The 128,387-nt window shown below is 36.4% G+C and overlaps 7 protein-coding genes across 17 annotated transcripts; 5 read left to right on the top strand and 2 right to left on the bottom strand.

The window, feature by feature from the left end:
• Positions 1 to 39,401: 39,401 nt before the first annotated feature.
• On the top strand, positions 39,402 to 45,212 carry LOC122279813 (LIMR family protein At5g01460). Its single transcript, XM_043090657.1, has 15 exons — positions 39,402 to 39,968; positions 40,080 to 40,165; positions 40,558 to 40,670; positions 40,861 to 40,971; positions 41,310 to 41,408; positions 41,533 to 41,655; positions 41,875 to 41,937; positions 42,012 to 42,076; positions 42,446 to 42,555; positions 42,679 to 42,793; positions 42,889 to 42,954; positions 43,274 to 43,384; positions 44,513 to 44,579; positions 44,683 to 44,731; positions 44,827 to 45,212. Exons 1-14 carry the CDS (start codon positions 39,619 to 39,621, stop codon positions 44,728 to 44,730), a joined length of 1,527 nt encoding a protein of 508 aa, XP_042946591.1. The 5' UTR covers positions 39,402 to 39,618; the 3' UTR covers position 44,731; positions 44,827 to 45,212.
• Positions 45,213 to 47,204: 1,992 nt separating this feature from the next.
• On the top strand, positions 47,205 to 63,559 carry LOC122278950 (protein-lysine methyltransferase METTL21C). 2 transcript variants are annotated; one of them, XM_043089176.1, is made up of 7 exons: positions 47,205 to 47,389; positions 47,491 to 47,552; positions 47,784 to 47,917; positions 61,490 to 61,635; positions 61,821 to 61,892; positions 62,889 to 62,996; positions 63,086 to 63,559. In XM_043089176.1, exons 1-7 carry the CDS (start codon positions 47,329 to 47,331, stop codon positions 63,259 to 63,261), a joined length of 759 nt encoding a protein of 252 aa, XP_042945110.1. In that variant the 5' UTR covers positions 47,205 to 47,328; the 3' UTR covers positions 63,262 to 63,559. The 2 variants fall into 2 exon arrangements, with proteins under 2 accessions (XP_042945110.1, XP_042945109.1); XM_043089175.1 differs by having other exon boundaries at positions 47,210 to 47,389; positions 63,080 to 63,559.
• Positions 63,560 to 67,972: 4,413 nt separating this feature from the next.
• On the top strand, positions 67,973 to 72,618 carry LOC122279923 (vacuolar cation/proton exchanger 3-like). The gene is made up of 12 exons (XM_043090827.1): positions 67,973 to 68,417; positions 69,081 to 69,148; positions 69,289 to 69,317; positions 70,215 to 70,411; positions 70,524 to 70,736; positions 70,959 to 71,087; positions 71,295 to 71,411; positions 71,523 to 71,576; positions 71,672 to 71,788; positions 71,884 to 71,974; positions 72,054 to 72,118; positions 72,227 to 72,618. Exons 1-11 carry the CDS (start codon positions 68,127 to 68,129, stop codon positions 72,113 to 72,115), a joined length of 1,368 nt encoding a protein of 455 aa, XP_042946761.1. The 5' UTR covers positions 67,973 to 68,126; the 3' UTR covers positions 72,116 to 72,118; positions 72,227 to 72,618.
• Positions 72,619 to 88,140: 15,522 nt separating this feature from the next.
• On the top strand, positions 88,141 to 93,706 carry LOC122279932 (probable envelope ADP,ATP carrier protein, chloroplastic). 5 transcript variants are annotated; one of them, XR_006229693.1, is made up of 10 exons: positions 88,141 to 88,660; positions 88,889 to 88,945; positions 91,105 to 91,167; positions 91,275 to 91,385; positions 91,503 to 91,586; positions 91,749 to 91,817; positions 91,896 to 92,008; positions 92,164 to 92,262; positions 92,923 to 93,001; positions 93,245 to 93,706. XR_006229693.1 is itself a non-coding variant. In XM_043090842.1 (10 exons), exons 1-10 carry the CDS (start codon positions 88,307 to 88,309, stop codon positions 93,354 to 93,356), a joined length of 1,212 nt encoding a protein of 403 aa, XP_042946776.1. In that variant the 5' UTR covers positions 88,148 to 88,306; the 3' UTR covers positions 93,357 to 93,706. The 5 variants fall into 5 exon arrangements, 4 of the variants coding, with proteins under 4 accessions (XP_042946778.1, XP_042946776.1, XP_042946779.1 ...); XM_043090842.1 differs by having other exon boundaries at positions 88,148 to 88,660; positions 92,093 to 92,262; XM_043090843.1 differs by having other exon boundaries at positions 88,150 to 88,660; positions 91,275 to 91,331; positions 92,093 to 92,262.
• An 8,664-nt stretch (positions 93,707 to 102,370) lies between these two features.
• Positions 102,371 to 105,896, top strand: LOC122279410 (E3 ubiquitin-protein ligase AIRP2). 3 transcript variants are annotated; one of them, XR_006229603.1, is made up of 5 exons: positions 102,371 to 102,802; positions 103,634 to 103,784; positions 103,938 to 104,004; positions 104,212 to 105,349; positions 105,539 to 105,676. XR_006229603.1 is itself a non-coding variant. In XM_043090059.1 (5 exons), exons 1-5 carry the CDS (start codon positions 102,738 to 102,740, stop codon positions 105,720 to 105,722), a joined length of 702 nt encoding a protein of 233 aa, XP_042945993.1. In that variant the 5' UTR covers positions 102,379 to 102,737; the 3' UTR covers positions 105,723 to 105,896. The 3 variants fall into 3 exon arrangements, 2 of the variants coding, with proteins under 2 accessions (XP_042945992.1, XP_042945993.1); XM_043090059.1 differs by having other exon boundaries at positions 102,379 to 102,802; positions 104,212 to 104,446; positions 105,539 to 105,896; XM_043090058.1 differs by having other exon boundaries at positions 104,212 to 105,683.
• A 3,228-nt stretch (positions 105,897 to 109,124) lies between these two features.
• On the bottom strand, positions 109,125 to 113,009 carry LOC122278957. Its single transcript, XM_043089182.1, has 2 exons — positions 109,963 to 113,009; positions 109,125 to 109,874 (listed from the first exon to the last, which is right to left on the bottom strand). Exons 1-2 carry the CDS (start codon positions 109,978 to 109,980, stop codon positions 109,377 to 109,379), a joined length of 516 nt encoding a protein of 171 aa, XP_042945116.1. The 5' UTR covers positions 109,981 to 113,009; the 3' UTR covers positions 109,125 to 109,376.
• A 718-nt stretch (positions 113,010 to 113,727) lies between these two features.
• On the bottom strand, positions 113,728 to 117,553 carry LOC122280130 (high mobility group B protein 1-like). Of its 4 annotated transcripts, none has more exons than XM_043091114.1 (8): positions 117,330 to 117,553; positions 116,189 to 116,268; positions 115,845 to 116,016; positions 115,681 to 115,738; positions 115,495 to 115,539; positions 114,928 to 115,008; positions 114,760 to 114,819; positions 113,728 to 114,006 (listed from the first exon to the last, which is right to left on the bottom strand). In XM_043091114.1, the coding sequence occupies exons 3-8, from the start codon at positions 115,985 to 115,987 to the stop codon at positions 113,965 to 113,967; spliced, it is 429 nt and encodes a 142-aa protein (XP_042947048.1). In that variant the 5' UTR covers positions 115,988 to 116,016; positions 116,189 to 116,268; positions 117,330 to 117,553; the 3' UTR covers positions 113,728 to 113,964. The 4 variants fall into 4 exon arrangements, with proteins under 4 accessions (XP_042947048.1, XP_042947044.1, XP_042947045.1 ...); XM_043091110.1 differs by having other exon boundaries at positions 115,845 to 115,967; positions 117,330 to 117,546; XM_043091111.1 differs by having other exon boundaries at positions 113,728 to 114,003; positions 115,845 to 115,967; positions 117,330 to 117,545.
• Between the last annotated feature and the right edge of the window lie 10,834 nt (positions 117,554 to 128,387).

Below are 128,387 nucleotides of genomic sequence, written 5' to 3'. Positions count from 1 at the left end.
TCAAACAAATAAAACAAATCAAATAACAACTTTACTTAACATAATTTTTGAAACACAACCTTTAAAAACATTCTGGTACTACCTACGGGACATGTGGTTTTACCCAGAGCCAAACCGCTCTGATACCACCTGTGACGCCCCCAAAATCCCCACGCCCGAACACGGGGAATTCGAGACGTCCGGATGGTGACAACCCGGATCACCATCCTATCGACGGGTGCCAAGTGTGTGCAAAGGCAACAAATGTGCACAAGAAAAACGCAGCGGATAACGAAAGTCATATAACTAAGTACCAGAATTTTTCTTAACATAATACAAGCTATTTAAAACGTACATAGATAAAATATTACAAAACACAAATACAGTTTTAAACAAATAAAAAGATAACATCTGCAACCCGGCGGAGCCGCATCCTCGGGCTCAGCCTCCTCCTCTTCATCCTCTAACTCTGCACCAAAAGCTACGGAACCACGAATGGTACCGCAGGTAAGTAAAATCCAAACACTACCAGATAAAAACACATATAACTCAAACAAGATGCATGAATCATGCCCAATGCACAAAGCCCATAAAACACAGTTTTCCACACACTCCAAAAAAAACCCATTTGGCCCAAAAACACATCCTTTCCGAAAAACACGCCAAAGGTCACATTTGGCCCAATATCTCGCCGGAAGTCCATCCGGCCCAATATCTCGCCAGAAGTCCATCTGGCCCACGCCAAAAGTCCCATTTGGCCTCACAAACCATTATCCAGTTTTTAACCGTATGCACCATGACCTCCCCTAGGGGTCATCCGCACACCCTGGCTCCAGTGTCACGCCGCAGAGTACCACCACGCATGTGACACCTAACAAGCGATGCCCAGTTCCGCGCCCCGCGCGTGCGTAGCCAAGCATCCTCTAGCCCTCGCCAGCAAAGGGCCACGGAGTCGGTGAGTAGGGCGATGCCCGGTTCCGCGCCCGGCGCGTTCGTAGCCAAGCATCCCCTAGCCCCGCTCCCGTCATCTCTCTCGACAACTCAGGGGACATCACTCAGTTTATTCCGCTCCCGAGTGACCAGAGGAGCTCCACCGAGATAATAACCCATCCCGGCTTGGGCTCGTGATACACACGCACCCGTAAAACCACTCACGCCAATACACAGGCTTTTCACACAAATCTCACAAACACATGTGCATGCACCATGAAATGCCATATCAATGCATAATAAAATAATCCAACAACATAAATCAATAAAACAGACAACTCCGTCCTCCATCCATCCGACCCCCGAAACTCCTCGGACTCAGTCCGAAATCAACAACCAACAACAAATATTTATTGAATGAGCAATATATATTTAAATCTGTAAATAGGGTTTGGAAAATACTTACAGCGCTATACGGTATTTTTAGAAAGCTCGCGGCGTTGCAAACGGGGGAGGAAAAGCAACGTAACAGTGTAATTTACACTGTGTCCGTGGGTAATAAATTACCCATTTTTGAACGGGGACAAACCAGGGCTTAGGATTGATAGGGAATGGTTTAGGGATGATTGTGAAGCTATTGGAAGTGGTGGTTGGCCGTGGGTGGCGGCGAAAACGCCGGAAATAGGCCGGAAAACTCAAATCGGAAAGCAAGCTCGTAGGAGCTGTTCCGGTGGTCGTTGGAGGCCGGAAATAGGTGGGTTAGGACGGCAAGGAGTCGGTGATGAAGTGGTGAAGAAATGGTGGCCGGAGGTGGAGAGACGGCGGCGGATCGGAGTAAAATCCGTGGGGAAAGAAATGGCTCTTCCGGCCAAACGGCCGGCCGGATGGGGGAGATATTTGGTGGGAAGGTGCGCCGGAGGGAGGGGGTTCGAACGGGACCGGCGGCGGGCCAAACGGTGGCCGGACGGCGGCGGTCTGGGCAGAAAACAGTTCCGGCGACAGGGGCAAAAACAGGGCAGGTGCAGCGACTTCCGGCGGCTCTCGAAAGCAAACGGCTGGTCCGATGGCTCTGAAAATTGGTGGGGATGATCTATGGTGGAAGGGGAAGAGAACGGTGGTGACGGTGCATCAAACGGTGGCCGGACGGCGGAGAACCGGCCGGTCAAAGGGGCAGCGACGGGATGGATAAAATGGGAGAAAACGCACGGGGAGAGAGAGAGGAACCGGGAAAAGAAGAAGAAAAAGAAAGAAAAGAAGGAAAAAAAAAAGAAAAAGAAAAAGGAAAAAGGGAAAAAGAAAAAGAGAGAAGAAAAGAAATGAGGTCCAATCCTCACTCCGGAAACCAAAACTGATCCGCCGAAAACGATTTTAAAAAACCGTAAAACGATTAAATAAAATAAACACATCAAATAAATTAAAAACCAATTTAAAACACATTAATTCAAAATAAATAAACTAATATATTAATTAAATTAAAAACAACCCTTCAGTGAAAATACACGTAAAAGCGGGTCATCACATCCTCCCCCCCTTAAAACAAATTTCGTCCTCGAAATTTGCGAGATCAAACCTCAGCACCAAGCAGGATACCATAAACAACTCCGATTATACTTGAGAAAATCATACCATCATCAATTTCCACACAAGAATGAAGAACGCGCTTCCCAAAAATACTCCTATAAGCAACTCCATCATATTCGCACTAATCTCCCAGAAATGCATCACGTCTAGAACTCTTAAAGCGGCCACGTAAACCGAAATCACCATGTCCACAAGAACTTCAAAACCGCACCCAAGCAAATTTCAACAATTAGTACTTCTTATTAGAATGAACTGTATTAATCTCAATCAACTCTTATGCTATATTATCGAAACTTTCATTGTATACCATATCTTGGTAATCTAATAGTCACTTCCAAAATAAACCATCAATAATCATCATATGCACAACTAAAATATTACTCTCCAATTACAAGTACCTGCTTGAAATTTCGAGTCGTCACTAATTACCCAAATTCAGCACAAAATTTAAATACCTAATTATCTCCAAAATATCACGCTTCCGTGCACACTCTGATAACTCGCCAAAATGTAAAAAGACTATATCCTCATAAAATAACACCCTTGAGTACAAGCTAACTCTAACACCTGGAAGCAAGAAAATCCTTTACCACACTTTGATAGAAAATAAAATCTCCCAAAATCGTGAATCATCACTCCTATCCCTCAATTATCTCTAGCTACCTTAATCAAATCAAAATCATTTCCTAAATTCTGAATATCGTCTAAATTTAGAGATGACTAAACACACTACGAACCACGATTGAATTCACCATAACCTTAATAAACCCTTCTTATAAACTCACTTACCTACTTCTATTCTCATAACCCTAATATTAGCACGACTATTTCCTTCAATTGCATACAAAATTAAATCTCAAGATAGGCCATGCTATTCAAACCTCCAATCCATCAAAACTATGGCACTACTCTCCTGACTTCTACTGCTTATTACCTTACGTACCTGTTTAGGTTAATCACCGCTGATTCCCAAACTTCCACTTTCAAGATTTTATTATCCACTACACCTGGCGACTCAACAATCTCTCTTCTAGTTAAATAAAATGTATATAATTCTCCCAATTGGACACTCAAAACTCCAAAAGAAAGTATAGTCTCAAAATTTAAATTCCTGTGTGACCTCAAGTCACAATTAATTCTCTAAGATAGTCTCCACAATAAATGCCAACTATCACTCCAATTGGTAACCCACTTCAACTGTACACTCCGATCAACTCACTAAGAACTCGAAGTTAAAATCTATTGAATTTAATACTATCACATCTAATCCATTTTCAGTACTCACCAAAGCCATTTCTCTCAAGCCCAAAAAGAGACTAGGATTTGTACTCTCCGAAATCCATACACCCTCACCACCACTATAAATGGATCTCATGTATCCTTAGCTAAGATCAATAATCATTCTAACGTATAAGTGATCCATCACTTCCATTTCCAACATCCGTACCTTATCCTCAAAATAAACAAAATTTCATTTCCCAAAACTGCATCATCTATTATCCTCAACTCGGTATGAATCAATCCTAAAACTTGTCACTATAACCTCGAGCTATAACAATTATTGCCAACCCACATTCCATTGAGTAACACGCTTCGACTGAACGCCCCAATCGATTTACCACTATCACGTGTCAATCTTATACGTCCTTAGCCGAAACCAATAGTCATTCCAACACACAAATAGTCTACTACCACTATTTCCACCATCTCGACTTATATCCGCAAATCAACATGACTCATTCCTATATCTGCTTAACTTATACCCTTAATATCAGTAAATGGTTATCGCTTAAAGCTTTGTACTGAAAATGACCTTAAACCTGCTAATAATCCGTTCCCAAAAGTTTATAGAACATAAGGTCTCAACTTCAATCGAATTCAATACCAACAATTAAACTATTGCTTCCAAAACCTCAATGGATCTATTTCTTCCGAACCGACAAAAATCATTTCCTAAAATCGATTACTACAACCTCGAGTTAACAATAGTCATTTTCTGAACTAAGTCAATATCTACAATCCTCAAAGAAGTATATGAGCTAAATCATTACCTTCCATTCTCAAAGAAATGTACCCCAGGAAAATTTTATATTATTAACTAAACTCTGATCAACCCCATTTTAATGGTTGCAAACTAATCACTCACTAGAGTAGATCAAGCTACAGCACTAAGTCTGTAAAACTAAGAACTCAATTCTTATTACCAATCAGTCATTCAACTCTACAATTCTAAAACCTTAAATCAAATAAGAATCATCTTCCGGAACTTCTAAGATCAATGAGCTTACACCCCATAATAGAACAATCGGCTCCCAAAACCTTTAAAATCTAATACATTAACGGATAATAAGTCATTTTCTGAAATCCTCGAGATTGATAGCTTTAATCCAAAACATTCACCTTAAAACTTGTAAATTTTTAAAACCCCAATTGCCACCAAATTGTTCATCCGAATAAGCGAAATTTAAAACTTGAAATTTAATTATTTCCCCCAAAGCTTGTCGAACCTAAAACCTTAATTACCAAAATCTTATTTCCTAAAATCTATAAGGCCTCAAACCTTAGATAAAATTTTCTTAAACCAATCCTTAAAGTTCGTTGAACCTACACTCTCCTATTCTATAGCTTCATTACATAATTTCTACAAAACCTAAGACCTCAACCGTCTTAAGCGACTTAAAGCTAACTCCCCTCCTTAGTTGCAACTTACATTCCTACTCCCAAGAAATTGCCTAATCCATGTCGTTCCCTTCTAGCCACAATATTATGAAAGTAACCCACCTTTATAAAAATTCAACCCTACTTCACTAAGTTTTTTTTTTTTTTTTTTTTTTTTTTTTCAACAACATTCTCAATAGTACCGTCCTCCTGTCATAGCACAATCCTCAATCCCACTTTAACACCGGACAAAACAAAACAAAACAACTTAAAACAAAATAAACAAAACAAATAAACAACATACTTGCAATTCAAATAAAATCAAATCAAGTTAAAGAAAAACAAATAAAACCATCGTAAAACCAAAAACCAAAACCAACATCACACAGCAAGAAACAAAAGAAACCAGCATGCAAAAACATAACCAAATAAATAAAAACAAGCAAACAAGTTCAAACAAATAAAACAAATCAAATAACAACTTTACTTAACATAATTTTTGAAACACAACCTTTAAAAACATTCTGGTACTACCTACGGGACATGTGGTTTTACCCAGAGCCAAACCGCTCTGATACCACCTGTGACGCCCCCAAAATCCCCACGCCCGAACACGGGGAATTCGAGACGTCCGGATGGTGACAACCCGGATCACCATCCTATCGACGGGTGCCAAGTGTGTGCAAAGGCAACAAATGTGCACAAGAAAAACGCAGCGGATAACGAAAGTCATATAACTAAGTACCAGAATTTTTCTTAACATAATACAAGCTATTTAAAACGTACATAGATAAAATATTACAAAACACAAATACAGTTTTAAACAAATAAAAAGATAACATCTGCAACCCGGCGGAGCCGCATCCTCGGGCTCAGCCTCCTCCTCTTCATCCTCTAACTCTGCACCAAAAGCTACGGAACCACGAATGGTACCGCAGGTAAGTAAAATCCAAACACTACCAGATAAAAACACATATAACTCAAACAAGATGCATGAATCATGCCCAATGCACAAAGCCCATAAAACACAGTTTTCCACACACTCCAAAAAAAACCCATTTGGCCCAAAAACACATCCTTTCCGAAAAACACGCCAAAGGTCACATTTGGCCCAATATCTCGCCGGAAGTCCATCCGGCCCAATATCTCGCCAGAAGTCCATCTGGCCCACGCCAAAAGTCCCATTTGGCCTCACAAACCATTATCCAGTTTTTAACCGTATGCACCATGACCTCCCCTAGGGGTCATCCGCACACCCTGGCTCCAGTGTCACGCCGCAGAGTACCACCACGCATGTGACACCTAACAAGCGATGCCCAGTTCCGCGCCCCGCGCGTGCGTAGCCAAGCATCCTCTAGCCCTCGCCAGCAAAGGGCCACGGAGTCGGTGAGTAGGGCGATGCCCGGTTCCGCGCCCGGCGCGTTCGTAGCCAAGCATCCCCTAGCCCCGCTCCCGTCATCTCTCTCGACAACTCAGGGGACATCACTCAGTTTATTCCGCTCCCGAGTGACCAGAGGAGCTCCACCGAGATAATAACCCATCCCGGCTTGGGCTCGTGATACACACGCACCCGTAAAACCACTCACGCCAATACACAGGCTTTTCACACAAATCTCACAAACACATGTGCATGCACCATGAAATGCCATATCAATGCATAATAAAATAATCCAACAACATAAATCAATAAAACAGACAACTCCGTCCTCCATCCATCCGACCCCCGAAACTCCTCGGACTCAGTCCGAAATCAACAACCAACAACAAATATTTATTGAATGAGCAATATATATTTAAATCTGTAAATAGGGTTTGGAAAATACTTACAGCGCTATACGGTATTTTTAGAAAGCTCGCGGCGTTGCAAACGGCGGAGGAAAAGCAACGTAACAGTGTAATTTACACTGTGTCCGTGGGTAATAAATTACCCATTTTTGAACGGGGACAAACCAGGGCTTAGGATTGATAGGGAATGGTTTAGGGATGATTGTGAAGCTATTGGAAGTGGTGGTTGGCCGTGGGTGGCGGCGAAAACGCCGGAAATAGGCCGGAAAACTCAAATCGGAAAGCAAGCTCGTAGGAGCTGTTCCGGTGGTCGTTGGAGGCCGGAAATAGGTGGGTTAGGACGGCAAGGAGTCGGTGATGAAGTGGTGAAGAAATGGTGGCCGGAGGTGGAGAGACGGCGGCGGATCGGAGTAAAATCCGTGGGGAAAGAAATGGCTCTTCCGGCCAAACGGCCGGCCGGATGGGGGAGATATTTGGTGGGAAGGTGCGCCGGAGGGAGGGGGTTCGAACGGGACCGGCGGCGGGCCAAACGGTGGCCGGACGGCGGCGGTCTGGGCAGAAAACAGTTCCGGCGACAGGGGCAAAAACAGGGCAGGTGCAGCGACTTCCGGCGGCTCTCGAAAGCAAACGGCTGGTCCGATGGCTCTGAAAATTGGTGGGGATGATCTATGGTGGAAGGGGAAGAGAACGGTGGTGACGGTGCATCAAACGGTGGCCGGACGGCGGAGAACCGGCCGGTCAAAGGGGCAGCGACGGGATGGATAAAATGGGAGAAAACGCACGGGGAGAGAGAGAGGAACCGGGAAAAGAAGAAGAAAAAGAAAGAAAAGAAGGAAAAAAAAAAGAAAAAGAAAAAGGAAAAAGGGAAAAAGAAAAAGAGAGAAGAAAAGAAATGAGGTCCAATCCTCACTCCGGAAACCAAAACTGATCCGCCGAAAACGATTTTAAAAAACCGTAAAACGATTAAATAAAATAAACACATCAAATAAATTAAAAACCAATTTAAAACACATTAATTCAAAATAAATAAACTAATATATTAATTAAATTAAAAACAACCCTTCAGTGAAAATACACGTAAAAGCGGGTCATCACATCCTCCCCCCCTTAAAACAAATTTCGTCCTCGAAATTTGCGAGATCAAACCTCAGCACCAAGCAGGATACCATAAACAACTCCGATTATACTTGAGAAAATCATACCATCATCAATTTCCACACAAGAATGAAGAACGCGCTTCCCAAAAATACTCCTATAAGCAACTCCATCATATTCGCACTAATCTCCCAGAAATGCATCACGTCTAGAACTCTTAAAGCGGCCACGTAAACCGAAATCACCATGTCCACAAGAACTTCAAAACCGCACCCAAGCAAATTTCAACAATTAGTACTTCTTATTAGAATGAACTGTATTAATCTCAATCAACTCTTATGCTATATTATCGAAACTTTCATTGTATACCATATCTTGGTAATCTAATAGTCACTTCCAAAATAAACCATCAATAATCATCATATGCACAACTAAAATATTACTCTCCAATTACAAGTACCTGCTTGAAATTTCGAGTCGTCACTAATTACCCAAATTCAGCACAAAATTTAAATACCTAATTATCTCCAAAATATCACGCTTCCGTGCACACTCTGATAACTCGCCAAAATGTAAAAAGACTATATCCTCATAAAATAACACCCTTGAGTACAAGCTAACTCTAACACCTGGAAGCAAGAAAATCCTTTACCACACTTTGATAGAAAATAAAATCTCCCAAAATCGTGAATCATCACTCCTATCCCTCAATTATCTCTAGCTACCTTAATCAAATCAAAATCATTTCCTAAATTCTGAATATCGTCTAAATTTAGAGATGACTAAACACACTACGAACCACGATTGAATTCACCATAACCTTAATAAACCCTTCTTATAAACTCACTTACCTACTTCTATTCTCATAACCCTAATATTAGCACGACTATTTCCTTCAATTGCATACAAAATTAAATCTCAAGATAGGCCATGCTATTCAAACCTCCAATCCATCAAAACTATGGCACTACTCTCCTGACTTCTACTGCTTATTACCTTACGTACCTGTTTAGGTTAATCACCGCTGATTCCCAAACTTCCACTTTCAAGATTTTATTATCCACTACACCTGGCGACTCAACAATCTCTCTTCTAGTTAAATAAAATGTATATAATTCTCCCAATTGGACACTCAAAACTCCAAAAGAAAGTATAGTCTCAAAATTTAAATTCCTGTGTGACCTCAAGTCACAATTAATTCTCTAAGATAGTCTCCACAATAAATGCCAACTATCACTCCAATTGGTAACCCACTTCAACTGTACACTCCGATCAACTCACTAAGAACTCGAAGTTAAAATCTATTGAATTTAATACTATCACATCTAATCCATTTTCAGTACTCACCAAAGCCATTTCTCTCAAGCCCAAAAAGAGACTAGGATTTGTACTCTCCGAAATCCATACACCCTCACCACCACTATAAATGGATCTCATGTATCCTTAGCTAAGATCAATAATCATTCTAACGTATAAGTGATCCATCACTTCCATTTCCAACATCCGTACCTTATCCTCAAAATAAACAAAATTTCATTTCCCAAAACTGCATCATCTATTATCCTCAACTCGGTATGAATCAATCCTAAAACTTGTCACTATAACCTCGAGCTATAACAATTATTGCCAACCCACATTCCATTGAGTAACACGCTTCGACTGAACGCCCCAATCGATTTACCACTATCACGTGTCAATCTTATACGTCCTTAGCCGAAACCAATAGTCATTCCAACACACAAATAGTCTACTACCACTATTTCCACCATCTCGACTTATATCCGCAAATCAACATGACTCATTCCTATATCTGCTTAACTTATACCCTTAATATCAGTAAATGGTTATCGCTTAAAGCTTTGTACTGAAAATGACCTTAAACCTGCTAATAATCCGTTCCCAAAAGTTTATAGAACATAAGGTCTCAACTTCAATCGAATTCAATACCAACAATTAAACTATTGCTTCCAAAACCTCAATGGATCTATTTCTTCCGAACCGACAAAAATCATTTCCTAAAATCGATTACTACAACCTCGAGTTAACAATAGTCATTTTCTGAACTAAGTCAATATCTACAATCCTCAAAGAAGTATATGAGCTAAATCATTACCTTCCATTCTCAAAGAAATGTACCCCAGGAAAATTTTATATTATTAACTAAACTCTGATCAACCCCATTTTAATGGTTGCAAACTAATCACTCACTAGAGTAGATCAAGCTACAGCACTAAGTCTGTAAAACTAAGAACTCAATTCTTATTACCAATCAGTCATTCAACTCTACAATTCTAAAACCTTAAATCAAATAAGAATCATCTTCCGGAACTTCTAAGATCAATGAGCTTACACCCCATAATAGAACAATCGGCTCCCAAAACCTTTAAAATCTAATACATTAACGGATAATAAGTCATTTTCTGAAATCCTCGAGATTGATAGCTTTAATCCAAAACATTCACCTTAAAACTTGTAAATTTTTAAAACCCCAATTGCCACCAAATTGTTCATCCGAATAAGCGAAATTTAAAACTTGAAATTTAATTATTTCCCCCAAAGCTTGTCGAACCTAAAACCTTAATTACCAAAATCTTATTTCCTAAAATCTATAAGGCCTCAAACCTTAGATAAAATTTTCTTAAACCAATCCTTAAAGTTCGTTGAACCTACACTCTCCTATTCTATAGCTTCATTACATAATTTCTACAAAACCTAAGACCTCAACCGTCTTAAGCGACTTAAAGCTAACTCCCCTCCTTAGTTGCAACTTACATTCCTACTCCCAAGAAATTGCCTAATCCATGTCGTTCCCTTCTAGCCACAATATTATGAAAGTAACCCACCTTTATAAAAATTCAACCCTACTTCACTAAGTTTTTTTTTTTTTTTTTTTTTTTTTTTCAACAACATTCTCAATAGTACCGTCCTCCTGTCATAGCACAATCCTCAATCCCACTTTAACACCGGACAAAACAAAACAAAACAACTTAAAACAAAATAAACAAAACAAATAAACAACATACTTGCAATTCAAATAAAATCAAATCAAGTTAAAGAAAAACAAATAAAACCATCGTAAAACCAAAAACCAAAACCAACATCACACAGCAAGAAACAAAAGAAACCAGCATGCAAAAACATAACCAAATAAATAAAAACAAGCAAACAAGTTCAAACAAATAAAACAAATCAAATAACAACTTTACTTAACATAATTTTTGAAACACAACCTTTAAAAACATTCTGGTACTACCTACGGGACATGTGGTTTTACCCAGAGCCAAACCGCTCTGATACCACCTGTGACGCCCCCAAAATCCCCACGCCCGAACACGGGGAATTCGAGACGTCCGGATGGTGACAACCCGGATCACCATCCTATCGACGGGTGCCAAGTGTGTGCAAAGGCAACAAATGTGCACAAGAAAAACGCAGCGGATAACGAAAGTCATATAACTAAGTACCAGAATTTTTCTTAACATAATACAAGCTATTTAAAACGTACATAGATAAAATATTACAAAACACAAATACAGTTTTAAACAAATAAAAAGATAACATCTGCAACCCGGCGGAGCCGCATCCTCGGGCTCAGCCTCCTCCTCTTCATCCTCTAACTCTGCACCAAAAGCTACGGAACCACGAATGGTACCGCAGGTAAGTAAAATCCAAACACTACCAGATAAAAACACATATAACTCAAACAAGATGCATGAATCATGCCCAATGCACAAAGCCCATAAAACACAGTTTTCCACACACTCCAAAAAAAACCCATTTGGCCCAAAAACACATCCTTTCCGAAAAACACGCCAAAGGTCACATTTGGCCCAATATCTCGCCGGAAGTCCATCCGGCCCAATATCTCGCCAGAAGTCCATCTGGCCCACGCCAAAAGTCCCATTTGGCCTCACAAACCATTATCCAGTTTTTAACCGTATGCACCATGACCTCCCCTAGGGGTCATCCGCACACCCTGGCTCCAGTGTCACGCCGCAGAGTACCACCACGCATGTGACACCTAACAAGCGATGCCCAGTTCCGCGCCCCGCGCGTGCGTAGCCAAGCATCCTCTAGCCCTCGCCAGCAAAGGGCCACGGAGTCGGTGAGTAGGGCGATGCCCGGTTCCGCGCCCGGCGCGTTCGTAGCCAAGCATCCCCTAGCCCCGCTCCCGTCATCTCTCTCGACAACTCAGGGGACATCACTCAGTTTATTCCGCTCCCGAGTGACCAGAGGAGCTCCACCGAGATAATAACCCATCCCGGCTTGGGCTCGTGATACACACGCACCCGTAAAACCACTCACGCCAATACACAGGCTTTTCACACAAATCTCACAAACACATGTGCATGCACCATGAAATGCCATATCAATGCATAATAAAATAATCCAACAACATAAATCAATAAAACAGACAACTCCGTCCTCCATCCATCCGACCCCCGAAACTCCTCGGACTCAGTCCGAAATCAACAACCAACAACAAATATTTATTGAATGAGCAATATATATTTAAATCTGTAAATAGGGTTTGGAAAATACTTACAGCGCTATACGGTATTTTTAGAAAGCTCGCGGCGTTGCAAACGGCGGAGGAAAAGCAACGTAACAGTGTAATTTACACTGTGTCCGTGGGTAATAAATTACCCATTTTTGAACGGGGACAAACCAGGGCTTAGGATTGATAGGGAATGGTTTAGGGATGATTGTGAAGCTATTGGAAGTGGTGGTTGGCCGTGGGTGGCGGCGAAAACGCCGGAAATAGGCCGGAAAACTCAAATCGGAAAGCAAGCTCGTAGGAGCTGTTCCGGTGGTCGTTGGAGGCCGGAAATAGGTGGGTTAGGACGGCAAGGAGTCGGTGATGAAGTGGTGAAGAAATGGTGGCCGGAGGTGGAGAGACGGCGGCGGATCGGAGTAAAATCCGTGGGGAAAGAAATGGCTCTTCCGGCCAAACGGCCGGCCGGATGGGGGAGATATTTGGTGGGAAGGTGCGCCGGAGGGAGGGGGTTCGAACGGGACCGGCGGCGGGCCAAACGGTGGCCGGACGGCGGCGGTCTGGGCAGAAAACAGTTCCGGCGACAGGGGCAAAAACAGGGCAGGTGCAGCGACTTCCGGCGGCTCTCGAAAGCAAACGGCTGGTCCGATGGCTCTGAAAATTGGTGGGGATGATCTATGGTGGAAGGGGAAGAGAACGGTGGTGACGGTGCATCAAACGGTGGCCGGACGGCGGAGAACCGGCCGGTCAAAGGGGCAGCGACGGGATGGATAAAATGGGAGAAAACGCACGGGGAGAGAGAGAGGAACCGGGAAAAGAAGAAGAAAAAGAAAGAAAAGAAGGAAAAAAAAAAGAAAAAGAAAAAGGAAAAAGGGAAAAAGAAAAAGAGAGAAGAAAAGAAATGAGGTCCAATCCTCACTCCGGAAACCAAAACTGATCCGCCGAAAACGATTTTAAAAAACCGTAAAACGATTAAATAAAATAAACACATCAAATAAATTAAAAACCAATTTAAAACACATTAATTCAAAATAAATAAACTAATATATTAATTAAATTAAAAACAACCCTTCAGTGAAAATACACGTAAAAGCGGGTCATCACATCCTCCCCCCCTTAAAACAAATTTCGTCCTCGAAATTTGCGAGATCAAACCTCAGCACCAAGCAGGATACCATAAACAACTCCGATTATACTTGAGAAAATCATACCATCATCAATTTCCACACAAGAATGAAGAACGCGCTTCCCAAAAATACTCCTATAAGCAACTCCATCATATTCGCACTAATCTCCCAGAAATGCATCACGTCTAGAACTCTTAAAGCGGCCACGTAAACCGAAATCACCATGTCCACAAGAACTTCAAAACCGCACCCAAGCAAATTTCAACAATTAGTACTTCTTATTAGAATGAACTGTATTAATCTCAATCAACTCTTATGCTATATTATCGAAACTTTCATTGTATACCATATCTTGGTAATCTAATAGTCACTTCCAAAATAAACCATCAATAATCATCATATGCACAACTAAAATATTACTCTCCAATTACAAGTACCTGCTTGAAATTTCGAGTCGTCACTAATTACCCAAATTCAGCACAAAATTTAAATACCTAATTATCTCCAAAATATCACGCTTCCGTGCACACTCTGATAACTCGCCAAAATGTAAAAAGACTATATCCTCATAAAATAACACCCTTGAGTACAAGCTAACTCTAACACCTGGAAGCAAGAAAATCCTTTACCACACTTTGATAGAAAATAAAATCTCCCAAAATCGTGAATCATCACTCCTATCCCTCAATTATCTCTAGCTACCTTAATCAAATCAAAATCATTTCCTAAATTCTGAATATCGTCTAAATTTAGAGATGACTAAACACACTACGAACCACGATTGAATTCACCATAACCTTAATAAACCCTTCTTATAAACTCACTTACCTACTTCTATTCTCATAACCCTAATATTAGCACGACTATTTCCTTCAATTGCATACAAAATTAAATCTCAAGATAGGCCATGCTATTCAAACCTCCAATCCATCAAAACTATGGCACTACTCTCCTGACTTCTACTGCTTATTACCTTACGTACCTGTTTAGGTTAATCACCGCTAATTCCCAAACTTCCACTTTCAAGATTTTATTATCCACTACACCTGGCGACTCAACAATCTCTCTTCTAGTTAAATAAAATGTATATAATTCTCCCAATTGGACACTCAAAACTCCAAAAGAAAGTATAGTCTCAAAATTTAAATTCCTGTGTGACCTCAAGTCACAATTAATTCTCTAAGATAGTCTCCACAATAAATGCCAACTATCACTCCAATTGGTAACCCACTTCAACTGTACACTCCGATCAACTCACTAAGAACTCGAAGTTAAAATCTATTGAATTTAATACTATCACATCTAATCCATTTTCAGTACTCACCAAAGCCATTTCTCTCAAGCCCAAAAAGAGACTAGGATTTGTACTCTCCGAAATCCATACACCCTCACCACCACTATAAATGGATCTCATGTATCCTTAGCTAAGATCAATAATCATTCTAACGTATAAGTGATCCATCACTTCCATTTCCAACATCCGTACCTTATCCTCAAAATAAACAAAATTTCATTTCCCAAAACTGCATCATCTATTATCCTCAACTCGGTATGAATCAATCCTAAAACTTGTCACTATAACCTCGAGCTATAACAATTATTGCCAACCCACATTCCATTGAGTAACACGCTTCGACTGAACGCCCCAATCGATTTACCACTATCACGTGTCAATCTTATACGTCCTTAGCCGAAACCAATAGTCATTCCAACACACAAATAGTCTACTACCACTATTTCCACCATCTCGACTTATATCCGCAAATCAACATGACTCATTCCTATATCTGCTTAACTTATACCCTTAATATCAGTAAATGGTTATCGCTTAAAGCTTTGTACTGAAAATGACCTTAAACCTGCTAATAATCCGTTCCCAAAAGTTTATAGAACATAAGGTCTCAACTTCAATCGAATTCAATACCAACAATTAAACTATTGCTTCCAAAACCTCAATGGATCTATTTCTTCCGAACCGACAAAAATCATTTCCTAAAATCGATTACTACAACCTCGAGTTAACAATAGTCATTTTCTGAACTAAGTCAATATCTACAATCCTCAAAGAAGTATATGAGCTAAATCATTACCTTCCATTCTCAAAGAAATGTACCCCAGAAAAATTTCATATTATTAACTAAACTCTGATCAACCCCATTTTAATGGTTGCAAACTAATCACTCACTAGAGTAGATCAAGCTACAGCACTAAGTCTGTAAAACTAAGAACTCAATTCTTATTACCAATCAGTCATTCAACTCTACAATTCTAAAACCTTAAATCAAATAAGAATCATCTTCCGGAACTTCTAAGATCAATGAGCTTACACCCCATAATAGAACAATCGGCTCCCAAAACCTTTAAAATCTAATACATTAACGGATAATAAGTCATTTTCTGAAATCCTCGAGATTGATAGCTTTAATCCAAAACATTCACCTTAAAACTTGTAAATTTTTAAAACCCCAATTGCCACCAAATTGTTCATCCGAATAAGCGAAATTTAAAACTTGAAATTTAATTATTTCCCCCAAAGCTTGTCGAACCTAAAACCTTAATTACCAAAATCTTATTTCCTAAAATCTATAAGGCCTCAAACCTTAGATAAAATTTTCTTAAACCAATCCTTAAAGTTCGTTGAACCTACACTCTCCTATTCTATAGCTTCATTACATAATTTCTACAAAACCTAAGACCTCAACCGTCTTAAGCGACTTAAAGCTAACTCCCCTCCTTAGTTGCAACTTACATTCCTACTCCCAAGAAATTGCCTAATCCATGTCGTTCCCTTCTAGCCACAATATTATGAAAGTAACCCACCTTTATAAAAATTCAACCCTACTTCACTAAGTTTTTTTTTTTTTTTTTTTTTTTTTTTTCAACAACATTCTCAATAGTACCGTCCTCCTGTCATAGCACAATCCTCAATCCCACTTTAACACCGGACAAAACAAAACAAAACAACTTAAAACAAAATAAACAAAACAAATAAACAACATACTTGCAATTCAAATAAAATCAAATCAAGTTAAAGAAAAACAAATAAAATCATCGTAAAACCAAAAACCAAAACCAACATCACACAGCAAGAAACAAAAGAAACCAGCATGCAAAAACATAACCAAATAAATAAAAACAAGCAAACAAGTTCAAACAAATAAAACAAATCAAATAACAACTTTACTTAACATAATTTTTGAAACACAACCTTTAAAAACATTCTGGTACTACCTACGGGACATGTGGTTTTACCCAGAGCCAAACCGCTCTGATACCACCTGTGACGCCCCCAAAATCCCCACGCCCGAACACGGGGAATTCAAGACGTCCGGATGGTGACAACCCGGATCACCATCCTATCGACGGGTGCCAAGTGTGTGCAAAGGCAACAAATGTGCACAAGAAAAACGCAGCGGATAACGAAAGTCATATAACTAAGTACCAGAATTTTTCTTAACATAATACAAGCTATTTAAAACGTACATAGATAAAATATTACAAAACACAAATACAGTTTTAAACAAATAAAAAGATAACATCTGCAACCCGGCGGAGCCGCATCCTCGGGCTCAGCCTCCTCCTCTTCATCCTCTAACTCTGCACCAAAAGCTACGGAACCACGAATGGTACCGCAGGTAAGTAAAATCCAAACACTACCAGATAAAAACACATATAACTCAAACAAGATGCATGAATCATGCCCAATGCACAAAGCCCATAAAACACAGTTTTCCACACACTCCAAAAAAAACCCATTTGGCCCAAAAACACATCCTTTCCGAAAAACACGCCAAAGGTCACATTTGGCCCAATATCTCGCCGGAAGTCCATCCGGCCCAATATCTCGCCAGAAGTCCATCTGGCCCACGCCAAAAGTCCCATTTGGCCTCACAAACCATTATCCAGTTTTTAACCGTATGCACCATGACCTCCCCTAGGGGTCATCCGCACACCCTGGCTCCAGTGTCACGCCGCAGAGTACCACCACGCATGTGACACCTAACAAGCGATGCCCAGTTCCGCGCCCCGCGCGTGCGTAGCCAAGCATCCTCTAGCCCTCGCCAGCAAAGGGCCACGGAGTCGGTGAGTAGGGCGATGCCCGGTTCCGCGCCCGGCGCGTTCGTAGCCAAGCATCCCCTAGCCCCGCTCCCGTCATCTCTCTCGACAACTCAGGGGACATCACTCAGTTTATTCCGCTCCCGAGTGACCAGAGGAGCTCCACCGAGATAATAACCCATCCCGGCTTGGGCTCGTGATACACACGCACCCGTAAAACCACTCACGCCAATACACAGGCTTTTCACACAAATCCCACAAACACATGTGCATGCACCATGAAATGCCATATCAATGCATAATAAAATAATCCAACAACATAAATCAATAAAACAGACAACTCCGTCCTCCATCCATCCGACCCCCGAAACTCCTCGGACTCAGTCCGAAATCAACAACCAACAACAAATATTTATTGAATGAGCAATATATATTTAAATCTGTAAATAGGGTTTGGAAAATACTTACAGCGCTATACGGTATTTTTAGAAAGCTCGCGGCGTTGCAAACGGCGGAGGAAAAGCAACGTAACAGTGTAATTTACACTGTGTCCGTGGGTAATAAATTACCCATTTTTGAACGGGGACAAACCAGGGCTTAGGATTGATAGGGAATGGTTTAGGGATGATTGTGAAGCTATTGGAAGTGGTGGTTGGCCGTGGGTGGCGGCGAAAACGCCGGAAATAGGCCGGAAAACTCAAATCGGAAAGCAAGCTCGTAGGAGCTGTTCCGGTGGTCGTTGGAGGCCGGAAATAGGTGGGTTAGGACGGCAAGGAGTCGGTGATGAAGTGGTGAAGAAATGGTGGCCGGAGGTGGAGAGACGGCGGCGGATCGGAGTAAAATCCGTGGGGAAAGAAATGGCTCTTCCGGCCAAACGGCCGGCCGGATGGGGGAGATATTTGGTGGGAAGGTGCGCCGGAGGGAGGGGGTTCGAACGGGACCGGCGGCGGGCCAAACGGTGGCCGGACGGCGGCGGTCTGGGCAGAAAACAGTTCCGGCGACAGGGGCAAAAACAGGGCAGGTGCAGCGACTTCCGGCGGCTCTCGAAAGCAAACGGCTGGTCCGATGGCTCTGAAAATTGGTGGGGATGATCTATGGTGGAAGGGGAAGAGAACGGTGGTGACGGTGCATCAAACGGTGGCCGGACGGCGGAGAACCGGCCGGTCAAAGGGGCAGCGACGGGATGGATAAAATGGGAGAAAACGCACGGGGAGAGAGAGAGGAACCGGGAAAAGAAGAAGAAAAAGAAAGAAAAGAAGGAAAAAAAAAAGAAAAAGAAAAAGGAAAAAGGGAAAAAGAAAAAGAGAGAAGAAAAGAAATGAGGTCCAATCCTCACTCCGGAAACCAAAACTGATCCGCCGAAAACGATTTTAAAAAACCGTAAAACGATTAAATAAAATAAACACATCAAATAAATTAAAAACCAATTTAAAACACATTAATTCAAAATAAATAAACTAATATATTAATTAAATTAAAAACAACCCTTCAGTGAAAATACACGTAAAAGCGGGTCATCACACTTAAATCTAAGGAATTATTTATAGAAAGATTATAAATATACCAATATATACTATTAATCATCCTGATAGAGCATCCACCTCTCATAATCCTCAACAAATTAAAGAACTTTCTCTCCAATATATTCACAAGTAGTTAGAGATGATGCTCAAATATATACCCTTTGCAAAGAAGAATTTAAGATTAACAAAAAATATCTTCAATGAGATTATAATAGAGAGGAAAATAAACAAAAAATATTAGAATTTTTCTCAACTTTCACACAAATATAAAAAGATTGTATTCAAACAAAATATTACGAGTACTTATAAAATATACAGATTAATATATCTTTATTTGCATGGTTTGACATTTATAAATCAAAGCAATTATCAACCTTAAATAGAACAAATAATCAATGGATTAAGGAAAGATAATCAAATTATATATGAAAAATATCCCCCTTTCAAATTAATTAGGTATAATAAAAAAATACTCAAATATTAGCTTCTCCAATAAAAAAAATAATTCAATACAAGAAAGTAAAAAATCCTAATAATATTATCCAATAAAATAATTGTACTAATTTATATTTAAAAAACATAAGCAAGTAATTAGAAAGAATTAAAACCCAAACAAATTCTATTAGACAAACTATTAAAAAAACAAAAGAAACCTCTTTGTTCATTTCCCATGAAATCACTTCTCATCTAACACTTAGTTTTTCTAAAGTCAAATATGATTTATTAGAACAAATCTCTAACAAATTAGAAAAATTAAATATTTCAAATACTACATCTACTTCAAAAAAAATCTTAAATTAATGTATTAAATAAAATAGATTCACCTGGCTTATCTAATTCTGAAATTAGTAATATTGAAAACTAATTTAAAGAGTTACAAATAAATAAAATCAAAGGAGATTATATAAATAATTTCTCTTTTAGGGATTCTAATTGTGATATCTCTATTACTCGTAATTGGTATCCGAGGCTTACCCTTTTGGATATGTAATTTGAAGAAATAGAACATACAGTAAGATCTGCTTTATACCAAATGTACTATATGAATGGAATATTGATGAATTATCTGAATATGAAATATTGAATCATTTCTAAGAAATAATTATGGTTGCTAATATTTATATATCAAATAGGAAAACAGATCACCAAATAGTTCATATTCTTGTTACAGGATTCACTGGTCAATTAAAAGACTGGTGAGATCATTATGATCTTATACAAGAACAAAAATATTTAATATTATCCCAAGTTAAGCATGACGAAATATGCAAGTTATTAAAACAAATATAGTCTATCATTGGAAGATACTGTTAACACTTTAATATTTATATTAATCAAATATTTTGTTAGAGATCTTATTCAATTTAAATAAAGAACTGGTGACTTATTAATTAATCTAAGATGTACTCAATTATCTGATTTTCAATGATATAAAGATGTATTCCTAACTAAAATTATGATTATAAATGATTGTTAACAACCATACTATAAGTAAAAGTACATAGTCGGACTTCCATATTATTTCGCCCAAAAGATACAAGAATTATTAGTAAAATCATATGGTACTATTGATTTTATTAATCTTACATATGATGATATAATAACTACTATTAATAGAACTTGTTTAATTATGTGTAATGATATAAGATTAAAAAATCAATTGTAAAAAAAAAAAAATTGCTAAAAAAGAATTAGACACCTTTTATGAACAGTTTGGTTACACTCAATTATTGGCTCCATCTAGAAGACACAAAGAAATAAAAAAGAATTTTAAAAATTATCCTAAAAATGAAAATATAAAAAACTTTATAAGAAAACGACAAAAGAAAAATAAATATTTAATAAATAGTAAAATCTACAAAAAAAAGTATAATAAAAAGAAAAAACATGTTGTCTGTTATAAATGTGAAAGAGCTGGACATTATACATCAAATTGTAAGATTTAAAAATAAATTAATGAATTAGATGTACATGAAACATTAAAAGAAAAATTATTAAATATTTTTATAATAAATTCAAGTGAAGACGAGGAAAGCTCATACTCAGAAAAAGAAATCTATCAATTAAAAAAATCAAATTTATCAGAACAATCTTCTGATGATGAGTCAGAAGAATATGAAATACAAATTTGTAACTGTTTAGATAAGAATAATTGTATTTGTAATAAAACCATTAATGTATTATCAACTCATGAAAATATTATATTAGAACTAATTGATAAAATTAAAAACCCACAGGAAAGAAAAGAATATTTAGAAAAATTAAAAGATACTTTTATTAATCAAAATACTTCAATAATTACCCCAACACCTTCATCATATAATTTCTCATAAATAATTAACAAATTTAAATCAGAAACACAAAAAATAACATTGCAAGATTACAACAAGAAATGAATGAAATAAAACAAGAGATTAGAAATTTGAAAGCATCTAATACTAAGTTTGAAGTTTCAAATGAACAATTAATGTAAGAAATTATCCTTTTAAAAATTGATAAAGATGTTAATCCTCCTAAAATAGAATAAGGAGAAAGCTCAATAATAATTATTAAAAAGGAGTCAAACAATTTCATTAATATCCTTAATAAGATAAATTTTTAAAATTGGTACACTGAAATAACTATTTCTATTAACAAATAATTTTCTTTTACAAAAATTGCTTTATTAGATACAGTAGTAGATTTAAACTATATACAAGAAAGAATAATACCTTCTAAATATTTTGTGAAAACAAAATAGACACTCTCTTAAGCTAATGGAGTGAAATTAAATATAAATCATAAATTATCCAATGCACATATATGTAATAATGGAATTTGTTTTAAAAAACATTCATTTTAGTAAAAAAATATTATGGAATTCATTTCTTGCCTTACTATACCATTTCGCTGTAACAAATGAATGAATTTTCGTCAAAATATTAGGTAAAGAAATTCAATTTAAATTTATATTTATTCTAGTTTTATAAGAAATTAATGCTTTAAAATAAATTTCATTAACTAAAGAAATTAACTTTTTAACAAAAAATAAAATTAAAAGGAAAGAAAAATAGATAAATTTTTTAAAACATGAATTAAAATATAAAAGAATTGATGAACAATTAAAGGACCTATTACTAATCCAAAAGATTAATAATTTTAAAATAATAATTGAAAATGAAGTATGTTCTAATTTATCTAATACTTTTTGGAGTAGAAAATAACATATAATTGAATTACCTTATGAAAAAAATTTCAGAAAAAAATATCCTTACCAAAACTAGACAAATTCAAATGAATAATGAATTATTAGAATTTTGTATAAAAGAGATTAACGAATTATTATCAAAATGATTAGTTAGAAAAAGTAAATCATCAAAGAGTTGTGCTGCCTTTTATGTCCAAAAATAGGCAGAATTAGAAAGATGAGTACCTCGACTAGTCATTAATTATAAACCATTAAATAAAGTATTATAATGGATTAGATATCTTATTCCTAATAAAAAGGACTTATTATCTCGCATTTATGATATTACAGTATTCTCAAAATTTGACATGAAAAATGAATTTTGGCAAATCCAAATTGCTAAAAGAGATAGATATAAAACAGCAATTACACTCTTATTTGGAAATTATGAATGGAATGTTATGTTATTTGGATTAAAAAATGCTCACAGTGAGTTTTAGAATATCATGAATGAAATATTTACTTCTTTTACTCAATTCTCAATTGTCTATGTAGATGATGTATTAATTTTTTTGTCATCTATTAAACAATATTGGAAATATTTAAATACTTTTGTCCAAATTATTAAACAAAATGGATTAGTTATTCCATCATTTAAATTCAAATTATTCCAAAATAAAATTAGATTTATTGGTTATCATATTTATCAGGAAACTATTACTCTAATTAGTAGAACAATAGAATTTGCAAATAAATTCTCCAATGAGATAAAAGATAAGCATTAATTACAAAAGTTTCTAAGAAGTCAAAACTATATTGTAAATTGTTATCAGTCTCTCATATCATTATATAAACAATTATTCAAAATATTAGAAAAGAATCCACCTCCGTGGACAGAGAAGCATACAAATATTATAAAACAGATAAAAGCTCATGTTAAAATTTAGCATGCTTAGGACTTTCGTCTCCTTATATTTTTAAAATTGTTGAAATAGATGCATCTGATCTTAGTTATGGAGGAGTTATGAAGTAAAAATTATCAAATGGCTCAAAACAAATCATTAGATTTCATTCAAGATGTTGAAATCCTGCTAAAAAGACTTAGAATATTATTAAAAAAATTAGAAATTGTATTATATATTCCCAAATTTCAAAATAATTTGTTAAATCAAAAGTTTTTATTTAGAATATATTGCAAATCAGCCAAGGAAGTTATAATTAAAAATGTTAAAAACTGGCTCTTAAAACAAATATTTGCCAGATGACAAGCTATATTAAGTATTTTTTATTTTGATATAGAACATATTAATGGAGAATCTAATTCTCTTCGTGATTTTCTATTTCGAAAAATTTTACAAGCAAAATAATGTCATTTCCAAAATCCAGAGTGAAAACAAAATCTTCCTACATTAGGCCACCTTATTCTCTTCATCTTTCACTTTGTCTTTCTGTAACTCCAAGATCTAATTAAAGTTATTCGATAAATTTTTTATACCTAAGTTGTCACTTGTAAGTAAATATAAAGCAGTTATTATTAATGTAAATTTTAATTAGCTAATATAAAATATAGCTCATTAATACATTGACATACTCTAAGTTACTAATTATATAAGTTAATAATGCAAATTTTATCTAATTTATTATCATTGCCATATAAAATATTTTTTTAATGAGTTAGTTACATAATCTATATTAATAACTCACTTAATTTTAATTTAGTAATTTAAATAAATTTTTTTATTAATATATTTGAAAAAAAAAGAAAAAAAAATTAGACTGGACAGACTAGATGTCCAATCCAATCTGGTTCGATCCAAGAAAAACGATAGACCAAAAAATTCGATCCATCACCCTCGAACCAGACCAAATTGAAATGATTTCATCCCTAATTGTAACAAATAACTTCAATGTAGTCAGATATACTTACATCACTGACTAACAACACAAAACCAACTCAACTCCATAATCGTCCTAAGTTTAAACTTTATGGCATAATTTTCATGATTTATAATTGCAGCTAGAGACTTCAATTATGCTTGAAACAATCACACAAACATATTTGATATTTTGCTTGATATCAACCTACATCTGGAAGTATAGAGTACTTATAACAGTCATAATTCATGTCACGCATCTTTTAAAAATGAAAAATGATTTAGCTAAAAATAAATCTCATAATAATAAATTCACAAATTGACATAATTTGATGAGATACATTAAGGTTTGGTTTGGCCATTGAGAATTCTTAAACGAGAATTTTGAGTTTTAATATATAATATTATTTTAATATTATTATTATTTTAAAATTTGAAACAGTTAAGAAAAAGTTAAATTATTTATTATATTTTATATGAGGATTTGAGAAAGTTGTAATTAAGAGATGAGAATTTTGAACTTGAGATGAGAATTTCTAATAGCCAAGCCGAACCTAAATTGTAAAATTACTTGTATTATAAAATAGATTTAATGTATTAAGTCATGTCAATTTGTTGTTTACTTTTGTGAGATCTCTTTATAACAGAAGTTGTCTCCCTTTGTTAGTAACTTTATCAGTGGTAGAAATAAAAATAGATCAATTTTAATCTAAATTTCACAAAAAATCATAAAAACATAACTATATATAAAATTAGATCTCGACAATCTACCACATACATGCAGAAATAAATCTAAAAACACAACTTAATATTTGTTTTAGATTTCTAGCGACAAAGTTTCATGCAATATTCATCTATTATTATTTTTGTAATGGAATATTTAGATTTTTTTTTATAGAAAATATCAAGTGATCTTTCAAAAGATCATATTTCATTTTAATATGTAAGCTAATTTATAAAGTTTCATATAAAATCTAGATGTTTTTGTGTCACATTAAGCATATAATGCTATAATTGAAGTCTTAAATAAATATTTTCTTGCTCAATAAAGTCTTGAGGTTAAACCTCTCAAATATTTTCATAGAGATCATGGACCTCAAATGACTTTTCTTGCATTTTCACTTTGGATTTTATATCGAGAAACCTAATATTATATAATAAGAATTCTATGAACCATATTAATAAGTTTATTATTTCTCCTAAACTTAGTTTTAATTTAATTTTGGTCAAGTCACATCCTTGAAAATAGATCAAACATATAAATCATAAAAAATTTTGGGGCTACAAGGGGAAAAAAAAATGAAGATAGACATTTCTATGTATAATGAAATTTTAAAGAATTTTGGAGATCATGTGGGGGTTATAAATTTTTTGAGGGGTCTTTTCTATATTCATAGAATTATGAATAAAATTTAAGGATATTTTAAATTTTCAAAAAAATTTGGAGGGACCATGCTTAACGTAGTTCTGCCACTAAATGTTACAACAATCTTTTAATAAAAATTCAAGGTTCCCAAAAGCTTTGGGTTTTAACCTTGAAACTATGAAAGTGCGAAAAGTTGTGTTCATCTGTATCTTGGCTCTACCATTCAACTCCAACTTCCTTATAGAAATAGTATCTAGCTTCTTACTGCATCTATAAAACTTGGATTTGTGTGGGCTCAATCCATGTTTCGTGGCAAGGCTGCAAATGAATAGAGCAATTCGTGAATAATTCAAGTTCAGTTTATATATGGTACTCAATTCGTCTAATAAATGAGATATTTGTAAACATTAATATTCTTTTGAATATTAAAAGAACAAAATTCGTATAAACTCAGCTTAGCTCAAATTAAGCTCCTAAGTAAAGTTAGTGTAAACGCGACTTGTTTGAACTCATTTTGAAACTCATAATATATGTTATATTTATTACATGCTAATTGTATTTTATATACTTTTTTTAAGGAAACTGATCTTTATTTATAACTGAAGATTTAATGTGTGATGACCCGCTTTTAAGTGTATTTTCGCTGAAATAATTGTTTTTATTTTAATTAATATATCAGTTATTTATTTTAATTTATTTGCGTTTTAAAATTGGTTTTTTGATTTAATTTATTTTATTTGAGGTTGTGTTTTATTTCTTTTAGTTGTTTTGTGGTTTTAATCTTTTTGGCGGTTTGTTTCGTTTTCCCGGAGTGAGGACTGAACCTCATCTCTTTTCACATCTTTTTCCTTTTTTTCTCTTTTTCCTTTTTCTTTTTCCCTTCTTTTCCTTTTTTCCTTCTTTTTCTTTTTTTCTTTTTTCTTTTTCTCTCTTCTCTCTCCCCGATCCGGAACCCCCCCCGTGCTCTCTCTCTCTCCTCCCTCTCCCTCACGCCGGCGTCCCCTTCTCCAGCCCCTACCGCCGCCGTCCGGCCACCGTTCGGCCTCCCACCGGTCCCATTCTCTTCCTCTCCCTCCGGTGCACCACCCCACCCAAGCTCACCCCCAACCGGCCGGCCATTTGGCCGGAAAAAGCCCAGCAAAGCCGCACGGTTTTGGCTCCGATCCGCCGCTGTCGCTCCACCTCCGGCCACCACTTCATCACCGACTCCTTGCCGTCCTAACCCACCCATTTCCGGCCTCCAACGACCACCGGAACAGCTCCTACGAGCTTAGTTTCCGTTTTGGGTAATCCAGCCATTTCCGGCGATTCCGCCGCCACCCACGGCCAACCACCACTTCCAATAGCTTCACAACCATCCCTAGACCATTCCCTATCAATTTCGTGTCCTAGTTTGTCCCCGTTCAAAAGTGGGTTTTTCAAACCCACGGCCACAGTGAATTTTCACTGTGACGTTGCTGTTTTTCCGCCGTTTGCAACGCCGCTTGTTTTCTAAAATTGCCATATAGCGCTGTAAGTATTTTCCAAACCCTATTTTCAGATTTTAATATATATTGCTCATTCAATTATTTACTGTTGTTGGTTGTTGATTCCGGACTGAGTCCGAGGAGTTTCGGGGGTCGGATGGATGGAGGACGGAGTTGTCTGTTTAATTGATTTATGTTGGTTGGTTATTTTATTATGCATTGATATGGCATTTCATGGTGCATGCACGTGTGTTTTTGTTTATGTGTGAAAAGCCTGTGTATTGGCGTGAGTGGTTTTACGGGTGCGTGTGTATCACGAGCCCAAGCCGGGATGGGTTATTATCTCGGTGGAGCTCCTCTGGTCACTCGGGAGCGGAATAAACTGAGTGATGTCCCCTGAGTTGTCGAGAGAGATGACGGGAGCGGGGCTAGGGGATGCTTAGCTACGAACGCGCCGGGCGCGGAACCGGGCATCGCCCTACTCACCGACTCCGTGGCCCTTCGCTGGCGAGGGCTAGAGGATGCTTGGCTACGCACGCGCGGGGCGCGGAACTGGGCATCGCTCGTTAGGTGTCACATGCGTGGTGGTACTCTACGGTGTGACACTGGAGCCAGGGTGTGCGGATGACCCCTAGGGGAGGTCATGGTGCATACGGTTAAAATTGGATAATGGTTTATGAGGCCAAATGGGACTTTTGGCGTGGGCCAGATGGACTTCTGGCGAGATATTGGGCCAAATGGACTTTTGGCGGCCAAATGTGACTTTTGGCGTGTTTTTCGGAAAGGGTATGTTCTGGGCCAAATGGGTTTTTGGCGTGTGTGGAAAACTGGTGTTTACGGGCTTTGGGCATTGGGCATGGTTCATGCATCTTGTTTGAGTTTTATGTGTTTTTATCTGGTAGTGTTTGGGTTTTACTTACCTGCGGTACCATTCGTGGTTCCGTAGCTTTTGGTGCAGAGTTAGAGGACGATGAGGAGGAGGCTGAGCCCGAGGATGCGCCTCCGCCGGGTTGCTGATGCTATCTTTTTATTTGTTAAAACTGTATTTGTGTTTTGTAATATTTTATCTATGTACGTTTTAAACAGCTTGTATTACGTTAAGAAAAATTCTGGTACTTGGTTATGACTTTCGTTATCCGCTGCGTGTTTCTCTGTACACATCTGTTGCCTTGCACACACTCGGCACCCGTCGATGGGATGGTGACCCGGGTTGTCACCATCCGGACGTCTCAATTTCCCCGTGTTCAGGCGTGGGGATTTGGGGGCGTCACATAATGCAACTCATTGATAACAGTAGATTGAATACATTGAGAAAAATCTTCCAAAATATACATGTCTTTATCCGGATTAAGAGCATCTTTAACCAGAAAATGAGCTATCATATTAGCACCTCTATTGGTGTGAATCACTGACCAGGTAGCAAAAGAATTTAGGACTTTTCTTGTATCCTCAATCAATAATCCCTCTAAGGTCCAATCTGTAGTAGCATTATTCAGCGTTTTAACCACTTGCAGCGCATCTCCCTCAAGAATGATCTTTGTGAGACCTAGTTCTTTGCAAAAAAAAAAAAAGCAGCTGCCAACAAACCATAGCTTTTGCAGTGAAAGAATTATCATTCATTTGTCTAGGAGCTCTAAGAATGCCAAGAACCTAACCTTTAAAGTCCCTAGCTATCACATCAATGCCAATCTTGCCATTTGTACTCTTAGTAGCAGCATCCCAATTAAGCTTATAAACTTCCTCTAGAGGTTTCTACCATTTGAGTGGGGAATGAGCTCCTTATGAGGGGCAGGTTAGTGGAGTTTTTAAACAATAGTGACTCATTTCTTACATTCCTAAGAAGCACAATTGGGTGTTTGAATCCTTTCACATGTGTGATCTTATTTCTTCTTGCCCATATCAGTCTCATGGTCATAGCAGCCTCCTCAAGCTCATCCTACTCCAACGTTTTAACCATGTGTTTCCATATATCTAGAAAATAATCACTCTAGTTGTAACGCCTCGATTCCATAGGGGTCGGAGAGTTAATTCTTATAACATGGAAATATCTCCAAAACACAACCATATATAATCCAAAGACTCCAAAATAATAAACTCATTTATTCAAACCAAGTGTACTTATTCTTCTATCAAGATACTCAAGTAAAACCTCAATAAAATAAATTAAAAACTCCTCCAACACTCATAAATATCCATAACTCAAAACACCAAAATAACATAAATAATAAATCTATCAAATAAAACTCCCCAGTAACTACTTGTACCCTTTAGCACTTATTCCTCAACGATCATCGAATATTGTTAACAATTTCTACTCTTGACTCCCAGCTGAAGTATCAAAATTATCTAAAAGATATTATGGAGATAAGGGATAAGTTATCAACAACTTAGTAAATAAAGAACATATACTAGGGTGTAAATATGAGCATTTATAGAGTCCAGAATGTAGAACCAAACAATTACTTTTATAATACTAAAATCAAAATACTTACTTTCAGAATGCAAAACATGTATCAAAATATCAGATCGAAACTTTCAAAAACAATCTTATTAAAAAATAATTCTTTTGGTATAGCATAAATGATGATGATCATCATCATATCAGAGCATCAAATCAGAATATCATATCAGAACAAAGTTCATGTATAACCCCGTGGTGGGGTTGTGCATCTGCGGATAACCAGGCAGAACATAATCACTCTGTCACCAAGGTGTGCACTCAAACAAGGACCACTACTATAACCCGTGGCAGAGCCGTATTCACTATTATAATCCGTGGTTGGACCGTGTCCACTATTATAACCCGTGGTTGGGCCGTATCCACTATTATAACTCATGGTTGGATCGTAACTGAACAAAACAGAAGTAAAATTAAATTCATAATCAGAAAGTCATGCCAAAGGTTTTTTAGCTTACACATCATATTAGAACAAAAACTATATAGTTTCAGATCATCTCATGTATTCAACAAAAAAAAAATCAAGGTATCTTCATCTTAACCATAACAAAATCTTAAGAATCTCATTTTCAATCTTTTTACAAAGTTCACAAATAATATGCAAAAATAAACTCATGTCTATACTAGTCATGACAAAGGTACTTTCTCCTTTATACAGAGTTCATGAATAATGTCAAAACATATAATTGAGGTTGTTTTTCATAATTCTTTTCAAAATAAACATGCATATTTTAAAAGTCAACCTCGTTTCATTTTCTTATTATGTAAAGTCTAGTATAGAAATCCTGTTTACTTGAATTTCTTAATTTCTCTGAATCTCCTCAAAATAGTGTCAAACTAATATCAATAATCACTTATAAAAACTTTATGTAACTTGAATAAATCTCCAAATGAATATATAACCCGTATTTACACCTAAAAAACCTATTTTAATTCCACAAAGCCTAAAATTCTCTTAACTGTATAAATGCTATCACTTTCTAAGTTCTTCAATATTTTCTCAATCGAAAACCTATTAAAGCACATAATCGAATACAAATATCATATCCATTTTTTCAAATGTCGTTAAAAGTATATTCTCTTTATAAAAACATTTATTTAAAATAAGGTCAATAAAAGGAAACAGGCCAAGTAAAACCAGAAAGTTCTACTTGAAAGGCTACATAAAAAATTAAAGGCTTTAAAGGACATTTTAGTATAATTGAAGAAAAACTTTCATACACTTTGGAAAAACTGAAACATAACAATTGAGTAAAACAATGATATCTTATAGAGGATAAATGTCGTGCGATGTTGGGATGAAAACTCAAGATCACCGAGAGTAGAGGTAGTGAGCGGAGGAAAGAGTTTGGCGTCAGTCACGCACTGTGAGGGTGAGAGAGATAGACAAAGTGATGAGAGAGAGAGAGAGAGAGAGAGAGAGAGAGAGAGATCACGATGAGAGAGAGCATGGCATGCGGGGGGGAGAGAGAAAGAGAGAAAGGGACGTGAGAGGGGGAGGAACCGTGCGAGATACTCACTGAGAGGCAACAAGGAGATGTGCGACCGTGTCGGAACTTGAAAGGAGGATGGTAGGCTGATTTTGGAGATATTTTTGTGGGATTTCCAACGGGGTTGGCTCTTAGTAACGGCAGTTTACAGCAAGTCACAAGGGCAGTAGGTGCTCTATTTCTTATTACTTAAAATAGGGGACAAAAACGCTACATGTGGGGGTATGGTGGTGCAACCCATGGTGGTTTTATGGTAGCTGAGCGACGGTGGTATGGTCTGGGTAGGTTTTTCATGCGGTGGACGAACATGACAACATTGAGTGGTCTGGACAGAGGTTTAAGATGTGCTGTGTGATGGAGGCTGGGTGTGTTTATGCACCAAGATTTGGAGGCAACAACTTGCGGTGGTGCAGCTAGGAAGGATTTTGCCAAAGGCTGGCAGCAGTGGGTACTTTCTAAAATGTAAGGGAGGAATGTATGAATATTTATAGGTGAATGGAAAATTAAGTCCTAGAGGAGGAAAGGGAAGAAACGTGCATGCAGTGTAAACGGATGTGAAGTTGTGCATGAAGTGGAGTCTATAGGGGCTATGTGTGAACTTGTACAATGCGTGATAATAAAGTGATGAAATTTGAAATTAAAAAAAAAAAAGACAAATAAATAAATGGGCTAATTCATGAATTTTGGACCTTGTCTCAAACTTAATAGAAAAAAGGAAAAAAAAAATATCCAACTTGTTTAAAAAGATATCTCGGCCTATAAAAGATTTTTAAACTAAATATCAAACCCAAGGTAAAATCGTAACCTATCAAAACAAAAATTTTAGGCCCATAGTCTATATTCTAAAAAGATATTTGAAAACTCAAATTGCATTTTCTGCACATATAAATAAAATAAAAAATTTGAAAACAGTTTGGCATTGGACTCGGGTGTTATACTAGCACACCATTTTTTTAAAAATTTTTCTATAGCTCTGGCTCCAAACATCTCTAGCAACATCACAATCCCATAGCACATGTCCTAAGGTTTCATATATCAATCCACAAATAGGGCATATACAATCCTCTATTATCTTCCTCTTCCAGTTTGAGTCTCAAACTCCTCTCAACTCTTCTCAATTCATTTCATTTAATTATTACAATTTTTTTAAATTTTAACACAAAATATAATAAAAAATTTAACTTTTTCAAATTCTAAAATAATAATAATAATAATAATAATAATAATAATAATAATAATAATAATAATAATAATAAATAATATTTTAACAATATTTTATTCAAATTTTAACTTTCATCCCAATTCAACTCAACTCAATTCACTGTCTTGTGCACTAAATTGGAAATAGTGGGAAGAGCTTCATTACAAGCCCTCCAAATGAACATTTTTGCTACATTAAGAACCTTCATTTTCCAAATAGCTTCATTACAAGTCCTCCAAATGAACATTTTCATTACATTAAGATCCTTCATTTTTCAAATAGCTTTCCAACCTCCCTGGTTCCACCTCCCATTGATGATTCATCTATAGAGCTGGCTTCTATATCTTTGAGAAGATGATAGACACTTTTAACAGAGAATAAAATATTCTTAGAATGAATACACACTAGTTTGTCTTCTCTGCCCCCAGGCTAATTGGTATGGACTTGATCAAATCCACTGCCTGAGAAGAAAATAATTGTTGCAAAGAGTCTTCTTTCTATACTTTCACATCATAATCTATTAAGTTAGCCACTAGATCATAACTTCCAGAATCCACCCTAGGTGATAAAACTCTAAATGAATGAGGTCTTGGAATCCACATATCTCCCAAATTTTCACTCATTTGCCATTATCAATTGTCTAAAATAGGCATTTCTTTAGCAGCTTTAAACCAGCAAAAATACTCCTCCAAGTATAAGAGAGGCTATAGCCCAATTTAGCATCCAACAGGTTCTCATCTTTGAAATATTTCTGCTTAAAAACTTGTACAAGGAGAGATGTAGGATTCTGAAGCATCCTCCAGTTTTGTTTGGAAAGTATGACAATATTAAAACTCCTGAAATCTCTAAAACTTAACCTACCTTGGTCCTTGGAATGGCTCATCTGGTTCCATTTAACCCACTGAATCTTCGAGTGATCTTCATTATAACCCTACAAGAATTTTTTCAGGAGCTTGTTAAGTCTTTGAGTAATAGATAGAGGAAGGAGAAAAATTCCCATAGCATAAGTGGGAATTGCTTGAAAAATAGCCTTCAAAAACACCTCTTTACCGGCAGTTGAAAGGAATTTTGTTTTTTAGTTTGAAATCCTTGCCCAAGTTCTATCAATAAGAAAATGAAATGTAGCAGATTTTGATCTTCCCACCATAGCAAGAAGTTCAAGGTATTTCTCAATAGAAACTGAAGAATTGACCCCAAAAATACTTAGAATATTCTTCTGAGTAGCTTTAGGTGTGTTTCTGCTAAGAATATAGAGATCTTCTCTTTGTTTAGGACTTGTCCAGAAGCCAATTCATAAGTTTCTAGGATCTAAGAAATCTTGTACCATTCTTCAGCATTAGTCTTGTAAAAGAGAATGCTGTCATCTGTAAAAAAAAATAAGTGATTGGTGCTAACAGGGCCCTTTCCAATTGGAACACTAGTAATACTACAACCGGCCTCAGCTTGAGATAATAGAGAATACAAAGCTTCTGCACAAATAATAAACAACTAAGGAGAGAGGAGATCTCCCTATCTAAGGCCCCTAGAAGGATTGAAAGTTGTTTAAGGCTCTCCATTAATCAATATTGAATAGGACACTGATGTAATACAAGACATAATGAGGGAGATCCGTCTTTGATTAAAACCCAATGTGATCATCACTACGTCAAGAAAACTCTACTCAACTCTATCATAAGTTTTACTCATGTCAAGTTTAAGAGCCATAAAACCTGTTTTCCTTTTCATCCGCGAGTTCATTGAATAGAGAGTCTCATAAGCCACTAAAATGTTGTCAGTGATAAGCCTTCCTAGTACAAAAACACTTTGGTTAAAAGAAATGATCTCATGTAGCATTGATTTAAGCTTCTTAGCCAAAGTTTTTGAAAATATTTTATAAATCACATTGCTAGGGGTGAAAGTTTAAACTAGAAAACTGGTCTAAACTGGACCGAACCGGTTGGTCTCGTTTTGGATTGGCTCGGTTCGAGATTGGTTCCATGATTTCACAAACTGGATAGAATTGGTTCGGTTCCAATTCTAGGATTTTCAGGATCAGACCGGTTCATGTTTATATATATAATTAATTTTTAATATTATATAAAATATTATATATAACTTTTATATATGAAATAATTATATATTATAATTTATAACATAAAATTATAATATTAAATATGAACATTTGTTTGATCATGTGTTATTAATATAAAAAATATATATTAATTACATTTTTAGGCCCAACAAATTCTCAACATATTTCTTTGAATCCTTTTGATAAATACATAATACATTAGTAATACTACTATATATTAGTATAGTAATTACATTTCGCTTTAATTAATTGGTATAAATTAGTATACTAATGTATATTAATACTAATACTATATTAAATCACTTTTTTATAATAATATTAATACTAGTACTATATTATACTAGTACTTATTGATTTAATATTAATAATAGTACTATATTATCAATAATAGTACTTTATTAAATAACTTTTATATAGTAATACTAATACAATATTAAATCATTATAACTTATAATAATATAGTTATACTAAAACCAAAAAATTGGACTGTATCAGACTGGAATTGATAAAACTAAAAGTACCGGTTTATGAAGATAATCGATATAAAATCGGTTCTTAAAAATGCAAAATCTTTATAAATGGTTCGGTTCCAAAAATTGTACAAAACAAGACCGAATCAGACTCGTTATACCCCTACACATTGCACAAGCTAATAGACTTATAGTTAGTCAATTTTTTTGGTCCTTCATTTTGGGAATGAGAGTGATGAAGGTATCATTAATATGATTAAGGGGCCCACCCTAGTTGAGTGTATGGAGAGTGAAATTACATATATCCTTCCCAATTAGCTCACATAACTGAGTTGGGAAACCATCAGGACCTGGGATCCCAATGGATTCATTTGAAAAACTGTCTCCCTAACTTCCTCTTCAATGAACTGCATCAGTAATCTAAGATTCATATCATGAGTGACCTTTGGGACCATACCATGCAAACTTCTCTAAGTTTTAATGGGATTAGAGGAGGTAAAAAGGTTAGTTTAGAAACCTGTAAAGATATTATCAATCTGATCATGCTCAGTGACCAATACTCCATTCTGGTCTAGAATACTTTTGATGGCATTTATTTTCCTCCTCTGATTGGCTTGCATATTGAAAAACTTAGTATTTCTATCACCATTTTTCAACCAGTGTTGTTTGGCTTGTTGCTTTCATTTAGTTTCCTCTTCAGCTAGTGACTGTTCCACCTAGAGTTGTAGCTTCTTAACTTTGTCAATATAATCACCAGTTCCATGCTTTTGAAGTTCTCCAATAATAGACAAGTCCTTGTTCATTACTCTTGAATCCTGTCTAATTTTTCCAATATTCCACTTATGGAGAGCTATCGATAGTTTGCTCGCTTGTTCCTTATCATTGAAGCCCCACCATCTCCTACTGTCCCTTTACAACAAGTTGTTTCTACTGTTTTAAAACATTTCTCCCTTGAAGCCCAAGCTACCTCATATCTGAAAATAACATTCAACCTCCTCCTTCCTATAAAGTTCCTAACCATGTTGATATGAAGAGAAGAATGATCAAACTTAATAGCAGACAGCATATTATATATAGCATTTGGAAACAAATTCTTCCACTCGTGATTTGCCATGGTTCTATCAATTCTCTTTAGTGAATTCCCTTCCATGTTTGTTATTAGGCCATGTGAACTTTTGGCCCGAGGTAGATAAGTCATTAAGAGAGCAAAAATCAAGAGCTTATATGAAAGACTCCATTTGTTTATAAGGTCTATAGGCTACTCCCACCTTCTCACTCTGGCAAGTAATCTCATCGAAGTCACCTGTGCATAACCAAGCCATAGATGATAGAGGTTTGAGATATTTCAGACGCTCCCAACTATCATCCCTTTTCGAAGTGTTAGGATTTCCATAAAACCCCATGAACATCCAAATAGGTCCATTCTTACCCTCCTGAATTGTTGCACTGATATGCCATCTAGTGTAGTTGCAAATTCTGACACTCCATTCAGATTTCCACTTTAAAGCAAATCCACCACAATAGCCCACACTTTCAACAATAAGACAACTATCAAATTTCAAAATTCTTCTAACTTCCTCCATATGGATCTTAGAACTTTTAGTCTTTACCAATAACACTATGTTAGGGCACTTTTCCTTATTCAAAAGACTAAATAATCTGACTGACTGAGGGTTTCTAAGCTCTTGGCAGTTCCATCTTAACAGACTCGTTGATATGACTAGCCACTGCCAATATATTGGTAACCTCCTCATCCTCATTCAACAAGCATTTGCTTTTCTTAGAACCAGAGTTATTTCCATTCCCCCTCCCCCCTCTCTTATAGGCCTTTTGCCATCAAGCTTGTGACTCACATAATCAACATGACCTATATGCTTAGAAGTATGAACATCAATATTCTAAACTTGTTTGTCATGTGCCCACCTCTTTCATTTTGTTGCCTTAGTAGAATTGGTCATGTGCAAGTCATTCTCCTTAAAATTATTCAAAAGACACGTGACTAGATGAGAGATATTCTCTAGGTTGCCTTCCTAAATACTTACCATATAGGTGTCCCTAGATTTCGACAATTCCTTAAACAAATGATCATTATCTTCTTATGATGGCTCCTCATTGAAATATCCACCTTCCTTATGAGATACATGATCTTTGGCTACTATTGGCTACTCTCCATGGTAAGTTTCTTGATCATCTCCTGACTTCATAGAATTATCCTTCGATTCTGCAACAACTTTTGCTCTGCCTACTCCTTTTCCATAGTTGGCCTTAATCCCTGCCATGTCATCCTCTTCCCCACGCAAATCTGGTGATTAAGAGCCTGTCTACTCCTTGACTCCATAGCCAAACTGACTATTTTTGGACACATCCCTTGAGCTTGGGGCTTTGAGCCACACCCCATATTGGTGTTTAGAGTTACCGTGCAAAGAAATTGTGTTAGAATCCACTAAACATCAATTCTCCCCATGTTTTATGATGTCACACTTGAAATAGAAAGATGACAGTCTCTCATATAGGAAAGAGATCCATACTTTGTTCCTAGCCATGTTAAGATGCATGCCTTTCATAAGAGGATTGTGAATATTGATAGCAACTTTTACCCTTAGATAAGGCCTCCATCCAATACTCTCTTCATCAACATCAACTTCTACCATCTCACCAACCATTCTGCCAATTTGCACTCCTACATCTCTTGTTATGCCACCAAGAGGAATATTGTGAATTTAAATCCACATGAACTTCTTATTGAACACTATGTCTTTTGGAGCAGATCTACTGTCAAATGTGTTAAGGCATAGTAGATTTCGATCAAAAGACCATGGCCTGCCTTTTTGTGGATCCGCATCATTATGAAACTCAATCAAAAACATGTTGGCACCTACTTCTTTGAACACCACTCCACCCTTTAGTTTCCATACTTTCACCATCTGGCCTTGAAAACTTCCTTATTGATGGATCTGTCAAAGATAACTAGACCAATCAAACTTTGTTTCCCTCGCCTCCTAACCACTTCATTAGCAGTTGATGCAGTTATATCAAGAGAACTATCTTTTTGTTTGGCATTAGGGAAAACGAAAGCTACCCCACTTCTCCAAGATTTTGTTAGCCTTGTTATTTTACCTTTGCTATAGTAGACAACTTAATTGTATTTTATATAATTTATTTATTTATAAGTTGCTTTATTTAATATATTTATTATGTTCTCATAGTCTTAGTGGAATACTTTGTATAATTTCTTTTTTTTTCCTTTTTTTAAAGATATTTTATGTAACTAGTTATCTATATTTAATTGGGTATTTTATTACAAGTTATATAATATATAAAAAAATGATAAACACACAACCTTTCTCATAACCCTTTACATTTATAAAAAAAACATTTTGTAGCATACTTATATCATATGCTTGTAATAATGATATAGATATAATATCAAGTGTTAACATCATGTTTCGTATGCCTTTGGGCATGACTGCTCAGTGGTCCGGGTCTTCTCTTGATCGGTGTTTTGCAACAGGGAAAATAGTGACTCTCGGTGGATCGTGAAGTCTCCGATGCCTAAGTCAGTCATCTCTCCCGAAAAATGTTTCAAAATAAATATAGAAGTCTAATAACAGTTTGCTATCATGAATCGATCCCCTACCTCATAATTTTGGGCGTCCCTTTATACTTAGCCCCTCAATTCAGGAGGCAATACCCTGCGTTCTGGGGAAGAGGGAGGCCTCTCTCGGAGCCTCCACCACCATGTTATCTTTAATGCTACATGGTCTCTTAGTGTCAATCATTTAATGCGGTGTGATTGTTTGGTATCTTCATTTAATGCGGCATGGTCTTCTGGCATTACTGCTCAATTCCGTTCCTTCTTCTTGGCATGTTTCTCTCCCTTTCCTCTGACCGGAATTTCCTATGTTGTTACAGTAATGTCCCATCTCAACACAGATGATTGCGTTTAACCCGCAAAGTTTAGGGGCCCGCCCTGAGTTTCTGGGGGAAGACCCTCGCAGGCTTGGACTGATGACACACTGACTCATGGGGTCGAGGAAAGTTGATGGGCTTAGGCTATCAGCATGGGCTATAGCCCCTAACGAAAATTCTCCCTAACATCTAGTAATGCATTCTATAATATATTAATAATTTATACTTAATAATAATATATTAATAGTTAGCGAGCCCAATTTAAATAAATATATTCAAATTTGATTCTAGTTTTAGTCGAATAAACATATATACTAATGAGCTCGAACAACCTTATTTGAATATGGCTTGACTTTCGATTCGTTAACCAACCGAGCATTTTGGCATTACATTCCATCGTTGTTGTTGGCTAGCAGCTTGGCACATTACTATTGGCAAATTTTCTCTCCTATAAAACCCTCAACGATACAATAATTTATAAAGAAAATTTTTAAAGATAAGTCCATACACTATATATCATATTTTATTTTAATTTTTTTATCAAATGTTTAGTATATAGATAATGATTAAAAAAATTTAATTAGCTTAAAAACAATAAAAAATAATAATAATAAATCGAAAGTAATACCTAGACTTATGTATAAAAGCTCATTTATAATCGAATAAGAAATAATTTATGATTGAATAAGAATAAAACGTCATTCAGATTCTCTTTACAGTTACAGCTCACCGGAGCCATACGGCCATTCCTTCGCCGGAGCCTCTCTCTCGTCACCTTTAGCTTTCCAAAAAATAAAATTAAATAACAAAAAAGCCAGATCTACAGAACCCCCCCCCCCAAAAAAAAAAAAAAAAAAAAAAAAAAAAAGAGGAAAAAGCCCCTAAGTCTCGATCTCCTCGATTCGGGAGCTCCAAACGATGGGCGATTTCAATCTCGCTCTCGTAATCGTTGCCATAGTCGTATGCATCCTCGTTTTCATCTTCAATGTCTACCTTCTCGTTAACTACCAGCATCCCGACGACGCGAACCAGGCATATTTCCCCAAATTCGTCGTCGTTTTGGGGCTCTCCGTCGCCGCGATTTCGATTCTTATGTTACCGGCGGACGTGGCGAATAGGCAGGCTTGTCGGCACTCGATATACAATGGCGCCTGTAATCTCACCCTGCCAATGAAGGATCTGTGGCTAGCTATCTACATTCTAGACGCCGTGCTGGTATTCTTCGTTATTCCCTTCGCCATGTTCTACTACGAAGGGGATCAGGAAAAGTGGGTATCTCTAGGGCTTCAAATGCTCTTATTATATCATATAATTTTTCGAGGAAATCTCGTTAATTATTTTTTTGTCTTTTTCGGTGCGATGTTGGTATATGCGTGCAGGAGTGTTGGTAAGAGGATCAAAAGCGCGCTGCTCTGGGTTGCGACGACGGCGGTCGTTTGCGGTCTCGTGCTTGGCATTTTATTCGGTTAGTCAAAACTGAAGCGGTTGTTAATTTGAGCTACATTGATCGAATTTTGATAGTTGACGATTGTTTTTTTTTTTTTTGATAAGTATAGTTGACGATTATTTCTGATCACAATTAAGTTATTGCAAACCTTTCTAAAGCTATCTGAGTCTGGCACTCTTGAATTTGGTTGGTTTTCAGCTCTTGTACGATGATTGTTAAGATAACATTCATTTCTATTTGGTTCTAGGTCCCTTTTTCATTATTTTTGTGTATGTACGTTGTTTCAATGCATTGTGTTTCACTTGAAAAAGGCCAGGTTGGAAATTGTCGTGAGTCAGTGTGGAGTCGAAAGTTGTAACGGTCTATGTGGATTTCTTTCAACCATCTAACCTTCAATTGATGATAATTAGGACTGATTGGAAAGGTGGACTTCACTGTTATGCACCTTTCGTCAACCACTACTTCCTTCCCTAGTACGTGGGACTTCTCTAGTAGTCAACAGTGTATTGGAGGCACACACCAGGTTCTGCTTCCCTTGTCTAGCTTCTTATTTACTGGATTAGTTATAATTTTTTGAGAAACTATTCTTTTTCTTATTTCTTTTTCAGCTTTTAACGTTATCATATGGCATACTGCTTGAGTGTAGTAGTTAATAAACCTCTTTCTCATTCTGGTGGATTTTTTGTCCTTGCTTTATATCCCGCTCTTTACAGTGCTCTGCATATTCTGCAAGTGCTTCTTCAGAGAAAACATGGACTATGCGCACTACATTTCCAGAATATGTTGTCGCTCTTGCTACCATTGTCGGATCTGTACTTTTTGCTGTAAGCTCATTCCTTAAAATTTTGAATGCATCACTCTTTATTGAAACTGTCTCTAGTAATTAGACATAGATGTAATTTTAAAGTTGAAACTGCCCGCATCATGTTTCTATATCTATTATCTATGATTATTTGAGATATGAGTTGTGTTGTTTATAAACTTGAAGAATGTCATTAAACTCTGATGATTTATCTGCAAGTTTTGTTACCTTTGTAGTGGTCCCTAGAAACAAATGTCACATTTAATCAAATTCAGCCTTTTTTAGAGCAAGATCGTTTCATCTTCTTTCTTTTATGTACTTACCAATAGTTCAAACATTTAGTACTGTTAATATATACAGATATTTGGTGGAGTTGGTATTGCTTGTCTGCCTTTGGGACTTATCTTTGCATTCATCAGGCGTCCAAAGGCTGTTATCACTCGCTCACAGTATATCAAGGTGCTTCTTGGCCGTGCATTATATAGTGTCTATATGTGCCTACTTTTTTTGGTTTGTGAAGTGCTTCCATGATTTATTTCTGGGTTGTGGTTGGTTATGGATTGTGCTATTGATATATCTGTAGGAAGCAACAGAATTAGGTAAAAAAGCGAGAGAACTGAAGAAAGCAGCTGACAGCCTCCGTCAAGAAGAAAAAAGTGGTTCTAAGGGTCGAAAGTGGCGTAAAAATGTGAAGGCGGTAGAAAAGGTAGATCTAAACCTTTGGTATTTATAAAATTTTGTTTTCACACTTGGCAGTTGAGTTTATATTTTACGCAGTAAGTACCACATATCATGTTTGGATCCTTGAGAATCCCCAAGCTTTAGGTACACAAGGCTTCTATGCATGTTATTCTGGTTGTGCTAGGGGAAACAAATATGTACTAAACTCTTTTGAGGGATTTCTTTCCTCTTTTGGGATCTGCAGGAGTTGCTCCAGTTGGAAGAGGATGTGAAGCTTCTTGAAGAGATGTACCCTCAAGGAGAAAAGGTATGGTTTTCAATTTTTTTGACCTGTTGCTTTTGATTTTTTTCTACTGCTGGTAATTTATGTCTTTGATTCAGGCCGAGACTTCGTGGGCATTGACTATTCTTGGGTACTTGGCTAAACTTGTGCTGGGAATTTTGGGGTAAGTATTGGTACTATACTTTATCATCTGGACGAATACCATGGCTTCTTTTCTATTGAAGGAACTGCCGATGGTATTGAGCGAAATCTTTATGTAATGTTTATATTATTTTTTGAGCTTTATATGATGGACAATAGATAATGATCTGGGTTATCATAGGATTTATAACCTCGATTGGGATGAAGTGAATTTTGGATGATTGTTTTGAATTTGATATAGATGCAGCCCGTTTCGAATTTGATATAGATGCAGCCATTCTTTTATTTACTTATATTCTGGTATGCATATTTTGTGATGCTCATTCAGTATTATGATTTGGACAATGATACGTCTTAGTCTTCCTAAGGATTTTTACTGCTTTTGTATCAGGTTGATTGTTTCGGTTGCTTGGGTTGCACATATTGTCATATATCTGTTGATAAACCCTCCTCTTTCTCCTTTTCTGAATGAAGTTTTCATCAAGCTGGATGATATCTGGGGTAACTTTGGATTTTTATTTTAAAATTATTAAATATATCACTTTCCTTTTACATTCTATTTTTAATTATGATACTCTGCTACTTATCCAAAAAAAAAATTATGATACACTGCTATTTCCTCAGGTCTTCTGGGTACTGCAGCATTTGCGTTCTTCTGCTTTTACCTTCTGCTTGCGGTGATTGCTGGGGCAATGATGCTTGGTCTGAGATTAGTTTTTATTACTATCCACCCCATGAAGTAATGACTCTTGCAGAATTAGCATTTTGCTTTAGTTTTATTTTTCTGTAGCCCGACACTTTTGGCTCATCAATTTAATTATAATCTGTTCACAGGTGGGGAGCCACTCTTATGAACTCTTTTCTATTTAACGTTGGTCTTATTCTTCTTTGCTCCATCAGGTTAGTATCTTTGATCCTTTTCATTTTCCACTTGCATATTTGAAGTAGAAACTTTAATAACCAATTCTAATCCCACTTATTGTTGAAGTATTTTACTGTGTACCATGAAAATCTCCACGCATTGTTTTTAACTCCATCAAATGTATAACATTGTTGAACGTGCAATTTCGCTTTAGCTTTTAAGATTAGATATCAGATTTTTTTCCTCTGAATCAAATTGACATGGTAAGAAATGCCTTTAAAGAAATAATTACCCTCTAAAATGCCTGTAAGCAGTTACATGGAAAATCGTCGTAATTTTTTTGTTCTCCAATCTCAGTGTGATACAGTTCTGCTCCACAGCATTTGCGTACTATGCTCAAGCAACTGCAGCACAGGAAATATTTGGCCACACGCTGCAATCACTTCGTGGAATTAGATATTTGTACAAGTGAGTTATAATGGTTATAATGCACTGAGTTTAGGGCTGAAATTTTTCCAGTCCGAACCGGAAAAATTGACCGGACCGAACTGAAAATCATGTTGGTCTGTCTCGGTTCTTGGTGTCTGAGAAATTCGGTTTTTGGTCTAGTCCTGGGGTGTGGTTTTTTTGGTTTGGACTGGCCTAGACCGAAATGTTTACATATAAATATTTTGAATAACCCCAAGGGGTTGGCCCAAGTGGTGAAGGCCTTGGTCTTGGGGTCTCATTTCCTTCAAGGTCCAAGGTTCAACACCTCATGGGCACAAACAACCCTTTGGGGCCACACCCCCTGGTGAAAAGCCAGCGATTTAACCAGTTCCGTGTAGGGAAACTTCCGAGGGTGCGGTGCACGGGACCGGGGTTTATTCTGCAGGGGTGGGTCCAAAGGGCCCTGCCTTGGAGAGGTTCCCCGACATCAAAAAAAAAAAAAAAATATTTTGAATATTTTGAATATTTCATATATATAATATTATTTTATATAGTAGTTGTATAAGTTAACCATGTAACTTTCATATAATCTATCACCATTGACCATATAAAATGTAAAATAATATATGTTATCAATTAACTAATATATTATATGATAAATTATATGATAATATATGTTATTATATGGAGATACATACTGTACTATTTACACCTAATTAAGATATCTAAATTGCAAGTAAGCATGAATAATCTATGGACAATGAAATTATTTAATATTCATTAACTATATAGAGAATATTAGAATTTTAATATAGGTCATTATGAATACTAAAGTAATAAGTTAGTTATAATAATTATAAATAATTATTTTTTAATGAGTTAGTTACATAATCGACATTAAAGAGCTTACTTAATATTAATTTTACTAATTTAATTAATTTTTTGATTAATTTATTTGACAAAAAAAGAAAGAGGAAAAAATATTCCTAGCTCATATGGGCCGAACCAGACCGATAGCTAACGGTCTGGTCCGGAAAAAGGGTGGACCAAAATTATCGGTCTGTGAAACCCCCTGGGACCGGATTGATTACACCCCTAGCACTGATTAACTCTGATTTGGCAGGTATACTACTGTTTTGCTTGGAATATTAATCATTGCATTTGCAGGTACAACGTGTTTCAAATTGCCTTTGTTTGTCTTGCGGGATTGACGTTTGTGTATTACGCTGCTTTTGTAAGCTTCCTGTGCTGAAATTTTTGTTTTTCCTTGTTTTTGAAAGCACGTGTTGTGCCTTGCCTGAACCTGAGGATCTTACATATTTTCTTCAAAATTTCAGGGATGGAGAAGAAGAAAACCCAGTGGCAGGTTTCAACTTTCTACTTAAGGTATGTTTTGCTTATAAGAGCATGCACCCACCTGGTGGCGTCAGATTTTCAGTTAATTCTCTCTTTTGGAGCGATTTCATGTTGGATGTGTATAGCCTATTTCTGTTCCACGTTGAAAGGTCTGATGTGGAAGGTCAGAGAAGTAGGCAGATATCATCCGAGTTGAATTGGGTTGCTGCAGTGAGAGTGGCATGGTGAGTGCTGCGAATGCTGCAACTGTTTATTCTCTCTCTCTCTCTCTCTCTCTCTCTCTCTGTATGTATTATTCCTTTGTTTAAATTGTGTTATATATGTTGGCTTGGGCAGCACACGTGGGAACAGGGTTTTGATAATTTTCCCTTGATGTAATATAGCCATTAAGCACAAAAAAGTTGCATGAGCCATCCGTTTTTACGATTCATAATTTTGTGTTTATATTGTCTTGTACTTAGTTCGAAAAAGTATTAGAAAGACTGAATAGAAGAAAGCCTTTGCGTGCTAAGGAAGATTACGAAAGTTGTTTGAGTTGATTAACGTGTTCTGGATTTCAGCATACTGGGACTTGTTTTAAGCTTAAATGATTCATCTTTTTATTTTGCCCCAAAGTTGCATTTATCATCATCCAGTTAAACATCTTACCCTTTATCGTGTGTTGGATGGCTGGATTTGAGAAGGCGAATTTGGATTTAAGTCCTGGAGATCTAAGTCCCCTGCTTGGTTCATCTATTAAATTTTTTGGTTTGCACTAAAGCCATATAAGAATTTTAATTTTTTTTTTAAAATTCTGAATTTGAAATCATGATTGATTTGAATTTTGAAATTTAAATTCAATTTTTTCTCTACAAACTCAACCTCAAGTATTCATTGTTTCATGAGTCCATTATTATTATGTTTGGAGAAAGAAAATATTATGTTTAGAGAGAGAAAAATGTTATGTTTCAAGTAGTTAATGCATAATACCATATTCACATGATGGGGGTATGAGTGTAGTATATTACAACAATTTTGCTACAGGCAACCGGGGTGGGGAACCTCTGGGGAATTGGCTTGCCACGTTAGTTGAGATATATTAAAAAAAAAAAAATTGATTGAAAACGAAGCTTTTTGAAGACGAAGGGAGGGAGATGGATTGTAGGAGTCACAATGAGGGAGTTCAGCCAAGGTGTAGGCCTGGTGGGGCTCGGACGAGGACCCTTGTTATTAGGAACTTAAGTTCTCTTACTGCTTGACTTCCATTGATAACTCCAAAACTGGCACACTTTTGTTGGGATCTCAAGCAAGTGTAAATGGCACACAATCATTAGAAGCAATCAAAACCACCCCTCTAATTCAGCCGACTGCATCTGCCGACTGCAAAAAGTATTTCTCTAATTAAAAATTCATCTCAACCATCTTTTTTCAGAAGCAGTCAAAATCGCCCCTTTAATTAGAAATCCTTCTTAGCTATCTTTTTATTATCTCTCGCTCGAAACCATCAAAAGCAATCAAGTAATGTCTCTTCCAATATTGAAAAAGCATTCATTTCTCAAACAAAACTTGTCGTGGAAGATTCAGGTCCCACCGAGCTTAACCTTTGATGAAGTTGAAGACCAGGATGATATTAGAGAGGAATGGAGGCTGGAGTGAAAAAGAAGCTTGTTGAAGACAGAGGGAGGAAGGCGAAAAAGGAGGGAAGTATAAGGGGACCAAAATGCCCCGTTTCATTTTTCATGGGGGCAACGGTTCCCCCACGGCTTTTCCTCCCGGTTGCATATAGTGTTTTTCATATAACAAACATCTTTTAAGGAAAGGATTTGTTTGATGGATTTGAATTGCTTGGTCAATGTGGACCGTAACTCCTTGAAGGTCACAAAATAATGTCAAAATCAAACTCTTGTAAGAAAAAATCTAAAATGAGAAGAATCTTGTAATAAAATGGGAGGTAGCCAAGCAACTGGAGAGACTGATTGCCTGCATTGTTCTGCTTGAATTGCCTGCAATAGGGTAGGGAATTGCAAGCAAGCCTTTGCTTTTGACAATGTTTACTTTTTTCAATTACCAAGTTAGTCACTGTGATTTACATAAAGTTCCTAACTTTATTAATTTATTCTTTTAGTATTTCCTTCAAAATTCCAGGGCCACAATCTTATTTTCAATAGAAACCCAATAGACCCATACCATCAATGAGTGTTTTAAAAAAAACTTCCATCCATTCCATGCAACACTGATGCCTAGCACAGATCTGAACCAACCAAAAAGACCAGCCAATGCTTAAAAATGAAAAACTCACAGCCAATCTAGTAATTAGATTTCAAATTGAACTCTTAAACTCAAACCTACTCGGTTTCACAGCGAATGCCGTCATAATTTTAACTCACTCCGATGAATTACGAAGTCAGTGAACATGAAAGTAGAGAACAAAATCACATCATCACGACAAGGGTAGAAGATCCTGTGGTGGCGAAACGACATGTCGTTTTCGTATTTACTTCGTTCCCTGGGTTCCTCGGCGTTGGGGTCAAATACACGGAGTGCGGGGCCAGAAAGGAAACAGAGAAGGAAGCGTTGGCTAGGTCTGGTCTCTCTGCTCTGTAGCGCAGCCTGGATTGAAAGAAAAGGAACGAAAAATAAGTCAGAGAATGGACATAGCTTTATTCTCTCCATCTTCGCTTTTCCCCGACGAAGATGACACTTCTTCTCGTACTCTGTCGCGCTCTTTTTATTTTTATTTTTAATGATTGCATAGCTCTCTCGCTCTGTTCGTTTCATATCAATTACAAATCCTGCCCATTTCCTCGTAGATAATGAGAAGACAGAGGCTCAGCAAAGCTACGAGGAGAGGAGGCATGAATTTCCCGGAATGGTAAAAGCTTATTCCTTTACATGATCAATACTGTTAATTTGGATTCATTTGCTAAATTGGGTTTGGTTTGTTTGTGCGAAAATTCTACCCATTAGGGCATTTTCTTTTTCCTTCTTTGGGAGTTCATAAGTGAAAATGCAAAACACTTCCACATAGCTGGCTAGCCAACTGGGCATTTAAACGGGGTTATATTCCTGTTCTTACACTACCCATGCGTTTGCTTGTATGTAGGAGTTGTTCATCCGGGAATTTTCGTTTCACCAGTTGAATGCCAATTTACTCTGGCCTGGGACATTTGCTTTTGCAGAATTTTTGGTTCAGCACCGTTCATGGATAGAAGGCCGGCGATGCATTGAATTGGGCAGGTGGGTCTATTACTCGTCGTTGTTAGTATTTGATGAAATTGTGACCGTATTGCTTCATTCTTGGCAGTCTTTAGCATGTGGCTGCACTTCTGTTGATAGTGATTTTTTTTTTTTGCTGCTCCTTTATTTTGTTATGTGCAGTAAAATCTTGTTTTGTTGTTTATTTACGACTAATCCATATTCTATCTATTATGTTGTAACACACCTCTGATTACTTAAAAGAAAAATAGACTGAAGTTGTTCACTTCGAGGGGAGCACCTCCATAGAACAAATGAAGAAGAAGATAAGAGAAAGGAAATAGGAATTTTCATTAACTTTCTGGATAGATCAGCCCTTGGCTCGTACATAAAGAAGATGACCCCTACATGGGCCCAGGCTAACACAACCAAAGGCATACAAGAAAATAAAACTAAGGGCCCAAGCCCACTAAGCTACATTGTAGTCCAAATAACTTGCTAACTTAAAATAAAAACGATTGTAATTGGAATTAAACTGGCCCAAGGTCCATGGCCCAAGCACTTCATTCGTGGACTGTGACAAACCATCCCCCATTGAAGCACCTTGTCCACAAGGTATTGTATTATTGCCCACAATTATCCCACCACCAGGCTAAAAATGAAGATTTTCCTTATCACAGCAACCTCACCATATTTTTGCAAAGCATTTTTTTGGCCCACTATGGAAAGACTGGCCTTATTTGGTTCAGATCTAAGCATTACAACCCCAAGGCAGTCCAGCGATTTGACATCCTTTCCTAACTGAACTTCTTGCATTGATCTTGTAAATCCAGGAGTGGCACCAATGTTGGCGACATAGCACCTCTTCAGATTATTAATGAGACTACTCTTACCAACATTGGGTAGGCTAATAATACCCACCATAATTGACTTCTTGATCTCATGGTTTCTTGAGTAATTCTTCAATGATTTAATAAGAGTTTCAGCCCCTGTACAATCCCTCATTTGCAGAAGAATGCTTGGTTTTGCTGCGTTGGATGACGACTTCCACCCTAAGCTTGATCTCTGCTGTTGAGTACTGCACTGTAACGTCCCAATGGAAGGCCCAAACCACATGGCCTATATTCCAAAAGGACTAGTCAATGATACAATTGGAGCCCCATTGGAACCTTATAAAGAGCACAAACTTTTCCTTCCCAAGCAATGTGGGATCCCATACACCACCTATCCATATTCTTATCATATGGGGTATTACAATCTACCCCCCTTAAATTCCCGACGTCCTCGTCGGTCCTATCCGTTGTAGCCTCTTCCACCGCAGTTGTCTACCATTCACGATGTTTTCCACATCTCTATGCTTCGGGAGTATATACTAGATCCGACACACATTTTAGAATACGAACCTCTCCAAGTTCGCGAGGATCTCACCTACGAGGAGTTTCCAGTTGGGATCCTTGCACAAAAGACTCAAGTCCTCCGAAAGAAGACCATTCCGATGGTCAAAGTACTTTGGAGTAACCACACGGAAAAAGAGGCTACATGGGAACTAGAGGAGGACATGAAGAACAAGTACCCATACGTGTTTGATTGAGGTACGTAATCTCGAGGATGAGATTTTTCTTAAGGAGGGGAGATTGTAACATATGAACCTAGAATTTAGATTAATTCAGTTAGAAATTATTTAGTTATGTTATTATTTTATTTATTCTTTTTATTAATTACTTATTTATCTTTTTTTAGATGCTTATAATTATTTATTTGTTAAATAAGATAATAAATCAGATTAAGTAGAGTTCTAAAGAGGTTTCCTTTATCTTGTATTCCTTGTTTTTATCGGATGGATTTCAAATTGTTTTCAAAAAGATTCTGAGATCAGAACAACACTCAAATCAGATCCTATCTAAACTCCTCCTGAAGACCACGTAAATATGAAATCCTTCCTCCATAAAACCCCACATTATACTCAGACTCTTCACATACAAAGATAGGCAGAAAAAAACTCACACCAGCCCAATGTAACAGCTCCTACAAACCTGGAAAACCACTCTCACAGCCAACCAAGGCAACCAACTCGCCGGAAACAGCCACAGAAAGTGCCGACCAGCCCAATCCCGTCGAACCCACTCCCTTCCGGTAAGCCCACGCCGGAATCTTCTTTCTCTCTCCTTATGTTCTTTGTTTTGGTTTAACAGATTTTCTCTCTCTCTCTTTTTCTCCCTTGGTTCGCACCACCATTCCGAGAAGGCCAGTGGTGTTGCCGGTCATTTCCAGCCATCCCAGATCTGTCGTCGCCTCAGCTTCCTCTTGGTAAAGCATCGCACAGCCACTTGATTTTTTCTTTTTCTTTCTTTGGTTCCAATGATATGCGTGAGCCATTCCCGTAAGCCTCCTGGACTCTTTTATTTGCCTTACTTTAGACTTTCCCAATAGCTCCTCAAATAAACTCTTATATTACCTTTATGCCCTTTAAAGCCCCCGTAATCATCTTTTGAAGAACCTTTGGTTAAAATTACAATCCTGCCATTAAGTGCCTATGCCTTAATTATATTCCCATACGTGGGCTGCCCCTCACTTAGGCCTTGGGCCTCCTTTTTTTCTTAAGTGGTTGCTTTCTTATTATTTTAAATTAGGGTTTGATTTTACTACATTTCAGCAATCGTTTTAGTGATTTTATTGGACTGATTATATTTTCAGAAAAAAAAAGAAAACATCACCTTTACAGAAACTTTATCTACTTAAATAAATATATTAGTCTTAGACCCTTTTTATAGAAAATATTTAAGAGCTTTTAAGGATACCTTTAAAGTATTCTATTATATTGTTTCAGCTTATTATCATAGTTCATATTCCAATTAACCTTTAACTAGTTTTTATAAAATTATTAAGTTATGTGTTTGCACAAAATATTAAGTATCATGATATGAGTTTTGGAATAATATTAGCTTATGTAATCTTTATTTGAATATTTACTAAATTATCTCTATGTTAATATTTTAAGTAATTAGATTGCCTCGACACATTTCTAGCAAGTTTAGTAACGTCTAGTGCCTCATATAGGTCACAAGTTACGACGTGAGATTTCGGAAGTAGCGCTAAGAGATAAATAGTATGATCATATGAATGTACGCGTAATGTAAATATTATAATTGGTTATGATAATATGATATGGTTTTGATGATTATCTACGTTGCGCTAATAGCCAAGTCAAGGTTAGATTTCTTTCATGAACTTCTATGAATTACGATGATTTACATGAAAGTAAGCCTATATATATGTTATGCTTTTATGGATTGTTGATTGATGGATTGAATGTTACTAAAATCACATGGAAGTCATGATATGATCATATAATAGTTTAAGATAGGTATTCTATGAATTAAAATAGCCAGGTCATGCATGCTTCATTCATGTAGTACTTAGACCATATATGCCATGTATTTTTCATGCAATAACTTAAGTCAAGCATGCCATGTAATAAATAGCTAGATCATGCATGACATGTTCATTAGTTCTCAGATCATGCATGCCATGAAATGTCATAAAATGATTAAATCATGTTAGGCCATGTCATGCTATACTATACCATGTACAAGAATATATCATGTTATGCCATGCCATGTACAAGAATATGCCATGCTAGAAAAGTCTAAGAAGTCCAAGAAAATTATCATGCATCAAGAAAGATAAACATTTTAAGTGTGTTTACCACAGTTATGCTAAGACGGTATCACGGACTCAAGCATGGTTACCACAAGTTAAGTGAAACACGGACTCAAGCGTGTTTCACTCCATGTCATGCAAGTTAAGTGAACATGGACCCAAGCATGCTTCGCTTCATGTCAAGCAAGATAAGTGAAACACGGACCCAAGCGTGTTTCACTCCATGTCAAGCAAGATAAGTGAAACACGGACTCAAGCGTGTTTCACTCCACGTCAAGCAAGATAAGTGAAACTGTAACACCCCGTTCCTGTAGGATAGAGACGTTACTAACAAACATGATAAAATGTCCGATAAAGAGACTCATTACTCTAAAATACCTCATTTATTGAAAAAAACTTAATTGAAAGGATATAAATAGTTTTGAAACTTGAAACTGAATAAAGCAAAACATGAGCTAGTCTTAAGCGAGACTAGTTATTGAAATGACATAAAAGAAACTTAATCCTTGTGTAAATGACACTTATTCATCTCTAAGTCCTTATACTAAATTTACTCCTGGCCATCCAGCTCTGCATCATCATAATCACCATCTGTGGCAATCAACATAGAAGAAAACAAAAAGACAAATAACAAAAATGAGTCGAATACTCAGTAAATAATACATCATATCGTAAAATACCATCTAGCTTAGCATAAATTTGATTTTTACAGCCTTATCACAACTTTCATATAACATTCATGGATTAACATGAGCGGAAACATTCATAATCATGTCAAATATGAAGCGTGAATGCATGAGTAACTTGTTTATCTTGAATTATACTTATTTTATGGTGAACCACGCTTGAGTCCATGGCACCACACAACTTGTCATGTAGTAAAATACAATTGAGTCCGTGTTTCACTTAACTTGCATAACATGAAGTGAAACACGCTTGAGTCTGTGTTTCTGTAACGCCCTAATGGAAGGCCCAAATCACATGGCCTATATTCCAAAAGGACTAGTCAATGATACAATTGGAGCCCCATTGGAGCCTTATAAAGAGCACAAACTTTTCCTTCCCAAGCAATGTGGGATCCCATACACCACCTACCCATATCCTTATCATATGGGGTATTACATGCACTTAAATGCAAACGCTATTAATTCTTCCCTAAGATACTTGAGCCACTTCTCAACAGCTTCTCTAGGAACAAGATCAATTTTATTCAGAAGTAAAACTAGAGTCATGTGAGGTATGAATCTCATCACCAACATCTCCATATCAATATACTGAGTACCCAGCTCCTTATAGAAAGCTTTGTCCACATCATCCTGATTTTTCCCAGCTCCCATGGAATTGGCGTTATGTTGGCTCTTACAATTAGTTCCCACAAGTTTTCTTTCTCTTCCTCTATCAAAGGGCCAGAAAACACCATTAAGTGGCAATATATCAAGCAACTGGGGAGCAAAAGTCATACCTACCAAAACTTTATCCCTCTTCTGCAGTGTTAGGTGCATTATATCATACTCGATGGTCCAGAAAGAAGAATCCGTCTCCACTGAATCCCAATCTAACTCATGCCCTTCATCTATTTCTTTCATAAGCTTTAGTTTCTTTTCAGGTGAAGGAGAACCAATCATTAGTAGTTCTATTAACTGGTGATTAACACCACAATCTGGCATCTCTGCAGTCTCGCCTTCTAACAGAGTGCAATCAGATAGTTGGCAACCATCAACAGTGCCCTTTCTAACCTTTTCAGCAAGGTCAACATTAAGATGGTTAGTGGCAAAATGATTGAGATACAATAATGGCTTTGTTCCAGCAGTGACGATGTCATTAACACTCATTGCAACCCGATCAATCCCAGTAGTTTCAAGGAGTCCAGTTTTAAATGCAAGCTAAGTTTAGTTGCCACACCATCTGTACCCACAACAATGTATGAGTCACCAAGAAGGAAAAGTTCTCCGAAGCCACCAATAATTTTGAAAAAAGAATTCAGACCCCAGAGAGCACTACTGTTATTACATTCTATAAGAAACTTTACCACCATAAAAACCTTGTGAGAATCTTTGAAGGCCAGGAAATGAGAATGAAGCTTTAATGAGAATGGTTCAAAAAAGATGGATCGATGTCCGAAGATGGGTGGTGTTGTCGAATCAAAATTATGCAGGCAAGTGCGAAAATCTTGAGCACAAGCCTCTTCAGCCATTTTATCGAACAACTCCCAGGCAACATTCTCATTAGAATTGATGCTCTTGCAGAGCTCCTTCCCGTTCAATAAGTCCTGTAAAAGTTGCTGGACCTTGGGAGTTCTGGTCGAGCCACAGACACACACTACATCACGTACAATGCTCTTGTCCCTTTGAGCATCCCCCAAACACTTATCAACAGTTTCCCATACATAAAGGGCGTTCAACCAAGTGCCTACAAAGTCTCAACCCATATATATTAAGAGAATTATTCATTAATTGCAGTAAGGAGACAGACTCATACCCTTAGGTGGTTATTTTCAAAAGATCAGTTCCACATGTTGGATTAATTAATCCAACGGCCATCTGCCAATTTCCTCCTTCAATGGCCCACAACCCTCCACTAGATCCTTCCAATGAAACTACACCAGCAAGTCCACTGAGAGAGACACTCTGTCTATAAATTATTCTTGTGATGACAGTGACAAACTGTTCTATCAAAGAAGACCAAGCAAACTGAGAAAACCGAGACGTTCTTGAACAATTAAGACCAATCAATACATCAAAGGGCTCCCTTCCTCTATCAAAAGGCTCTAAAACACCCCTTAGCCGCAATACCTCAAGCAAAAGAGGAGTGAAAAATTTCTTACCCCTTAGATTTTCAGCATGGCAGTGGAAGTTAGTGGAGTCTTCTTCACTAATAACTGCTTCCTCAGCGAACTGCTCTGCAACAGTAGCTCTAGCTTTGACAACTTCAACTACCAAAGCTTTATTCCTCTTCCCTGCATTGCTTGTGGTCTGGACTAATGCTTCAGAAGGGAACCATGACCTTGAATCACTTACACTGCTAGAACCTAGGTTGGCCCAAATCAGAACACTTTGGGTCGTAGATCTCGTCTGGCTTCCTCTTTGTCAGCATCGACTGCAGCCCAAGTGGCCTCCCAGTGGAGCTTTCCCATCCCGAGTAGGAAATCATGACAGCAGGACTTGCCACTTCTCTAGCTCCCAAGCTGCACAAAGGTGTCCTGTAGCTTGTTGACTATGGGAATTACCAAGTGGAAGGGTATTTCTCAGTAGACACTGCTGTTGCTACCAGTTATAGAAACCATGGCGAGGTCGTTAAGCACGATTTATCGCTGCTTACAAGTCCTCCTAGAATTGATAACCCGTATGGTTAGGGGGGTTGTTTCAGATTGGAGAGAAGGTAGAGAGGAGTGGAGAAAATGAAGATTGAATCCCTCGGGGTCAAATTTCCATCTAGTATGGATAATTATCCCGATGGGTTCTCCTTTTTTGATCATTGTATGGGCTTTGCTTGGAACGACTGACGGAAATGAGGGAAAGGGAAAATAAATTTTTAGAGGAAAGGAAGGAAACGATAGTTGAAGAGGGAGTTCTGAGAATGGAGAAATCGACTTCTGATGTCTAACAGGATTTCTGGGAATATGAGCGTCCAATGGATTCAATGATCCTTTCAGAGGATTTCCTCCCATTTTATAGAACAAATTTACATGGCTATGTACTGTCTATTTTGAGCGGGAATACCACCTAACATGTGATTCTTTCAATTATGTCTGATGCTTGACAGTACTGTGTGTAGCACCACCTAACATGTGAGGCCCTAAATTATGCCTGATATTTAGCAGTGTCGTGTAGCCTACAATCTAAAATACTACAACTATACAATATTACAAATAACGAGAGGATTGTTGTACGTTGACAGCCCCCCTCAAATTGATGCGGGTTGATCAACAAACATCAATTTGCTACTTAGGAAGCAATGTCGATGACGAGTGAGAGCCTTGGTGAAGATATCAGCAATCTGTAGTTCAGTGGAAATATGTGGAAGAGTGATAACACGAGCTTCAAATGCTTCATGAATAGAGTAACAATCTACTTCAATATGCTTCGTGTGCTCATGATGGACAGGATTGACTGTGATCTGAATAGCACTCGTATTGTCGGCATGTAGAGGCATCGGATCGTTTTCAGAAAAATCTAACTCAACAAGCATACCTTGAAACCAAATAATTTCAGAACAAGCTAAAGACATCGCTCGGTATTCAAATTCCATAGATGACTTAGAAACTCTGTTTTGCTTCTTACTCTTCCAAGAGATTAATGCATCACCTAAGAACACACACCAACCAGTGATGGAGCGACGTGTATCCGCACAACCAGCCCAATTAGCATCACTATAAGCAGAAAGATGAGTTGAATTGCCGGCCGGGAAGAATAAACTACGGCAGAAGTGCCCTAAACATGCGTATGATCCTACGGACAGCAGCGAAATGAAGGTGATGAGGAGTCTGAAGAAATTGACTGACTTGCTGTACAGCAAATGAAATGTCCGGTCTAGTAATGGTGAGATAAATAAGGCTACCCACCAACTTTCGATATAAACTTGGATCAGCAAGTAAGTCACCCTCCTCTTTGCGAAGCTTGACATTTAATTCCATGCGAGTATCAATAGAAGTAGCTTCCTGTAGGCCAGCTGTAGCCACCAAGTCACTAGCATACTTATGTTGATTGAGTGAAATACCAGAGGGACTACGATGCACCTCAAGACCAAGAAAATATGTGAGAGATCCAAGATCTTTCATATGAAAGGACTCTGAGAGATGAGTCTTGAGCTGGCCAAGTAAAACAGAATCGGAACCAGTAATTACAATATCATCAACATAAACCAATAGCACAACAATACCCATGTCTGATTTTCGAAGAAACAAGGAAGTGTCATACTTGCTCTACTTGAATGAGAATTCTAATAAATTAGTTCGAAATTTATCAAACTAGGCCCTTGGAGCTTGTTTGAGACCATAAAAGGAGCGACGAAACTTACACACATGTGAGTTTGGAGAGGGTTCCAATCCCGGGGGTGGCTTCATATAAATACATTCTTTAAGATCCCCGTGAAGAAAAGCATTCTTGACACCCATCTGATATAGTGGCCAATCATTGGAAGTAACAAGAGCTGGAATTGTACGAATAGTGGTCATCTTAGCCACATGGGCAAAGGTTTCTTCATAATTGACACCATATTCTTGATTATTTCCAAGTGCAACAAGTCGAGTTTTATAACGATCCAAACTCCCATCAGATTTAACCTTAATGGAGTAAACCCATTTGCAACCCAGATGAACTATGGTGGAAGGACAAGGTGCAATGTCCCAGGTGTGATTGGCCTCTAGAGCAGTAATTTCTTCCTGCATAGCTTGTAGCCAACAATCATGCTTGACAGCATGTGAGTAACATGTGTGAATATTAAAATTGGACAATGTAGTAGTAAGAGCAGAAGCAAACCACCCATACCTATCCGGAGGTACAGATACTCGAGAGGAGCGACTTGCCGGGTGCTCTGAAGCTGCTGTAATGGATTGATTTTGGTGCATGGTAGTATTAGATATTGGTTGAGCCACTGGAAGAGACTGTGGGCGGGAGCTTCTTGTATACACAAGACCTAGTTTAAAGCGAGTGTTGATTTGATGAAGATCTGAAAGCTGTTGCTCAAAAGATAGGAGGATCACAGTAGAAGAAGAGAGCACATATGACACATGAAAGAAATATTGATTTTCAAAGAAAATAACATTCCTAGAAATGTGTGTACGATGTAAATTAGGATCATAGCAAACAAATCCCTTTTGACACATTATATCCCAAGAATGCACATCTAATAGATTGAGCAGATAATTTATGTCGCTCATGAGAAGGTAAATGAACAAAACATAAACATCCAAAAAAATATGAAGATTCTCATAACTAGGTTGTGTAGCAAACAAGCGGAAATATGGAGACTCCATGTGTAAAACTTGGGACGGTAACCGATTAATCAAGTGAGTAGCAATTTTCAAAACCTCAACCCAGAACATGGATGGAACAGAGGATTCTAATAAAAGAGTACGTACCACATCAAGAAGATGACGATTTTTACGCTCGGCTACTCCATTCTGTTGGGGAGTAGCAGGACATGTACGTTGATGAATAATACCTTTAGAAGCCAAGAATGCCTGAAACTCAGTAGACAAATATTCACCATCAGAATCTGTGTGTAATGTCTTAATAGTTACAAAAAATTGATTGTCAACATACGCTAAAAACTTCGTGAAAGTTTGAAAAACTTTAGATTAAGAGCGAAGAAAATAAACCCAAGTGAATCTGCTATAATCATCAATGAAAGTCACATAATATTTAAATTTTTCATGTGAACTAACCGGGGAAGGTCCCCAAACATCACTATGGATGAGATCAAAGCAGTGAGAAACTCTACTAGCATTAAAAGGAAATGGAAGAATTTTAATTTTACCAAGTTTACAAGAATCACACTCAAGAGATAAATAGGAACGTATTTTATTATCAAGAAAACCCGAGTGCAAGACATGAGAGAAGATTTGAGTGCTAGGATGACCTAAACGATGATGCCACACCATACTCAGATCAGGCACATTATTACAAGCAAAAGACTTAATTGACGAAACTGAAGAAAGTGCTGGAACAGGTAAAAATAATGGAAACAAGCGCCCCACTTTAGGTCCCTTTGCGATCGGCTCCCCCGTTACCTGGTCGTGCACAACACAACCATTACCAGAAAAAGTAATAGCACAATTATTATCAACTAATTGACCAACAGAAATAAGATTTGTGAAAAGTTGAGGGGCAAGAAACACATTAGTAAATTTGGAAGAGACATCTTCGATAGTAGCGATGAGCAAAGAACTGCCATTGGCAGTCTGAATGGCAAATTGACCAGCATAGGGCCGCACATGACATAGAGTACTGGTAGTATTCGTCATGTGATTAGAAGCACCTGAGTCTACATACCAGAGTTTAGTATAATTTTTACCTTGAAACCCCATTGCAGATAATGTCAAAATTAGCATCTGTTGCACCATTTCTGGTGTGCAGTAATTTGTTGCGGGAGGTGCAAGATAAGAGGAAGCACCTGAGGAAGAGCCGTGTGCTACAGAAGTCTCGACGGGAGGAACAATAACATAAGTCTAAAATGCTTGGGCTTGACGATTTTGGGGGCGAATACGACATTCTTTGATAATGTGACCCTTCTTCTTGCAATAAGAACAATATTTCTTAGGACAATTAGCAGCAATATGCCCATGTTCCTTGCAGCAGAAACACTGTAAGGTGCTAGAATATGCAAGTGGTCCTCGTCGTTGAGCAGCATAAGCTACAGGAGCGGACCCTATCAGGGAAGCTTGAGTACTAAGCCTTTGTTCTTCATGAAGTAACTCACCAAAACAAACATCAATAGAAGGAACAGGAGAGCGATTCAGAAGAGAAGAGCGAACAGATTCATACTCGGGACAAAGTTTCATAAGGAACTGATCACGATGACGAGTCTCGTGAATACTTTGAATGGTGGAAAGAGAGGCAACAGGAACATTTGTGGTAACCAAATCAGAATATTCTTTCCAAAGAGTCAGGAACGCGGAATAATAGTCTTGGATGGAACAATTGTCATGTTGAAACATGGCAATCGTATGCTCTAACTGAAAACGACGAGCACCGTTATCTTGATGATAGACTTTCTTTAAGTAAGTCCACATTAATTGAGCGGTGCGATGAGGTCGTAAGTGGGTGACAATATGTGGCTCAACCAAGCCAAGAAGCCAAGACATAATCCTAGCATCAAGCATAGCCCAATCCTTAGATTTATCAGGGTTGGATGCACAATCAGTGCCGTCAATATGACCCCAAAGATATTTTCCCTTAAGAACAAATTTAAACTGAAATGCCCACATAGAATAATTGTTGTCCGTAAACTTGGTACACACGTGTGAAGTCCATGCTAATTAAATGGTACACACAAAGGCCAAAAAAATATCACAAAGGGTGAGAAGAAAAAAATAACTGAAATGCCCACGTGGAAGACTAATTAAATGGAATTCAAGACAAGAAAAAAGAATTATAATTATCAAGACTAAATGACCCACAACAGAAAATAAAAAAGAATTATAGTCAATGTGTTTGACTATGCTTAACAGCTTGTACTCAAGCTGTATTCCACGGCAAAAGAAATGAGCAAATGGCCAACATAAATGGAACCAAAAAATACCACAAATGTCCCTCAGCTAAAAATATATATATTTTTTATTGGAGAAATGAAAAGAGACTGAATAAATCCAAACCAAAAACAGTATTGCCGAAAGCAGGAAACAGATTTGCAGGAAAAAAAATAATCAGCTAGCAGAGTTGCTGAAAAACAGAGAAACAGAGTTACTGAAAAACAGAGAAAGAGTTGTCGACAGAAAAAAAATTGCCTAAAACAGAGAACCAAGCTCAAGAGATGCCGAAATTAAGCACAGAACCAAGAAAATAAAGAAACAGTGCAGACCCATCCGAGACACAAGACCAAAGGTACCGAGGACACCAAATCACAAGAGAAATAGATGAAACACAAGAGAGAAACCTAAAAATTCGAGAGAGACAACCTTAGGCTCTGATACCATGTCAAATGGATTCAATGATCATTTCAGAGGATTTCCTCCCATTTTATAGAACAAATTTACATGGCTATGTACTGTCTATTTTGAGTGGGAATACCACCTAACATGTGATTCCTTCAATCACGTTTGATGCTTGACAGCACTGTGTGTAGCACCACCTAACATGTGAGGCCCTAAATTACGCCTGATATTTAGCAGTGTCATGTGTAGCCTACAATCTAAAATACTACAACTATACAATATTACAAATAACGAGAGGACTGCTGTACGTTGACAATGAGAAAGGGGAATCTGCGCGGGACTGACTGCCTCTTTTTCTTCTCCTGTTGCTGTGTATTTTTCCTCTTCTTGCAGAGCGTAAAGTTGGTTTTCCAGATTTGAGAACTCTTCATTGAAGTTATTCTGAAAATTTTCAAGGTTGGTCTTGACATCTTTAAATGTCTGTAAAATAACTTCAAAATGTTGCTGTGATTGTTCGAGTTGCTTCATGATGTTGAGTAAGGATGAGAGAATTTTGTCCATTTCCATAAATTGATAAATCAGCTGCCAAGGAAAGCCTGGCTCTAGATACTACATGTAACACACCTCTGATTACTTAAAAGACAAATAGACTGAAATTGCTCACTTCGAGGGGAGCACCTCCATAGAACAAATGAAGAAGGTAAGAGAAAGGAAATAGGAATTTTCATTAACTTTCTGGATAGATCAGCCCTAGAGCCCTTGGCTCGTACATAAAGAAGATAACCCCTACATGGGCCCAGGCTAACACAACTAAAGGCATACAAGAAAATAAAACTAAGGGCCCAAGCCCACTAGCTACATTGTAGTCCAAATAACTTGCTAAATTAAAATAAAAACAATTGTAATAGGAATTAAACTAGCCCAAGGTCCATGGCCCAAGCACTTCATTCGTGGACTGTGACATATGTGGATGTACCTTTTGTCTCTAGCCTGGTTGGAGCAATATGGGTAATGAATACATGTCAATACCCAAACTTTGTGCTTATGTATGAGGTTTGTGCATCAGTGACTCATTCTTCTGCAGCATGAACCCATTGAGGCAGTGGCTTGGGATGTGAACCTAATATGCCTTATTGAATTTTAATTGTGTTTACTGCATATTTTAGGTTTCATTATCTTCTGATACTTGTTTTTTATTGCTTACATTAAATAGGCTACACTAAATTACCGATAAAAAAAATTAGGGTATGCTTAATTATTCTTGATTAGTGTGCAATAGAGTAAGTTCTCTCTGTTTAAACTTGATGCGTAAAGGTTTTTAGTGTTTGTCTGTAGATTCTAAGTATTCTTTTTAATGGCAGTGGCACTGGTGCTTTGGCCATATATCTCCGAAAGTCTTTTTGTCTTGACATCACGACATCAGACTATGATGACCAGGAAATTGAGGAGAACATAGCTCATAACTGCAGGGCTAATGGGATTACACCTGTCCTTCCTCACATAAAGCGTGGGTTCTCTTTTAATGCCCACTAACTTGTGAGTCATATGTGGTCAATTGCTGAGGAGTACGAGTTTTTTTAATGCAATCACTCTGTAGAATGTGGCATTTCTCATTCACTGTTATTGAATTTTCATAATTTACTTTATTTTGGTGTAGTTGTCATTAATACCAGACCATGCTTCTGTTTACAGATACATGGGGAGAAACCTTTCCTATCACTGACCCAGATTGGGACCTGATTATTGCTAGTGATATCTTATTGTGTAAGCTTCTGATCTTTTTGATTTCACTCAATTAAACTGGCCTCTTTTTTTCTTCTTTCTTTTTTTGTTTTTTTTTTTTTGGCTGGGGGAGATGGGGGATATTTTCATGCAATGAACACTTCAAAGTACACAATATGCACCGACAGAAATGGGCTATATAAAACAAAAGAATAAAAGCCATGCATAAACTTAGACCAGCAAAGTGGGGGAGAAACCCACCATCCGAAGCTACGAGTTCCATGTATTACAGTCCGGAGGTTTGGAATTTCTTGAGATATTTGGTGTTGAAAACCAATATGGCTGTTCCAGTGAAGAACTCTTTCCCAAGTCATCGCTGATTACATACTTACATCAATGGTTTTAGTAGTTTTGTAAAGATTTCTGAGCATTGGTAAGATGCTAAAGTATGTTCACGATATTTTTTGACTCTTTGGCTTTGTGATTCTTGGATTAAATTTTCAACTTGATTATGGACAATGTAAATCGATGAGAATTTTATGGTAGAAAACCTTGAATTAATTTCCACCTCAAAGGGAGAGAGCTAGTGTTTGTCTTGTCTTTATGCCTGGAAAACGTGGCAAGACATGGCTGCTAAAATTTTTCCTACTAAACGGGAAATTACACACTTTTTATTTATTTATTGGCACCTGGTGCCCAGGAATAGTATCCTGACTAATCCTGGAGATGCACAGGCTCTCAATAAGGAGTTTTCCGCAAGTGCATCTCGGATAATTTAAGGAAAAAATCCACCAATCCGATGGCTCCTAGAGATTGTTTGCCCCTAGTGGGATTCAAACCTTGGACCTTGGAGGGAGCATACCATCAAGACCAAGGCCTTTACCACTTGAGCCAACCTAGGTTACTTGAGCGAACCTCTATGGGTTAATTACACACTTCTAGCGCCGTATCCCCTGCCACATTCTGTTTGCCCACCATATCCCTCTCTGAAAAAAGAAAAAACAGGTCTTAATGTGTTTTTTTCTTTTCTGCTTGTAGATGTGAAACAGTACACAAACTTGATAAAGACTCTGTCCTTTCTTCTCAAATCTTACAAGCCCAAGGATAACAAAGCAGTTAAAAGGATGGAGATTGAACAGAATGGCGGTACAGTGATAAAAAATTATGTGTACGTATGTGATGGACTGGATTGCTAATCTTGCTGATATTGTTATGCCTCTTACCTGCAGAAGCAGGGGTCAGGTTGCCCCAGCCAGTATTTTTAATGAGCTGGAGGCGCAGAATTGGGAAGGAGGATGAGTCCCTCTTCTTTACTGGCTGTGAGAATGGTGGTCTTGAAGTAAAGCACATTGGTTCCCGTGTGTATTGCATCAAGCCCAGGCATGCTGCTGTTTCTGGAGACAATATATAGTTAATAGTTGAAGCCGAAATTAGAAATTACAATCAGTTGAGTCAAACAAGGTCAATAATGCTTTGCACTCTCCTTTTTCTTTTTTAGAATTTTCAGTAGATATGCTTACATCGGGAGTGTTTTGGTATTCCTTGAGCACAATAGTTATTATGTCATTCAAGAGTTTGAGATGAATTTTGGTCAGCATTATCATTATTTTAGCTTTCGTGAATGACGTTATTCATGTAAAATCATCCGTGGCCTCTCTGTACACAATTGACTGCCATTTTTTTGGAAGATTACCCATCATTTACGACCATGTCAAATATTGTAATGGCATCTTATTGGAGAGCGAGAATTGTTGATGGGGGACCATAACTCTTGTCCGAAGATGTAGATCTTGGCCGATTGTATGGTCTTGGGGATGTACTATTTTCAATTTTCAGGAGCCAACTGGCTAGGCTGTCAGTACTGATAATCAGTATGTAGCATGTGCAACGTGGTCTATGTTCTCAACTGATGCTTTATACTCGCATTGCGACCATAAGCCTCGCCCAGGCCAGCTCACATGAACTTGTACTTTGCTCTGGTTTATTAGAACCCTAGTTGAATGAACCAATGACATAGAATCTATGAGTTCTGACAAATTTGGAAGGTTTTCTTTTGCACCAAGATTAAATATCATACTCCTCCCCTTACTCCTTGGATGCCCTTGAACGATTTATCATCTTGGAATGTGACTGGGAGACAGGCTTTCTGAGAATGTTTAGTCCGAAAAAGCTACCAGCTAGTCATTATAAAAATAATCCCACAAATAATATGGCTGTCGTTTATCAATAATTGTTTGCAGCTGATCCTCTGTTTATTGCTAGTACTGCTATTATATATTTTACTCGGACCACATGGCTTGTTTAATTGTTTGATCGTTGAACTCTTTAGGCTCAAGTTCAAAAATTGAAGCATGGGCAATGAAATTCCTGTGTAAAAAGATTAGCCTTGACTGATATTACATCAGTGGACAATGATTGTCGACATAAGTTTCATCTCCTTAACATTTGTATTCATGAATAGGTTGTTGCTTTCGTTTTCAGTTTGTATTGCACTAGCTTTCCAAAACTACCGATTTCTTTTGTAGTTTGCATGTATTTTGAGATAGCCTGACCTAAAAAAGTACTGCTTGATTAGGGAGATATCAACGAGTTGGAAATTGGCTTAAGCTCCTATTTCGACTTGGTTACTTAAGCATAGTGCATGTGACATGCATTAGATCTTATTTTATTTCTAACACAAACGTGTAATGCTCCAAGGATCTTATAGTTACATTTGGGCCCATACTAGTCAAATGGTAATTGGAGCCTCGTTAAAACTATTATAATGAACAAGAATTTCTTCCTGTCAAGTATATGGGCGATCTCGTACTCTAACTCGTGATCAATTAGAATGGATTGAGGAGGCATCTTACAAGCATGTATGCTGTATGCCCTAATCAGACATAATCCTTAAGATGGAACTAATATCAAGTTCTAACTTCTGATTAAACCACAGAGAGAACCAATGTCAAGTTCCAAATCACACATGGCAATAATATCCTAACGAAGTAGAGGTTCTATAGCGTACGTAGAAATATATATACATCGACACCCCCAGGAGTACTGCATGCAAACAAAAGACGTGTCACGTGTGGTATATATCCCCCCCCCCCCCCCCCCCCCCCCCCCCCCTCTCTCTCTCTCTCTCTCTCTCTCTCTCTCTATATATATATATATACATACATATACATATACATATATTACCACAAGGTTGACGTTTCAACGCTCTGATCAAGAGTAAATCAGGACTTCGACCTAGCAATTAGTTATACACTTTCAGAATCATGTTTATATATATATTTCAGCTGCTATATCATATGGAAGTGGAAAAAATACACATGATATACCAACTGTCCCTACAGAACCGTCTGGTAAAGCTGAGGTAGAAAGACGAAGCTTCGCGGAAGCAACGTAACACATGCAGGGTGGGGGCAAATCTATTTTGGACTTTGGTGCTCAGGCTCAACGTTAACCTAGATAGGGATGGGACTGCATATCCATCCATACAGTCCATGTGGGTTGGTTCTGGACTAAAGTGATCATAAATATATATATATATATATATATATGAAAGAGGCGAAGAGATCAATTATAGCAAAGGTGGGGATCAGTTCGGGGTTATCTCACGCATTCTAGTGGCATATTGATGGGGACGACAAAAAAAACTGTTTGATCTTTTGCATGCCCTTCACAAATCTGCAGTGGGCCTGTGAATATCCCCGGCCATGTCTTGATGACACAGGGCCGAATGCGTGCAAATCTCCTGTAAGAACAGCACACATCTCTTCCCACCTGGATCGAAAACTTAAAAACTATATATAAGCATTACCCAAAAAGATGAAAACAAACAAAATTGCACCGAATAATGTGTGTCGGCAAGAAAATGGTTGTAAACTCGCCATGCATGATGATCTGAATCCAAAAAACAGATGATAAAGGATATATATAAATATAAATATTTAGGCTATTTACAAAACTTCGGCGCAAAAAAAATGAATATTGCGGCTTTAGGACAAATTTTTGAGAAACAGAATAATTGATCAGACAAACTAAGGAAATCAGACCTAATTATAAATTAACCAGCTGGTTGGGGCCGGCGAAGATATTAACATATATAAACAGATTTGACTACGCGAAACCTGTTCGATCGATGGTTTGAGAAAGCGAGATCCTAGCCTGCATGCTTGATCGTCAACAACCACATATATAGCTATATAACAACGTACGCAAAAGTAGTACTTGAAATAATTTTGGTTGGTTTTGCAAATTGACTAAAAATGTGGATCGAGTGTACGTACGTGAACAAATGAAGAAGCCCTTCAAATTCTATATATCCACCGACCCAAGAGTATCAGACTCCAAATTAATAATTGAGGGCAGGTTTGCAAACATGCATGTGTCAAATAGCAAGATATATACGTGCATGCATGTGGGTGCGGTAAATTAAATACCCGTAAGCACTAACCTTGAGTAGAATGCCCGAAAAAACTCGTGTTGATGCCAAATATTTCATCCATTCATATATATAGCCGCAATCTGGTGTTGCAAATATGATCTTATATATATAGACACCCGGAAGGCTAATTTTGCTTTATCTACTTCTACCATATGTAGAGCTAGCGAAGCTTCTTTCTACTTTCCTTACCTTGGCACTTTGTGCAATTTTCATGCCAGAATTTTCTTGCTGGAAAACCATAATTAATATGCCTTTTTAAACATTAGTGGGTTAATAAATTACTGATCATATAACAAGGAATAAGGTAAATTAAATATTAGGCTCATCATGCAAATTAAGTTAATTAATTTGTTAGCAAAACTTGCCTTTCGAACATCTATAACATATTAGCAGTTTTGTCCTTTCTATGTTTTCTCGAGCGTCAGAAGATCATATATATATATATTATGACATGTTAAGGTCATGCATGACTCATGATAACCGTCTGGTTTTGTACGGACAGACTTGGGAAGTTTCCAGGAAGCTGGGTTCCCATGCATGCCTACGTACTTATGCAGCTCGATCCTGTGGTTTATATAACGCACGCAAAGCTAACTAGCTGGCCGGCCACAAGAAATTAATTACTAATTTACTCTGGCTGTAAATTATGCAAGTGGTCTTGATCTTTCGCATCACGCGTACGGCAATACGAAAGTGACATAAATATACAAAGCAAGCATTAAGAGGTGAATCATTGCAAAGATTGCAGCCCGTTACGGTAACTCCCATTACCATATAATGTTTTTGTGGATGAAAACAGCTCGCATGCAAGTTAACATATGAACCCAAACAAAATAGAAAAAGTTGCATCGTTCCTGGCCCTTCTGTTTTTGTTTTTTGTTTTTTGTTTTTGCATATGTTTAAGTGGCTCCAGTAGCATGGACAGTAAGAAATATTGGAATTCTCTTGGTTCAGATTAATTTTGTGTCACAGAATCCTGCATGCAACTTTTAGAGAACGATGTTGATGATGACTCAATCGGTGCAACTGCATGGCCCCATCTGCAATTAGAGTTTTTGACTTGTGTTCATTAATGCATGGGAAGACATTAGAGTTGTTCCAAAGGCACAAACTTCATGCATGAGATCAATCTCTCATCATTGAAAACTTGGAACAAGAATTGATTAGAATAGGCCAAAGTAATCAAGTTTTCAAGCTTTTAATGAAGTACTCATGTTGACTGTTTTCATCTGTTTGCATTCAGAAGCTGCTTTGACTGCCCATAGAAGTACAGTATATAAACCTACAAATTAGTAGCACGTGCACAGTATATACTAGTCTAATTAAACTTGAAATTTTACAGCTGACTTTGTTATAGTCACATATAATAATTATCACATTTGAATTAATTAAAATATGTACGTTTTTGTATTAAAATTGGTAGATATATATCACATTATGCATGGCTTCAGATGGTTATAACCGACTTAAAATTATTTTTCCTGCTTATATATAAGATGTATATATATTAATAAAAATTACACTTGTCATGACTTCCAGAAACAAAATTCTTGGCAATGCACAGTTGGCTACAAAATTAAAATTAAAAATACGAAACTTCGAGGAAGATGCAGTACATCCTTATCTGGCCTTGCTAACCTAGCTACCATATAATCATTCATCGCCAGCGCTATCTATTTATAACAGTAGTACTGCCACTGTTTTCGTATCTCACTCCTCATAACGCACATACATACAGAAAAAGCTACCTTACTGAGAAATCTGCTTTAAGCCCGCCTGGTACGTACGTACTTTTCTTGGTAGAATAGCTAGTACAGTAATTTGGTTTTGTGGCACCAAGCATGGCTTCAAACGTAGCAATCCCTCCTCATCACCAACAGCCATGGCTGTTGGAAAGTGGCAACCCCAAGAGCCTGAACAAGGAGATCATGAGGCATGGCCGGACAGCACACAACATGTCATCCTCTTCCCTTCGCAAAAAGTCCGACCTCACTCTTGTCTCAAGAGTTCCATATGCTTGCCTTAGACGCTTGTTGGCTAACCTTCAAGAAGTTTTTCTTGGAACTAGGCTTTTTGTTCTCTTTCCTGCCATCCCTCTGGCCATTCTCGCCAATTGTTACGGTTTTGGAAGAGTAAGTAATTCATGTTATAAGTTATTATAACAATTAATAACGGACTTGATTAATTAAATTCACTATTTTGATTTCTATCTATATATATAGGCTAATTATTTGGAATAATGATATATCACTAATTCATATCATGATATCAAATTAACTTTACATTAATCATGAGTACTTTGGACATTATTTTTCATATGAAGTGGTAAATTAATTCACTTCATCTTGCTCTATCTTAGAAATTATGTGTAAGTACTACTGTAAACTAGATAGATGCTTATGATCAGTTGAAAAAAATGGACGATAATTGTATCAGAATTTAACTAACTTGGATTACTTTGAATATAAGTTATATATATATATACTGAATATATATAATATATATGACCTTTCGAGATTCTTATGAATGAGTCCGGCCTGGTCTTCTTCTTCTTCTTATTATTAATATTACAGTGATTGGGGTGAAATAAATAAATTTATTTTCATCGCAAAAAACTCTTTTAAAAACGAAAAATGGCTGAAGCTGTTAATCATGAGAGCTAGGAAAATGATTGAGCTGCAGATCCAAACAGCTCAAACAGGCAGTACTGGAATTATAATTTACTTTCATATCATATTGTTTTGTATTCTGCAACCAATACTAGTGTGCTGATTAGTTCTATCGGTCGAAAACAGCCATGGATTTTCGCGTTGAGTTTACTTGGACTGGTACCATTGGCTGAACGTGTCAGCTTTCTCACAGAGTAAGACCAATTATTCAAATTTTCTATACTTCTCTACATGATATATAGTTTTTAATGTTCATCATTTATAAAAAGCATTTTATCTGTGGGATCGACGCTGATTCTCGTTTTCTCTTCTTTTCTTTCCTCATAAATTGCAGACAAATTGCTTACTACACAGGTCCTACAGGTATATAAAAAGCCTGCAATCTGATCTCTCCATGCATCTTCTCAATTCCAGCTTTTGATACTTCCCCCCAGACTATGCATTAAATCAGTTTAACTGTGATCACCAAAAAATTTTCCATATATAATCCTTTCCGAGTGCTAATTTAGTTCTTTCATAAAAACACATCAAGGAAGTAATTACTCAACTTCTGGTGCACTGCATAATAAGAGCATGTAGAAATCCATTTATATATACATCGAAACGGATGGTTTTTGTTTCTAGAAAGAACCCAACATACAACACCACCCCCCCCCCCCCCCCACCCCCCCCCCCCCCCCCCCCCCCCCCCCCCCCCCCCTCTCTTCCAACTTTTCCAAAACACGGATACGTACATGATAATTACAAATTATAAGGATGTGCATGTCTCATGATCATAGACTCAAAATATAACATTGAAACCACGTATATATGTCCTTTCTAGTTGTCGAATCCGGACAATTCAACCGAGATTGATACCAACATCTTTGTCTTTTTGCATTTAAATGTACATTTTCGAGTACGCATTAGGTCATGTCATTGATCAAAACCTCATATCTGTGAAAGATATAGAATCATGTCATCATTGTAAAATTATAGGAGCTTGATTTCTTTTCGTTGGAATATGTGTGACTATGAGGTTGAATCTGACTATAGGATAATTAGTTCACACGTCAAATAAGAATATTAATTATATAATTTCAGTGCATGGTTGATATAACTTTTTTTAGCCCAAATCCACAAGCTTGAATTTTGAGATGAAAGAGTGTTGTATGTGAGAGTTTATTTACATATGTTACTAGAATACTTTAACATCAACATTGAGAAGTTCATAAATCACATATTGAAGAGGTTAATTACTTTATTTTTGTGATTTTGCAGTGGGAGGGCTCCTAAATGCAACTTGTGGGAATGCAACGGAGCTCATTATAGCAATATTTGCTCTAAAAGACCGTAAAATAAGCGTGGTCAAGTATTCTCTATTGGGATCCATTCTTTCCAACCTTCTTCTGGTTCTTGGGACATCTCTCTTTTGTGGTGGCATTGCCAACCTTAGTAGAGAACAAAAATACGACAGAGTGAGTTATATAAAAACATTTTAGAATATATTCTAGTACATGTCCTATATTATACAGACGTACGGCTGAAGTTGGTGCTCAATTAACATGATTGACTTTATTGATTTAACAGAGACAAGCCGACGTGAACTCACTCCTGCTGCTGTTGGCACTGTTGTGCCACTTGTTGCCGATGTTGTTTCGATATTCTGGGGCCTTGGCTGCTTTGACTGCTGAACCTGCCCTCCAGTTGTCAAGAGCCAGTAGCATTGTAATGCTAATTGGATACGTTGCCTACATTTTCTTCCAATTGTGGACACATCGCCAATTATTTGAATCCCCGGAGGTAATTTTATCTTAATTTGATATATATATGCCATTTGGATCAAGCTTACTTTTAGAAGTCTCATGTCGTATTCTACAAAATCTCAAAGTTCTTTATGTCAACTAGCATGCATGCAATGTCTCCTTTTACCTGAATTAATCACCTCAAATTTGAGGGAAAACTTCTTTTAGCTTACAATTACGCAAATTTGGTGTAATAACAATGGTGCAATTAACCTAGCAGGACTCAGAAGGTGATGATGATGCTGTAGAAGAAACAGCCGTGATAGGATTCTGGAGTGGATTTACTTGGTTGCTCGGGATGACTGTAATCATAGCTTTGTTGTCTGAGTATGTCGTGGTTACAATTGAGGCAAGTAAAAACCATTTAATTTATATATAAATATATACATATATATATATATATGGTGTGGTTGAAAACTATTTGATAGTATGGATAGCATTACTTGAATTGTACACACTCAACATGGCATTTGGAGAAGCTCCAATATTTAGGGATAATAATTACTCAAATTTGTTTACCATGGTACTCATTATTATTCCATTAATTCCCCTTCAGGATGCATCAGATTCTTGGGGTTTGTCTGTAAGCTTTCTCAGCATAATCTTGCTACCGATTGTGGGAAATGCAGCAGAACATGCAGGAGCAATCATATTTGCTTTCAAGAACAAGTTGGTGAGTACCATATATATTGGAATTGGCTTTAATTTTCCTGTGTATCATTTTATTTTGAAATAACAAGAAGATTGTTAATCTAACTAAAATCTCAATTGGGCACAAATGCAGGATATAACTTTAGGTGTTGCTTTGGGGTCTGCAGCTCAAATTGCAATGTTTGTGGTGAGAATTTAAAATAGAAGCTAGCTGCATCAATTAAAGCTTTCTTCATGAACTTTGGAAAAAATACTAAGCAAATATACGGTGTAAATACTCAGGTTCCATTATGCGTGATTTTAGCTTGGATTATGGGAATCAACATGAATCTTGATTTCAATATACTTGAGACTGGCTCTCTTGCTTTATCTATAATTGCTACAGCTTTCACTTTGCAGGTAAGTGTATATTATTCTTGCAGAAGCTTCAATTCCTCTTATTTAATTATTGTACTTCATTCAAATTGAAGTCTTTTTCACTTCCAATTTTGTAGGATGGGACTTCTCACTACCTTAAAGGATTGATTCTCCTCTTATTCTATATTGTCATTGGAGCTTGCTTCTTCATATCCAAAACACCACTTAGTAAGTACTCACTAAACGTTGTTTTAGGTTATTCAGTGTATTTTTCATAAGTATCTAAATCTTAATTTTTAACCCCCAGACCAAGCAGATATCATCATCCCAGGAGTTAAGATGACAACAGAAGCAGTCTTCAGCGCTTAACAAGTAATTTCAATTTGATATTTTTCACAATTACATGCATAATTAGTTCAACTACATGTAACATAATTATTGAGAATTGTAAAGGAACTTACTTAAGAAATTTGAATGCAGGCGCCTTTTCCAGCTAGGGTCTCTCATCCCCAGCAAGTATGCTCCAATGTTGGAACTTTTTCCTAGTAATTGCACTCATCAATATTCGTCAATCAAAAAGCAACAATTTAGGATTTTTGCTCGAGGGTTCATGCGCTTGAAGTTGAGATCGATGGATTTTATATGCATGCTGCATGATTACCAAAACTGATGAACCTTGCTAATTGATGAGAATTGGCAATACATGGTCTTATATATTTCAAGATGAACGTCTTTGTAGTTTTTACAGGAGTTTTGTTCATATAAATGCCAGCAGAGTGGTGGCATATGGTAGAAAAGTTGGATTGTTTCAGTACTCTTTGTCCATCAGTTATATACCAATAAATGAAAATTGTTGTTGTTTGGGTTTTCAATCCACGAGTTTTGTGTCTCATAGTTTTCTGCATATACTAACTAGTTTTACACGTGCAGCCTATGTAACGCCCCGAACCCAGAGGTTCATAGAGTTAGCTTGTATAACCTAATATGCATTTTAACAAATTTCTAACATATCTTTCATGCCCAAAATATATTTGCAAAGACTCCAAAACCAAACATAAAATTTCCTCTAATATAATTAATTACACATATCAATCCATCAACTCCTCAATACCATAATCCACAACAAAATAAATCAACTACCTCACATGTCTCTATTAACATAAAGAATTGGAAAAAGAAAAAAAAAATACAAAAGTCTCCATAATCATCTGGATATGCTAAAATCAAATTACTTAATGAATAAATCTTCCATTAGCACTTGTACCCCAAGGTACTCAACCACTACTGTGACGCCCCCAAATTCCGTTTGAGATCGGACGAACATTTGAAGCGTCGAGACATGCAACACAAGGTTACCTGCCCCCATTCATGACATATATGATGCAATGTTCCTAACATGCATCTAACATTATGCAATATTCACAGCAGATAAATTTTTTCTTTAGCAATACTATGCACCAAATTGAAAATATCTCAAATGCTTAAAACATTCTTCATATATAAAGACCTATTGAACAACTAAGATCATAACACTAGTCCAAAATGCTTATGATTCAAAAAGTGCTGGAGATGCAACTCCATAGTATAAGTAGTAATTTACGTTAACTACTATATTAATATTGACGTTACATCGTCGCTCAGTCAACTGTGTCTAGTTAGTCAGTTCCGATTCTCCTTCAGGTCCTGTAACAAGATCTACCATTCGGGAGGAATGATAGTTGGGACAACTACAATGAGATTTGATTACAAATCTCAGTGAGTTAACAAAAAAACTTTCACACGGGCTAATAATGCATGGATGACAGTAAAAGCATAAATGCATAATCAAATTCATAAGTAATTAAAGTATAACTTGGTGTACAACATAGCATAATTGACATAACTTAAATTGAAACATGAACTGAACTTGACTTGACATGAACTTGATCTGAAACTTGACTTAGCATGAACTTGCTCTGAAACTTGAATTAACGTGTACATGATATGAAACTTGACTTAACATGAACGTGATATGAAACTTGACTTATCATGAACTTGTTCTGAAACTTGACTTAACATGAACGTGATATGAAACTTGACTTATCATGAATTTGTTTTGAAACTTGACTTAACATGAAAAACAATACATACTCCACAGTTTTTGTGGCCCCATGTATTCTACATGTAAATACATACTTCACAGTTGTTGTGGCCCTATGTATTCTACACAAACTTGACTTAACATGAAAAATACATACTCCACAGTTGTTGTGGCCCCATATATTTTATGTGTAAATACATACTCCACAGTTGTTGTGGCCCCATGTATTCTACACATCACAATTGTTGTGTCTTATGTAGTGTATGCGTCACAATTGTTGTGACCCCATACTTCGTGTGCCACAGTTGTTATGGACCCCACGAAACTGAATGTACTCAAGATGAAACGTGACTGGAATACGAAAGGACTGAAGCCCTGACGTAACATAACGTGACTTGAACATAACTTGAAATACATGACCAACTTGAGATAGAAACATTTCGTAACATGGCATAACATATATGATAACACACATACATACACTATAGTTCCTTTACTTAGCACACATACACAGTAGACTGCTAGTAAGTTAAAAGCTAACTTACCTTGATCTCTGCGTTTCTTATAAAACCTCAAGCGCGATCACGAGGAATTGTAATTAGTGATTCTAAAAGTTAGTACTAAATCACTAATAACTTGAAATATGAAAAATACTAACTTAAAGAGTAAAATTTTCATTTTACTCTCTACATGTAGGAAAATGACCGTTTTACCCATAACTTAAGGATTTTGCATACTAAATCCAAAAGTCACCAAAATTTACATGCCTAATATAAATTTTATCCTCAACTCAAATATCAATTTAGAAAAATTTAAAACTAATCACAACTATTAAAACTCCATAGGGCCGAAATTCCCATATGCTATTTCCATTGATTTTTGTTTCCAACTTGTTTTGATCAACCTTTTGATCTATGACTTATAAATATGTGATCTTCAAACCAAACCATCACATGATTTAAAAAGATGTTCTAAAACATATATAAGCTTCTAATTCAAGATCACATGGTTTACAATTAACCAAAACATAAATTTAGCCAAGAACATCCACATTTTGGCTTATTTGAATATCTCTTTGCATAAAATTTCATATTTTTGAAACTAACATCAAATATCTTCAAAATAATAATATAACATGTATATAAGATGTTTAGGATCCTCCAATAAAATTATCAAAGTCATTGGAATAGGTTTAGACCACCAAAGAGTTAAACTTTCTTAAAATAGAAACTGTTTTTCCTCTTCCAGTTTCTAAGTTTCTAAATCTAAGAAAATCTTTCATCAAAACCTTTAATCATGCAAACATCCTCAACCAATAATCATATACACATGTTAGCAATACTCCATAAAAATTTCGGACCAATATCTATCCATTAGCTTGGTAAAAAACTTCAAACTATAACATATTCTCCAGTTTATCTCCTAGAATATCCTTTCTATAGTTTACACAATATTTTACTGACCAAATGATTTTCAAATGGGATAAATAAGATATCCACATAAACTAGACTAAAAAAGGAACAACTTATATGAAGGAGACTTTATGATAAAATATTGACAAAAGTTTTGAAATGGGTGTGCAAAAGAACTCCTAAAAGCTGTCCGAAAGAGAGTGTTTAGTATTCTTTTAATGGAAAATGTAAATGAGATAATTTCGTGAGGGGGTGGCTGGAGATACTTATGGAAGATATATAGAAGAGGATGAGGCTGGAGTGAGAGTTGAGTATAGGTTTCTTCTACCCAAAAATATCTATAAAAATCAGCTCAAGATATTTCTATCCAATAATATCTACAAGAATCAGCTTAAGATATTTTTATCTAATAATATCTATAAAAATCAGCTCAAGATACTTTTACCCAATAATATCCACGAAATTAGTTTAAAATATTTTTCTCCAATAATATCCACAAAATTAGCTTAAGATATTTTTATCCAATAATATCCACAAAAATTAGGTCAAGATATTTTTATCCAATAATATCTACAGTTTTGAACATACGTTCCGTCCGAAATTATGAAAAAGTGTTATTACGCTATAAGACCTTAAATAACCCTCTGAGTCTAATGGCACAAACCATAATACATTTTGACACTTCTAACTATCTCCAATAATCAAAAACACACTTCTGATACCATAGTAAATAATAATACTAATTATGTAGTTAGACAAAAACCTATACGATTAATGGATTCGTGAAAACTTATGGGGTCTTCACGAGGTTCTTAAAGATAATAGAAATTTCACAATTGAATTTCTAACGGGCTGTTACAACTACGTTCAACTATTCTTGCCACATACTAATCTATTACTCCTCAGCTGCATCATTAAAGTCATCTAAAAATGTTATGGAGATAAGGAGGTGGGTTATCAACAACTCAGTAAGCAGAGAAACTATATTAGTATTTAAACATGAGCATTTATAATGTTTAAAATACAGAATAAAAACATTTCTTTTAGAAAGCAGAAATAGATCTTGTTACAAAATATCAGAGCGAAACTTTTTAGAAAATAAACTTTTCCCAAACACGAAATCCTTTGGCATATCCAATCTGACACATCAAATTCATATCATCTCATAGCATCACATCGGAACAGATACCATGTTTAACCCCTGTGATAGGGTTATAAACCACCATTATACCCGTGGCTGGGCCGTATATCATGTTTCACCATCGTGGTAGGGTTATAAACCACCATTATACCCGTGGTTGGGCTGTATTCCATGTTTCACCCTCGTGGTAGGGTTATAAACCACCATTATACCCGTGGTTGGGCCGTATACCATGTTTCACCTCATGGTAGGGTTATAAATCACCATTATACCTGTGGCTAGGCCTTAACAGAAATAGAACAGACATTTCATCAGAAACAGATCATATTCAGATGCAAAAATCAGAACTCATGCCAAATTTTTTCAAAAGACACATCATATCAGAATAGAAACACTGAGTAACTTCATATTGTTTCTCATGTTTGAAATCAGAATAAAAACATCTTCATTTATTCACCGCAAAACTTTTTGATCTCTTGAATCAGAACATCTTTATTGAATCAAAGCAACATTTTTCACAAATCTCGTATTCGCTCTTTTCTCAGTTCAGAAAATAAAATGCACAAAAATTAATTTATGTCTACACCAGTCATGACAGAAAATACTTTCTCATATATAGAATTTATGCATATGCAGAACAAACATTTGAGGTCATTTTTTAGATTTCTTTTTTTAAAAAAAATACGCATATTTTCAAAGTCGACCTTATTTCATTTCTTTTTGTGCAAAGCTAACATAGGAATCCTACTTACCTCAACTTTATAGTGCGTTAACTTAGTCTTGAGTTCAACCTCTAAGTATTTCATCACCTAAATCAGAAAATATTCATTGAGTTTTTAATAAAAGAAACTCATCACGACTAACTCTATCAACTATTACCATAAATGAGTAAGTCAATTAAAAGCTGTAATGTAACTCAACTTCCACAACCATGCTCACGTGAAGTGAAAATACATACCTCTTAGTCAATCCACTTACTCCCAACGTCAAATACCGAAAGACAGGCATATTACCAAAATCAAACAACCTAAAAGCCACTTATCCACTCCCAAGAGCAACTAAAAAAAATACTTCATAACCCATGTTAAACTCAACCCATCAGCATGTATAAAATCTTAACCCAGCCCACATAACTCCATAATTCTACAACCCAAATGGCCTTGTTATGACCCATACGGTAAACAAATCCACCCTAGTTAGCAACATACAACCAGAACCTTCACATCTCCATTCCGCATCTATTACAATATTTCCTCTAGTCAAAAAGTAATCCCAAATAGGTGATCCAAAAAGTAATACTCGGGCCCAAAAATAATGCACAACTATTGATTTGGAAATTAAAAAAAAAAATTGGGTAAAATAAATAATCATAATAATTGCAAGGTAAGAAAAGAAAAGAACGTAGTAGGGAAAAGAAGGGGGTGGGCTTACCAGCATTGAAGTGAGGACTCAAAAAGGCCACACCAGACCCAAAATCGCACACTAAAAAAATAAAAATAAAAATTTTGAAATGCTGTGAGGGAGGGAAAAAAAATGAAGAGGGAGGGGAAAGAGAGAGAGAGGGTGTAACATATGAACCTAGAATAAGACTTACATTAATTCAGTTAGAATTTATTTATTTATTTGATTTATTCATTTTATTATTTACTTATATTTTTTTATCAGATGCTTATAATTATTTATTTGTTAAATGAGATAATAAACCAGATTAATTAGAGTTTTTAAGGTGGTTTCCTTTATCTTATATTCTCTGTTATTATCGAATGGGTTTAAAATTTTTTTGAAAAGATTCTAAGATCAGAACCAAATCAGATCTAGCTAATCTCTTGGAAACTCACGTAAAACCCTTTCCCTCACTTTTATAAAATCCCACCAAACCCTCATATTAATCATTCAGATTTTTAGTCAACAAAGAGGGAAAAGATACACATACCAGCCCAACGTAACAGCCCCTACAACCTGGAAAACCATTCTTACAGCCAACCGAGGCAGCCAACTCATCGAAAATAGCTATAGAAAGTGCCGACCAGCCCATTCTCGTCGAACCCACTCCCTTCCGATAAGCCCACGCCGGAATCTTCTCTCTCTCTCTCCATTCTTTGTTTCGATTTGATAGATTTCTCTCTCTCTCTCTCTCTCTCTCTCTCTCTCTCTCTCTCTCTCTCTCTCTCTCTCTCTCTCTCGTATCGCACAACCTTTTCAAGAAGGCCAGTGGTGTCGCCAGTCACTCACAGCCAACCAGAGACGTCGTCGCCTCAGCTTCCTCTCGGTAAGCATCTCACCGCCATTTATTTCTTTGTCTTTATTTGGTTCCAGACTTCCAGTGATACGTATGTGAGCCACTCCCGTAAGTTTTGTCCTTCATTTAAGTGTTTTGTTCCAGACTTCCCAAAAAGCCCCTTCATTGCTTCCATAATTACATGTAAGCCCTTTGACCCTTAGCCTATACCCTCCTGAACCAGATTCTTTTATTACAATGGCCTCTGGGCTTTAAGCCTTTCGACCAATAGTTTTCCTTTTAAGGGTGTTGGGCCTAGTTGTTTTTAATAAACCTATTAGACTTAGTTTTTAACTAGACTTGTGTTTTAAGTTGGGCTTTATTTTATTATATTTCAGCAACTGTTTTAGTGGCTTTATTGGGCTGGTTATATTTCAGAAGAAACTGTTTTAGTGTTTTGAGTGGGCTGCTTTACTTAAATAAATATATTAGTCATAGCCTTGTTTTTATAGAAAATATTTAAGGGCTTTTAAGCATATTTTAAAGTATTCTTTTATATTGTTTCAACTTATTATCTTAGTTAATATTCCAATTGACCTTTAACTTATTTTTATAAAATTATTAAGATTATGATATGAGTTTTGGAATAATATTATTTTATGTAATCTTTTTGTATTTGAATATTTATTGAATTATCTCTACAGTAAGATTTTAAGTAATTAGATTGCTACGACAAGTTTTCTAGAAAATTTAGTAACGTCTAGTGCCTTGTATAGGTCACAAGTTACGACGTGAGATTTCGGAAGTAGCGCTAAGAGGTAAATAGTATGATCATATAAATGTATGCGTGATGTAAATATTATACTTGGGTATGATAACATGATAGGGTTCTGATGAGTATCTATGTTGTGCTAAGAGCTAAGTCAAGGTTAGATTGCTTTCACGAACTTCTATGAATTACGATGATTTACATGAAAGTAAGCTTATATATGGATTTTTGATTGATGGATTGTTGATTGATGGATTGAATGTTAATAAAATCATATGGAAGCCATGTTATGATCATATAATAATTTAAGATAAGTATGCTATGAATTAAAATAGCCAGATCACGCATACTATATTCATGTAGTACTTAGACCATGTATACCATGTATTGTTCATGCAATAACTTAAGTCAAGCATGCCATGTAATAAATAGCCAGATCATGTATGCCATGTTCATGTAGTTCTTAGATTATACATGCCATGAAATGTTATAAAATGTTTAATTCTTGTTAGGACTTGTCATGTTATGCTATGCTAAGTACAAGAAAATACCATGCACAAGTTACACGAGTTAAGTGAAACACGGACTCAAGCGTGTTTCACTCCATGTTATGCAAGTTAAGTAAAACAGGGACTCAAGTGTGTTTTACTCCATGTTATACAAGTTAGGTGAAATACGGATTTAAGCGTGTTTCACTCTGTGTTATACAGGATAGGTAAAACACGGACTCAAGCGTGTTTTACTCCATGCCATGCAAGTTAAGTGAAACACGAACTCAAGCTTGTTTTACTCCATGTTATGCAAGATAAGTGAAATACAGACTCAAGCGTGTTTCACTCCATGTTATGCAAGTTAAGTGAAACGCAGACTCAGGCGTGTTTCATTACATGACAAGTTATGTGGTGCCATGGACTTAAGCGTGGTTCACCATGTAATAAGTATAATTCAAGATAAACAAGTTACTTATGCATTCACGCTTCATGTTTTCCATGATTATGTTTGCCATGATTATGTATGTTTCCGCTCATGTTAATGAAGTATAGACATGTTATGAGAATCTATGAATGTTATATGTAAGTTATTATGAGGCTTTAAAAATCAGGTTTATGCTAAACTAAATAATATTTTACGGTATGATGTGCTATTTACTGAGTATTCGACTCATTTTTGTTGTTGTTTGGCCTTTTGTTTTCTTTTATGTTGATTGCCACAGATGGTGATTATGATGATGCAGAGCTGGATGGCCAGGAGTAGTTCTAGTATAAAGACTTAGAGATGAATAAGTGTCTTTTACACAATGATTAAGTTTTATTTTATGTCATTTCAATAACTAGTCTTGTTTAAGATTAGCTCATGTTTTTCTTTATTTCAGTTTCAAGTTTCAAGACTATTTATGTCCTTTCAATTAATTTTATTTTTAATAAATAAGGTATTTCAGAATAATGAGTCTCTTTACCGGGCATTTTGTCATGTATGTTAGTAACGTCTTTATCCTACGGGAATAGGGTGTTATAGAGGGAGAGAGAGAGTCTTACCATCAGCGTACAGAAATTTTGGGAAAGACAGCAAAGTATGAGAATGGTTTGATGAAGGGGCTTTCGAATGTTGTGAAAAACTGAAGAAACAACAGCAACATGGGAAAGAAATAAGAAGAGGAACTGACAGGAAGAAGATAAGATCGGGGGAGGGGAAAAAAACTGAAGTTAAAAGGAACCACTTACCTAAACGCACCATTTAGTGCTAGCTGGGCAATTATACTAAGCCTAGGCATAGGCCCTGGGCCGAGTGTTACAACCTAGGGTTAATGTGTAGCCCAGCCAGAAACCAAAGCCCAAACTCTTAGAAGATTGCCTAGCCGACTAACAAAGCAGCATTGTTTGTGACGCCTTGTTAACACAAAATCCTAGTTTTCCTTCTATTTTCCCTTTCCCCAATCTCTATCTCCCCTCCCTGTTGTCTTCCAATTCTTCTCTTGTGACTAATAATACACCCCACAGTCCCACTTTACACCAACCACACAGACACTTGTGGCTGAACCTTAGCCTCTACTGCCTTTCTCCACCAACCCAAGGTCGATGTAAGGGTCACTGATCTTCTCCCTCTCTCAATCCTGAAGCTCAAAACCCTAACCTTAGCCGTGCTCGGTTCCTCTCTGATCATCCCTATCCTTGCCTCAACTTTTTAGCCTTACACTGACGACGGTGAACTATTCCTTCTCTTGGTCTCTTTATCTACCTCACTTTCTCAACCCTGAAGCCAAACCCATTTTTGGGTTCAAAAATTCCCAATTATGCCTCCTCCCTCCAGCCACTGTTGCGGACCACATGCTCCCCCTCTGCTCATCTCTCACTTTCTCTCCCTTCCCTTTGTCTCCATCGCTCTTTATTTCTCTCTTTCCTTCTCTATCACGTGTCACCATTGCCCTCTCACTCTCTCTCTCTCTCTGAGGCTGCTGTCCACCCCTTCTCCATTTCTTGCCTCCATCCAAAACCACCCTTAAAATTTTGGGTTAATGGGTTGTAATGAGTATTTTGGGTCAATTGTTTATCAAGGTGGACTTTGGTTGGCCAAAATCTTAGAGCCCATTAAGTAAATATTTGATTTACTTAATTTCCAACTAATCCTAGCCTGATGTTTCCTTAGATAAAACTAAGATTAATAGTGTATGTTTGTGGGGTAAGGGAATTTTCAACCACCCTAGGATTTTTGTGCTACATCTTAGATGCCCACACACTTTGAAATATAACACTCGATAACAATTTATAGGTTACTCTATACTATTTACATATAGCCTAAATTCTTTTTTTTTTTCCTTTTGTTTTTTATGGCTTAAAAAAAAAGAGGTGAAACAATGTTCCTTTGTAGAATAACAATAAGTTACACTCTCTTATTTACATTTATTTGAAATTTTTATTATACTATATATATAACCTATTGCAATATGATTCAAAAAATTAATTACCTCTAATTCAATTCACATATGATCTTTGTATCATAAACTTATGATCGAGGGTTGGCATGTTTGCCATATTCACACCAATACCATATGGACAAGTGTTCTAGTTGCCATATTGGACGTACAATTACATCACCTCCCCAAATGTTAAATTAAATCTATCATAACTTAAGTAAGGCCCCGCTTGGTTATACAGATGAGATGAGATGTGATGTTTTTTTAAAAGTTGAATAAAATATTGTTATAATATAATTTTTTAATGTTAGTTTTGTTTTGAGATTTGAAAAAATTGTAATGATAAGATGAGATATTTTGGGTAAACAAATGGTGCCTAAGAGTGACATGTATCATGTGTGCAACTCAAACTCAAAACATCGCAAGGAAGCCATGTTATCTACTTCTATTATACGATCATTCTAAAGGAAGAAATTCTGAATTGTCTTAAAAATCAAGAACCTTAACTATAATTAATCTCATAGTTCAAGCTGATTGAATATGTGGTTTAACACATTAGTTAGAAAACTTTTGTGTGAATATGCTACGTTGTTATCGATTCTCCTTCCTTTATGGTGATCCTTGATAACATCTTAAATATTTCTGCATCATTCTTGGTAGATGATAGCTCATCATCCCTCTCTTCAACGAACTTAAAAACAACAGTGCTTATAAGCTTATAATATTGTAATGGCATCTTCAATCTAGATCATGACATTCTAGTTACTAGTATATTGGCCTCTTTTGCCTCTCTCCTAACATATATACTACAACAGAAGAGGTTTTTTGGAACAATTTTTTTTTTTCCTCTAAAAAACTATGATTTCGTCATAAATAGTGTTTTAGGACAAAAACAAAATGTCACGAGATCATCCCACAAGTGTTTGAATGGCCAAATCTTTATGTTTGACCGTAAAAGTATGTTCGAACGCATTTGTTTGAGTGGTCAATCAAAATAAATTCATTCGAACTTATTGACTTAGAAAAATGTTTAAACGTTAAATTGTACGGTTGACCATACAACTATGTTTAAATGCATTACATTAATTGTTCGATCGAATTATTACATGTCTGAATGTGTTACTAGGAGAACACATTCGAATGTTCAATATGGTCTTCGAATGCTGAGGTAATGTTGGATTTTGTCAGAAAGCATTCGAACACTTATTACATTTGAACGAGGAGTTCATTATGTCTGATTGTTGTTCTAACTCTGATTACAGATTATGTTTGAATGTTCTCTGTAACTATTTGAATAGTTAGATTGACTATATGTTTGAACAATATGAGTATTGTTTACCCAATAAAAACCAAATATAGACATACATAATATCTTAAAAAAATGTATTAGAATTTGTGCAATAATTATAATAAGTAGTATGCAAAATAAATAAATAAAAAACAATGTTTATCATACATAAACAATTTAAAATATTTATAAATTAAATCAGTTGCTTAGATGCCTAAAATTGTTGCATAAGCATTTTCATTTGGAGTTGCATATCTATTTTGAACTCCTTTTGTTGATGTTCTTGTTATCTTAATTGCATTTTTTGCATGTCTATTATGAACTCCTTTTGTTGATGTTCTTGTTATTTCAATTGCATTTTTATGTCGGCTTATTGTGCCACTTGATCCTCTAACTTATGCTACTTAGTCATCAATTTGTCTATCTCAAGACTCGTTTCCTCTAAAATTCTAGAAGTGTTTGAGGCATTATTGGATAATGGGGATGAGTTATAAGGCTTGACAACCCAAACCTCTCAAATATCCTAAACGTGAATCCAAATTTTTGTAAAAATGTCAACATCACTTGTTGAAAAAATTTGATTGGATGCAGATTTAGCACGCAAGATAATCATTTTTTCTAACACATAAGAGAAAAAATTAATATTGTTACAAATATACAAATATATTTAATTAAAATAGATAATAACACTTTCATAATTTTCATGGGTATCGGGATGCGTTCACTCTCCATCACAATCAGTATGTGATGCGGCATAATTTTTTTAGATCATAACTGTGATCTGATTTTTCTTGCAAACACATATTTTCTAGACATAAACTCATTAGAATACAACAAAAAACAAACTTGAGCAACCTATTATATAAAATAGCATTACCGGTTTCTAAGAGAGTTAATGGAAAGATCTTGAACCTGCTTGATAATAAATCTTCAAGTTTGATCTATTTGCTTTGTTTATAGAATTTTGCTCCTGAAAATAATTTTAAATATTAATAAAAGAAAATTTAAAATATGACTTGTAAAACAAATCATTTACTTTATATGCAATATCCTTAAACACGTCATAAAGTTTTTTTCAATTGGAAGTCAGACATCCTAAAAAGGATGTTGGCATGCCTCGCCCTTGTCATTGATCTTGTTGTAATGCGCATAACAACTCGACTTATATTTGTGGAATACATTATGAATAAGCTCATCAACAATCTTACGCTTCTTTCTCCGACCAAAATTAAGTTTGAAGTCATCCTTGGAAATATATATATATATATATATGAACAAAGCATTTGCATCTTCTATATTTTGTCTACACATTAAATAATATGAGACATCAATTAAACATTACCAAACAACGCTTCTTAATAAGACTTTTGACATCTTAGGAGACTTTATTTCATGAACTTGTAGCTAAAGGTGCATCAGTTCATTTAAGATCACCCACATGTGAAGCAAGTCAAGCCGCTAGTTTTCCTTCACCTTTGATATGTTCATCATAGATGTTAACCTTAATCTTACCCACTTCACGATATTTTTCCAACGTGACGCCTCTAGTAGTTCCTCACCCTCGACAAGATTGTACAATTAGCTCTAAAGAAAATCATATTTATAGTAGAAATAAAGGAAATGGGATACTTAGAAAAATTTAATATGTATGATTTACCTTAATTGAAACAAAATTATTATCAATATTTTACCTTGTTTTGAAAAGTTACCCTTCAGTAGTGAGACAGTCGAAGAGCTAGGAATGAATGGAGATGGGTGTGTGAGACCCAATATTTCTTTTTGGGCTTTGTGTTTTTTTAGTTGCTCTTTACTATTCCTTGGTAAATTTGGGGCCCAAGTAGGTGGGATAGTTGGATATTTATTTTTTTGATGGGTTTGGGCCGCATTGATGTGAATTGGGTGCAAGAGAGGGCCTAGCCAATGTACATTGGAACCAACCCCTACCCCTACTCAAAACTACTTTGTTTTGGCTAGTGTAAGGAGAAAAAACCTTAGGTCTCATTCTTTCTCCCTCCCTCCTACGCCACACCCTTCTCCCTCCCCCTCCCATTTTCTTTTTTGATTTTTCTCCCCCTGCAGACATCTATTATGCCACCGCCTGCATCCACCTCCATGCCAACTCCACGTGTCGGCATGGTTCACGTCCTCACTCTCATCATCATCCTCTCCCTTAGATATCCATTTTCATAGCTCAACTCCATGGCCCAATTCTTGAGGTGGCCTGAGGTGTCTGGTCTTTGCAGGATCTTCTATAAGAGGTCTCGGTAAGGACCCTTACTGGTTGAGCTTAAAAGCACTAGCGAAGCTTCCGAGTGGCTACCACTAAGGTGAAGACGAGCTGCTCTATGCACGGGTATCTGGCCTCCGCTCCCCAATAGGCTCGGCTAGTGTAGTACACGGATTTTTGGATCCCACCTTCATCTCATACCAAGGCCGAGGAGGCCGCTTGCGGGGAGACTAATAAGTACAAGACTAGAACTTCTCCACACTTGGGTTGACTAAGCAGTGGAGGTCTGGTGAGGTATTTATTGAGGGCATCAAACGCTTGGTCACACTCATCATCCCAGGTTTGAGCCTTCCGCAGCACTTTGAAGAAGGAGAGACACTTGTTGGTGGATCACGATGCTAAACAGTTAAAGGCTGCTACTTGACCTACAATTTTCTGTACTTCGTTTATACTCCGAGGGGAGGGCATGTCGAGTATAGCTTCCACCTTCTCCTAGTTGGCCACAGTTACTCGTTTCAACACCATTAAGTCCAAGAATTTCCCGGAGCCTACACTGAGAGCACACTTCGTCGGGTTCAACTTCATCTGGTATTGCCTCAACATTGCAAAGGTTTCATGGAGGTCGTCTAGGTGCTGCTCCAGAGTTCCACTTTTGACCAGCAGATCGTCTATATAGACCTTCATGTTTCTCCCGATCTGATTTTGAACATACGGTTGACTAGTCACTGGTAGGTGGCCCTTGCGTACTTCAACCCAAATGGCATGGCTGAGTAGCAGTATAGCCCTCGGTCGATGATGAACGATGTCTTCTCCTCGTCGTCCAGGTTCATGCAGATTTGGTTGTACCTTGAATAGGCTTCCACGAAGCTCAGCATACGATGACTCGTTGTGGAGTCAACGATCAGGTCGATGAGGGGAAGAGGGAAGTTGTCCTTCGGGCAAGCCTTATTCAGGTCTGTAAAGTCTATACACATCCTCCATTTGCCTTTTTTTCTTTTCACCAACACCACGTTAGATAGCCAGTCCGAGTAACCGGTCAACTTTTGCCACAACGACGGTATTCTTCTCAATGCTGAAGCTTCGGCATTTCTGTCTTACCCTAACTTGGGGTCTACACACAGGTGGTGTTGCATGATCTCTAGGTTAATTTTGGGCATGTATTCATGACTCCAAGTAAAGACATCATGGTGCTCCATGAGGAGTTGTTGCGTGGCTCCCCTCATTTCGAGAGCCATCTTGGTGCCAATCCTGGCAGTGGCTTTTGGGCGACTCAAGTCCAGAAGGACCAACTCTAGGGACTTGTTTAGTTCCACCTTCCTAAGCGCTTGTTCATCTCGGATCTCACTATTTATCGAGATGCACTCGGTGGAGGTAGGAGGGTGTTTTGCCCATTCTTCCTTTCTTCCTCCGTGTTGCCTTTCCCTCCAGCATTCCTAGAGCCTTTGTGTTCACTATTGCTTGGCTTCAAGTCATTTTTCGGCTCATTGGTGGCCCCTAAGAGCGCCTTGTTCTCTTGTCCTACCAATTGTTCCATCGCAGCAAGCCTTGTTTCCATGTTTATCGATGTTGCTTCTCCTTGTCCCCGAGTCGTCTGAGAATGGGTTATCGTAAGTATACAAAAGGCACGTGAAGTTTATGATGATCCCACAGACGGCACCACCATTAACGTCATGTTTTGTACGTCTTTGGCCTAGATTCCAGTAACTCGGGTCTTCGATGTTGGGCCTGCACACTCAGAGAAAACAAAAAGATTCAGGAGCATTGGTGGAGGCCGATGAGTCTTCAATATTTAATTCTGAATCACCTTAGTAATTTGTGCGAGTGACTAAAGAGTTTAGAGAGGCTTCTTCATACTTAGAGATTGGCTTTTATACTAGGATTCTTGTGGTCAACCGCCCATACCCTGTGTCAGGAATACATGTCACCTCAATTATTCCCTTAGTCAGAATTCTTTAATGTGACGTGGCTTCTTCGGTTAGCACAATAAATGCGACGTGGTTTTTTGTCACTTTTGTCTTGCTGTAGGTGCATTTCGTCAGATTTTTCCTCACTCACTATCAAAAGATTAAGGGCTCTCTACATTTCCTGCCTTCCTGCTTGCAAGGTTCTTTAAGACTATGTTTCGTAGGAAAATGCTAGTGTGACATGCCTTTTCCTTCAGTTTGAGATTTCTGCGTAATTAGGACTATGAGATAGCCTTAGCTCGGTGGCCAGGCCCTTGATGGGCTGAGGGGTCGTCTAATTGGCCTGGACTCTCCACATTTAGGCCTGTCTTTGGGCGTTCGGCCTAGGAAAAATCTTCTTACAATATTTATTATTTATTAACCACTTTAGGTAAGAATATGAATTTACAGATCTACCCCTATTAATTTCTGTCTTTCGCTGTGGTCACCATCGGCCGAACGTATCTCCTTCCCTGCAGGGCTGCAACTATCTCCTTCCCTGCAACTGCCACGCTGTCGAGCCTTATCTCTTTTCTGCCCCTACCCAAGATCCCAGTTTCCGTTCCAAACCATGAGAGAAGAGAGAGCCGTAGTGGTTTTCCGGAACATTCCAAGCCTCAACGGATATTCGCTGTGCAGTCTCGCCGAGACCACGGACCACGAACCGCTATGGAAGACGGCGCAGCTCAACTGCTCTGGCAGTGGTGCCATTGGCAGTCGGTTTAATTTCGCCTGCGTTTCTGTGGTGGCAGAAAAGAAATACCAAAGGGAGTTCGAACCGACTCTGGCTCAGCTCCTAAAGCATCCGCTGGCTATAGCCGCTTGCGTTCCCAAGGAAGCCGCGATCTTTACTGCCGGTGCCATCTCCGGCGCCGCCGCCAAGACCTTTACGGCTCCACTCGAACGTATCAAGCTCCTTATGCAGGTAATTTAATCGATTATTGTTATCATGTCGTTTAAGACTTGTCAAATTTGTGTGCTTTTTTGTTCAATTTGTTGTATACTGTTGTTCAAATGCAGGATAAAAAAATTTGTTTTTAGTTGAGATCGCTAAATATATATTTTAAATAGGCATTAATAGTCATAAAATAAATGTTTTTTAGTTCCATTGGAATTTCTCTGTACTTCAAAACGACCTGTGATTTTGTCGCAGACTCATGGGGTGCGAGTTGGGGGAGAAAGTGCTAAGAAAGCCATTGGTTTCGTCGAGGTATGAGATATTTCGTCTTGAATGTCATTTGCGTGCAGTCGTTTCAAATTTCAGGGATTCCATGCATCTGATTCAAAGTTATGTGGTCTAGATACATGTTCTCTCCATTCTTCCGTTGCAACATCTGATTTCATTTATATGACCTGAGAAAATAAAATAAAATATAGATTTCACCCGTCAAGGTGCAGCCTGATAGTCAAAGGGCAGGCTTGGGATGAGCTGCTGACATCCTTGGTTCGATTCCGCATTAGTTCCCTTGGATTACGTGGTTCTGGCAGGTGGGTTCATGCATCCGGGGTTTACAGTCTATGGGTGGTCTAAAGGGCCTTGTCTTGGTGAGGTTCCGCGTCATAAAAAAAAATTATAGATTTCTGCCATTTTTTTATTCTAGGAGATTTTAACTTGTTAAATTCCTAGTTCTGAGTCTTGTTTTGGGATCCTAGGATGCTGTTAATGCCTTTTTCACCATGCTGTGATTAGGGCTATAAATGAACCAGTCTGTTTGATAGCTCGCTCGGTATTCGCTCGGTTAAACTCGAATCGAACTCGACTCGTGAAAAAAAAAAGCTCGTTCGTTAAAGCAGATGCTCGCTCGATTTGTAAATGATACATACTCGACAAAACTCGACTCGACTCGACTAAGGCTCGTTTATGCTCGAGTCGACTCGTTAGCTCGACTCGATTAAAATTTATTCATATATTAATAAATATATACATACACCTATGCATGTATATATGTATTAGCTAATAATATAAGCATACCACTTTTATAATTAAATATATAATATGTATTCTAATTACTTATATCTATATAGTAAATATACTTTATAGGTATATTTTATAATTTGTATAATAATTAGTTGATAAAATTTAATAATTTCATATACTAGTATGTGGAAACCATATATGAAATAGATATATTCTATCATATTAAGTATATGTATTAATAATATATGTAGGCATATAATATATTGTTATTTTGGATAAATATCAACTAGTTAGATATTAATTATTTATAAATTTTTTAAAATTTTATAATTTAATAGAGGTTCTACTTGTTAATTGTATAAATTCAATATTAATTCTTTTTTATTTATTTAATTTATTAATTATTAAATCTTATTAAAAATAATAATTCAAGCTCGAGCTCGAGCTCGAGTTGAGATTTCAACTTATCGAGTCGAGTTCGAACAAAGAATTAAAAAAAATCTCGAGTTCGGGCTCGAGCTCGAGCTCGAGTATTTTGAGTCGAGCTCGAGTTCGACAAGTAAAAGCTCAGCTCGACTCGGCTCGATTACAGCCCTAGCTGTGATATTTTTCAGGGTTTGGGGTTCCAATATCAACGAATTATATATCTCAGTTTTGCTAATACTAAATCTTTGCTGATGATAGTTGAAATTAACAGCCTTAGCCTTAGGTTCAGCTTCTAAACTCCACCTCTGTCAGTGCTTAGTTTAATATATTTTGTAGTACCACTTAAACTAAGAGAGGGAGTTACTGAAGTAGTGTTGTGTTTGGTGGCTCAACCAACATAGAAACTGCAAATTTTCACAATATGAATTGTTCAATTTTTTTTTTACAAGTAAAAAGAGTTTTATTGAATCATATAAGTCCCCAAGTACACAAGTAGTATACAAAAGATATCACCTAATTACAAGTTACGAATTGTTCAAATATATGGTGACTGCTAAGGTGTCCTGTAGAAATGCCTGCTCTACGTATTATTTGATAGAAAAGGTAAAGAGGTAAGCACCATATAGGTAGGGTAAGTTGAAGATCTTGCTTGCTAAACTATCTTCTTGCTTAAGACTTCGTTTTATTTCTCTGGCACTAGTAATTGGACTTTGTGGATTCTATATATTTCTTAGACAACGTATAACAGCAGATTTTAATGCTGATAGCAACCAGGAAAGAGGAAGTTTATGATAATTGAACAGTTGGAAGAACACTTTCTGCCTAATAAAGCGGTTCATATATATGCTGCTTTTTTTGGGTTGGTGTGATGCATGATCAACTCTTGTTATGATCTCTTAGGAAAAATGATTAAATTGTATAATAAACTTGCACAGAATATGTATATTTTGCTGGAGGTGCATAGTTTATCATCCTCTGAAACTCTGTATCTGATATTCTTATGTTGTCTTATCTCAAAAGTGCAGGCCATAACATTGATTGGGAAGGAAGAAGGTATCAGAGGGTACTGGAAAGGCAACCTCCCTCAGGTTTTTAGTGTTTCCCATCCTGGGTTCAGATTTGGATATTCTCTGATAAATTTTGACAAGGCTTCATTAACTAACATTTCATTAGAACGTCTTTTTAAATTGCTCAGGTGATTCGGGTCATACCTTACAGTGCTGTCCAGCTCTTTGCTTATGAAACTTACAAGGTTGTTCCAAAACTCTCTTTATGCAAGTCTTATCCTTTACTCTCCTTAAATCATGTAAGAGTTTCTCATCTGATTGAGTCTTCTTGTCTATGGATGCTCAACAGGAATCCATCGCTAATTCTTTACAATCCATATAATTTCAGAAATAAATGTCCACATTTTAACTTGCAGAAACTTTTTAGGGGAAAGGATGGTGAGCTCTCTGTTATTGGAAGACTTGCAGCAGGTGCTTGTGCTGGCATGACATCAACTTTTGTAAGTAATGCAGTAGTTTATTAGATTGTTAGTTATTGGGCCTTATTGGGTTTTCCAAAGTGTATTTTTTTTGTGTTCTGTCTATATGTCACTTATCTTTCATTTTACACGTCTTATGTCTATATATGCATTTTAAAGCCTTTTTTTTTCCCCTCTACATAGATAACATATCCTCTAGATGTCCTGAGGTTACGATTAGCAGTTGAACCAGGGTACCGAACTATGTCTGAGGTAATGTTAGTTTTTTGGTTGCCTGTATGACAAGATGAACCTTTTATGCGAATATGAATTTTGATCTGTTGTCTCCAGGTGGCATTAAACATGCTGAGAGAGGAAGGATTTGCCTCGTTTTATTACGGTCTTGGACCTTCCCTTATTGGAATAGCTCCTTATATTGCAGTGAACTTTTGCGTTTTTGACTTGTGAGTCCATTGTTAATTCCTTTTTCTTAGGACAAGACAGTTGAATGTTATATGTTAAACATTGTCATTTTTTGTGGATACTAGAGTGAAGAAGGCTTTGCCGGAGAAATATCAAAAGAGAACTGAAACATCTCTTCTAACTGCCGTGTTGTCAGCTTCTCTTGCCACAGTCACATGCTATCCCCTGGACACCGTGAGAAGACAGATGCAAATCAAGGGTACACCATACAAATCTGTGTTGGATGCCTTTCCAGGTAAGTTATTATCATTACTCACCAACTAAAAAAAACATTTTTTGATCAGTGCTCACCAACAAAAATAAAAGGTGCAATATAGAGGAAGCATTGAAGATGTAGGAAAATGATCTCTTACTGGGCATTTTATCTGTAATGGTTCATCTTGCCGATTCTATCCAAAGTTTAGATAGTGAGCAGCTCAAGAAATTGAGATAGCTTTTGGGTTAGGGACCTGACCCTCACTCCTCCTCCTAGGATATGTAATGCTTTGTCATAAAAAAACTTAATTGTCTGTTGCTTCTTTTCTTCTTCTTTTGTACCCTCTCCCTGTGATTTTTCTTTTTCAGTGGCTGATAAGAGATATTAACCTTTTTTCAAAGCTTTCTCTTATGAAGGGTACTTTTGTTTTCATTTATCCAAAAAGACTTATATTCACCTCCTTAAAAGGAGTATTGAGTATAACGACCTCACTGTGGGAAGATTTAGGTTGTAAATCTTTTCTGTTAAGAGTTTACAGGTTTGGTTTGGCTGTTAATATTTGCAAAATCTTCAATGGTCTGTCAAAGGTGTGAAGTCCCATGTGGCCATGTGGTCATTTGTTTGTGGGGAAGTTAAAATTTTAAATCTATTGTCAAAATCGTTGTATATGACTGACTATATACGAATATTTCTATGCAGGTATTGTGGCACGTGATGGAATAATTGGCTTGTACCGGGGTTTTGTTCCCAATGCTTTAAAAACCCTACCAAGTAGCAGGTTCACATTAATATCAGTTTCCTAACCTTGGATTTGTTCTTGTACTGATCAGTTAGTACAGTAGTATAATTTGTACAGTCACTTCCAGAAATTACAAGCATGCTTGCTGCATAATTGAGTTGATTCTTAAATTTTTTGTCTCTTTCTTTCCTTTTTTTCAAGCAAACGAATATGATTTTATAATTATCATTTTTCCTACACTTTGTACATGATAATCATTTTTCCATCTTTTTCCTATTGCAGCATTAGGCTTACCACCTTTGACATTGTTAAACGCCTAATCACCGCCAGTGAGAAAGAGTTTCAAAGGATCGTGGAGGAAAATCGCAACAAATTTTGTCCGGATGGCAAGTAGCTGAAGAAGCCTGCAGGGTTTTATGTTTATAACCATTATTTTCCTGCATATTGTTCTTGTGGAGATCATGTCCCCATAGAAGTAGCCATTATTTTTGGGAATTGTATTTGCCAAAAGTTCCCGTGTTATTGTAGTATGTAAGATTTTCTGAGGAGATGAGAATCCCAGAATTGTATTTTTGTGGTGGTAAGGATTTAGGATGCCGATTCTTTTTGGGGAAATCATTTTCCACCAAGATACCAGCTCCTTGTTTGGATTAACCATGATCTGTCAAGACTCTTTAGCTTGCACTAATACCTTGTCTGGAGGCTCTGTTTTGTTATTCAATCCAATTATGCTGATTTTGAACTTTTCCTATTTGTTGTAGTAAAAACATAATTGAAGATGAACTGATGCTGCATAATGTGCATATCTACATCCACAGTGTACTGAAATGAAGAATTCAAGAACTTGTCAGCACATGAAGTAATCTTATAGCAGTATCTATCAACTCTATGTAGTAATTTATCACTCCGTTTTCTTTTGTGCTCCAGCAGGCAAGCTTCAAAGTTCCTCGAGCTAGTTTCATACAAAATCAAAACCAAATAGCCCAAAAAGCGTGGAACTACAGGAGACATTTGTCCATGCTGTCGAATGTGGCAGTTTCAGAATATTTATTATTTGGAATAATATTACGTATAATCACTTTTGTAAACTTTTTATACACTTCACTGATGTGATTGGTTGTATTAATTTTTTTAATATACAATTAATCACATCAATGAAGTGCATAAAAAAATAAGCAAAAAGATAAAATTTTTGTATTATTTAGAGGTTGAGAACCCCCAAAGCTGGTCTGATTTGATTGGAAGTTTTGTTTTTTCTTTAATTCTTAGGAAACAAGTTTGGGCTCTTCATGGTCCTGGTCAGTAGCTCCCAGCGGGGGATCTAGAATTATTCTTTCTTCTTCTTTTTTTCTCTCTTTTTTTTCTTTCTTTTTGTAACTTCTTAACTTGGTGTCCGATCTTTGTTCTATTTGAGCACCTGATATTGTCACCCTTTTCTCTTCTACCGGTGCAAGAGATTAGCAACTTCTACCTTAATATATATTCAGGTTAAATTGTTTTGTTGACGTCTTGTTTGATGACCAGCTCCTTGTGTGGATTAACCATGATCTGTCAAGACTCTTTAGCTTGCACTAATACCTTGTCTAAAAGCTCTGTTTTGTTGTTCAATCCAATTATGCTGATTTTGAACTTTTCCTATTTGTTGTAGTAAAACACAATTGAAGATGAACTGATGCTGCATAATGTGCATATCTACATGCACAGTGTATTGAAATGAAGTAATCAAGAACTTGTCAGCACATGAAGTAATCTTTTTTTTTTTTTTTTGAGCAAGATTTGCATAATATATTGAAAGACAAATAAAGCTTACAAAGTTGGGAGAGGATAATTATACATATAGAGGGGGTGGGTCTTTCCCACTATGGAAATTTAGTAAAGAGAGAGGGATTTAGATTAAAGGGATGTTACCAAAAGATTGTGTCTCCGATGCCATTGTGCGCGCATCGATTTAAAGATCGATGAATTTTTTTCACATTCCAGTCTTTAAATGAGTGAAGGTGATGGTTGATATCATTGATGAATAAGTACATGGTCCAATCTAGAATATGGTTGAAATTATTAATTGCCTAGATGGTGATACTTGAGTCCTCTTCAATGAATAATTTTTCTATTCCTTGTCTTTTTGCTTCTTCGATGGCCATCAAAGCTACACTTGCTTCTCCAAGGTTTGGATTCTCATTGTTGATGAAGTTTGTTTTTGCAAAGCATATTTCCCCTAAATCTTTCCAGCAAATTGAAGCGAGGATGCTTCCCTGTTTTCTCACTACAACATCAAACTTGATTAGGTGGAATCCTTCCGGATATGTCTCATCCTCTGTAGTCACCAGCTGATTTTTGGTGTCCCAGGCTTTTAAATATTGAAGGACTCTTTTATTCATTGAATCAACAAAGATAATAGGAGATTGGATTGGTTGATTGTGCTTAATTTTGTTTCAAAGAAACCAGAGATTGTCCATAACGATTGTGGCAAAGATTTGAAATGACTAATGTTCTTTTTCAGGGATTTTAAGATTCTCAGAGGGGTTTAGAATGTTATTGATCCAGTTGGAAAGGGGTTGTCTAGCAAAGGTGGTAATGTCAAGAGGTCAATTCGAATTCCTCCAAACTATTCTAGAATAGACACTATTGAGGAAGAGGTGGGAGAGATCTTCTGATGCAGTTTTGCATAAAGGGTAGACCAATTGTTCTTCTTCAAGATGTATTGCCTTATTAATCAGTGTTTTTGTGGGGAGGATGTTATGGCTTACCTTCCAAAGAAATAGTTTTGGCCTATCCTGAATTTTGAGTTTCCATAGTTTCTTCCAATTAATGGATGAATTACTATGATACATCATGTTTTCAGTAACAAGGGCGGCATAGGTTGATTTAACTGAAAAAAAACCAGAAGAATGGTGAAGCCAAATAATCTTGTCATTGACATTGTGGAAGCCGTAGTTGGCTAGGGGAATTTTTTGGATTTCTTTTGAAGAATTTTCCGCTAAGAGAGCATTGAGTAGAAGAGTGTTCCAATGCCTAGGTTCTTCCGGTATAAGTTTTGAGACTTTCAAATTATGGTCTTGGAATTGCATGCTAGGATTAGGTTGGGGGATGTTGTGAAATAGATTTGAAATCCAAGGATCAGACCAGGCCTTAGTGTTGACCCCATTGTTGATTTGAAAACAGATCAATACCTTAGGAAGTCTCTTTGTTTAAGCAAGCTTTTCCAGAACCAAGAATTAGTATTTTTTGGAATTACTTCCAGAAAGGTTTTTGAGTGCATGTATTTTTTGTGATGACTTCCTTCCAGAGGTTATTCGTTCAATTCAGAAGGTACCAGGCATATTTGGTGATCAGAGCAGAATTCAAGATCGTCATTCCTTTAAGACCTAATCCCCCCATCGATTTTGGTAGACATATTATCTTCCAAGATTTAGGAGTGAATTTCTTGTTTTGATTATCCTCATAACCCCACCAAAATTTGTGAAAGAGGGAATCCAAATTTTTTGTCATTTTTTTGAGAATGAAGGTTGAGGCCATGACATAATAGGGGATCGAGCTTGCAACCGTTCTAATCAGAACGATCTTGGCTGCTTGAGAGAGGATTTTCGTTTTCCAACCTTGGAGTTTTTTCTAGATTTTTTCCATTAATTTGGAGTTGGGGGGTGGGGCACTCTAAAGTTGAAGATGTTTTTGATGTTCATGGAAGAAGCTGGAATACTGAAGTGTAGGGATGATTTTCTGATGTTAATACTTTGGCCAAACCAGGAATTGTACTCTTCGAGACAGTCTAGGAATTGTTGGGCATTATGTTCAGTAGCCGCTCTGAAGAGAAATAAATCATCTGTGACGAGTAAGTGTGATATAGAGGGGCCATTTCTTGAAAGTTTGGTTCCCTTTATGCAGTTTCTTTATTCTTTTTTGTTGATGAGTCTAGAAAGGATTTTTGTCCCGAAAATAAAAAGAAAGGGTGAGAGAGGGTCTCCTTGCCTGAGATCCCTATTGGGTAGGAAATACCCGTGAGGGGTGCCATTAACGATGATGGAATAAGAGACCGTTGTGATACACTCTCTGATCCAATTGATCCATTGGTGACGGAATCCTGCATGTTGAAGAACCACAAGAAGAAATGTCCATTCCATTGAGTAGAAAGTTTTTTCCATATCAATCTTGATAGCCATTTGACCATTGCTTCTTTTTTTTTTTTCTTTTTTTTTCATATTGTGGAAGATTTCTTGGGCTAAGATGGTATTATCTTGGATTAAGCGTCCATGAATGAAGGCTGATTGACATGGGGATATGATGTTGGGAAGGATGACTTTGAGTGTATTGGCGATGATTTTTGCAATGATCTTGTAGCAGATATTGGAAAGGCTGATGGGACAAAATTGATTGACAGTGTTTGGATTTTCCACTTTTGGGATCAAAACTAGATTAGTATGGTTGAGTTCCTTGAGAAGTTTACCTTGAATGAAAAAACTCCTCACAGCTGCAATTAAATCATTTTTTATGACTTCCCAAAAAAGTTTTGTAGAAGAGACCAGTAAAGCTGTCGGGTCAAGGAGCTTTTGAGGATGAGAGTTTTTTCACAATTAAAGTAATCTCTTCTTCACTTGGAATTTTGCACAAGAAGTCATTATCCAAATCACTGATTTTGTTAGGGAACAAATTTTGCATTTCCTCAAGATGGGTGGGATGAGTGGAAGTGAAAATATTTTCGAAATGATTTTTGATTTTTGAGATGATGGTGGGTTGACCCGTTGTCCAAGAATTCTTGTCCAGTTTAAGGCTCTTAATTGAGTTTCTTCTACGTCTAATTGAGATGGAAGCATGCAAGAATTTTGTATTGAGATCAATCGTAGTGAGCAAAGTTACTCTGAATTTTTGTCTCCAAAGTGATTCTTCTCTTAAAAGAAGTTCGTTGATGTTCTCCTGCAAGTCAGCTTCCAATAGATTTGAAGATGAAGAGTTGAGACATTGGTCTTGAAGGGAAGAAAGGGCCGAGTTCAAGGATTTGAGTTGAGACTAGATATGACCGAAATGATTTTTGTTCCAAATCTTGAGAGCTTTTTTGGTGGCTTTGAGTTTCTTTGTGAGAATGAATGCAAGGGTACTAGTGTATTGAGAATGCCCAGCCTCTTTGATGGTTTTGAAAATGGATGGGTCTCTAATACAAAATTCTCCGAATTTGAAAGATTTTGGGGTACTAATCTTGTTGGAAGTGTCTAAAATGATAGGAGCGTGATCTAAGGAGACTCATGTAAGAATGGTGAGAGAGGCTTGAGGAAAAAGATCAAGCCAAGAGAGATTGGCTATAGCTCTGTCCAGGCGTTCCTTGATAAGATTATGACGAAGTCTATTGTTGGACCAAGTAAATCTAGGAACAAAGAATCCTAAATCAACCAAACCAAGTTTATCCATAAATAATTTGAGGCATTTTGGGTTGGAAGTTTTTGCCATTTGGTTTCCTCCTTTTTTTTTTTCAGACTGGCAAAGAACATAATTAAAGTCCCCTAGGGAGCACATGAAGTGATTTATTACTCTGTTTTCTTTTGTGCTCCAACAGGAAAACTTCACAGTTCCTTGTGCCAGTTTCATACAAAATCAAAACCAAATGGCCCAAAAAGCATGGAACTACAGGAGACATTTGTCTATACTATCGAATGTGACAGCTTTGGAATATTTATTATTTATAAGTTGTGTAGAACTCCCAATGCTGGTCTGATTTGACTGGAAGTTTTGCTTTTCTTTCTTTAATTCTTAGGAAACAAGTTTGGATTCTGCTGGTCCTGATCTATCCAACAGAATCTTTTCAGGGCACGATTTCGTTTTTGGAGAGTGCTAGAGCAACCGTTGGGGCTCCCGCTAGGTTTAATTTTTTTTTTTACATCATTTTTAATGCTTTTAAATATTTAAAAAAATAAAAAATTTACAATAATATTAAACAATTTTTTCTTAATCACTAAGAAAAAGAAAATTATAAAAAAAAAAAAAGAAAAGCTTAGAGTAGTAGCTCCTAGCGGGAGATCTAGTATTATTATTATTATTTTTCTCTTTTTTTCTTTCTTTTTGTAACTTCTTAACTTGGTGTCCGATCTTTGTTCTATTTGAGCACCTGATATTGTCACCATTTTCTATTCCACTGGTGCAAGAGATTAACAACTTCTACCTGAATACATATTCATGTTAAATCGTTTTGTTGACGTCTTGTTTGATGATTTGTTCTATTCACCTGTTATGTGTTGTGGTTTTGGTAAATCGGTAGTGCCGAATATAACGCAAACAAATAATCAAATCAGGCCAATCAAATATCAACATCAAGTTTTGAAAATAAGACTGTTTGATAAGACTAAATTATTAAAATCGAGAGCTACATTCGTCATGGCTGATCCCATTTCTTGGCCTTTAAATTCTATGTATTCAATATTCACTCCCATCTTTGTTCGTTCAAGCCAATCATCAAACACCTTCTTCTCTTCCCTTTCTCCTCTTAATAATTTCATCATCATTATCATCAAACTCGTGAGAATTGCCTTTTATGGAAAGCTCAAATTGTCCTTAATCTCAAGGGTCATGGCAATATCAATGGGATCAACTCCCTGCCCACTACAACTCAAATAATCCTTGCAAGATTAGTTGATTTTCGTTGCCTTGAACTTCTTACCTTTCGGAACCCAGCTTGGCCTTGTCACCTGCAAGTGCTTAATCTCTTGCAATCAGAGTCATGAATTTGCATTTTCAGCTTACCACTCTAAATTGGAAAATTAGTTAATAGGTAGAAAAATTAAAGTTTCTAGATCGGAAAATGATTTACTCCTTTCAAGAGGCTCAAGCCATTTTTGGGAATCCTCGCACCTAAGGAAATACTTGGGAATGAATGAGATGAGATTAAAATTCTTAAATGATTTGCGAATAGTCATGAAATTATCTGAGTAACGATGTTTTATGAATTTTAAAAAAATGAGAGAAAAATTTCAATAAAAATATTTTAAAGTTAAATATTATTATAATATTATTTTTGTTTTAAAATTTTAAAAAATTGAATTATTTTTTATGTTTTGCTTGAAAATTTGAGAAGATTGTAATGATTAGGTAATAATTAATTTAAAAAAAGGTTAAAAATTAAAAATTAAATAAATATTTACATTTAAATGATATTTTAAAAAAATAAAAATAAAATAAAATAAACAATCCATCTTCCAAACAAAAATCTTGCAATCAGTCACCGCCACAATAAATTCTACATTCTCCGATCCGTTGTTGGTGCAGCCACTCTAAATGAGTGTGCTTGATTTTATTTTTTTTAAACAACCCATGAAATTTTGTTACTAATCAAACAAAGTTATACATCAAAATCAAGATTACATAACTTATCAACCAAAATCAGATTGAAAATAGCATCGAGTCCGTCTTCAATCCAACGAGTTGAGCCCTCTAACATCGGGGCCATCTTGGCTAAGGTGTGTACTACTTAATTCCTTTCTCTATATGTAAATACAATGCGTAAAAGTTTTATTTAAACTCTTTGTCCCACATACTCATCTTAATAGAGTTTAGAATAACTCAAAACTTATTAGTTAATAGATGATTTACAGTGGGATAATAAAACTCATAAGAGATAAGATTAAAACTTTATATCTTAATTATAGTCAGACACAAAGCCTAAGATTAAGGGGTTAAATGATTCTCACCTATAATATTAGAGTGCCTTTAGCCATTAAGAGACACTTAAGAGGTAAAATTACTAGAAAGATTATCCCTCAATGCAGATATAATTCTTTATCAAACTAATGGAGAAATGTACGTATTCATTTATCATCGTTTTAATATCGTGGATCATAAAAAATCAAAGATAGAATTATTAAAATTCATGTTAAAATATTTAACACAATGTTCTAGCCCTTGGCTTGCTTTAGAACACCCTTGAAAGCCTTTCATGTTCTCATTGCTATAACTTGTCCATACATGATTAATGCCATTCCCAGGTTTATTCAAGCTTTTGTACCGCATTGATGATCACATCAGAATCACCCTCCAGAGTAACTCTTTGAAAGCCTAAATCTTGACACAACTCTACCGTCCTCCTCATTGCTAAACTCTCTGCCAGGCTCAGACCATAATTCTCTTTCTTCTGTTCCATATGCTATACATGATTAATGCAATTGATCTTTCTTAAACACCAAAGGCATCTTTTTCCACACACTTGTAAAACCATCTTCATTACTCAACCACTTTGCACTCTGATTTTATTATATTAATAGAATTAAGTGATATTGTGTTTTTAAAAATTGAATATACCTTAGAAATGATTGGATAAGATTAGTAACTTAATGAACATCCCAAAAGTCATCCATAAGCAACAACATTGTCATAATGTCATTCTCATCATTACACTATGATTTAATTTTAATTCAAGCTCCTATCTAACACCACTCATTGACAATTTTTCTTTAATTATTATTAGAAAATCTACGCAAGTGGACAACCAAAGCAGCTAACCGACCAACGGTGGGATCCGCCTTTGATGTTTAGAATACCACATGCATGCTCCCCACGTGTCAGCAGATCCTGCCGCCACCTTCTCCTACTATTGTTTCTTCCCCACTCATCACCATCTGAGGCACGCACACCTCATCAAACATTCACTTAAAAACGGCACCTCAGCTCAAGACCGGCACACGACTCCGGGACTTGTGACTTGGGATGGAATCGGGGTGTGAAAGCGTATCGACGAATTGTGTTCGTGACGTATTAAAATATATATTATATTATAAAACTTAATCTTATTTCGAATTGTTAAATTTATTATATCAATATCTCAAATCTTAATACGATTTATTAATGTAACGGATTGTGTCGTATCAATCAGTTTTGACCATTAGTGAATATTACGAAATACGTTAACAATATATAATATGACATTTTCAAATGTTTATATAAATAGGTTGAATATATATAAAATTAACCAGTTTGACTTTATTAAATTTAGCATAATTTTATATAAATTTTAAAATCATAATATTTATAAAAATTATAAAACTAAATATAAGTCCAAAATTATAATCTAAACAATAAAAATATTAAAATTGAAATTCTAACAATTTTATTTTTAGATATAAGAATATAATTGTAACTTTAATTTTCTTAACATGTCATAATGTGTTATAATGTGTCATAACAGGTTGACCTGTTATCAACTTGTTAAGCAATTATGTCTTAACGGATTACGGGTCAATCTGTTTTGATCCGAACTCGTTAAAATTAAATTCTAATTTATTATTATCGTATCATATTCGTATTAAATTAACAGATCGTTTAACATATTACTACCCTTAAAATGGATAATGTCTGGAATTGAGTAGTTTTATAGCAGCTATTTGGTCATTTAAGGAAGCCATTGGCAACCTCCCATTAATAAACAGTTGAGATGTATATATATGTAAGAGATGTGCTATTACGTGTGCTCCAAGCGAAAGCCAAGTCAGCCCCACCCCCTACCTCACGCTCTCTCTCTCTCTCTCTCTCTCTCTCTCTCGTCCCAGAAACTTCTCCAAAGTGCATGAATTTCTGGCACAGATGCTAGGCAGTTAAGCCCGAAATACTGTCGTCAGGACGAAACCAAAAAAGGGAGGCTCTTTGGCGTTGGTTTATGATTGTGAATAATTTGGTAGATAGAGTTGGGTTTATTTTGGCTTTTTTGGAATTGGTGCTTTTCAGCCTTAGAGGTGGGAGTGAATGGGTGGTGAGGTGGGTTAGGGTTATTGCGTGAGCTGTTGGTGGATGAGTTAATCAGAGAAAAATGCGTAAGTCTTTCAAGGATTCCCTTAAGGCCCTCGAAGCTGATATTCAGTTTGCCAATACCCTGTAAATTTCTTCTCCCCTCAATTTGACATTTTTTTTGTTGTTGGTGGTTTTGGTTTATGAAATTAATTTTTGGGATTCTATATTTGATTTTGAGTCAATTATTTTTTTTTTATTCTAATTCATTTCCTCTGTTTTTTGCGTTTCTCTCTTTTCATGGTTTTAGCTGCTTAGTTGAAATAAAGTAGTTTTTTTAAGTGTTGTGTTTGATAAGAATCCATATACGAATGGATTTTGGAATTGAGAATTTTGACGGTTGTATGTGCAATGTTTTAATGACCAAATTGGAGATAATTGTGGTTCATTGCAATTTGCAAGTACTGTTAATAATTCTGTATTCTGGGCTCCAAGTGATTATGTTGGGTCACAGTTATGGACTTCGGGGGCTTAAGCTTGGAATTGAGTCTTACTTTTAATTGAATTTCGAAGATGACTCTTGCCAATGATATTACAGTGATCTTGTATTGTAGTTTTGTGGTGTTTAACTGTGAAAAACTGTGACATATCCACAACCACGGTTGATTTTATTTGAAATATGTTTGATCGGGAATTGGGATGATGGGTCCTTGACGGCAACGCAAAAACCTGAGGAGTCACCCCTAAGAGAGAGGATTTTTTCTTTCCCTTTGTTTTTGGGAAGTTTTGTAACTGTTTAGCTCCATTTGCTCACGGTTTCTAATATTTTTGAGCTCTTGCATTGCTTTTGTTACATGTTATAAATCTATTTCTTCTGATATAGTCCTTAATCCAGCGATCTTCCTTTCCCGAGCAGATGATAATTATAATTTATCCATTAATACATGCATTCTGAATATTCTAAATATTTTGATCCAGAGCTTCTGAATATCCGAGGGAATACGATGGTGCCTGTCTTCAGATGAGATTATCCTACTGTCCAGCTGCTCATTTTTTACTCTTTCTTGTTCAGTGGACTGATTGTCACCTTGCGGGTGCCTTGGGTTTGCTTAGAATTCTCATATACAAAGTAAATTGCATTTTAAATCTATTCAGTTCTTTTAATTGGTATTTTTATTTTCAGCCTATTTCTTTGATTTCTATCTGAAATCTAATTGATAAGTAGCATAGAAGATGGTTCCTTTATTTTGTGAAGGGTGTGATAGTATTGGGTTTGTCACAGGCATATGAAGATGGGAAGACCACCATGTATATTCATGAAAGGAAAGCCAGTCTAAAAGATTTCTATGGTAATTAGGTTCAAAATGAATTGAATTTATTTCTGTCGAGTTCTTTAAAATACATTTATTTATCAAAAAAAAAAATTCTTTAAAATACATTTTGTTTGTTTAATTCAGTGCATAAGATCACCGCATATTTTCTCCAACTAGAAGTTCCTACTGTCTAGGAATCCTTTTCTTCTCCGTTTTTTAGCACCACTTTGGCGCTTGTAACAGGGGTAATATTTCCCTCTCTATTGCAACTTCAAAGGGGAATCACTGATGTGGAAGAGAGGAAACAGAGAGAAATCTGTGCCACCAAATACAAGAGAAAAGATGAAACGGACAAAGGAAAGCTCTCTGAAATTGATTTAGAGAGAGAAGAAGAATGCAGTATTTGCATGGAGATGAACAGCAAGGTCGTGCTGCCTATTTGCAACCATTCAATGTGTATGAAGTGCTACCGAGTTTGGTATGCTATTTGTCACAATTTACTGGGTTTTATTATCATTTATGTTTTTCAATCGTCTGCACTCTGTTACCCTATGACAACAATGAAAGATCTTCTACTTATCTATGAGATGGGAACAAAAAAAAAAAAAAAAAACCAGACATTTCATTCAGTTTTCTTAACAGGAGAATGGGAAACAAACTTAAAACAAATTATTTGAGAAGTACTGGATGCAATTTTGTTATTGCACCCCAACGTTTGAGACATGTTGTCGAGAAAGTGAGCATATCATCATGTACTCACTGACAAGTATATCCACAGAAAGAATTCAAGACCGTAAGCATATGGAAGCAAAACTCTACTAATTCCAACTCCCCAAAGCCCAACCCGCTTCTTTAGTAATGCTCTTACCATAATCTACTGACTGCATTATCTCCTTGATGCCTCAGTCCGATTCTAGTTCAGTGCTCCACTCTGTCAATTATTCATTTTAGTAGCACTCCTGTATGGGAAAACAGTGCTCATAAGCAAGTTGTAGCTTCTGAATTCAGATTCTGTGCCCCTTTTGCGAGTCATTAACTAAGTGTCTACTACCAAATTCACCATCTCACTCATTTTTCAATTGCAACTTGCCTCCGTGGATTTACCATGTGGTTTTGCATCATCGTTCAAGGGCTTTCTGTTGCAGAATCTACTTCATCATGTACACTTTGGTGGGCTCTATTAGTTGCTGTATATCAAACTTTTTATCAGATGCACCATATTTTGTCCAGTTTGATGATTGAACCTATTCCATTTGTGTTTATGGGGGGGGAGGATTGTTGTCCCTTCGAAGAGACCTCCCAGAAATCATGGTTCGCATTTTTAGAATCCGTTAAATGCTTCTTCCCCTGAGAAACATTATGATGTCAGCTCGAGGAACAGGTAAGTCTGATCATCAGCAACTAGGATAGGCATTTCAGATGACGAATATTAGCATAAGCTATGATGAATTTATCAAAAGACTGATTTTTGCATTATGTCAGATCGATACAATAGCAATCACAACCAAATTTCTTTAACAAATTCTTCTTGAGCTGATCATGTTGTATTGTTGTTTCATGACTGCGATAGGCGAGCACGATCCGAGTCGTGCCCGTTTTGCCGGGATAGTCTCAACAGACTCGACACAGATGATCTTTGGATATACATCAGTGGCAATGAAATTGTTGACTTGTTCACTATCTCCAGGGAGAACTTGAAGAGACTTTTTCTTTACATCGAGAAGTTTCCTCTTGTTGTTCCAGATGCCTTCTGACCCTCATCACAGTTGATTGATTGATTATACGGGCAAGGGCTGGGAAACTTCTTGTATATGAAAACACCTTTGTCTATTGTACATAATTCTTGTCTCCCGCAAGACACAATTGAAGCCGAAACTTGTTTTCAGTACACCTCTAAAGCAAGTACATAAATCATTTGATTTTATTCATTTTATTATGTCATATGTACAATGGAATTTAACTCCCAAATGTTCTTTCCTCCATGCGTGTGTCGGTGTGACAGACAATGTAGGACCGGATTGAGATCCGGTCAAATGTAAGATGCCACGAGCAGGCAATTACGGTAATCTTCATCTCGTAAATACCCCTCTTTCATTCTCTTTCTTAAAGCCCACTAATAAAACAGATTGCTGTGAAACTTTCCTTAAGAATCTCTGACCTCTGGCCGAACTGGATTTTCAGATAGAATAATGCTATTATGCCCCTCATTTTTCTTTTTTATTTTGACCATTCATATATTTAAATTTTTTTAAAAAAAATTATTTACTGATTAAAGAAATGATAATTAGTATATTGGTATATATTTTTAAAATATTTAAACATGTTTAAAAAATATTTAAAATAAAAAGTTAAAAAAAAAAAATACAATTTACACTAGGGGCATATAGGGTGGGCAAAGTGAGGGGGAGCATTGTTATTAGATTATTTATACATAAAGGATAATTTTGATGAATATAAGATGAATTTAGATTTTACTTATTCCGTTTACATAAATTTTCACATTGAAATAGTTATTTTTTTATTATATAATAATAAAATAATATAAGATGAATTTAACTTTCACTATTTATATCAAACCTCTACATTAAATTATCTATTTATTTATTATATAATAATAAATAATTATTAATTTAATTATTAATATATTAATAAATAATTATATAGTAATAAATAATTCACATCAAATTTTCTTGGTATACAATAAAATAGAATATGAGATGAGAGAGAGAAAAAAAAAGATGAAAGTATTGGCTCGGGAATACAATAAAAAAAAATAAGACCTGAAAAGATGAGAGACAGAGTTAAAAAATAATAATAAAATATAGATTTACTTGATATACAGTAACTACCAAATTTGCTTTTTACTTTCCATTTACTAAACGTCAAAGCTAAAAACTTTAGATATAGATAATTCAATATAGCTAATTTTTTTCTTCAATAGGTAAAAAATGAAATAACTTTTAAATATGGATAAACCATTAAGAGCACTCACATCTGTATCCTCATCCCCATCTCTATAATTTAACTTAAAATCATATTTTTTCAAATTTTTTCTTAAATTTTATTCATCTTCTAAAAACCTCACACATCCCATTCCCCATCCCTATCTCTATTCTATTAAATAATATTTCTCTATTCTTTTTTTTATTACTTTTTTCTCTCTCTTCCATTTACAATCTTAACTACTAACTCTTTTGTCTTATTATCTTTTTTTTTTAAATATCAATTTCTATTAAATTTTTTTACGGTTTTGACTATCAAATATAGTATTTTTTTAACCGGAATTAGTATTATAAAAATAGTAATTTTTTATTTAATTAGTGAATTTTCTAACGTGATGGTCATATTTTATTATTTAGTATTCTTTATTCGTTCTTTTAAAATTTCCTCTCACATATTGAATATAAAATTTAAACTCATTTTTTTAACGGTAACATTTTTTGTCTTTTCTCCAACAGTAACATTTTTCGTCTTTTCTTAAACGGTAACATTTTTTGTCTTCTCTCAAACGGTAACATTTTTCGTCCTATGTGTAACAGTAACTTTTTCCTCCATAAATACGCATATTGCTAACATTCACTCTCACAAACTCTTCTTTATTTTGATCTATAGAACCGAATTTCAATAGTCTCCCCTGATCTCCCACTTCTTTCATCAAATGGCTCGTACTTTCTTTCGCAAATCATTGACATACGTATCCTATGAAGATGATAGCGATGTTGTTCTTAATGAGGAGGCCGATGGACAGGCATCGTAACAATCGCCAATGTCGTAAGTTTATTCGGCGTGATCATATTGAGGGGCACAAGCGGCTATTTCGCGATTATTTTGCAGAAAATCCAGTATATCCCTCGAATCTATTTCGAAGGAGATTTCGGATGAGCCGTCCCTTATTTCTTCGTATTCTAAATGAGGTAGAGTCTTACGAGCCGTACTTCGTCCAGAGAAGAGATTCTGCCGGAAGACTCGGTTTATCTTCTATGCAAAAGATAACTGCAGCACTTAGAATGATGGCATATGGGGTGACTGGAGATTTTATGGATGAATACATACGTATTGGTGAAAGCACCGCAATGGAGAGCCTGAAAAAATTCTCTGAGACAATAGTAAGTGTTTTTTCAGATGAATATCTACGGTCTCCAAATGCCAACGATATTACCCAATTGCTTGCTGTAGCTGAACAATGAGGATTCCCAGGAATGCTGGGCAGCATTGACTGCATGCATTGGAAGTGGAAAAATTGTCCCGCAGCCTGGAAAGGTATGTACTCTGGCCACATCCGTGAACCCACTATTATTTTAGAAGCAGTTGCTTCATATGATCTCTGGATATGGCATGCATTTTTTGGTATGCCCGGTTCACATAACGACATTAATGTTCTAGAGAGATCTTTTATTTTCACGGAGCTTGTCCAAGGGCGTGCTCCTCCAGTCAATTACACAATCAATGGCAATGACTACACTATGGGGTATTACCTTGCTGACGGTATTTATCCCAAGTAGCGAACTTTTGTGAAGACGATTCCGTCACCAAGAGGGAATAAGAAGAAAACTTTTGTGAAAACACAAGAATCTGCAAGAAAAGATGTCGAGCGTGCATTCGGGGTTCTTCAACAACGATTTGCTATCATTCGTGGACCTTCCCAAATGTTCAAAGTGAAGGATCTAACTGATATAATGAAAGCATGTGTTATTCTGCATAATATGATCATTGAAGACGAGCGTGATGATAGTGAGAGTCTGAACATTGAGTATGATCAACTTGATGATGATCTCCCGGAATTGTCGCGTAATCATACATCTGAGCTTACGGACTTCATCCAGCGTCATCATCAAATTAGAGACAGCTCGGCGCATAATCAGCTTCAAGAAAATCTAATTGAACACCATTGATTATTATATTCCCAACATTAGTCGCGGTCGCGTTATATTCTATTATTTCCACCAATGTTATTTTAAACTATGTTTGAATTAATCTGCTTTACATTTGTAATTCCTTAATATTATTAGTGATTATATTAATTGTAATCAAGTTTGTTGTCGTATTTCTTTGAGTATAATATGGGGATTATTCGAGGTAATTTATCAAGATGTCTGAATTTGTCTTATCCAATTTACTTGCACAAAAATATCAATTTATACAATAATAAAAAAAAACAAAAATTGCAATTTTACTTTTTACACATATATCATTGTCCGAAACTAAATAAATATCAAATACATAAATATAAAATCAATCCGGTCCTTGGGCATGACTACGTCTCATGATGATTTCCCTCTGGAGTTGCTCGAAATATAGCCGCTGCATTTCTGGCATGACACTCACATCCATCATCATAATGCGCTGATCTGATTCCTTCTTCGCAAGCTCCACTTTCTCAGCCTTTCGTCCTCTTGACGGATTTTACTTTACTCTTTTGCAGCTTCAATTTTAATCTTCTCTGCCTCCAACCTCAATCTTTCATCTTCAAGACGTAATTTTTTTTCCTCTTTCTCCTTGTCATACTCCTTCTTCTCGGCTTTCAGGCAATAAAACTCTTTCTCCTGAGCGCGTGACTCCTCTAACATAGTATACTTCATCTTTCTAAGTTGGAAATTTTTCTCTGCTTGCCTGCCTTGGGCCTTTCGTTTTCCTTTTTCAGCTTTCCTTCCCATTGGCCGGTCCAATTCGATAACCTCATTCTCTATCACATTCTCTGTCTCGAGATCAAAAACTGAATCCTCTGTAGCCGCAGAACATCGAGTCAAGGTTGGGGTCGGGGATGGGGACATCGTCTTCTTTCGCTTTGGATCCTCCTTTGTGGCGCGCCAAATCCACTTAGATTGGTCCTTTAACAGGTGCCAACAATGCTCGAACTGAAATGTGCATTTTTCTAACGATTGGTACATAATCTTCGCCTTGTCAAACTTACATGTAAACAAATAAAATTCATGTTAAACCAACTTTAACAAAAAATAATGCGAACGTAAAATACTAAGAGTAACAAAATTCTACCTTGTCTTGGTCGGTCATGCCACTTTGATTCAACCCTTCAATTTGAGCTAGTTTCGCACAAAATTTATTTGTGGCCTTTTGAATAACTGACCACCGATGTATTAGAGACTTTATTGTCCGCTCATTTGTGGTTTCCTTATATTGCTGAAAGTAATCAAAGATTTTTTCCCAAAGTTGGGAGTGTTTTTGATCCGTTCCTTGGACGGCATCAAGGCTACAATTTAGTCATGCAGAGACAAGTAACTTGTCTTCTTCAGGGGTGAAGTTTGCACCCCTAACTGATTTCCTAACGCCGATAGGCTCATTAGGGGGTAGGGGTGGAGAGCCACCAAGAGTCATAGGGGAGGATCCACTTTGCCCACCAGAAGTGGGGTCGAGTTGAGGATCTTGACTAAGGAGGTTGGTGAAGTACATATGTCCATGGTCTTGTGAATCTATCTCTAAAAAAATGTTTAAATGTTAGAACCAACAAGTTTGGGGTCGGGGTCGGGGTCATTGGCTCAGAGTTGGGTTGGTGACATAATGGAAATTTGGCCACCCACTCATGGCTGGAACATCTGGTTGCCACTACTTGATGGTCGTCCGGGTTACCTAGCCATTGAGGGAATGAAACAAATTTTCGGAATGCGTGCCAAGTCCAAAACATCATCACAGCCGAGTTCGATTAGTTTCCACAAGCCAATTGTATTACAACATAACAAGAAAACAACAACCAAACAACATGCAAATCATAACATCATCACATAAGAGCATCCCCATCCGGTCTAAATAATATGTGGATATATATTTATAAATGTGGCTCAGAATGGTGTAAATATTGACAGCATGCGTAACAAAGTTGCCAAACATCAAATGGCTGCAAAACCCCACCCAAACCCCGATTGCCTTTTGTGGAAAGTACCACAAACTGCAATATGTCCATCTGGGTGGGGATTACCCCGCCATATTGATGGGACCCCATTAACACTTGTGAAACAACAACAACTAAACACCATCATCATTGCCTAATAATACTCCCCCTTCCCCCACAGATCCGAGACACTGCAATGGACCCAATATGATGTTAATAACAGCCTAATTAACACTTGCATGAACTTTTGTGAAAAAATAACAATTTTAATAATGTATAATATAATATAACAGTTAGCTCTTAGGTATATTTGATATTAAGCAAGGACCCCACGATAAAAAATTTCCTACATATTCATTAGATTGGCAATAAAAAGAGAATATTAGCTAGATGCTAGTGGACCCCGCAATAAAATATGGTTTTCATTTCCACAAAGAGAATGTTGAATCCGAATATAGTATGTTGATATTAATCCATGAATATCACTGCATGTGCATCCAGCATATCACATGCTTAAACTAACTACAAGAGTAAACCATGCATCCAATTAAATAGTCCAAGTTATGACATAATAGAGAAAACGAAGATTGCATGAAAGGGGAGACAAATAACTCAGATTCTAATAGTTTAGCACAATAAATATTCTATCATATTTAGTACAAGTAAAGTTGCAATCTATTTTGAAGGAGAAATGTGACAATTCGGACAAGAGAGAGTTCAACATTAAAATGGCAAAATAGACTACAATGGGTCTGCACAGACCAACCCATAAAAATGGCATTCAAAACCAACAGCTTTAAAACCAATAATCAACAACCAAGTCTCATTTCAACCATCCATTACAACTAAGTTCAAAATGATAAAGCTCCATATTGTCACAACTACAATGGGTCTGCACAGACCAACCCATTAAAATGGCATTCAAAACTAATAGCTTTAACACCAACAATCAACAACCAAGTCTCATTTCAACAATCCATTACAACTAAGTTCAAAATGATAAAGCTCCATATTGTCACAACTACAATGGGTCTGCACAGACCAACCCATTACAAGTATATATAGAATAGTACAATCAACCAAAACATATGGACTGAGTAGTCATGAAAGAAAAGAGATGGCAATGTGTAAGTACATATGTGCAAGAATAAGGTTTAGATATCCAGCCCCCAATAGATAGATACTAAATTAACAATCTCACCCTACTTGGTACACCTAAATGAGATATCAAATACTAAAAAAGGAGCTAATATTGCATGGCATCAAGTCATATCATTCATCACAGAAAATCTCAATGCAGTTCCACCACAAAACTCAGTATAATGCCAATACAAGTTGAAGATTTATCAACTTGCCAAACCCAAAGCTGAAATATACAACTACAGAAACATTTTTAGCCAAAAAATTCATACGTATTGCGATGTTTTTGAGCAGAAAATTCCTAGCTATTGCAGAAAAAATTTCAGCCCCAAAGTCCAACAACCATTTCGGTCCTTCAACAGATCCCCATCCCCATATGTAATCTCATAGCAATGGTAATCAAAACTTACAAATTCAGAGCAACCATAACCGAAACAACAAAATCAGAGCAAGCCAAATCGAAGCAACAATTTCAGAGTAACCCAAATCCAAACTCAATCGGGGAAATCAACGATTTTGAGCAAGAATAGATAGGGTTTTCAGACTGTAATACATGGCAATTTAATCTATATTTTTCGCAATAATCAATCTCCAAATACATGCAACCATGGAGGGAACCGAGTGAATTCCTCAGAAATGATAATGCAGAAGCTCGGTGGCCAACCATGGAGGATCCCGATTGAAACAAAGCCCAACAATTTTCAGATGCCGAAACTCAAGGTATGCAAGAGAGAATGTGAGAATCCGGCCATGGAGGAAACCGAAAGGGAAGAAAATCACTTACAATTGCTCGAAGACTGCTCGGATGGTGAGGGAGGAGGTGAAATCGCAACAGCACCCAACTGTCCAGAGCAAGAACCGCGAGACAAGAGAGAGAAAATCAAATTTGGAGATGTACAGTCGACGCACAAATATGGGGATTTACTGTACAAACCGGAAACCCAAACCCCATTTTAGGGAATGGGATGGAGGAGCCAAATTAGAGAAAATCCTATAATTTTTCCCAAATTATAGGAAAAGTATGGGTATGAGGATGCTGATGGGATGCTCTAAGGATGCTATGAGGGGGCATAGCCCTACCCTTTCATATTCAAAAGCAAAAATGTTAAGAAACATTCAGTTTTGATTCACTAAATATCTCATCTCATATAATCATTATAATTTTTTTAAACTCTCATATAAAATATAATAATTAATAAATAATTTAATTTTTTCACATATCAAAATAAAAATAATATTAAAAAATATTATATTTTAACAACATTTAACAAATGAGGTCTAAATAGTCAGCCCACCCCCCGATGAAAAGTAGCATTACTAATTAAAAGTCGACACGTTCAAATGAAAAACAATGGCTAGATCTAGTTCTTATGAGATCTATGGTTCGTAGTGAATACGGCAAATTTTCAATTAATAATATTTCTCTAATCCTAAATCTTATCATTCTCAATCACACTCGCACGTGATACATTTTATGTGGCTTAAAAGGGTCAACCGCTTCAAAGTACGGTTGTGTTTGGCTATAAAAAATTTTCATCTTAAACATAAAATTCTCATCTCATCATTATAACTTTCTCAAATCCCTATACAAAATATAATAAATAATTTAACTTTTTTTTAACTTTTTTAAATTCCAATATAATAATAATATTAAAATATAATATTTTAATATTTAATCTTAAAATTCAAAATTCAAAATTCTCATATGAGAATTCTCGGTAGCCAAGCAGAACCTTAAATGGTTCACATAACAGGTGTAATCGAGGAGGAGAACATAAAGACAAACAACATTTCTTTTTATTTAAGACGAGACTAATTTTTAGCCATCACATATAAACCACTCATAATTTAACTAATGAAAGATTGAAAAGCTACAGCTGGATAGACAAGTAGACCACAAACAAGTGACTTCTATTTCAGAGAGAAATAACTGAACTAGTAGTATGAACACAAAATCCACAATCCTTTCACACTGGATCAACCATTAAGACCAAGTCAATATGCATCCAATTTCAGTCCTCGTCTTCGTCATCTTCCTCCTCTTCCTCCTCCTGCAGAGAAAAAAAGAACACAGCAATTATAAGCACTGACACCAGAACTTGTAGAGCAACAATGCCAGAATCAGCATGAACGATACAAGACACAGAAAGTTTACATCTTGACCTATGGACTAATATGCCGACGATTGCATCAAAACAAAGAACAAGTAGATGGGAAAACCAGTTCAATCCAAGTTTTTTCCGAAAACTAATGGACACACCAAAATTATTGAGAATTTTTTAAAAACATTTGTGCAACCCCCATTACCAAAAATTTCAATTGATAAATAAAAGAAGCAAAGATGTATTGCATAATGTGCTCTCCTAGTTAAAGCACGGCACCAGGTCTGACTTAATTCAAGTAATTCAAGCGTTTGCTTAGTTTTCTACATTAGCTCCGTAATTAGTTAAAGCTACGTTCCCATAATAGTCCCAATTTTCTTTTTGGGCCACGTTTTTCTGTTCCCCATGCTAAGTGTAGTTCCACTTCACAATCAGGAAATATGTATAGCCCTGAATACTTAGAAAAGTAATTTGAAACGCAGGACTCAGATGAGCAATTTGAGTATTAAGAATCATATAGAAAGCCAATTCAAACCTAAGGCACTTAAAGAGGAAGCCAACTTATGTTCTAAGAAATATTTAACCCACCGTAATGGGTTAAAGAAAACGATGACAATGCTTTCAAATGAGTAAAACTGTGAATAAATAAACCCAAAAAGCATGCCAGATAACAAAACAAAAAATAAATTGCAGAAGCAGGACTACCTCTGCACTAGCTTCATCCTCTTCATCCTTCCCTTCATTCTCTTCATCTGCTGTGCTCTCCTATGAACAAAAACATTTTTTTATAAAGTTGAAAAGCACAACCAAATAAAACTTCCAAAGTACAAAGTACCAACAATAGGAAACAAGAAAGAGATATCACATATCCACCTGTTTCTTGTCGTAAACCTTCATAAGCTTCTCATAGTCAGATTTCCTTTTTGCAGCCTTGGCCTCAAAGGGAGCTTTTTCCTTACAAAAAAAGAAATAAAGCTCAAGTGGAAAACAGGTGCTCCTTTGAATATAATCGAATCCAAAATGAACGCCACAGAACGTTGTTCAACAAAAGAACTCTCTCTCTATTACCAAATGTTTTTATCTTAAGAAGGCTCCTTCATCAGAAGACAATGTGCCAATAGCGGAATGACCTTGACTAAAACAAGATCCATTCAAATACATCTCCTATTCTCAAACTCACTACAAAACCCACCTCCGTCAAGGGTTTGAGGGGTCAAAAACAACCATGGATCATCTAGGAATATGTCAAGTGATGGTGATTCAGCCAATTCACAATGACTTTGGAAAATTTCAGTGTCAGGTAGAAAACAAATGGTTTCACAAAACCTTACATTTTGCATAAGCATTTCAGAAAGTTCAATTTTTAAGTCAAAGAAAACTTCAGAGGCTGGATAACCCCCCAATATCAGTATCATATGCAATTAAGACATGAGTTCTTACTGCGTCAGACAAGGATTTCCACCGCTGTCCTCCAGCTTTTCCGACCTTCAATTAAATCATACAACAAATGAATCAGTTGGCCTATTTTTCATGTTCTTTTTTTTTTTTTTTTTTTTTTTTGGTGGGAGTGGGGGGTGATGGTATGCATTATCAGACAGAAACCAAGCAATTCTTTATATAACTTACAGCTGACACAGCTTTAACATCAGGGTGCTCTTTCTTGAATTCCTTCCTGAACTCCTCACTATTACGTTAACATGAGATTTATCAGATTGATTTTGAAAGTCAGTCCCTTCTCCGAAAAACCCAACTAAAATGTACTAGAGAAAACAACAGAGAAGGATACGAACAGAAAGACAAAGAAAGCACTAGGAGGCCGTTTTGGTTTATTGGGGTCTTTCTTGGCATTTCTTTGCTTCTTTTGACTGCTACTCTTGTCAACCTTCGTAGCAGCTTTTCGCTTCCCAACCTTTCTGAAAAATTGAATATACATGATACATCACTACGATATTCCTGTAATCACTGTACATCAAGCATGTGAAATCAGATAATGAAAATATGATATACATTGCAGATTGGCAGTGAAACAAATACTCTAAACAGATCATCTAAAGAAATAATACTTTAGAGTATATCATATACGTAAAAAACTTTTTAAAAAAAGGAAGAATTTAAGCAAAACGGAAGAACTAACCTGTCATCCACGGGCTTCAAAGATTCCTTTGAGTACTTGGCAGCCCCCTTACCCTTGGAACTCTTCATCTTTACAATTTCCTGTAGTAATTGCATCATAATAAAGCAAGTCAAGACATCGTTAACTGTGATACCATTTTCAGAAGTAATAAAGTCTGCTGACCAATGTTGAGAAAAGAAGTAAATCCTTGGCTGAAGCAGCCAGGCCAGTGTTATGACCATAATAGTCAATGTACCACACCTAGTCACAGACATTAACCTCATAACGCAAATTGAAACATGTCCACAAGTGTGAGTGACACAATTTATTCAATAGCACCCGGACACCCGGTGCCAATAAAAAAAAATCGAGATTTTTAAAGAGAAAAAAAGAAAAGAAAAAGGAGCTCATATAGTTTTTAACTTTTTGCTATCATAATCAACTTGGTTGCTCTTCCTTTGTACTGGGGACCGGGGGTTACATCCTCGTCCATCCTTAATAAAGTATTTACCTAACTAATCAAAATAAGCAATTTGGTTTAAACTTACACTTCCTTTATAAATAAAACTTAAATCCTTAATTCTTTTTTTCTATGTAAATACATCACCAACTTCGAATGTGGTAATAAAACTCCAAAAGGGAAAAACTCAAGCAACTTGGTATGAGAAGTTACTGCATAACACTGATAAATAGTAATCCAAAACAGACGCACGCGCGCAGGAGAGAACCAGCTCACAAACACCGTTATATGATTAGAGATTTCTCTAATTTCGAATAATATATCCCGCACCAAAATAAAAGCACAACTACAGAGAAAGTCTCAATCGTTAAAATTATACAAAAAGATGAGGAAGAACTATATGCACAAATAGAGTCTGAGTTATAGATATTCAACCAAAAATACTGATGCTTTCTTTTTGGCCGAGTATGATTCTTTCCTAAGCCGCAAAAATCACGTTGTGCTTTTCTTTAATGATCTTCTCATGTTTATTCACAAAAAAAAGAGTGCTTTTTGTTTTCAGTACCAGTTAATTTTTTGAAGTAACTCACAGACGACAGCAAATTTTAACTCGCTCCTCGTTTTTCAAAATTTTCTCAGCGACCAAACATATTATAAAGAGGAACAAAAGCCAAGGAGAAAGATTTAAAAAAACAACTTTACCTTTGAAGAAAGGGAGCGGCGAATCTTTGAAGAGAAACCGAATCAGATCGAGACGGATAATCAAAACTCAAAGTGAAGGCAGTATCAAGAAGCCAGGAAAACACTGGGAGAGGAAAGAGGGTAAACGACCGAGAGGTATGAAATTTTCAACAAGAGCAACCGAATTAGCCAGTACACCTCTGTTCAGAGTTTGTCGCCAGGGGCGTCAACCACAACTGAGGAAAGTAGTTTTACCGATAAAACCGGTTGCAAATGATATTTATAGATATAAAATAAAATTGTAATCTGTTGCGTATGTTTTTAAAAAAAATAAATAACTATAAATATAAATAAATTTTTTATTTTTATTATTAAACTTTATTTTATTATTAAAAAATACGGAATATTTAACATTATTTTTATTTATTAATAAGTTATTTCTATGAGAATTCGGGACCAAAGGTGCGTGATATTTATGCGGGGGAATGCGACGTCGTTGGTGATATTTGTGTGACGACACGTGGCTATTTTTAGAACTGTATGACATCGAACTGCTCGGGATTTGACACCTTGAACTTTCGAGTTTCCGCACGAAATTTTTTCACCGCATGTCAGGACGCTTTTCCTCCGAATTGGAATTTCTTTTATTTTAGGGAAATCGTTATGACCGTTCCGGCAGCTACTGGTCAAATAATAGCGATCACATAGTAACACCTAAGCCTTGCACCACAGCAGAAAAGGACAAGCTCTTCTTTGCAATTGAATCCCCTTACCCCTCGCTCCCCCTGGAAGCTGTTTTCAGCCCATCGAAGCTGACTGCAGGTGGAAAATTGGGAGTCTCGATTGAAACCACAGGTAGAAGAGGCCAAAGGCGATGGCAACGATGAGGAGGAGTACAAGAACAAAGATGCAGAGGAAGCAGCAGCATGCATGACAACAGCTTTTGCGCCTCTTCTTCGGTGTGAAAGATGGCGAGAGGGCCGGTTTGCAGGGCGGCGGTCTTTCAAAACGATATTCTTAAAAATAAAACAAGCAAACCACTGATGAATAAAGAAAAAGAAAACTTTTCAGCTACAAAAATTGATGAAGTAATTGTAGGGTTCTCAAGATTGATTCGAACTCAAACCCAAAACTTCACCTTTGCATTGAAAAAAATAAAAAATAAATTAAAGTTGTTAGAATATGTGGCTGGAAAGCCATGAAAATGGACCAAAAAAGTTAATTTACTCTGTTTAATCCGTTTCCAGAGATATTAAGTCAACTTTTTCACCTGTCAAGCTTCTAGTAAAGGACGCCATGAGAAGGCTTGAGCTTGCCTTTGCGAGACGACGTCTTCCTAGAGAACGGTGATGCCGTTGTAGGTGTTGACGATGTTGTCATTGTTGGAGAGGCCGAAGGTGATGGTGCTAGAGTTTAGGGTGCGGGTGAGGCTGAGGCGGCTACAGGTGATGGAGATGGAGGAGCTAAGGTAGAGCTAGACGACTTTGTAGAGCTCGTTGGTGTTGACTCCGTCAATCTTGGTGATGTCGAAGTAGCAGTAGGAGGAGAACCAGCGGAAAATCCAGTTGAAGAGCTTGACAGTGGCGAACCGGAGTTCGGGTGGGAAGACTACTTGCGTCAGCGTTGGACAGAGGGCAGTGCAAAGGGATGCAGCGAGGAAGAGAGGGGTGGGCGGTGCAAATGAGAAGGCAAAAAGGCTGGGGTACATACGAACATGATTGTTTGTGGTGGAGTGTATTTTCTTACATGGAGTTCGTTAAATGGAGGGCTGCTTTTGTGAGATTTTCAACCCGATCGGTGGGAAGCGTTTTTCTTTATTTTATGAGCAATATAAACTACACTTATGGTACTGAAATTGGGGATAAGCATCGATTTATTTCTAGTCAAATTTTTCTAAATTCGATTTTGACTTAGTCGGAGGAGTCAAAATTTGACGAAGTCAAAATTTAAACCTGATTTGAATTTAGAAATAAAATAAGATGAGATGAGATGGGATGAGATAGTTTTAGATAAAAGATAAAAATAAATAAAATGTTATTATTATTGTTGTTTTAGAATTTGAAAAAGTTAAATTGAGATTTGAAAAAATTGAATTGTTTATTAGATTTTGTATATAAATCTAGAAAAGTTTTAATGATAAGATGAGATAGTTTCCCAATCCAAACTAGGATTCTAATTTCGACTTGTAAAATTTGATCTAACTCCAATTCATCGAAGCGAAGTTGGATCAAAATTAGATTTGGGCTTTTACTTTTGAGCTCTTTTTTTAGCTTTCTATCTAACTGATTCAAAAAAGAATTTTTTGTGAGATTTCAAATTTTAATTTTTCAAAAAAAATTAAAAATTAAAACAAAATTTTTCACTGCTAATTTATTTATATATTAATATCTAACTTATTTTTATATTAGACTTATACTATAGTGTCTAATTACATGTTATCATATGATAGTATTACATATTATTTTTAGTCTCTAATTACATTTTTTTTTTATAAAAAGATAAATCTTGTATTCATTAACAACCACAATTATATCAATGATTCAAACCAAATAATCTGTAAAATACACTCAAGAAATAAATCTCACTAGATTATCAAGTCATCTAAATGCTTGGCATATTTTGCCCAAGTGTGAGCTGCTGCATTTGCCATTCGTCCCTTATGTTGAATAGAGCATTTCGAGATCATCTTCATCTCATAAACCAGATTTCCCCGTAAGGACATGGACTCATCTATAACAAGCAATTCATTTACCATGAGGAGTGAGTCACTTTCAATAATAAGTTCATATATATGCCCATGGGAATGCTGATTTGTAACCCTCTCATAAGTTCAGCTCCACTTCCATTGGATCATTCACTCCATTTTTTTTTCTTACCTGTAACTAGGATCACACCACCTGAATCATTTCTTAGAAGAATTCCCACACCTCTCTATTCTAATCCTAAAAAATGGTCCCATCTACATTTAACTTCAATACCTTGAGAGGGGGATCTTGCCAACTACAGCTAGGTAGCTTTTTGTTTTGCCTTTGATCTCTAGCTTCTAAATCCTGAGCCATGACCAAAGCATGCTCAATTACTTGGTCAGGCTATAAGTTTTTGTCTTCAAATATCTTATGGTTTCTTCTATACCACAGGCCCCAAGCTATTAGAAAAAATTGTTTAATATCCCCTTTCTTTACCTCCTTCCATGAATTCCATAGCAATTTGCATAAAGTCCTTCTTAGATACTTGGAGTCTCCTCTTTTTTATCTCTACGGAGAATAGAGGTGGTGTAATTTCTCTTTGTCTAGTCGCTGAAGTCTATTGGTGAAGGCAAGAGTTCTAGTTGATCTGTTGGTTTGGTGAATCATCATGGAGACTTACAAGAATTATGGGGGAATCTAAAACTCAGTGAAGAGGAGGATAGGGAAATAGCATTGGAGAGTGGTGCAACCCGTGATATTCAACATAAAGGGCCGGGGAGAGGTGTCTCATTGGCAAGATATGGTTTGACAAATCCATAGGAAAAAAACATTGTAGAAGCAACAATGGCAAAAGTATGGAAGTTAAGTAAGCTAGCTACGTTCACAAAAGTAGGAACCGATGTGATTATGATTTCTTTTGCCACTCATGCTAATAGAGTGCATGTTATAGAAGGGTGATCGTGGCTCTTTGATAATCATCTCTTTGTGATCAATCATTTCGATGGTTTCACACAATCGTGCTCAATGAAATTTGATAAGGCCGCCATCTGGGTTCAACTCCATAATATGCTACTGGTTGGAATGAATAGGGAGTGTGGCGAGAAATTGGGAAGATCATTGGGGGAAGTTGAACATGTGGAAGTTGAGGAGGATGATGTGGGATGGGGTAACTTCTTGAGAGTGAGGGTTCTTTTTTATCATTGGAAACCACTAGCCAGAGGAAGAACAGTTACACTACATGGCATGAAGTACTAGATTTTGTTATGATATGAAAAGCTGCCTCATTTCTACTTTACGTGTGGAAGAATTTTGCATGAGCGAGTTGTTTGTTCAGAGGCTAATCAAAGAAGAGAAGAACCTCCTCAATTTGGTTCTTGATTGCAAGTAGTAATGGATGGTAGAAAGGCAACGTACCCAGCCAAGGGGGAGACCTAGTATGGTGGAAAAACATGATAGAAAGGTGGTTGGGAATGGTAGTGTGACAGACGATGGAAATTCTCCGACAAGGGGCTCACTTCCTCAAGGTGGCAAGTGTGAGGAGTTTGGCAGGAATCATGGAAGTAAATAGGAAATTGATGATGCAGTTATTAAAGGAAAGAAGACGTTAGAGGAAGATGGGGGGGGGGGGGGGGGGCCCACATTCAAATGGAGCAAGAATTAAAGGTAACAGATATGTTACAAGAGGAGGGCATTGAGGTGATTAAGCTGAATTTGGTAGGTGATGGAGTTTTAAATAAGGTAACGGCTATTGGAATGGCAAGCAATGTAGCTATTGAGAATCAACCCGAGATACCTACTGAGCCTAACCTTGCTAGTCTAGGCTTGTCAATAGAAATACAAGTTCATCAACTTGCATCTAACATGTAGATACATCAGAAAACAAGATCATGGAAGAAATGAGGACGTACTTCAGGTACTATCTTTGAACCTCTTGTTGAGATAAGCAATAAGAAAAGAAATATAGTTGGTAGTACTATTTGGAGTACAAAATGTAATAGTCTCAAAAAACAGAAGTTAAGGGACAAGGAACAAATGGCTTTGAGAGTAAGGGATGTGGAGGAACAAAATTCACTACTGAAAGGATCGACAAAGGCTGTTAAACAGCCTTGCCGGGATCAATGATTCTTCTAAGCTTGAATTCATGTGGGCTTGGAAGCCTAAGTGGAATTCATATCCTTTTTTACTTGGTAAGAAAGGAAGTTCTTGTTTCTTGTTACAAGAAACAAGACTAAATGCAAAGGTTATGGAAAGACTAAAATTCAGGTTGGGTTTTGAGAATTGTTTGGCTGTGAGTTGTGAAGGTTGGCTGCATTGCATTACTTTGGAAAAAGGAAGTGGATCTTACAGTTCATAATTTTTCTATATCACATATTCATGCTCACATCAAAGTTGATGATATTGCCATTAATCCTTGGTTCCTCACTAGGGTATATGGACATCCTGATGCTACTAAAAGACACAAGACTTGGGCTCTTCTTAGATCACTCAAAGTGGCTCAGCACCAAGCTTGGCTACTGATGGAGGATTTTAATGAAATTTTGCGAAGTAATGAGAAATATGGGGGGCAACAGAGACCAGAAAGGCAGATGCAATCCTTTAGAGTTGTGTTGGATGAATGTGAGCTAAAGGATCTAGGTTACCATGGGAACCAATTTACCTGGTGTAATAAGAGGGAGCCTGCTCATTGTATCAGTGAGAGGCTAGACACGTTTCTTGCAAACTTGAGGTGGTGTTCAAATTACCCAATGGCTTGGTTCAGCATGGTACAACAACATACTTAGACCATGTGCCTATCATTTTAAAGTAACAAGATGACCATTACCAAAGACAGGGAAATAGAATTTTCAAATTTAAGGCTATGGGAGTGGAATCCTCAAACTATAAAATGATTATTGAAGTTGCATGATAGGTAGAACCAAGTGCTAATGGACTGAATTCTGTAATAAGGAAGATTGAGAGGTGTGGAGAAAAGATGATAGTGTGGAATAAGGAAAAGTTTGGGCATGTGAAACAAGGCATTGAAAGGGCTAGAACTAAACTGCAACTCCTGCAAAGTAGTGACCCACTGCCAAAAAAGGGCTGAGCACAGAGAAGCTAGAACTGAAATGAAAAAATGGCTTGAGAGAGAGAAAATTATGTGGAGACTAAGGTCTAAAGCTCTATGGTTGAAAGAAGGGGACATAAATGCACATTTCTTTCACAATAAACCTTAATAGAGAAAAAATAAGAACTATGTGAAGGGAGTTTGGTGCAAATGAAGTCTTGTGGGCTCTTAATCAAATGGATCCCACTAAAGCTCTAGGGCCTGATGAAATGGCACCACTTTTTTTTTTATTAGAAATTTTGGAATGTTGTTGGGAAAGATGATGCTCTTCTAATGGCCCTTAATCATGGTCTGTTTCCACATGAGATAAATCATACTTTCATTGCTTTGATCCCAAAGAAGAAACACTTTGAGGTGATTTCTGATTTCAAACCTATCAGTTTATGCAATGTCATCTACAAACTGATTTCAAAAGTCTTAGCAAATAGGTTTAAGGAGATACTAACATTATTTCAAAATCACTAAGTGCTTTTGTACCTGGAAGGCTAATAACAGATAATATCTTTATGGCATATGAGCTGGTGCATTTCCTAAGGTAGAAAAGAGGTGGAAAAACAAGCTTTATGTGCCTAAAGTTAGACATGACTAAAACATATAACAAAGTGAAATGAGGGTTTTTAGAAGTTGTTATGCAGATAATGGGTTTTGGTAAAAAATGGATAAACATAATGATGTTTTTTGTCAAATCTGCTTCTTTTTCCATACTAGTGAATGGAGTGCCAAATGACCCTTTATTTCCATCTTGAGGACTGAATTTAGTAAATTGATATAATGTATTATTAATTTATTATACTAAACTTAATAGTTACTTCTATACTAGACTACCAGTATCTAGTTTATTTTTATACAGGACTTACAATATTATATTATCTAATTACATGTTATTATACATGAACATTACATGTTATTATACTAAAGTCAAACTTATTTTTAATTTAATTATATACTAGAATTTCTAGTGTCTATTTATATTATAATATAAGTATATTATTTTATAATAATGAGCTCATACTATATTATGTTATTATACTGATCTGCAGCAAGAGCCTAGAGTAATGTGAGATGGATGACTCAAGCTTATTATAAAAGGCGGGTATTAATAAACCAGGGTTGCCTTTGACCCTATGCAGTGGCATTCCAACCTTAAAATCTTCAAATTCTATTCCCCGGAGCTCAACCTCGTCTGAATCTGCAAAGCTAGATCGTGCAATTTTTAAAGTCACCAGTAATAAGGAACCCATAAATTACCATTACCTTTTTCATCGAAGCTGCCATCTTATAAAGCCTGTTTCAATGAGTGTTCTAATGAAAGTACTCCTTCGGTGAATATGTAACTCAATAGTTGTGGAGAGATATTTTATACACTACAACAAAATATGCTTTTTCCAGCGTTTTTTTAATTGCTGCAAAAAAATTCGCTGCAGATGGGTATTATACCTAGCGATTTTTACATCGCTCCATATAAGCTTGCTATAATGGAAGGAAACGGAAACAAAATAAATTATACTTTTTATTGCAGCGATTATGTGGATAATAGCAGCAACTATCGGCGCTGCTAATTAAAATTTTTTGTTGCAGCGCCTAGGAACGTTGGAACAAGTGAGGCGCCAAACACATCACCATTTCCCTTTATTTTCCCCCAAGTCTTTTCCCCCCAAACAGTACCTTTACTCCCAAATCATTCCCCCCATTCCCTCGACCCAGCTTCTTCGGCTAAATCCCCTGCATTTTCCCCCAACCTATCTCCTGCAAATCCCCTGCATTTTCCCACTGATTATCGGTGCTTTGAAGCTAGGTTTCACAATGCACACACGTGCACGTAGTTTTGTTCATTTTCGGAGTCTTCATTTTCCCACCCCCTTCTCCATCCGGTTGGTGTTTCTCGGCGGCTTTCCTGTACATTTCAAGCAACGAAGACCTTATTGCGAGTTTGGGTGTTCAAGTGGCTCTATATTCTGCTGGGAAATCACGGTGTTGGGTTCATTTTCGGGAATCAACCTGCGTTGTGTTTTCGGGGACAGATTTTGAGACCTGAAGGTATAATGTTTTCTTCTCCCCTTAAGTCGCATAAAAGCTCCCCTTTCATGCATGTATTTATGTTGAAGTATCTTGCCTGATTGTTTGCACATTAATTAAATTTTTTTCACTGTCAATCCGATTCCTACCTTCTTCCTCTCGCACCAAGGGCTTCTGTTTGTTGTGTACGAGGTTGTCTAAGTTGTGGGTATGAGCATAATAGCAAATTCCGGACAGCCTTTCTTGGAAAAACAGAGGCTTTTGTGGGTAACATGCATGACCTTTTTCCGTAGTGATTTTCGATATATATGTTAACAATTGCTTGTGAACGCTGGAAAGTATGGACACAGCATGAATTTTTTCGTGTATTCATTGGAAATGGAAATTTGCTTGATGTTAATTGCAGGATGAAAATGGAGGGTGAGGCACCCTCTTCATCCATATCTGTTGTGGTTTTTATTTTTTTATTTCCTCTGTTTTATATATTGGGAACAATATTATTGATAATTTTGTAGTTTTTTGAGAAGAATAAAATGGGAAAATTGAATGGGATAGGAGTGTGAGATCCCTAAGACAATAGTAGTTCCCAGAAGGTCTATGGTCTGCCACTATATCCTTTTAAAAATCTTATTTATTTAATATATTCATCAGTACTTATATATGTAACTTTTAGACTGTGAGAATCTCAGATGGCACCGATATCCAACATACCCTAATTAAAGAGCATTGACATCCGGTTTTGAACATTATGCAAGTCTCTAAATTTTAAGAAATCAATTTAACTTTTTGACAACAACTACATCTCCATCCCGTTCCTTATTTCCATGGAAAATTTTGGGGATGTGAACAGTATGCATGTCTTATATGCAGGGTATTATTGACATAAATAATTACTGATTAAATTTATGTTTTCTTTCATTAATTTAAATTTTTGATAGGACGACCATGACATAGTATTTCGATATTAATATATAAGCATATAGTACAACAAATGAGTACTCCCAAGTATATTAATAATAGCAATAAAATATTATATGCCATGACATCTCCCTGTAGATGTTACCTACTAATTTTTTATAAACTTCAAAAAGAAATATATAGAAATTCTACGTATGTGGGTTGTAGCTTTATATTGTGCTCCACCACCACATGGTGGCTGGCGGCCTGTACATAGTTATATATATATAATTGGTGTTAATTGTCAAGTAATATTGAACTTGATTGTCACATCACATATACATTAGTTAATTAGCAGTAGTACTCAGTCTGTTTGTTTTCTTCCCTATTTTTTAAGATTTTAGTACTTTAATTTGATCATTACAGTCCTCAACTAGCTCAATAAGTTTCATATCATAACAGTATAAGCCATGCAGTGAATTTGCTTCGTTTTACTTATCTTTTTAAGCAAGAACATGATGCTGTGGCCATGCATGGTTTAGGATGTATACAGCTCGTTGGTTAGTGTGTTTGAAAAAGGAAATAGTTGAGAATCATGTTTAAGAGGTTTTATGAAAAGTTTTGAGATGTTGTTTTTATTGGATTTTGTTAAAATTTTGAGACTAATGCTATAAACTATAATATATATATATATATTATCCCACCATTATCATATTTATTAATGTGATAATGCTGTTTAATAGCTTTCAAATGATTAATTAATCCTTGTTTAAAAAAATCCAATTAAATGGTGACATATCAGCCAAGGTGAGATTATTGTGAGATATGAATATATATATAAATATATATATATATATATAGTGGTGTAGTACTTTCTGACACATGTATTTCCTGTTAGCTTGACTCCGAAACATAGCACTTAAAATTCCCTTCCATTAATGCACCAAGCTAATGTATTGATTACTAAAAGATTGTAACAATGTTGTATTGGATTTCTGAATTTTTATTATATTGAAAATGTTATGGTTGTTAAAAGGCAAATATGCTTCTATCTTGGATTGTGGTCTGAGTTGGATTGAATTAGGTACCAAACAGTACGTAACAATTACGCACTGGGTATGTCTAAAAACAAGGTCATTCTCGGCGTTGAATGAGGCGCTGGGAAAAACAAGGTTATTCATATTATTTGCAGCGTTTTACATCCCGCTGGAACTATTATGTTGGCTTCCTTGTTATTAGATCTTGCATCGTTACAAACGCTGCTAAAAAAATATTCTCAACGTTATATTAAAACGCTACCAATAATAAACGAATATTTACAGCGTTCTAGTAGTTTTTTATAGCGTTTTATAGAGCTGTTAATAAACTTATTTGCAGCGTAATTTTAAAACGCTATTAATAATGTACTAATAGTGGCAGCATTGCTTGATAGCGCTGCAAATAATCCAGTTTATTTGCAGCGAATTTTGTGTTATTTACGACATTGAAGCTACGCCGCAGAATGTTTTTCTCAGCGTTTTATGGCCACAGGAAAATTGATATTACCAGCGTTTTTTTGATTATTTGTAGCGTGAGAAAACGCTGTAAATAGTGGAATATCTGCAGCGTTTTTGGTCTATCGCTAGTTTAATTTATAAGTGAGTATACAAATGCGACTAACATCCGGCGTATCAAAAAACGCTGGAAATATTTATTCACAACGTTTTTTGGGGTTATTTGCGACTAGTAGTTGCGCTGGAAAAGACGTTTTTTCTTGTAGTGATAATAATGGAATTGTTTATTGGCATTAATTAAAGAAGAGTTTTATTACGTACAAGCGAATTTATATACCAATATGTGTACCAATGACGTCGCTTTCATATTCAAAATTTAAATTAGCACTATTTTTATTAAAGTCTGACTTTTTAATTAATCACATTATATGGGTGCGCATAATCAATTACAACTAGATTTTTTCATTAGAGATCATATTGTACTAAAATAAATATATCTTGCATACTTCGTTTGCTATATCAATTTTTATTAAGACGCCATGATAATCGTTTACTTGTTTCAAATTGCATGGTGGAAAGTATCGTATGAATGTGATATTTTTGGGTATTTGGTTCAATACAATTGGAGTTTGTTAATTAATATCTAGATTTGGCCAGGTTGGTCCTTGAATTGCGGAAGCATGCACCTTGGTAGAAACTGTACCGTTTTGATTATGATATTGGACTTTCTGCGTAAGTATTGGACTTTGCTAATAACAATAGGAGCTATGAAAATTGAAAAGATAATGATAGGGGGTTTTTCCCTTTAAGGGCCTTAGGATCAGGTACGCCGGCCCGGTGCAAGAGGCTTGAACTAACCAGGTATACTTGGGCCCATGGGACC

The sequence above is a fragment of the Carya illinoinensis genome, chromosome 10 (genome assembly GCF_018687715.1).
Source record: "Carya illinoinensis cultivar Pawnee chromosome 10, C.illinoinensisPawnee_v1, whole genome shotgun sequence".
Taxonomy (NCBI): domain Eukaryota; kingdom Viridiplantae; phylum Streptophyta; class Magnoliopsida; order Fagales; family Juglandaceae; genus Carya; species Carya illinoinensis.
This window is presented reverse-complemented; position numbering and strand designations above follow the sequence as displayed.

Excerpts from the sequence above, each read along its gene's own strand:
- LOC122279813 (XM_043090657.1), top strand. The coding sequence starts at position 39,619 with ATGGGCGATTTCAATCTCGCTCTCGTAATCGTTGCCATAGTCGTATGC. Across the intron at positions 39,969-40,079 it reads TACGAAGGGGATCAGGAAAA|GAGTGTTGGTAAGAGGATCA; the intron begins GTGGGTATCTCT and ends ATATGCGTGCAG. Across the intron at positions 41,409-41,532 it reads CTCGCTCACAGTATATCAAG|GAAGCAACAGAATTAGGTAA; the intron begins GTGCTTCTTGGC and ends ATATATCTGTAG.
- LOC122278950 (XM_043089175.1), top strand. The coding sequence starts at position 47,329 with ATGGACATAGCTTTATTCTCTCCATCTTCGCTTTTCCCCGACGAAGAT. Across the intron at positions 47,390-47,490 it reads CGAAGATGACACTTCTTCTC|ATAATGAGAAGACAGAGGCT; the intron begins GTACTCTGTCGC and ends ATTTCCTCGTAG. Across the intron at positions 61,893-62,888 it reads TGCTAGTGATATCTTATTGT|ATGTGAAACAGTACACAAAC; the intron begins GTAAGCTTCTGA and ends TTCTGCTTGTAG.
- LOC122279923 (XM_043090827.1), top strand. The coding sequence starts at position 68,127 with ATGGCTTCAAACGTAGCAATCCCTCCTCATCACCAACAGCCATGGCTG. Across the intron at positions 69,318-70,214 it reads TTACTACACAGGTCCTACAG|TGGGAGGGCTCCTAAATGCA; the intron begins GTATATAAAAAG and ends GTGATTTTGCAG. Across the intron at positions 70,412-70,523 it reads GAGAACAAAAATACGACAGA|AGACAAGCCGACGTGAACTC; the intron begins GTGAGTTATATA and ends TTGATTTAACAG.
- LOC122279932 (XM_043090842.1), top strand. The coding sequence starts at position 88,307 with ATGAGAGAAGAGAGAGCCGTAGTGGTTTTCCGGAACATTCCAAGCCTC. Across the intron at positions 88,661-88,888 it reads GTATCAAGCTCCTTATGCAG|ACTCATGGGGTGCGAGTTGG; the intron begins GTAATTTAATCG and ends ATTTTGTCGCAG. Across the intron at positions 88,946-91,104 it reads AAGCCATTGGTTTCGTCGAG|GCCATAACATTGATTGGGAA; the intron begins GTATGAGATATT and ends TCAAAAGTGCAG.
- LOC122279410 (XM_043090058.1), top strand. The coding sequence starts at position 102,738 with ATGCGTAAGTCTTTCAAGGATTCCCTTAAGGCCCTCGAAGCTGATATT. Across the intron at positions 102,803-103,633 it reads ATTCAGTTTGCCAATACCCT|AGCTTCTGAATATCCGAGGG; the intron begins GTAAATTTCTTC and ends ATTTTGATCCAG. Across the intron at positions 104,005-104,211 it reads CAGTCTAAAAGATTTCTATG|GGGTAATATTTCCCTCTCTA; the intron begins GTAATTAGGTTC and ends CGCTTGTAACAG.
- LOC122280130 (XM_043091110.1), bottom strand. The coding sequence starts at position 116,256 with ATGAAGAGTTCCAAGGGTAAGGGGGCTGCCAAGTACTCAAAGGAATCT. Across the intron at positions 115,540-115,680 it reads ATGTTAAAGCTGTGTCAGCT|GTCGGAAAAGCTGGAGGACA; the intron begins GTAAGTTATATA and ends ATTTAATTGAAG. Across the intron at positions 115,009-115,494 it reads GGAAATCCTTGTCTGACGCA|GAAAAAGCTCCCTTTGAGGC; the intron begins GTAAGAACTCAT and ends TTTTTTTGTAAG.